The sequence below is a fragment of the Plectropomus leopardus genome, chromosome 16 (assembly GCF_026936395.1).
Source record: "Plectropomus leopardus strain MGB_pleo_1.0 chromosome 16, ASM2693639v1, whole genome shotgun sequence".
NCBI classification, from domain to species: Eukaryota; Metazoa; Chordata; class Actinopteri; order Perciformes; family Serranidae; genus Plectropomus; species Plectropomus leopardus.
Window position 1 is genome coordinate 28,046,191 of NC_142191.1, and position 132,133 is coordinate 28,178,323.

General features: G+C 39.1%; 4 protein-coding genes across 9 annotated transcripts; 2 read left to right on the forward strand and 2 right to left on the reverse strand.

Moving 5' to 3' along the window:
* Positions 1 to 459: 459 nt before the first annotated feature.
* Positions 460 to 8,324, reverse strand: ginm1 (glycoprotein integral membrane 1). 2 transcript variants are annotated; one of them, XM_042503079.2, is made up of 8 exons: positions 8,151 to 8,324; positions 7,937 to 8,008; positions 7,182 to 7,281; positions 6,563 to 6,714; positions 6,234 to 6,393; positions 5,902 to 6,131; positions 4,389 to 4,552; positions 460 to 4,261 (listed from the first exon to the last, which is right to left on the reverse strand). In XM_042503079.2, the coding sequence occupies exons 1-8, from the start codon at positions 8,238 to 8,240 to the stop codon at positions 4,147 to 4,149; spliced, it is 1,083 nt and encodes a 360-aa protein (XP_042359013.1). In that variant the 5' UTR covers positions 8,241 to 8,324; the 3' UTR covers positions 460 to 4,146. The 2 variants fall into 2 exon arrangements, with proteins under 2 accessions (XP_042359013.1, XP_042359012.1); XM_042503078.2 differs by having other exon boundaries at positions 6,563 to 6,717.
* On the forward strand, positions 8,276 to 21,895 carry ppil4 (peptidylprolyl isomerase (cyclophilin)-like 4). Its single transcript, XM_042503077.2, has 13 exons — positions 8,276 to 8,432; positions 8,750 to 8,817; positions 11,499 to 11,563; positions 11,656 to 11,773; positions 12,249 to 12,391; positions 13,342 to 13,438; positions 13,550 to 13,666; positions 13,753 to 13,877; positions 14,074 to 14,140; positions 15,849 to 15,960; positions 16,144 to 16,240; positions 16,408 to 16,540; positions 21,353 to 21,895. The coding sequence occupies exons 1-13, from the start codon at positions 8,363 to 8,365 to the stop codon at positions 21,557 to 21,559; spliced, it is 1,419 nt and encodes a 472-aa protein (XP_042359011.1). The 5' UTR covers positions 8,276 to 8,362; the 3' UTR covers positions 21,560 to 21,895.
* A 9,107-nt stretch (positions 21,896 to 31,002) lies between these two features.
* On the forward strand, positions 31,003 to 44,155 carry LOC121955573 (endoribonuclease ZC3H12A-like). Of its 2 annotated transcripts, none has more exons than XM_042503591.2 (6): positions 31,003 to 31,179; positions 32,150 to 32,570; positions 36,457 to 36,596; positions 40,422 to 40,656; positions 40,819 to 40,925; positions 42,799 to 44,155. In XM_042503591.2, the coding sequence occupies exons 2-6, from the start codon at positions 32,278 to 32,280 to the stop codon at positions 43,692 to 43,694; spliced, it is 1,671 nt and encodes a 556-aa protein (XP_042359525.2). In that variant the 5' UTR covers positions 31,003 to 31,179; positions 32,150 to 32,277; the 3' UTR covers positions 43,695 to 44,155. The 2 variants fall into 2 exon arrangements, with proteins under 2 accessions (XP_042359525.2, XP_042359526.2); XM_042503592.2 differs by lacking the exon at positions 31,003 to 31,179 and adding an exon at positions 31,654 to 31,862.
* Positions 44,156 to 59,535: 15,380 nt separating this feature from the next.
* Positions 59,536 to 114,102, reverse strand: tab2 (TGF-beta activated kinase 1 (MAP3K7) binding protein 2). Of its 4 annotated transcripts, none has more exons than XM_042503193.2 (8): positions 113,686 to 114,102; positions 76,011 to 76,198; positions 73,086 to 74,778; positions 68,685 to 68,845; positions 66,511 to 66,604; positions 64,864 to 64,959; positions 63,913 to 63,993; positions 59,536 to 63,043 (listed from the first exon to the last, which is right to left on the reverse strand). In XM_042503193.2, the coding sequence occupies exons 2-8, from the start codon at positions 76,110 to 76,112 to the stop codon at positions 62,904 to 62,906; spliced, it is 2,367 nt and encodes a 788-aa protein (XP_042359127.1). In that variant the 5' UTR covers positions 76,113 to 76,198; positions 113,686 to 114,102; the 3' UTR covers positions 59,536 to 62,903. The 4 variants fall into 4 exon arrangements, with proteins under 4 accessions (XP_042359127.1, XP_042359126.1, XP_042359129.1 ...); XM_042503192.2 differs by having other exon boundaries at positions 76,011 to 76,201; positions 113,686 to 114,099; XM_042503195.2 differs by lacking the exon at positions 63,913 to 63,993 and having other exon boundaries at positions 64,879 to 64,959; positions 76,011 to 76,201; positions 113,686 to 114,073.
* Positions 114,103 to 132,133: the final 18,031 nt, after the last annotated feature.

Consider the following 132,133-nt stretch of genomic DNA (forward strand, 5'->3'; position numbering starts at 1 on the left):
TTTACCAGTCTCACATATCATGTCTTTGCACTCAAGTCACAAGTTATTTTCAGTCAAGACTGACAGGTCCCACGTCCTAAACTTTGAGTTTCAAGTCCCAAATAAGCTAAACTTTGCTGTTTGCCAAATGTAATGGCTATTTTTTTAAAAATTAATGCATTTGCATTTATTAGTTCAACCAAGGTTTTTAGTTAACAATAGCTGAGCACTTGCTCTATCAATATGAGCCTCGACTAACTTTTTTCTTTTTCAAATATTAAACTGAGTTGGTACTTGTTGCTTCTCCATCTGTAATTCCACACACAAAAAAAACCCATCAAGTCAATAACAAGGGCCACCACTTAAAGGCCCCCAGGTATTTTCACATGATCTCATCTGGCACCTATTCAAAAAAGTTTCAACACTCAAGAGTTGTTTTTGGCTTTCTGCACAACCGCAATTATCACACGAGACAAACGCTTGGTGGTCATAAAAGCATTTAATCAGCAGACCCAAATACACAGTCCAGCTGTAATTCATACAGTTTATGCACACAAATGTCTCAAAATCATAACACATGGGTCTACCACCATTTAAACAAAGAGCAAATCAAAATATATTTCTGTTGTTTTATTCTTCAGAAACACATCTGAATTCATGCCTGGCATATTGCGTGCCTTAAAGGATAATGTAGTGTCATCTACAGCACTTTGTTTGCATCGACTTAATTTGGAATTTTGAGGCTGAATCCAATACAGGTTGAGCTGTTTTGAGTCATCATGCTGCTCCCTAGTTTTAATGTTTAACTTGCTGAAAGAACAGCAAACTGCATTCACTAGCTAGACTACACATGCACCTTTTGCTAAGGCAGTACATCATGCATCCTGTAGAGTAACTGAACCTCGGGGAGACAAAATCACCACCTCAGCTGTTCTGAGGTGCACACGCTGTTTTAAATAAACACAAATAACAGAAAAACCATGTTGAAATACTTTTTTGATTTGTTGAAGTTTGGATTCACATAACCGTTCTTTATACCTTTTTTTTTTCGCCTTGTGCCCACCTGCTTGGTCCCTCACACACAGCCGAGTGAAACATTGGGAGCGATATCCAAAAGATTTATCACGTAAGTCAGTCTTGCCCATCAACTGTAAGATTTACAAACCAAACAAAAAGAAAAGTAAAAAACATCCATGCAGTCCAGTTTTCACTCCAAAATTCAAAACTTAAGTGCAGATTATTTCCATTAACAATCATTTACATGTTGTCTTTTGTGGTCAAGTCTTTGTGCACACAGTCTCTTACATCAGTCCTGTCACAGCAGTGGTTTGTCTTCTTAATGCATAGACAATTCAAACACTTACATTCTCCATTATTAGTTACAGGAAACCACAAACAAAAATCAAAGAAATCAAAAATAATCCCCTCTTAACTGACTTAGTCCCAAAGGTAGTCACAGAGGCACTGTGAAGAAAGACAATCAATATCTGAGCCTCAATAACGGGCAGCGGGCCCAAAAAAGGTGGTTTTTTTCAGTAGTGACATTCAGAGTTTAAAAAGGTTTGAATGTGCAAACACAAGATCTGCGTCTTTTTCCTTTTGGATTAAATAAGACCTCATTTATATCTGAATCTATGACAATGGATTCAAATAAAATGGCTTTAAGGGTTCTTTATCGTCTTCACTTAGAGGATGACAGAAAGGTGCCATTGCTTGTCTCATATTATAAATATACTGAATAGACTTATAGTGCATTGGTTGCCTTCACATTTGTTTTTCAGGAGCGGGGTATAACTTTGGAGCAAAAACAGTGTGCAAGAAAAAAGTGTGACCTGTACAGAACTGCTACATATAGAAAGTCTTCTCAGTGAACATAAAGACTCGAAATCATCGAATGCAGCCCCTAAAGTGTTCAGTTTGTTTGTATTCATTAGCTGAACCTACAATACTTCTATCTGCTTGTTGTCTAATTTAAGCCTGCAATAGTTTCTGAGCACTGTCAAGACGTCTCGTCTACACTATGTTTTGTTCAGAGTTGGATGAAAGAATCCATGGATAGTCTTGCACATAATTATTACATATTAAACAAACAAGATATAATATGTAGTCTAGTTATTTGACAGAGTATGGCTAAATAACCCCATAAGAATGTCTCCCCAATTCTTGAACTATTTACTATATAACAATGAACTAAAAAAAAAAACAACCCAAAAATGACTTTTTATAGATCTTGTAGATAAGGATGGGACCATATACGATTTTATCGCAAATCAAGATTTAAAAAAAGCACTCGCAATAGGTTTATTGTTGATAATTTCCATTACCAAGATAATTGGGATTATTGTCTCCAGCGGCACCCAAAGAGACTGCGGGCAGACAACAAGAAAAGAGACTGGAAAAAAAAGGCTGAATTCGCACCAAGGATTGACTGATTATCAGCCTGGTTGGTTATCAGGTTCAATATTTAATATTTTTATGATCAGAGTCTGTATTTTTTTTTTCATCTGATAACCATTTAAAAATGCTCTTCTTTGGCTCTGAGGCAGCTGCCTGTCTCTGTCTGCAGTCGCCACTCTGTAACTGCACTCAATGTCCCGCCTACAGCTCGATCTGATTGACTAGTGACAGGACTAATAGCAGGGTTTCCCACACATTCATTTATTTGAGGCGGCCCACCACGACTACGTCTGGCACCACAAACAGATTTTCTATTTATGGAAAAGGACTGTTTATGAGGAGCGCTGTTAAATATACTATAAATATACTATTGTGTTATGCATTGCACCTCCTGGAGCGCAGAGTGTACTCTAGACACAGACGGAGCAGCAGAACTTCAGGCGCATTGTAAGTGAAACTGAACCGTTAATTCTGCTGGGTCTAAAAGTTTGCATCCACTTGCAGCAGCTGCTTCTTTCATTCATCGATCTGATCTGATCAGCTCTGAACATTTTGACAAATCAATAATCCAACCCACGAGTCTCAAACCACTGCTGAAGAAAAATACAACTCATGTGGATTGCCATCTGTGCAGCGTTCGTGAAAATACAAAAACCTCTGAATTTAGAGAGGGGACACAGAATGATACAAAGGGATACATATATTTTTGACAACAAAAAAAGTCATTTTTTCTATTAACACTAAGACTTTCATTTTAACTGCAAATATATATCAGTTCCAAATAACCAGTTATCAGTCCCCTTGGTTAGTAATGATCTGTACTGGAATTGGCCCCTAAAAAAACATACAGGTCAATGGGTAATATGCACCAAACTCAAAAAAACACAAACAATCGAAAAAATTTGGTATATTTCATATCAAAAGATAAAATCCTATTTTAACTAGTTGAAAACTCTGGCTTTTAAAGATTGTTTTTTTTTTTTTTAAACTTAAAACAGATGTGTCTGCGATGCAGTAAGAACATAAGTGATTCCAGTATGTTTTGCTGCCATTTTTCGAGCTTTAAGCATATTTAGTGCGATGATTATAAGGATAGTATCATGAAATAACATTTTTTATTTCATCCCATGCCTACTTATGGATCTGTAGGACACTTGCTTCCTGCTTTACACTGTAAGATGACTATGACCAGAAATTTGGATTATGGGCTACATTACTAAGACGTTTTGGAAGTGCGTAAAGCATAATAACACAAGTCGTTTCAAGGAAAACGTGACTTGTTACATAGTTACTTTAAAAGGAAAGTAACAAATTATAGTCATTTTTGACTTGATGAATATGTCTTTCCCAAACTCTGTTTGACCAACCTCAGGAGCAAAGAGTTTAACTTTCTGTGCAACAAGGAGCTGATTGCAGGGACGCAGGTCATTAGATCTGGAAGCTCTCACTGCCTTCACAGCTGAGACTCGGCACTGTGGATCCCTCACTTTTTTCCCCCCATTTTGATCATGTGACTAAATTTGAGCAGGACTAGCATAAAACCACAAACGGATTTTCATCAATATGGGATCTGTAAACCACCTTCTGCTCCATGACTGTTGTGCTTTAAGGGCGAAACTGAAGTGAAAACAAAAACAACTTGTTCACGTATTGAAATATAAACTAGCGACAAAACCAGGCCATGCTGAAAATTTGTAACACCGTAAAAGAAGGTTAAAGAACGAATAAGAACAAACTGAAAATTAAGGAGCTGGCCGAATCAATCCTCACTCAAGGCTTCTTTTCTTCTTCATCTTCTTCTTCTGCCTCTATTTCTACGTTCTCCAGCAGAGTGTGCTTCTCATCCTCCGGCATGAGAGTGACGGGATTTAGGTGAAAAATGTGCCTGTGAATGAAAAATAATGAAACGATTCATTTTTGAATTTATTTAGGTATGAGAGGTCAGCTGGTCACGAATGACACGGCTAAGTATGTCTTCTAGATAGACTATTTGTTCGCTGAAAGAAACTCACTTGTGTTCACAAGTTGGGAAGAACATGTCTAAGATCTTCACGATGACCGCCGAGCCAACGACGCCGATCACCACCACCCACATGACCAGGAAGAAAAGAGGCAGTGACTCGGAGCTGAAGCGCCTCAGACGATCCCTCACTTTCTCCACCCACTGACACATGGCCTGACGAGAGGATGGACACAGAGACATGAGCATTTCCTGCTGGTATAAGGCTCTGTTACTACTACATGTTATAGGAGGGTGATCTATACCGAGCATATAGGCGGAGATTTCCGTCATAAACGGCATTCTCACTGGAATACTATGTGCTGTGTTTGCTGCACCATAAAATCTGACAAGCTAACTTCACTTAAAATAAAACTGAGAAACTGACTGCCTTGAAAAAAAAGTAAGTAAATCTAACTATTAATCTTAATTTAAACGCACTTTATATCTAATTGTTAAGTTTACTTAATTTCTTTAAAACATTTTTAGGACTTTTACAGTTTACATTCGGCACTGCTCACCTCATCTATTTATTTATTTAGTTACTTATTTAATAACCCAGTGTTTTATTTATTATGATGTCATTATTTAACCCTTTGAAACCTGAGCAAACTGGTTTGAGTTCTTTCAAAAACATGGGAAGAAGGCAACTAGCAACCTAATGACTTTACAACACGACAAGAAATTGGTAAAAGGTTACACGGAAATTACTTGAAAATAAGCTACAACAAAAAAAGGAAAGTAAAAAACAAACAAGAGAATTACCCAAAACGCTGTTTTCTGGACATTTTTCCATAGTTTTTTGGGATAGTTTTCTATGATTTGTTTTTATTAATTGTCTCCCCCTTTTTAGAAACTAATTTTCAGGTCATTTGCTTTGCCACCTTTTTTCCATTTTTTGTGCAAATTGTGGGACATTTCTTGCCAAGTTGGTCATTGTCTTCCCCCCATGTTTAAAGAAACTGAGTAACATTTACTCAATTTTGTAGAGTTGTTGCAACTTAAAAATGACAAGTTTAATTAAAACAGTATTTCTATGTTTTAGCACCTTCAGTTAACCTGTAATCTGCTGGTTGCATATTAGTCAATCATATTTATATATTCCTAAACATGTTCAAAAAACAGAGCTCGCGGATCTGCTAACCTCAGCATTGGAAACATTTTCTTTTTGATGATCAAGTTCAGTCAGACTAACCTGGTTTACTTAAGTCGCTAACACTTAGAAAGAACAAGGTAATTTCACTTTTAATTTTTAAATTGCAACAACTTCACAAAAATTAAGTAAACACAGCTAAATTTCAAGAAAACTTAGCACTTAGATCAACAGTAAACATACATTAAGATTTATAGTTATATTTACCTTACTTTTTCAGGGCAATCGGTCTCTGTTATTATTTGAAGTCAGATCAACTTGTCAGATTTGACAGTGTAGCTAGGGATGACAGATGTCTATAAATGTGGCATAATGATAAAAAAGGCCGTACAGACTGTGTCATCAGCTCAGTCCAGCATCAGACTTGACTCACTGAGTAAGATGATATATATTCTTTGGGCGGCGTTTCCATCTGAATCTGATCCGGCTGGCTCGGCTCTCTGTCATCAAATTCATCATCGTATCTGACATCATAGAGCAGGTCGGGGTCCATGCGGAGCGGAGTCTCTGGGAGCTTTCCCGGAGCTGCAGTCTCCTCCTGGGTGGTCTCTGTGTGCTTCAGGGGGTACTGGCTGGTGGTCTGGGAGATCAGCTGTTCCTCATCTGATTTTTAAAAATGTGAGGAAGTTGACACACCAAACTGGACTGCTATAGATTACCTGCATAATGATAATGAGGATAATTAAAAACACAATGTTTTCATACCTTTTCTAGGATTTGGTGGATCTGTGACAACCACGTCGTTCTCCCGGGGAACCCTGAAGATCTCACTGTGTCCGATGGGGTAGATGTTGGTGAACTGAGCCAGCTTCTGGAAATCTGGGCTCATCAGTATTTTCACCTCACACATGTCAGGCTGCTGGACCTGAATGATACAAACAAAAAGGGTGTGAAATCAGTATTCCAAATCATGTTTTACACAATACAGTATTACTGTATTTGATCAGTTCTGAAAAGCTATCGTATGTTCTGAGGTAAGAAAACAAAGGTGTTCTCTGGATGTATCCTCTCCAATTGTCGTAAGAGATATTTACCTCTTTGCCTTCCATCTCTATGACTTCACTGAACACCTGCAGGGCCACCACCTCCTCTGAGTCGCTGTACAGCCGGTTCTGGCTCACCATCACCCGGGTGACAGTGGACACCAAGTCCCCAGATTCAAACTCACTGCTCCCATTGATGCTGTCTACTGGAAAAATATGATTCATTTACATGACATTTCTTCTACACTTTAAGGACGTGCTGTCAGTTCACGCTCCCCTTATAGATATAAACGTCTCATTGTAAGGTAACGAACACCAAATGATTCTTATATTAAGGCGATTATACACTAAAGACAACAAACTTATTGTATTATATTCAATTTCTGCCAACTCATCCCCGTAAATTCTACACACTGGACCTTTAAATATCAAGTCACTTCTCAAGTAAAATCCCAAACCATAATTACTTTTTAATGACCTAACATTGTAAATTAAATGCGTTCGACAATTTGAAGACATCCCATATTTATTGTAAAAATAATTCATTTCTAACAGGCAAAAAAATTTACTTTCTCATGGGTTACATTACTACTTTCTTCCGTAATGATTTAGTACATAAATGAATTGCTCCTAACTGGTGAACACCGAAGTAATGTGAGGGAAAACTCACAGAGAAGTGCCTGACAGTTGAACCTGGTGACCCCCGACAGCTCTACTGGGATGTCATTGACCAGCACCTGCTCTTCGCCCACCGATATGTTTAAATTGATCTGAAAGGAAAAAAATAACAACATTATGGTTTGGCTGATTTGTTGAGCTACCTCAGTACCTTGATAAGCCAATTTGCTTATACAGTTGATTCTCAACCAGGAGTCTGGGAAACTCGAGGGGTCCTTGAGGAAGTCCCAGTGGGCTCCCATAAAAATGGGGAATATTTAACATATTTTACAGGGTTAGAAGTTAGCATCAGCCAAATGCTCATAAATATGCAAGCAGCTGCTAAATTTGCTTCACTGACCAGCCTAAAAAAACAAACAAACAAAAAACCAAACAAACAAGCATAAATGATGGTAGTCTATTGAGTGGCTGCTAGATTTTAGAATCCACCAGACATTTTTTGACCAAATACCCCTTTATCACTATTGCAACAATATTTTAGGGCTGACTGCTGGTGTTTCTACTAAATGTTTACACAATCAGATTTTTGATAAATGATCACAAGTAACGTGCATATAATGCCTAAGTGGACAAAACAGTCTGATTCAGAAAATTACATCATTTAAACAAAGAAAAGACAATAGCTACAAATTACAATATCCAAAATCTAAGACGACAACTTATCTTATATCACGATATCGGTGTAATATCGAGATATAGCCCAGCCTTAAAAACCACTGATTTAGTAAATTGGCTTTTAGTTTTTACCTGCAAGTTGTTGGACCCCTGCAACTGTGTGTCCGCCAGTGTCCCTGCTGTGACGTTAATCAAGATGTTTTCCTATGGAGATCAATGTTTAAAAAATTAAAGAAAACACAGAATAACAACATGACTGCCAGTCATACCTAGCCTACGCTCGGTAAGCTAACGCTATGCTATCATTATCAGGTTAGCTTAATATTTACTGTGGCTGACATCTCACCGTGTTCAGCTGCCTCTGCGCCGACTCTGTGCGCGTTACTGAAGCAAAAAGGAGACATATAACACAAAGTGCTGCACCTGCCGTTCCCATTTTGTGAGGACTTTACTTTCCAGTAGCAGGAGAGCTAACACAAAAACATTGAGAAAGACATGTAAACTGCGCACGCGCATGGAATTTCCAAATCCTCTTCTCGCGAGATCAGTATAGTCAGCATGGCGGTGCTCCTTGAAACGACGCTTGGCGATATTGTTATTGACTTGTTCACAGAAGAAAGACCGAAAAGTAAGAAAACTGATGCATTTGCACATAACGACAGCACATTTGACGAACTATTTGTCGAGTTGAGAAAGCCACAAACAAGCTGGAGCACAGAATAACAGGTTGCTAGCTAAGGCTGTTAGCTTGTTTGCGTCTTAGTCATTTGATTATTTTACGTAGAGATTTAACGTTGAATGGGCAACAACTGGAATAAAGCGACACGCGCTTAATTTGGCCTTAATTTATGTACGCTAAACAGACGCGAAGTGTTATTGAGGGTTTGCTAATGTTTTGCTGTCGTGAGTGCTGTCTGTTTAACCACCGTGCTCTTGTGTTTGCAGCTTGCCTGAACTTTCTGAAACTATGCAAGATAAAATACTACAACTACTGCCTCATCCACAATGTCCAGGTAAAACTCAGTGCTTGCTTGTAAACTTCTCTAACTACACTTTTATTCAGTCTCAGCTGACCTAAATGAGTCTTTACTCAATACACCTGAAGAGGGCGATATAGTTGGAGGCCAGTTTTTAAAAGTTTACTTTTTAGGTCAGTGGAATAAATTAAGCTAACTTTCTGAGGTCATGGTCACCTGCAAAATGAGTTTACACGTACTGACCAGAAAGACACTCAAAATGATAACAAAAGCCCCTTTTGCACCATCATGGAATGGGCTCTGCTCTGCTTTCTGCACCTACTTTTAAACCCCAAAATAAATTGGTCTGGAACCTAAAAAGTTGGCTCCTCGCTGGGACCAAAAACAGCAGCTCTTTCTTTGACATGTAATGTGAATCATCAGCGAATGTGTCATGTTTGTGCAATAAAGGTTAGAAAGACAGAATTAAGAAGGCAACATTAAAGACATAAAGTAAGAAATTATTGGGGAAAAAGTGTGTAGTTGTGGCATTAATAGATGGTCACCACATGTTGTTTTTTTTTAAAATAAAAGTATATTTGTAATAACATAATAAAATTTCACAGGTAAACATTTCAGTCCACCATATTGATAGTGCTGTTTACTTCTGTGATGCATTTGGCAATGCCCTGTGTTGATTATGATCAAAACTGGCAGAAAAGTGTGCCAGTTTGCTTGATAATACCAACGTTTCAAGAGTCCTGAACTGAACCAGCTCAAGAACCAGAGCTTATTTGGTGGGAAAAGAGACACAAAAAGACAAGGGTTGGCAGATTATCGGTCTGGCTGAATACCAGGGCCAGTATTTGGCATTTTGCAGATTATCTGTATCTGCATTTTATTTTAATCATTGCTAGTCAAACTAATTAATGAAAAAGTGTGTATTACCTTCAGTCAGCACCAGGGAAGGCAGGCTGCAATACATGCAGAGAAAGTTTTTTACATGTTCAAAAAAAATAAAAAATCAAATAAAAAAAAGTCTCAACATGGGAGGAACTTTTACTTTGTAAAACCTCAGGGATATATTTGTCTTCATGTTTTAATTTAAATTTTAGTAAACTCTATAAAAAAGTTGCTGGGAACTAACTGTATGTGATGTTGAAAGGTTCCAGTTTGATCAAACTTTTGCTGAAGTCATTTAAACAAAGTTTTGTGTTGAAGTTTGTCATATTCTGAATTCAAAATTTCCAAAAATATTTTCATTTTTATTGTAAATGCATGTTGGTTCCAAGTATCAGTTATCAGTCTCATTGAGAACTGACAATCAGTATCGTTATCAGCCCTGAAGAACCAATGTCAGTCAACCCAAACATAAAGACCAACAAGACATGCAAAGCAGCTGCAAAGCGATAATAACTACAGAAAAAGGGGCAAAACAATCACAAAGAGACACAAAACAAACAGGAAAAAAGACAAAAAAATACTTCAAGGAGGCAAAACACTGCAAGGAGACACAGAACTACCACAAGGACAAACACAATTACAACAGAGACAAAACACAAAAAGATGCACAATGACTGCAAAAACACACAAAGCAACAAAACAAGAGACACAGAGAAAAAAAATCAATTAATTTTCATCTTAATTTGCTAAGTAGTTATCCAATAAAAGTAGTGGAAGAAAAAGTACAAATTCCCCTCTGAAGTGTAGTGAGGTAGAATTGGAAAGTGGCCTGAGATTAAGATATTTAAGTAACCTCATATTTGTAGTAAAGTACAGCACTTGAGTAAATGTATTGAGTATAGGAGTTTTTGTTTACCCCTGAAATTTAATAATCCAGGCATTAAAATTTTCTCTAAAACATAATCTAAATTTGATTACATGGTATTAGTGCATTTTTAAAATGTTCCTCAAATATAAAACCTTTCCTTCTGTTGGACAACACTTTGTGGACTGTGAAAGTGTGATGTTTTTCTCTTAAATTGGTACGAGTGCTCTGGACCACTCGAAAAATTTACTTTTACCTAAGAGAAAAGTAAAAATAAGAAAATATTGGTGAATCACAAAAATCTGTGGGTAATCAAAAAATAAGAACAAATCCTGGATATAAGCAAACATTCAATGCCTGCAACACTCCATATTTCAATATTGTAAAAACACACATGGGAGTCAAGTAAGCTAAATTGTTAATTGCAGAACAACCACAGTAATAATCAGCAGTCATGCAGTTTTACACATCATTTCAAATTAAACAGAGATTCGTGTCTGCAAACACAGTTACTTTTGGCCTGTGTAGAAGCTGCATCGGCCTTATAATAAGTGTCTTTTATACACAAGTTATTTACTTTTTTTTGTGAGAAGTGATGGCAAGTCTTTCCCGCCACATAGTGCCTACGACTTGGATTGATTTTGAATGACAGCAGGGTAGATTTCTAAATATTGTTTTGTCTATCATCTCCCCTCATAATCTTATTATTAAAATTTTTTTAATTAAAATTCTGTTCCAGTGTAAGATCTTTAAACATATGAACATTTGTTTTTGGGTTGTTTTTTTTGTAATTTAACTGTGATAAATACATAAAGTAAACACAGCAGCAGACAGTATTGTCTCAAAAAGTGACATGAACAGTGTCTTCTGGTAAAAATCAGGCTCTTGTGAACATGCTGTGGTCTCCCAATTTATCTGTCCTGCTGGACATCATGTTCGTCAGCAGTAACACTGTTGGTCTTCTCCTCAGAGAGACTTCATTGTGCAGACTGGAGATCCCACTGGGACGGGGCGTGGTGGGGAATCTGTCTATAGGTTGGTCATCTTTATCACCACTGTTGACTTTTTTTGACACCGCAAGTTGAACACTGACTAATTTTCTCTCGTGTGTGTGTGTTTGTGATTAGCAAACTGTACGGAGACCAGGCCCGCTTTTTTGACGCAGAGAAAACGCCACGCATCAAACACCGGAAGAAGGGGATGGTGTCCATGGTGAACAATGGAAACGAGCAGCATGGTTCACAGGTGACCTGATCCACGTTTGTACCAGTAGCAGTCCATTCTGATAGACATTTCTACCTGACAGATTAAAGTACTCCACATTTATACAGGTAGTAGTCCATTCTGATAGTATTGTTGAGGGTTTTTCTTGTTTTGTACCACTGGGCCTGGAAAAAATGGAAGGGGAAACACTGTATTGGTCCTTGAAAAGTCACGAAATTTTCTTCCATGAAATTTTGTGGGAGCCCTGAAGAGACAAAATGCTTTATACTAGTTTAATAGTTTTACTTGATCAGCCAAGTTAAAACTATTTTGTATGTATGTATTGTATTGTCGTTGAAGAAACCCTTTTGATATAAAATAGAAATAGTAATATTTTACATTTGCAAAGTTTCTATTATGTTATATTTGCCCATGGACTCTTCAGCATAAATCATCTCAAATCTATAGAATCTTCCTTCAGGATCTGGTGTGCATAATTTGTTTTTCTTGTCCTCAGTTTCTGATTACCACAGGTGAGAACTTGGACTACCTGAATGGAGTCCATACTGTGTTTGGGGAGGTGACAGAAGGCATGGACATCTTGGCCAAGATCAACGAGACCTTTGTGGACGAGGACTTTGTCCCATTTCAAGATATCAGGTGAACTGAGAGAAACTGCTTGTATTGTAGTATCCTATGTGTCGTATTTATTATTTCTTAGAACCAAACAACGGCAACACCGATCCAGTGTGTGATTTTAGACAGTATATCGGCATTGAGGAAACAAAAGAGGCTTGACAGGCATGACGTTTAACACAACAGCATCAGCCTCTAGTGTGGCATACAACATACACATCGGCAGCACTTTCTAAACAATAATCATGGCAATAACAATCATTTACCGTCCTTGCTGTATGGCAGCTGATGCCGTCCTCAGCTTTGGAGGGTAAGGAGCTCCTGAGCCTCATTGTTTTCCCAATTTACAGACATTTTCGGTCGCTGTTCTTCCTCGCTGAGTTAGCTGCAAATTGCTGTCAGCTTTCTTTTGAAATCTCCTTGCATTTGGTCGCATGCATAACGTCATCAAAACATCACACCCATGCTGCTCATGATTCCTTCCTGCCGGCTGTCTTGTTTATGCTTGCTTGTGTTGTACGTCGCTTTGGATAAAAGCTAAATGAAATTGTAGAATTGTTTAAACAAACGTCATTTTGACTCTGTTAGTACCTCTGGTGCTGGCTGGCTGTGACTTTTTTTATTCAGAGATGAATAAAAAATACAACCTTTTCAAGTTGAATGTCCCCACTTAAGCCAAAATTACAAATCACATGTTCCTTGTCGGTGCTTACTTTTGTTTTAATGCCGTGCAGAATGCTGTGTCCAGTTAAACTCTGACTGAGGTGTTTACATGACAGAGTAGCTCAACTTCCAATGGCATTATCTGGGTGTGTTAGTCGGATTTCGAGATATTTGATTTAGTCCGATTTCAGTCAGACTTACATGCTTACATGTACTTTAAAAGTCCAGTTGTAGTTGGACCAACACAATAATCAGACTTTTGCTAACATCAAGTCTTTCAGTCATGAGATGACAGTGTCATTTTGCTGCAGGATAAACCACACAGTGATCCTGGAAGACCCTTTTGATGACCCTCCTGATTTGCCAGTGCCCGATCGATCCCCAGAGCCCACCAAGGAGCAGCTAGATGTGAGTGCAGGAAGATAATTCTTACATTTTTTTCCCCTCACCTAATATGAAAAATTGTATACATCATATTCTACATAAATAACTACAGCTGTTTCATCCGTGGGTGAACAGAGTGGCCGAATCGGAGCGGATGAAGTGATCGACGATACGGATGGAAAAGGAGCCGAGGAGTTGGAGGAGAGGTTGAGGGAGAAAGAAGCCAAAACTCAGGCCATCCTGCTGGAGATGGTGAGAGGAAGAAATGTGCTCTCAGCCTTCAACTGCAGATACCTAAGATGCTGTGTGAGACATTAATGCACTCTCTTGTCATACAGGTGGGTGACCTCCCTGATGCAGATGTAAAACCTCCAGAGAACGTCCTGTTTGTGTGTAAACTGAACCCGGTGACCACAGACGAGGACCTGGAAATCATCTTTTCTCGCTTCGGGACCATAAAAAGGTGAGGCTAACCTCCGACTTTTACATAATACTGGTTCGTTGTCAGGATGTTTAAAAATGATTTGTACATGTGGAAACTGCCTCCAGACCCCCCTTGCATTTTTTTTGCCCCTGATGAGTTTGCACCCCTGATTAACTATCACTTTTACTTTATTTCACTTTATTTAAACAAACATTTCTCACCTTCTTGTTTGTAGCTGTGAGATCATCCGAGACTGGAAAAGTGGAGATTCCCTCTGTTACGCTTTTATTGAGTTTGAAAAGGTGAGCATCTTGCGTGTCTCTTTTTTTTTTTCGCAAAATATATTTATTGTGGTTTTCTTGTATTATCTTTTACAGTAAGAATATAACAGTTACACACACAATACAAACAGAAGGATACAAAAGGATACAAATTACACAATATATACAAAATATAAAAATATAAACAAGACAGACACACAAAGACAAAACAAAAACAAACCAAAAATTGTTTACAAAAGTGCCTTTAAAGTGAATCTTACACTTCCATCTATGTGTCCACTAAATGCACAATATGTAGTATAATATGTAAGAATGTGGGGATGTGTTTAAAGTGAGAGTGACATAAGAAAATCAATATAAATTGCATGTGTTAAGTACGGCCCTTGAGTCAGAATTTGGTTAGCCTAGCTTAGCTTTAGGATTACAAACAGAGGGAAAGAGATAGCCTGGCTCTATTAACAAATAACAAGAACTTACACTCACAGTTACTGAGTTTTGTTGTCACAGGTTGCCAGTTTGATGCCATTGTGTAGAGACCTACAAAATGTCCCTGTACTCATTAAATGTATCGTGTCACTGTTGACATTGAACTCCTTATTTTACTCTCTGAAAGAAAGGGAATGACTGTGTTGCCCAAACTGTAGAGCTGCTAAAGTATGTGCAATGAGGGTATGTTGACAAGACACTAATAACCTTTATTGCATAGACTTACAATATGTCACCCTAGCTGTAGTGATGTGTGCTAGAAATGCATAGAACGTAAAATGTAAAACCTAAACGGTTCCCTGGTTCAGGTGAGGTCCCCTTTAAAGTCACTTGGTCGTTTTCACACATCAGGAACTATGACACGGTTATATATTTTAGGTTTTTGCATTACGATGCTTATTGGTCATTAGTGAACGGCGTATTAGGGAAAGTGTCTGGAGGAAAGCCCCCCACAGGATGTGAATAACTGAAGTCGGACATGAACTTTTGTTGTTCTTGTTATGACACATTGCTAACCATCACATGGGCTGCTGGAGTCATTATGATAGAGAAGTGTTCTTATAGAGATGTGAAAGTTCTATAAATAGACTATATTTACCATAACTGCGGTACATTGTTGGCTGGTCCATAGTAGACGTACCATGTTTGAACTTGTGAACTTGGTCAGGCAGGTTTTGCTGCTGGTGTTTAGTCCTTTAACCTTTAACTGTAAATCAAAGCAGATAACCCCTGAGATTACACTCGGCCACAGTATCGTGAATGATAATGCTGGAAATGGTTGAGTGCAATCAACATTTAAACCATTAGAGGGCGCTGAGTGTATTGTTGTAGATACAATGTGTTTTTACTCAGACTTCTACTAGTGACATTCAATAATAAAATTAAGCAACTTTATGAAATTGAATGAATTGTCCTTGTAAATGACCAAAAAAACAGTGTTATGAATATTATAAATAAGTGGCAGCCAAGGGTTTTTTCCACAAGAGGAGCAATAGTGTATGTCAGAATATAAAACAATATTTAGACATATATTTAAAGCAGGTGATGTGTTGCTCTTAGCTAGTGTGTCAGGTTGGACAAGAGGCTGAAAAAAGAAAAGAAGTAGAGGCTGCCCTGGTGACGCGGTGGTTTGGCACTTGTATACACAGACAATGAAGGCTCTCTTGTTCTTAGATATCTGATAGCAAACACGGAGTGATACGGAATTATGAAGTGATAACAAATTTCTGGAAATGGTTTCCAGCAAGAAGACTGTGAAAAGGCCTACTTCAAAATGGACAACGTGCTCATTGATGATCGCCGGATTCACGTGGACTTCAGCCAGTCAGTCGCTAAGATCAAATGGAAAGGCAAAGGTATGCGCAGTGACGCCTCTGTGGTCTGCATGTTTTGAATATTTCTCTTTTTATTCTAAAGGAAGAACAGATTTTGACAGTCTTAACCCAGTTTCAGTAGACATTGCCCTTGTCCTCATCACCTTGAGTTAAGTCTGAAATGGTGTTTCATAAGCTGTGATCACAGCCTTGTCTGTCTCCTAGGTGGAAAGTACACTAAAGATGACTTCAAAGCGTACGAGAAGGACATGGAGAACCGATCCAAATTGGCTCTCAAAGATCAAGTGAAGCCGAAACAAGAGTATCCTTTTGTGTTAATAACCTGCCATTTCATCGCCCAGTATTTCCACTAAATGTCATAACATATTGGTTTGTGCAGTCTCTGTTGTGGTGGCAGATTGATTTCACAAAAAACGTTCAGCACCAACTTTGTCAACTTTGTGGAGATTTCTTTAATTTTTTCCAAAGTTCCAAATACGACCTGCTAATCGAGGAGGAAGAGGAGGCGACCAGCCATTGGCACTCTGAGAAGAAACACAAGGAGAAGAGGCACCATCATCATTCAGATGACGAGGACAGCAGGAAGTCCAAAAAGCACAAGGTATCTACATGCAAACGCAACAGTATTTTAAAATTGTGCTAGACTCTCCCTGTGGTGATATTATAAGGGTAGAGTAAATTACAGTGCAGGTTCTTCTTTAGCTGCATGGAAGTGGTATAGTCTAGATGCTACAGGGAATCTAATCTAGAAGTATTTTTTTCTGAATCTGTGAGTAGGATTACATGACATTTACTTTGCAAAATCATCATAAATAACACATGCCTCAAAAAGAAACGTTTTTTTGTACGTTTCTCAGGACACCAGCTTGATCGGGGCTTTCTGGTTGTATGCATTCTGTATATGAATTGTTAATGTAGGCTTCATTAAGCTTCTCTTCACTTCAGCCGTCAGCAGTCTGTTATATATTCACACTCACATTCACACACTGCTTGCCAAGGCTACCATACATTGTGCCATCTGCTACTCAGTAACTACTCACATGCACTCACACAACAGTGGCGCTGCATCAGCAGGAATTTGGGGTTTAGTTCGTTGCCCAAGGATACTTTGACTTGTTGACCGGAGGAGCCGGGGATCAAACTGCCCATCTTCCGATTGGTTGACAACCTGCTCTACCTCTGAGCCACAGCCTCCTCATTCAGAAATCTGAGGGTTAAGAAGTCTTTTATCTGGTTAAAGATAAAGTTAAAAATGACCAAGATTCAGAAGTGCATGTAAAAATGAGGCTTAAAACTGGATAAAAAAAATGCCTGGCGCATGCACAAAGGGAATATGACGCCACTGGCTGGAATGTTTGGGATAATGTGAGTGGGCAACCGAAAACTATATATGGACACTGGTGTAGTTGTTTTTAGACCTTTTAATGTGGGGAAGTTACATATTATGTCTTAAAGAGTGAAGTGATGGTGGCACAGGTGTATGGTGACATCTCATTCATGATTTTGTGTTAAGGCTTAAAAGTGTGCTGGATATTAAGCGTGTGGTATTTATCACGTAATAGGTTCCTTGGGAATTTTTCGTTGATAATTCCTGTTCAGTATGACACTAAGGTCTGCCATCTCGTCGCTGTAACGTACTGACTAATAAACCTGTCTCACATGTCCAACACCTAGGGAGGAGCAGAATTCTATATTTAGGGCTTTCCCAGTTTGTAATTAAACCACAACAAAAGAGCATTTCAATGAGGAAATAAAGATGTTAAAATTCAGATCAAGACAACAGGAAGCTATCCTTAACACCTTCTCACCGTACCGCCATTAGTTGAAATTAGCAAATGTCACGGTTAATCGTAACCAGGATGTCCACACGCAGGCAGACAAACAAAGCCTTCTTCCCAGAAGCAGGTTTACTCATTTGTCTGGATCATTGTTGAGTAATTCGCTGACACCTGGAGCAGTGACTGATGCAAAGAGAGCTGTTCCTGATAACTCAGTAAACCTGAGCCTTTGAATCAACAGGCCCCTGCATGCTCTCTCACACACACACACACACACACACACACACACACACACACACACACACACACACACACACACACACACACACACACACACACACACACACACACAGAGTCCACCATGCCGTCTCTCAAGTTCATTTACCCAGAGAAGTAGTGCAAAATTAACTAAATATTTAAAATTCTGATTTTTATTTTGGTTTTGCATTGCATCTTGCACTCTCTGAAATATTTTGCAGTAGAGATGCAGACAGGAAACTGAGGCAGAGGGAGTTCTCTGTTTGAAAAGTAACTTTGAATTATTCAAACGTTGTTTTTGCGATACTGTCCTGATGAGACGATATCATTAACACAGTGGTTCCGCCTGACCAGAGAAAATACAGAGTTAAATGGATGTGACTCATGTTGAGAAAACAAACAAGAGTTTGTTGAAGCTATCATGCTGACTTTTACGTCACCACAATTCTGCATGGATCCTTTTTTTATGAGTTGCTTTCCCAATTATTGTTAATAGTTGATAAAAAAAGATGTGGCATGGAATTGCATGAACTTTTTTCAGCTTCTGAAAGGGGGCCATGACAAAAAAAGTGCAATAATACAAATACAAATTGCATGATGGAAAATGTAAAAACATGATGGCAATATATATATATATATATATATATTCACTTTTATTCTGCTCATGGAAACAGTTATTTGCTACATTATATTCTTTATTCAGCAATACTACCAGAAAAAAAGAGAGAAAGAAAATCTATCCAAAACACTACTGTTACATGTAAGGAAGCCTAAAAATGAAATGGTCTGTTTTGGGGACCAAAGTGCTGTCCACACCCCGTATGTTCGAGAGGACTCTGGTCCTCTGCTGTTCCTGCTGACAAGTGTTACTGTACTTGAGCCTGTTTTACAGGGACTGTGTTAACATGCAAGAAGTTACCTAACTGGCAGCCTGGTGTGGCTTAAGTTTGATCCTTCTATCCCTTCACATTGACCTCTGATATTTTGAGTTTCCTTGTTGTCCTTAAAAACATATCTGTCAGCCTGTAGCACCCCGCCCACTGACAGCATTCTGTTACATAAGCGTTAAAGAAGGCGTGCAAGCAAAGGTGCAGCCGGCTTCTTCCTATAGAAATAGATCAGTGGCACATGGGGAACATGACTATCTGTAAGGAAGAATTGACCATTAAAACAACTGGGTTAAAACGAGGAAAATAACCTGTAGTCTTAATTTAAACAGCAAAATTGTGTTGAATCTCATGATATAAAATGGAAAAAAAGAAAATTCCAAGATGTGACAAACTGACTTCATAAAAATGAAACAGTAGGATGTGGTGTTTACCAAAAAAACTCATATATAAATACAAATCCATTCTGAATAACTAAAACTCATTTTCCTCAGTAATGACACACCCGTACCAGCTGCTTGCTCACTGTTACTTTACCCCCTTAAAAATCTAATATAACATGTTGAATGAATGAATAACTTTATTTCAAACTAAAATTAAAATACATAGAAACAAAACAAAAACACAAGTGCCTGAAAAGGACTAGGTAGAAGTAAAACTAATAAATCTCTACCCCTTTCTTACTTTTTTCTTTTAACACACACATATATATATTATTATTAACAAATTCCCAAATTTATTTACAGCCAGTGTACACAAAACCATTCCTAGTTTTCCTATGACCAAATTAAATATATATATGTGTGTGTCTGTGTGTGTGTATAAATATGTTATATGTATGTGTTTGTGTGTGTGTGTATGTAGTGTGCACATATATATATATATATATATATATATATATATATACACACACACTACACACACACACACACCATATCAATGTTTATATAAGTCATGACATTTTATTACGTTACTGCTTGAGTTATTGCATTATTAGATTTTATTAAATCTTTTATCAGGTTAAGTGCAAATTTTATCATATTTTCAGGTGCTGTTACATTTTCAGGAAGATATTATATTGGGTGCTACAACCCTTACATATCTCATGAGGTTAAGTTGACATATTTCCACATATGGTAATACAAACCAACCAGACTGCTTCATCACATAGAATGTAGCGCAGCCACCACCGGTTTGTCAGTGCCATATTATGTTCATTTGTCCTCATTTATATTGCCTTACCAGTATTTATTATGTTTTTGATTGCAGTCTGTACAACCATAATTTATCTCTGCTGCCATTTGTCATGTGAAACACTGGTATAATCCCCAGTTTTGAAAGATACATATAAATGGTTTGTAATTATGAGATGCTATGTCATAATTATGTAATCAGGCTCTTGTGCTCAGTAATAGGCAGGGAAGGAGCATATAAAGCAGTAGCAGCCAGTAAATGACACACACACACACACAGTAAACACTGCTGTTTTTTTCACACATTAATGATGGTACTAAGACTCTCTTTTCAATAAGAGCAGGTAGTACACTGTGAGGTTTCCACTGAAGATGAATTGTTTCCAGGAAGTAACACTTTTTCCAGGAAGTACACATCCCCGAATCATGTCCTTTCGGTGCTTGAATTTCTAAACTTGTGCTGTGGTAAGTGTGGGCAGCAGTGGCTTACTAACAACTGCATAGTCACAGTGCACTGATAGTTTGCACATGCTCACTTTACTCAAAATATGATTACTATGATATGATAATTCTGACTTCTTTTCATAAATATTATAGTGTCACTACATCTTGTTTTGAATTATGAGCAAATTGGCTTGATTGCCTTAAAAAAAACATGGGAGGAAGGCAATGAGCAACTTAAGAAGAAATGATCCAAAAAGTCGATGGAAATTTGGTTGAAATTTGTTTTTTTTCTTTGCGTGGAAAAGGGTTGAAAAATAACAATGACTTGCACAGAATTTTAAATACAGGACTGTTAATTATAAATTAAGTTTTTGAAATTATTCCCTAGCCTTTAAGAAAAAAAAATCTAATTAATTTTTTTCTCATTGCATTTTTCACCCATGTTTTTGAAAGAAATCAAACCAATTTGCTTTAGGTTTAAAAGTTTAAATGCTTGTGAAAGGTGTTAAATGCACCAAAAAAGTAATGTCGATTCAGGTTTCAAAGAGTTAACTATTATAAATTAGAGAGGTTCCTCTATATTACACCAGTTTTAATCTATGATAAAATGTAGAAACCAGTAAGTAATAATTGAGGGGAAACATACTTAATGGGGGGACAAGTTTTATAAATGTGGCATTCATGATTTTAAAGATTATTCCATGTAATTTACAAAACTGTCCAAAGCGCTTGCTTTGTTTTTAATAAGGCAGTGTTAAACCTAAATAGAGGGCTGCAGTGCAACTATACTTGCCTGTTTTTACAGATTTGTCCTTACTGTCTCACACTCTCACATCCTCTCTGACATTTTCAGGACAGCGAGGACAGTCGGCGAGACAGAAAGACAGGGCGCCAGCGCTCCCGCTCCCGTTCCCGCTCCAGAGACAGGGACCACAAACACAGCAAGTCCCAGCTGAAACACGGGAAAGAGAGCCGCGACAAAGGCTACAGCCACAAGGAACGGAGCCACAGCAGCTCGTCCAAGAAGTCCAGTGACAAAGACAGGAGTAGGTACAGGTGAGGGAGCGGAGCCACAGAGAGGTCATCTGTATTCAACATGAATAATATGGCATCTCAATATTAAAGCCGTCGTAACTACCGGCTTTCTTTATTATCTCGTGACCTTGAGTTTTAGGAAAAAAGTTGTATGATTATCAGGTCTTTGTTATTTTGTCTTGAAGAACAAATGTTTGAGCAATGCTTTTTTTTATACGGATATTAAAAAAAAATCTTCCAAATGTGACATTTGTCTTTTGAATTTTATCAATTATAACTTAATACCTCTGCTTAGCCACATTTCAAAGGGAAATATTGTACTTTTTGATGCACTCTGTTTAATAAATGTAGTCACTAATAACTCTACAGAGTCAGAAAAATTCATTCATTCATCATTTTTGCTTTTAGTTCTCATGCCTTTTTTGGTCCTTCCCATATGGCATTACAAGACAACGCTATTCTGCAACCATCCTCCGGTCCCCATGTACAAAACAAAACATGGAAAAGGAAAAACTCAAAAGGAACATGAGTTAAAATCAAAACATAAACAATATTCCAAATAAACTGCTTACATGAGAAACTACCAAACATTTACAAATTATCTCGGTTATCGAGACTTTCCCCAGATATCTGGCTAATTTGTATTTTTCAAATGTGACCAGATATCTCAGTCTTTGGGAGTCTCCCATATTTACAAAATCAATATCTATTTTTAACTTGCTAAACAAAGCCCAGTCACAAGATTGCCATCATGCTGCAGCATTTCCGTGGGTATTTTCCAAACCCGCCTTGGTCTCAGTTCAGCAATCTCAGACCAAAATTTGATGTTTGAAATATCTTTGACTTTAATACCTACCCTCCTTGATAACATATTTTATAAAATCTTTATTGAAATCTACATTTATTTTTTCAAACCTGCACTGACTTTTATTAGAGGCTTCTAAAAATGTCTAAATAAAATAAAAAATAAAATATTTTTGGGCTTTATGGATAGTTATTTTAACTCCAGTAAAAACAAGAAAATATTATCAATAAATAAAATGAGTATTTTTTATAGACTAAGCCACACAGCAGTATGTAAAAAAGTTAAAATCAACTCTGTCTTTACCAGCTGCAATATTAAAGTAATTAATTTATCCATTATTGTAGTCCAGTAAGTAGTTCTGCATTAATGCAGCTCCTTTTGGATTCTTTTAGGCTTTTTAAGGGATTGTTGCGCTCTAAATTGCCTGATTTCATGGCAGCTTTTTCCAAAATATTGCATGTCATGTTGCATTATATAGCAATATATACATGTTGCAAAGTATGTCTTTGCAATTAAATTGCGGGAGACGGTAAAAATGGCAAAAAATAGTTGCAATTTTTACCAATAATGCAACAATATCACACTGGCAGGTACTGTTTTCAACTCGTAACTCTGTTTGTGTGTTTGTGTGTCATCATGGAAAAATGTGGTCTGTGTGACACCAGGTGAAACCACCACAGAAGCGATTTTAAGTCCTTTGCCCGGTATTTATATCTCTGTCTGTCTGTTGACAGATTTTGTCACAGAGACAACCGTGCAAGAAGCAGTCACATAACTTTACAGAAGTGTAGTTGAGATAAAATGTCTGTGTTTGAAGATTCATGTGGTCTGAGCATGACTGCTGAAGGTAGTGGGGCAGGAAGTAGGGAAGGGTTTTTTGCCCACGTTATACGTTGGTGATTGCTGTATCGCAGCTGGAGAGATCCCATTGCAAGGTGGTCACTAGATTCTTTTGTAATCCATTAAAAATCAAAGGAATCTTGTTCCAGTGAGAATGACTGTGTTATATATACTTCACTAACATTACCACTAACCAAGCATATTTAATGTAATTCATCTTGATTCTGTCAGCAGGTGCAATAGATCTAGATGCAACAGTTACTGTCGTAGTGGTTTGTCTTATCTCTATGTGTTTCAGTCATTCTGTGAGTGTGTTTGTGGGTAAAACAGTGTTTGTGTATCACCACAGAATTGTACTAGGTGCAAAACAGTTAGCCCTACTCTTTGTACAGAACATCAGGGAACCTAACATGGTCTTTAGCGGTAATTTTTGTGGGTAAATGTGAGCTGTTTGTGTAGCACACGGCATCTTCACAACCACAAGGAAGTGAGTTTTGTGTGGTGCAGGTTACGGCTATGATTGATGAAAATCATAAGAAACTATGATGATTGGTCAGATTTGGCAGTGAAGTTGTTGCGATTGGACACTGGAATTGGTTGGATTTGCGTTCATTTTCAAAGTGCAACATTGCATAATCCTTGAGAGGCTGATAATGAGTGCTTTGACTTTTGGTACCTTGAGTTTATTTTGATGCGAAATCTTTTATACTTCTTTAAATTTTGAATACTTTGAATTGTACTTGAGTATTTCTACACTGTGGTATTTCTTCTACTGTTCCTCAAACAGTCTGTTGTGTTCCACAACAGACTTCCCTCTCTTATGTTTACTTCCTCTTCCCTTTAACACACAGCTTGATTTAGAACAAAGGTGGTAGATGATTAATTCCTCACCTTTGACTTTAGCATCTTACAGATGGGGGTTTTATTACATTCATAAAATGTGGGCAATGGAAAATGGTCGGGTGGAGTGTGTCTCCACTGCACTAAGGGGATTCACTGGTGTCTCCCTCCACCCACCTCACAGAGCCGGGGTTACACAATATCTTAATCTCACTGCACAAACCAAAAGCAAGCATGTCTCTAGCTGCTAGTTCAAGGGAAATGATTAGAGGATTTTTTTTTGGCGTGAGATGAACTGATAAAATACAACAGAAAGTAATCTTGTCACTGCTATCTAAACATTTTATGGATGAAAAGTCCGGTGAAATGCTTTCTGAATATAAAAAATATCTTTGTCAGTTGTTTAACCCTCATGTTTTTAGTCGCAGTCCAGTTCCAAAGACATAAACAGTCTGAAACATGTCAGGAAGTGTGTGTGACGAAACAGTATATGATAACTAGTCTAAGTAAATCTCGATCAGGCAGCATGGGAGTAAAGATGTAAGTTTTAATGGGATAGTTGAGTTTTTGTTTACGTAGTGTTATATGATGTTCTTATCCATACTCATTGAATTACATTTAGTAGATGTAAGTCGGCACACACCCAGTTTGGAGAAGCAGGCTGGAGAAATCAGTGTCTGACATTAAAGTAATGCAGTGAAAATACTCTCGTTATAGCATATACTTAAACTGATACTGATTTTCTTTTAGGGGAAGACTTTTTTTAGGTGGCTAAAATGCTTCCATGTCAGACCTCAGACTTCTATTATTTTTTATAAACTGTCTATAAATAAGTACCCCATACAACCCCACGTCAAAAAACTCTGGACTATCCCTTTAACGTGGATCGTCTGTGATCATCAACAAAACTTACCATAATTACACCTTCTTAGTACCTTATTTGAATGCGTCACTCATAACAAAGAGTCACCACGCAATCTTTTTAATTTCCCGAAAATACTTAGTTGTTTCATGGGTATGTGTGGTGAGCAGAAATGGAAAATAAGTGTTTCGGTTTTAAGCTGAATAAACTCTGAAAGGTGACAGCACCAAGCAGCGTGGAAAAAAAGGGTTTGCACAGCTACGCTCCCCCGGGTGGAACCACTGAGAGACTTCCCCAGCCGCCCACGCTGCATGCACACCTCGCTATCGCCTTTAACCTTCTGCAAAATCACAGAGCATGTGATGTGTGGTGTTTGTCATTTCTTTCCTGTGAGAGTAGACCTGCAAAGTCAATAACATACACAAAAGAAGCCTGTAATATTTTCTCGTTGGATTTTCTCACGTCGGTGTCAGCATTGTTCTCTGTGACTTTTGTCACATACTCATATACTGTCAGTCTGTTAACCTCAGGAATGCAAGAATGTCAAATGAGCTGTTGTTATAGTTGAGTGGGAGGTTGTCCTGTAAGAGCTGTCATACGCTCCTGTCAGTCCAAATTCCTGACTAAGACAGGGTCACACAAACATACCATGTTGTACACATTCAGTCATGCAAACACACTCAAGTGTGTAGCAGTCATAGATCAGTTGTTTTTCTGCAACTTGGTCTACAGGAAGGTCAGTGATAATGTTCTTTTGCATGATTGTGATTTTATGTCTGATTTGTTTCATGTCTTATAAATTAGGCATTACATTTTTTAGTAGAATTGCGTTTTACATTTTACACTAACCATTGTTCGCTAAAATAAAATAGAAAATCAGAAAAAGCTAAATTTTGTTTAAGGTCACTGGTCAGGTGTAAAGGTTCATAAAATGTCCATTATGTGCTTGTGAAATTCGTAAGAGTTGCAGCGTAAGTCAAAGCACTCAAAGGAGTTGAGGCGTCAGTTGAAGTTGCAGCACTGAAAGGGTTTGAAGTGGCCATTGAAATGCAAACAATGAAGGCACTTAACTTGGCAGTCAAATTGTATGTACTGATAGGGGCTGAAGGTTTCAACTGAAATAAAAGTGCTTAAACCATTTGAAATCAGTTCAAGTTTGACTGGTGAAAACATTTGAAATGTTAGTTTCCAGTGTTAATACTGTAAACAGATGAAAAGCCTTTAAATGTAATTAAACTGTGAGGTTAACTACAAATGAGAAAATCCTTTACTATCCAGATTCCAAAAAAGTTCTGACGCTGTGTAAAACATAAAAAATCAATTATTTTTATTCTATTGAATGCAGTACAAAGACATAATGTCTGATCTTCACACTGATAAACTTTATTGTTTTTGGTAAATATACACTCATTCTGAGTTTGATGCTGCAACATTTTTTAAAAAAGTTGGGACAGGGACATGTTTACCACTGTGTTTCATTACATTTTCTTTTAACAACAGTCAGTAAGTCTTTGGGGACTGAGGACACTAACTGTTAAAGTTTTGAATTTAAAATTATTTCCCATCTTTGCTTGATATGCAACTCCAGTTGCTCCACAGCCCGGGTTCTCCATTGCCATATTTTGTGCTTCATAATACCTGAAACATTTTCAGTGGGAGACAGATCTGGACTGCAGGCAGGTCAGTCTAGTCCCTGCACTCTTGCATTATAAAGTCACATTGTCGTAAAACATGCAAAATGTGGCTTTGTTTGTCCTTGCTGGAATAAGCAGGGAGGTCCCTGAAAAAGATACTGCCTGGAGGGCAGCATCTGTTGCTCCAAAATCTGTACGTACTTTTCAGCCTTCATGATGCTTTCACAGATTTACAAGTTACCCATGATGCCATGGGCACTAAAATACCCCTATACCCCAGACTTTGTGCTGGTAACAATCAGGGTGGTCATTTTTCTCTTTAGCCCATGTCGTCCACGTCCATGATTTCTAACAACAATCTGAAAGGTGGACTCGTCAAACCACAGCACACTTTTCCACCTTGTGTCAGTCTATCTCTGATGAGTTTGGGCCTAGAGAAGGTGTCGATGTTTCTGGGTTTTAATATATGGCTTTCACTTTGCACAGTAGACCTTGTATTTGTAGATGCAGTGATGAACTGTGTTAACCAACAATGCAGCGCTGTCTGAGGGGTCAAAGGCCCCTTCCTTACGTGCTGAGATTTTTCCGAATTCTCTGAATCTTTTGATGATATTATGAACTGTAGATGGTGAAATCCCTAAATTACTTGCAATTATGCATTGAGAAATTTTATCGTGAAACTTCTGGATCGTTTGCCCATGAAGTTTTCTACAAAGTGGTGAACCTCGTTCTATCCTTGATGTTTTACCAACTGAGCCTTTAGAGGATGCTTCTTTCATTTCCAGTCATGATTCTATAGCTGTGTCCCAATTCAGGGTCTGCATCCTTCGGAGGCTGCATTCAAAGGCTGATTACATCACGTCACAGCGCTGTGTGAAGGCTGTCCCAATTGGTCCCAATTCAAAGGCTCCTTCTTATGCAGCCCACAAATACGCCCTTTCCCTCTTTTTGGAGGACACATCGCTACTATCCTTCGCAGCCTTCCATTTCCCAAGATTCCTTGCGTGCTCGCTGTCTTCAACAATAATTGTCATAATGGCGGCACAGAGTGGAGGTTGGAGCATTGATTTAACTTAATGTGGGTTTTCACTCATTTGAAAACCAAACTCTCTCTCTGGCAAGCCTTGACAGCAGAAATCAATTGTGACGTGGGGGTTAGAGCGGGAACATCTGGTGATGCAACAAGGAAATCCTCTGAAGGCTAGACTCTCTGGTTTAACAACTGTTGATGAGGCCTTCAGAGGTGCCTCCAAAGGAGGTTGCCTCCGTAGACCGCGTAGGCTGCATCCTCTGAAGGATGCAGACCTTGAATTGGGACACAGCTTATATCACCTGTTCCCAATCCTCTCCTTGGAATTTGGGTAGCACAATCTCTCTGTGCAGTTATATATTCCATATTACAATGTAAATGTGATTATACAGTATAGGCTTGTGTTAACATATTGTGTACAGTTTGTTTGATTACTGCATGTATGGGCACAATTTTGCAAACATACTGTAAAAATCATAGTGATATATTAATAATCAACAACGAAGATCACATCTTGTGATGCTCTCCTTTTTGTCTGACAGACTAGTTGTACCCGAGACTAAACAAGTCATGCTATTGCTATCACCCGTAAAGGTAGTCTTGTGAATGTTGTATATGATGCAGTCTTACTTAACTTCCATTTCTTTTACCTGAATAGATATGACCATAAAAGCAACAGCATTCTCATTAGCAATGGTTCTCAACCTTCTTTGTGTTGAGGACACCTACATTGATACACATTAGGTCACAAACTCCAACTTGATAAGATTTTGCTCTACCTGAAAAACAATTTGTTTGCTCAGTATTATTAAGACCAAAACTGTATAGTTGTCACTATAGTTGAGGAGATAACCATGGAGGAAGTGAAACCTAATCACTCTTATGACTCTTACTCACGCTGGGCTCACGCATTTAGTAAAATAAAGACTGACACACTACAGGTCCCACCTGAACAAGACGAGATTGATTATGAACTAAAGTCATGCTCATTGTACCTCCTACACAATAGCTACAGAAACAAATCCTTTGTCACCATGTTCTGTTTTACATCTCCCTCATATGATGCAGTGTACATACACAGAAAGAAATGGATATGGCAAACAAAAGATTCATATGTCTGAAGGAAAACTTTTTGCTGAAAACTGCAGATTTTCCTGGGAAAAAAAACACTTCCTCACTGTACGAGTTTTGTGTCTAAATTGTATTGAGAAATTAGACCATGTTGCCTATAAATGACAATACTACCGTAGAAAGATACTCCACTACCAGTAAAACCACCACCGTTTCCAAATTAAAATGCAGCGTAGTCCTTTCCAGAATTAAAGATTCTTTACTGTATTTCACCACTGGATTATTGTTACTTATACGCTCACAATTGATTAGGAGTGTACTCAAAATTGTACTTAAAGTCCAGGTGAAACAGCATAGAGTGGAGCAGGAATGAATCCAAGAAAACGGGAAATTAGTTAGCATTTTAGCATTACTGGTTCCCTCCTCTTGAAGTCAATATTTTTTTTTATCAGATTTATAGTTTGATGCCTGAAGGAATGTCTGTGGTTAACACAAGCTTAAGAGATTTTCAAGTTTTGTTCTAGAATAGAAAATATGTTAGTAAATCCCCCATTTGTGAACTTGGTGGCTTTTACGTGTCTTAAAAAAGGCGGTTGCTAACAAGTGGTTAGATGAGACTACAGAATGTAATCATGCCAAGCCTCTCCAAACATACCTTTGACGTATCATTGGGGCGACATTTAAGTCACGCAACTGTGATATAGTTTGTTCATCGTCTAACAGTAGCTTTTTAGTTATGGTGATTGCATTGATGCTTCAAAAACCCTGAAACCATTTGTATAGATCATCTTGGTGAACAAAATGAGTATCATAAACGTTTGTGTACCGCAGAGTTTTTTTCTGCAATTATCCAAACTCCAATGGAAAAATCCCATAGGCTTTTTAATAAGGGAACCAAGGCAAAGCTAACTTGTTGGCTGGTTGACCTACAAAAAAACGTCATCCCCGCAGCTCTCAAAATGGCATGGCCATTTAACAGGGGTCCCTTGAGCTCTGACCTCAAAATATCTGAATGAAAATGGGTTCACTGGGTGAGTCTCCCTTTTTACGGACACAAACACTTTGTGCTAGTCCCATGCAGTTTTTTTTTTTTTTTCAAAACGGTTCTGTAATGCAAGATTACATATATATATATATATATATATATATGAATATGTATATGTATTTATGTATGTATGTGTGTGTGTGTGTGTGTTTGTATATATAGATATATATAGATATGTATAGCTCATGCAGTGTTCTTTCTTTCATATCAAACTTTCCCTGGTCCTTCCTGTAACACATGGTATTGTACCTATCTTTAATTGTCAATTCATGATGAACTTAAGTGTAAATGAAAAATTCCAATCAGCAATTTCATCAGCGCTCCTTGTTCTGCCCCTCCCATCAGATAAACGAACACACACACACACACACACACACACACACACACACATTAGAAGTCTATTGGTTAGTGTTTCTTCATGTCCAACATCCTGGTTAGATAAAGATAATGCTGTTTCACTGTGAATTTTTACTTTTCCGGTTCCTAGTCCTGCTCATGTTTTCATCAACCTGTTTCTGTCTTTGTAGACGTATATGGGTCAGTTTAAACCAGCAACATCAAAGAAAAGCTGCTGGACGAACTAGTAAATGGGTGTGTATGGAGATCCACAGTGTGTTTGGGTGTGTGTGTATAAGCAGTCTGTGCAGTTCTCAGAATAAGAGGCAGTTCAGGTGAACTGTGTTCCATTATCTTGGTTTATGGTTTCAGATTATCCTTAATAACAAAGACAACAACATGACGTTAATCAAAAATAATCATACTACAATGAAAATTCCAACTTCTCGAAACAAACACTGTCCTTAGCTATTTTTAGCCGTGTTATATGTGTGCATGAGTGTGAGTGTGAAACAGCCCAGTTCACTCAGCTATTTGGCTTCTCATAGTTGTCTTTGTTCGGTTGACTGACAGCAGATAGTATTTAGATTTCTTTGTGAGTGCTGTTTGATTGTCTCACACCTTGATGTTGTTCCGTGAAGATTAAAACACATCACCTTGTAGTTTTGTGAGTGTCAACATTAATGCTGATATCCCATGTTATCTTTTATGTCATGCTATTTGAAGCTGGAGAGTATTTTACAACAAATAAACATGAGCAAAAAGCATTAACTAAAATAAAGAGTAAGAAATAAAGAGTCAGAATAAATAGTACATCCTCAAAAATCTGAAGCCTCGATCTAACCCTGGCTTGTTGCTCTGTCACAGACATTTAGTCAGCACTTATTCCAACAACACAGGAAGAGCTGAAAAAAAAGGTGAAATTAAACCCTCCAGCCCCCACATCAGCCCTGACTCCTGATGAGGAAGTAGCGATCGCATATATACTGAGCGTTCTCTTCCTTGCCGCTCATAGAGGCTTGTCTTTTTTCAACAGCGAGCAGCTATTTCCTCCTCTGAGTAATAAGAGTAGCTTCACACGGAGCGACTGAATGACTAACCAGCTGAGAGCACACACTCAGCTAACTCACACAGACACAGTGGGACACACAGACATGCTCCAGTCCGGCACTTGTTAAATGTGTAAGTACAGAATCAACTTGAGTCATGTGACAATGTAGCTCTGCTGTTGGTGTTTGATTGTGAATTTTGAGGCAGAGCCGGCTGTCTGGTCTTGTTTAGACTTGTTGGATTGTGAGAAAGAAGTGAACCAGATTGTGTGCCGAGTTGCACTGAAAAGAGCAAAGGTTGCTGGAGTTTGTGAAGCAGCTGAGAAGAGATTACCTTTTATTAATTTTAGGTGGAAAAAAGGTCTTGTTCGTAAACTGAATGTCAACTCAACACCAAAGGATGTGGTTTGGGTGCAAGTTGTAGCAAGCCTTTGCAAAGCCAAGCCCCGTGCAGAGGAGATGAAAAACATCTTTTCCTCATACTTAACATGTCAAGTTGACACATTAAGTGCAGCAAAAGCTAATCGATCCATCTTGCATAGCGAGGGATCAAAAAGGCGTCAAAGTGTGATGGATATGTTTCGTCTGGCCTTTTTCTTTTACAAACTCGGCACACTTTCTCCGTCACCGTTACAGTGCTTTTTTTATTCTCAGGATTATTAGAAAAGTTTGTTAAAGTTTTGCGCAAGAATAGTTCTGCTCGTGGGAGGAAAAGTGGAAGAAGAGGTGTTGAGTCACCCTCCAATACATCAGTGTGATCTCTCCTTTGGCCATGCAGTTCAGGGGGTTTCCAGAAAAAGCAACATGTGGAATGGGGTGAGGCTCGCAGCATTAACAGTCAAATTTCGGTTCCATTCATGTTTGTTTTGACCTCAATGAAACTGGAGGCATAATTAGAGCAGCGAAAAGTGCAGACCCTCAGCTTCCTCTGTTAGTGTGAGTGTGACAGGGGCTTTCTTCGTGACGTTAGCCGGTGTTTGTGCTTGCGTTGGCAGTCATGAGGTTGTGGTAACCAGAGCTGATTCTATCAGCGGGGCGCCAAACCTCAATCGATTTGTCTAAAATCCCCTGTGTGACCGCAGCTCTGCTTCCTGTGTTTACAGTGACAGACACCTGCTTGAAAACACAACCCGTCGCCGTGGAGACGAGCTCAGAATAAGGAGGCGAGGAGGATTCCCCGAGCCAGACGGGCTTGAGAAGACAAGAGGAGAGGACGCACTCTGAATCCGTGATGGACCAGCAGCAGCAGCACGCCAAAGTGGAGCGATTTCTCAAGTTGGGATACTCTCACAGTGACATCCTGAGGGTGCTGGAGAGCCTCCGACAAGATGCACAGACTAATGACATCCTGGAGGAGCTGATCAAGACTTGTCACACTCGAAGCAACAAAAGTGTCCCAAACAGTCCCAAGCTGGTGTCCAGAGGCTGCAGCCCCAGTCCCAGTCAACCCAGACCCGGAGCCGACCGAGAGCCAGTCGCTGGCTTCAGACCAGTCGTTATTGATGGAAGCAATGTGGCCATGAGGTGAGTCAACGTTTTTTCTATACTTGTATCTTTTTAATGTTTATGCAGCTGCAGTGGTGGAGGAAGTAGGAAGTGCTGAAGTATTACCAGCGAAATGTACTAACAGAATCAAAAGTATTTATGGGGCAGAGTGGTCACTTTCTGAATGTGTTATCATTTTAGAAGGAATAAGTGCTAGGTATTTCATTTTTGTCAGATTAGGGCTAATTTAATCCCTTTATGTGCTGTTTGATAATTAAATCTGTTGATACATCATGCTTTAGAACTCGATCATGTATTGAATTTAAAATCTTCAAGCTGCAAAGTAACTATAGTTGTTGGACAAATATGCATCTGAAATGTCATGGAGTACAAGTATAAGATAATACAAAATGAATAGTAAAAATACAAGTAGTGTGCAGGCATTTCAAAAGATTTATTTGCAAAAAAAAAGCAAATACAACAACAAAAGAAGACATGGTTGTGCAAGTGAGATTACTTATGGGAACTCTACGGGACAATAAGGAATCTCATTTTGATAATGACCATCAACAAATTCAAAAGTCATGTAATTAAATTTGAATAAATGTACTGAAATCAAATAAAGTAAATGTACTTTGTTCAACCAGATGGCATTTCACTCTTCGCTAGGGCCAGATTGAGGACAAAAAATATAAATAAAGTCATCATTTTGAGAAAAAAGTCATAATTTTACTAGAATATATTCTGACTTTAATTACATTGTTCCCCTTTTCTTTTTTTCTCTCAAAATTATGACTTTATTCTAAAAATCTTTTTTTTTCTTCAATGTGCCACAAATGCTCTGTTTTCTCTTGTGCCAAGACAAACATTAACAAATATTTTACATTGCAGTGAGAGAAAAATATTTTCTTTCTTTGCTTCCTGGAAAAAAAACCTTCTTAGGTATGTTGTTTTAAAAGAGCAGAGATGTTTATTCATGTTAATTTTTTTTTTAAAGAAAATGGAGAAAGAACATTATAACTTCATTGTATAAATGTTGCGAATAATTTCTGTTTGCACACCAGCGTCTCTATTTGTGTCGTATCTTGTTTCACTTCACAGATTTGATCACACCATGCTTCCTCTTAAAAGATGTGGGAAGTGAAAACATGAGGCGCGCCTATATTCTTCCCTTTTGGTCAAATCAGTTTGAGATTACATAACACCTTTAGGGCAAAGTGACAGGTTCAGTGTTGTTGTCAGGTACAAGTTGTTTAGATGATACTGTTATCTAGTGCGACTTACATTATTTGTAACACAATGCTGAGGTGAAATTCCTGCATCATATAATCACATGGTTACCACCTTTATGTGCCTGACCTGGTTTAGTAACAAGGAAGTTCTGTGTCTAAATTTTCTCAAACAAATAACAAGGCGAGTTGGAGGAGGGCCTGATATGATTTCAAAAACAAAAGAGCCATGTTTTCACAGCACATATTCCTGTAAGGACATGAAGTGACTTGAAAGAGGAAGAGGGCTTAAGTATTTACAGTCACACCTTTATTCCCAGGTAAGGCAGCGGACCTTTATTTGCCCTCGGGCATGAAATCTAAGAGGCTGGGAGGGAGGCTCTTCTCTTTATTTCCCTGTTTTATGCGTCAGAGCTGTCCTGTTCTGCTGTCAGCTATCACCACGTCCACCGTCATTCACTCTCGCTACTGTCCTTTAAGAGTCAACCCTCTCATTTTGTCGTCCTCAACATTTGTTTGTTTTTTCAGTTGTTAAAGGGGCACTACAGTGATTTATGTTTCATATTTATTAAATTGGAAGGCTTGTAAGAGTTTAGCTCAGTCCAGTCCAGTTTAGTTTATTTGCACAACTAGGTGAAACTAGGTGAAGTAGCTCTCCGGACCTCACCTAAAGAAAATAATAAAACATAGAAATGTTGCTCCAAAAATGTTGGTTCCTACATTTCCCATAATGCAACTCAATTAAAGATCTCGTTAGGGTTCATTTTTCTTTTGATTGCCTGACACCCATTAATCGGTCACTAACTGCTTAACTTTAAGAAAAGGAAACAAAAAGCAAAATGACACAAAATTCAAGAAGCTTTTCCTTTCAGTTTAGTATTCCAATGACTCAGTGGGCTTTGGTGCCTCATTTCGAAGCACTATCCATTTAGAGGTGGTAAAATTTTATTGTTTCATGATGTAAATGTCTATTATTTTATTTTTTGTTAGCTTTGCTGACAGACAGACAGCTAATCGCATTAAAACATGGAAAAGTAGTGTCCACTGCCCACTTTCCAGCCTCTGCTGGTTTGCTAATGTTAGCCTTGGCCACTCTCCACTGCACACCTCTTAATACATCCACGGCACCACCAGGGTTGGTAGAAGCTAGCTGAACCACTTATTAGGCGATTATGTTAGTAATTCCATCTTGTTAGGAGGATGGCGTCACTGCAGAAATATGGTGGCCATCCTCCGGTCTTCCCCCAGGTAGCCTCAGTAAGCAAGCGGCTTCATTTCACACCGCAAAACCACTTTAGGATTTTTAACTCATTATGTTGGCATCACTAGCCATGCTGACACTGCTAATGGTGCCAACAAAGCTAAAAATTATCATGCTAAAGGGGTTTTGCAGCTAAAAAATTGAACTCTTCTCATCTCACAGACAATCTCACTTCAGTCATTGTAAACGTAGCCTAAATACTGACTTACATTCATCAGGTGGCCAAAAACAAACTCCAAATGAATGCTAATGTTTCTCTGTTTCTACTGGATGTTCAAATAGGCAACAGTTTGCTAACCAGCCGTTGTACCCATTATAACATGTTATGTTGAACCAAAGTGGAAACAAAAAGAAAGAAAGAAAGAAAAATCAATTATTGCTGCTGCAATACTAGCCAACAGTGTATGATCCCATAAAACACTGAAATACTTTGCAGAGTGACCAGTCTTCAGAATGACTCGTTCTGCTTTTCAGTGTTCACATTTCATGAGTGCAGTATAGTTCCTCATGATGGCTTGTTTCATTATAGCACTGCTCCTTACATGTGTCTCTGGTGGCTTCATAAATTATGTGGGCAATGTACCCATTTAAACAAAGATATACAACAAGTTTGCAAATAAAGCAGCTGCTGAATGTGTAATTCTCTGTCAGTATTGATTACATTGCAGAAAGAGCTACAGACTGCAGCTATAAAGTACCAAGGAAATATCATTCATAGTTAGCTTTTTGACGTGCAGAAAGTATCTCATGCCAGGCCTGTTCTGTACCTGTTGTATGCAAAGTGCCTCGCCACTTCCTGCTGACGAAGAGAAGGGGAACCCCTATTCACGTGCATGCACACACACATATACCCACCCATGCGCGCGTTTGCACATACAAACGCGCACACACACACGCACACAGACACACACTTTTGCTTCATCCTACAGGCAAAACCATCCAGTTTACTTCTTCAGTGGCTCTTACATGCATCCTGGTAATCCAGTAGGTTTAGATTTCAGAGAACAGATGTACTAACAGATCTGATAGCTCGCCAGATTACACTGCAGCACTGACACAAGTTATGATAATGATTTCCAGGTTTCTCACACTCATTTCATTGAATTCAAGGATTTTTCAATAGTGTTTTCAAGGTCTACCTCAGGGATATGGCACGGCGTGCTTCAGGAGTAAAATGAACAGAGTCCTCGTTTTTTCACTCACTCTTTTAGGATTAAAACAAGAGTTTTGCTTTGCGTATGAACATTTTACGTTTTGTGTGAAGTCACCCATCTTCTTGCTTTTGCAATTGCGATATAGAGAACTCACGCACATGCCTTGCAACACTATCTACTTCCTGAAAAAGGGAGAAAAGATGTGTGTGCATAACGTGCACGGAAACACAAAAGAAGAAGTCTTTTTTTTAATGTTGGCTCTTGCTTCTGTGTCTTTGTAGCCATGGAGACAAGAAGGTGTTTTCGTGCCAGGGCCTCCAGCTGGCAGTGAACTGGTTCTGGGACAAAGGACTACGAGACATCACTGTGTTTGTTCCCCTGTGGAGGAAGGAGCAGCCGCGGCCGGAGGCACCCATGACGGGTAAGGACACCTGGTACTGTACTGTGAGGTCAGTTAAAGAAGAGTGCCACCCTTTTAATCAGGGTTTCTGTGCACATTTTTCCCTTAAAGGCTTAGGCATGACATCAGCCAATTGTGATGTCATATTGTATTATAACACTCCTGCAGGTAGTCTAGACAGTCAGTTGAATGAGGCAGCGATTGTTGTCCCACAGGACACTGGTTGAGGGAGTTGTGCCACACAATACATACAATTACCCTCATATGTAAGGACTGCTAATCAGGACCAACCAGAATTTAAACCTCTTTAATGGATTCACCAACTGACTCTACAATTTTATGCATCAACAAAGTCACCGTTGTAGCAGAACCAGATTTGACACAACCCAGTCGCGAGAATAAATATTGGCATTTACATCTCTGCAAACCAAGGATAAGTTTATTCATTTTATATAATGTGGATATGTTGAAACTTTACTTTTCTTTGCATTTAAATTTGTGTTTTTGTTTTGCAACAGCGCGGTGCGTAAAGTGTGGTTAGGTATAGGCACAAAAACCTACAAGCACAGCTTGGGATAATGTCCCAAACAGTTATAAAAAAAAAAACACCCATTTTGGTTACTACACACAGCTGGACTTGTCCCAAACTGTCGTTAAAAACACCTGGTTTGGTCCAAATTTTTGTTAAAAAAAAGACCTGTTTAAGTCACCAACAATACGGCTCGACATGTCCCAAACTCTTGTTAAATAATGTCCTGTTTGGCAGCTAGAAACACAGCTGGACTTGTCTTGAACTGTTGTTAAAAAATAACTGGTTTGGCCAGTACAAACTCAGCAGGACATGTCCCAAACTGTCGTTAGAAAATACCCAGTTTGGTCATGCATGTCCAAAACTGTCGCAATAAAATACCCGGTTTGGTCACTACAGACACGGTTGGGCATGTCCAGAACTGTTGTTCAAAAAGACATGGTTTGGTTGCATATGTCCCAAACTATCGTTAAAAAATACACGCATTTGTCGTTACAAACACAGCTTGACATGTTCCCGACCTTTCAAACAGTGGCCTGCTGCTCTCTGTTGCCTGGCAACCATCCTGCCTAAGTGTCACATCATTAACCATTCCTTCCTCCTCCTGATGAGAAACTCTGCTGTAAAATACGTCATAAGTATGAAATGTACAAATGTAAAATATCTGTGGTTTGCAGAAACAAACAGTGCCAACATTTTATTCTTGTGACTTGGCTGTTGGACGTGCCAGTTTCCTTAATACGTCTCGTCACGCAGCTTCAATAGCCTCAGCACAGAGTGTTACAGGCTTTAACTGCTAAATGCTCCACTGTAAGTTCGCCAGCTAGTGTGTAACTCTGGCTGTCTGCTGTTTGTGGATGAACAGGAAGTGTACAGTGAGTTTATCAGAGCTTTTTTCCTCTGAAAACAGATGCAGCTGTAAATAAGGTTGATGGAAGCAGAGTCAAACCAAAACAAATCAGCTAAAAGAGGCTAAAAACGCTCAATTGACCTGAAAGAGACAATACTTTGTCAATACAAACAACCCCTTTCACATTACACATAGTGAATCACAACATAAGATCCTATATTTCAGTAACTGTAGTTAAGTCATCTATCAGTTGTTTACTCGCCTGGGGTTTCAGGCGAGTCAACAACTCCCCTGAAACTGTAAGAAATTGTTTGTTTTGCTGCTCTTTATCATATACTGTAATTTAATATTTTTGATTAATTCTCATTCACATTTTAACCTCCCTCCTCTTTACCCTGGTAAATTTAAAGTTGACCTCACAATAAATGATGAATTTTAAACTTACAGCTGCAAAACAAGTGGGTTCATTTGAGTAAATGAAAGAAAAAGTTGAAGCCACAGCACTAAACAAAGATTCCTTATCAGCAAAATCAAGGAAATAAGAAAACATATTTGTGACTGTTCTGGCACGTTATCTTCATCCTGTTTGGCCGGCCTCATCCTCCACAGATTATTTGAGTCCATCCAATGGATTTCACATAGTTTTGCTGTGAAAACAAGTATCAAATTGCCTGAGACAACTTCATCAATAAGGAAGTGCAACCACAAAAAACACTGAAATTCAGTAACTTGTTCATGTTGGATCAAGTCAGTTAAAAATAGCTTCTTTCCTGAAAGTGATCTTCAGCGGTTTACAAGGAAGCGTGCTCGGTGCCAAGCACAGTTTCACACCTTTTATGATCACAGTGTAAAACTCGCTATCAAAACAAGGATACAGAGATAAAGATAAAAGCTCAGATGAACTACCACGTGCTGGACACTGGTCTCAGTAAACAGCTGTTTATCAGCGAGGACATGTTCCCTGCTCATTTGAAATGTGGTGCTCACCTTGATAATAATCGGTTAAGACCAGATCACATGCACCTCAGTTGATTTTCAGTGAAAGCCCTTCAACCAGCACTAACTTGTTTTTCTTACATTAATGTTTCTTCTTACATTAATCTTCTGGTGGTGGAGCATGATCCTGTGCTTCATGCTGGGACACATTCATATAATGGCTCCACATAAAAAAATGCAAAAAATTTTTTTTATGTTTGTTTTTTTAACATTCAAAGTACTAACATGATAGAATTTTTAGATCGACTTTTTGATTATGAGCCCCGCCCCCTACCCAACTGTTCACATGTCCTATATATCAGTAATATGACACCCAGTAAAATGAAGTAAAAGATTTTTTTTAATGACACTTCTCTTTTTATGGACAAGAGCAATGTCCAAAACTAATACAACATCTTACATAACTGAAAATGGAAAAAAAAAATTAGACCTGAAGATGCATATATATAAAAGGAATCAAGCACACTGGCGGTGTAATATATTATATAACATGCTGTACAACCTTTGTTGTGATAGATCAGACTTGCTTATCAGTATGTTAACAGTTTTTCAGGAACCGTTTGCTGACTTGTGAAACAAATAAAACTAAGTATTTCCTGTACACTTCAAAATAAATACCCCCCGTGATTACCTGTGAAGTGTTCAGAGTGTACAAGGGTTGTGCTTAAATCTGACTTTGGTGAAACATTACTAGAAATGAGCGAGTACACCATTATCTGCTTAACCAACTATATTATCTGTATCCATATCTAAACTCTGCAGTGGGTGTGGCTTAAACTGGAAATGGGTGGGAACAAACCAGAAATTATTATTTTAAACCCAAATTCGACTTTTCCTCCATAATTCCTCCATTTGGGGATTATTAGATTCTATCAAAAAAATAAGGAAAAAACTATAAAATATTTTTTCGAATTATATATTTAAAACTATGTTACAGAAAATAATGATTTTATATTTAGTGCCAACTTAAGGTAATTTTCTCATTTACCTTTCTTTTTTTTGTTTCAGGTAATTTTCGTGTAACATTTTGCTAGTTTCTTGCAAATTTTTGTCAATTTCTTGTTTGTCATTGCCTTTTTTTTGGAAAACATCAAGCCAATTTGTTCTAGAGATCTCGCCAATTTGCTTAGGTTTCAAGGGGTTAAACTGAAAAACATAAGGAACAACCTGAAAAACAACCTCCAAGAGCAATTTTACAGTTTATTTCAGGAAGCAACCTAAAAAAGTCTAGGTCTGAAAATCACAGTGCACTCTGGGAGTTTTTGGGGGCTTAAAATACTTCAGCCAAGGTAGCAATGGCTCAGTCAGCTCAGTTTTTCCACAAGTTATCACAGCTCAAATTGTGCTTCACCAAACCACTGAGATGATCGTTAAATGTAGACATACTTGTTGGACCAGGTGATTGCTATTCATTCAGCTTGTAATAATAAGCTTTGTAATAATAATAAAAATATTCTCATGTGTTTTAAAGATCAACATATTCTCCATGAGCTGGAAAGGAGGAAGATCCTGGTGTACACGCCGTCCCGCTGCGTAAACGGCAAGAGGGTGGTGTGCTACGACGACCGCTACATCGTCAAGCTGGCCGTCGACTCTGACGGCATCATCGTGTCCAACGACAACTACCGTGACCTGCAGACGGAGAATCCCAAATGGAAGAAGTTTATAGAGGAGAGGCTGCTGATGTACACCTTCGCTAACGACAAGTAAGACTTATGGCGGCTGTGGATCAATGTATGCATTCAGGGGGCATGTACGGAGTGTGTCAGGGCACATGGAAATGAAAAAGGGACACCTCTTCTGTACATAGAGATCTAAAATGACACCTCACGTCACTTTATCCCAACTGTGTCCATTTGCTGGTGCAGGTTCATGCCTCCAGATGACCCTCTGGGTAGAAATGGTCCCACCATTGATGATTTTCTGCGAACAAAGCCATGGACTCCAGACAACAAGCTGCAGCACTGTCCCTACGGTTGGTTTCCTCTTGGTTTCACCCAACAACAGGCACAACTGCTCACATTACACTTCCTTGTACTCTCCTGGGGGATAAAATCAGCACAATAACAACCAGTTTAGTGAAACTACTTGCAATGCATTTTACATTCCAGTGAATGTACCTGTGGTTAGCCCAGAATCAGCAGGTGTGCTGGCAGCTCAGCGAGGCTCGACACAGCTGTGGTCCAAGCTAACTGCTAATACCTCTATGCTAACATGCTCACAATGAACACTTTGATGTGTAGCCAGTATAATGTTGATCATCTTAGTCTAGCATGTTAGCACTCTAACATTTATGAAAAAAAATCCCCTCTGGCACAAAAAACCTTTTCCCCATAGACAACCATTACAAAAGAGACATCTGTGGAACTGTTGAATTGGCACCATCTTGGGGTCCAGTACCCAGATCAAATAATACATCCACAACTAGTACTGACACAAAGACCAGCCGAAGATGAGGATGTCATGATTTTAGCAGGAATGTTATTTATAAAATGAACCAAAAATATTAGATGGTATTATGAAAAGACGAGATCATGAAAGTCAAGCAAATAGAATTCGTCCTCTCTTTACCAAATATCACAGCAACCATTCAGATACTTCACTTTGGACCAAAGTGGTGAATAAAAACTTCTATAACTACATAATAGCATGAGCCGTGGTGTCCATGTGGTATCCTCAAACCCAAAGCCCCACCCCCTTAAAAAAGAGATCGCCCGAGATGGCAAACAACGTTAGAATTTGATGTTTGGTTGAATTTAGGTTGTGATGTCAAATGACAGAAAATTCAATGTCAGGAGAACATCTAATAAAGTTAGACTAATTCCCCAACACACTGTCTAACTTGTAAAAATCGTTATTTTAATGCAATGTCTCTCTAAGTTGCTCTGCTCACGCATAGAATACATAGAATACTTATGACCGATGACATGGCATCTTGTTGGGTTGATAAGAAACCAAACTCTGTCTTTGTCCAAGTTTCCCATACCATGTCATGTGGTGTGGAGACCAAAAGCCCAATGTATGCTGAACATCATAATGTTAACATTAACACAACGTGACATTCTAACGTCGTTAGCCATTTAAAATTTCGTCAACCCAAAGAGACCAACATCTTTCTGACATCTGATGCCAGCTGGGTGCAGTATTGCTGACACTGATTATGGGGTTGTCCGTCACATTGACAATGGTGTATTTTTTTTTAATTGTACAACTGGTATAGAAAAGATTTCATAAGACTAAAATGTTTTCTCCAGCTATAGAGGAAGTGCAGAGTCCAGAAACATTTCCCATATTGCAATTTTGAGATTCTGAGTAACCCGAAAAGTAGAAGCTGTGCTTATTTTGAAACAATGTTTCGAACACATTTTTTTAAAGATCAGAGACGTTTTTATAAATGAGCATTCAGTTAAGGTGATGCAAAGGTAGGTTTGATGAAATTTTCTTGCTGGTTTGAAGACAAATGAGGACACTCTCAGAGAGATGTACAGGCCAGTAGGGGGTGCTGTTTTTTTTCTTTTCCTTTCACACTCCTAGCTGGAGAATGTGAAATTTCACAAGGAAACTCACCTGTCATGAAGAGCTTAGCTGACAAGTGATTGATTTGCATGCCTGTCAGTCAGTGATTGGGCCAGAAAGACACTCACGGGATCAAGACAAAGAGTCCTACAGTTGCAGTCTGTCTGCACAAAGAAAGCTAGTGTTTACGTGTGTGAAGTATGTTTACAGTAGACAGGAGGAGAACGCTCGCAGTGAAATCAGACACACACATCCTGTGTGGAAAATTTCTTCAGGAGATACAGGTTTACAGCTGCAGAGCCCAGAAACAGCCTCTTCTTTCTGTCTTTTAGGAAAGAAGTGCACTTATGGAGTCAAGTGCAAGTTCTACCACCCAGAGCGGGCTAACCAATCACAGCTGTCTGTGGCGGACGAGCTGAGGGCACTGAGAGACAGAGCAAAGAACTTCTCGCCCACAGCAAGCGTGCAGGACACACACTGCCCTGCTGCATATCAGCGAGAGCACGGATACACTTCATCCACCCCTCCTCCGCCTCTGAGCATAGAGGATCTATCCCTCAGGGTTTCACCCAGCGAGCAGTTCATGTATCACAGAGACACCAGCAGCCCGAGAAGCCAACCAAACTCAGGCCTCCACCTGTGCCCCAGCCTGGATGTGGATGAGGCCTTCAGCTCCATGGAGAGCTCCATTTCCAGGCTCTACATCCACGATGTGCCCCACAGCTACAGCAGCGGAGTGGCCAGCTACAGCCTGAGCCACGATGACTACTCCCTCACAGGGTCCCTTGGAAGCAACAGCCAGAGGCCCTGCCTGAGCGGAGGAGGTTACTACCCTCATCAGAACGGTTCAGTGTCCTGCGAGCACGCTGTGTGCAGCCAGTGCAGGTGTGGTCACCAGGAGACAAGGATGTCCCATCACCACCAAGCATGGAGCTCATGCCCAGCTCTGCCTCCACATAATGGGGAGCATCCTGGCTTTTATTCAGAGAAGCAGTACTTGAGAGAGCCCTCCAACAGACAGAGCCACAGCTTACCAAGGGACCCATGGGCGCAGAGCAGAGCCAAGAGCCAGCTTAGCGAGCAGAGGAAGGGCCTCAGGAGCCAGCTGAGCACGCTCTTCCCTCAGAGCGCAGTGGAGCAAGTCATGAACACTTATCCACACATCTCAGACATGTCCGAACTGATTTCTCTTATCCAGAGCTACAGGACCAGCCACATCTCCTTCTAGATTAGAAAGACTATTATTTTGACTCAAACTGAGTCCACATCCAAAGTTCTCATCTTAGACGCAAAGTGAAATCTGAGAAAAGCCTTACTCTCTTAATGACTGCAAATCATACTATGGCAAAACTATCGCTTGCTTGAGCACACTCCAAACCCAGCCTTTGTTTTAAGCATTAAAAATGACTCGATCTGATGAAGTCTTGAAAATGTAGCAGACAAAATGCTCGTTCTTAAGTTTAAAGTGCAATGCACTACGCTAAATACATGCTACTAATTGTAGCAGTGAAAATGATTTTTTTTTTTTTTAAAGCAGCATGTGTTGTTTTTCTCATGTTGCCTCAAAGTGAGGAACTCTATTATACTATTCTGTACTTGTGTGAAGTATGTCATTTACCTGTTTTTATATGAATTCTAGAGGCTTTTGTTTTTGCTGCTCCTGTAAAATAAAAGAACTCAAACTTTGGATATCACTCTGGATATCTGTCAGTGATTAACTTGTCCTAATTAGTAGGAATGATAAGTACAGAACGCCACTGTGATGAAGAAAAAAAAACCTGATCTGGTAAACTCATAAAGAGAAACCTTTTCAAAATAATGACTTGAAATGATTTATTATTTTGAGATGCAGTCATTGTTTTGACAAAGTTTCACATTATGACGACTTAATTACCACTTGTAAGGACAAGCTATGCCAGTAACTTTAAAGACGACACGCTAAACTATGACTTTGTTATGCTGTTCTTTACAGCATACTATGCTATGTCTTATTATGCATTCTTGGATGATATAGTAGCCCATGACTTTCTTTTTTGCTGTTTTGGACGACATACTTTACTATGACTTTTTTATGCTTAGTTGGCCGACGTGCTTTTTTTTTTGTTGGACCATCGTCAAAAATAGCATAAAACAAACATAGTCTGGCATGTCATTAAATAATAGCATAAAAAAAGTCATCGAAGCATGTTGTGCAAATTAGAATAGAGCTTTGGAGTGACACTGTGAGACGGAGGGAGCCTGAGCTGCAGTACAGGAGACGCACCAGAGCAAAGCCTGGCTCACTGTGCACTGAGACAAGCCAGGGTCCTGGAGAGAGGGCCGGGGATCTGCGGGGTCCGTGCCCACCATGACTGTACATTAGACCAAAACATGCATAGTCCAACTCAATCACCAAATAATAATAAGAATAATCAGTCCTGACTGTCTTCAAGATAAAAACTAAATTGTCAGTATACGGAGGATTGCGAGGTCCAGCTCCTCTAAAAAGTCTCCTCTGCTAATTTTCTACAAAGAAAGGAGCAAAAAGAAAAGTAGTTACCTGTTATATGTTAAAATACAACAGTGGCCATTCGGGTTCTACACAGTGTCACGTGACTTAAGAGGGGTGTGGCTGGGTTTATTTTTTATTTTACTTTCATTTTTAAATCATCTTGACCCTCCCTGCAGTTATGAATGTTTTTCCTGATCATTCACACTCCCGCCACCACGAATAAGATTTTTTGATTAAAGATGAGAAAAAAAGTCAGATCCTCTGATGAGGAAAGTACAGTCCCTTGGGTCATGTTTAGATAAGGGTAACACATTGATGGGGAAATAGAAACACAGCAGGCTCCACACTTGGGTGTGTGGACACAGGAGGGAAGTCATGGCGGGCAAGAACCCAGCACACCCCCGGATCTCCCGGGGCCCTTGCTTGACACAAAAACATCATACTATAGTATGTCATCAAGAATGGCCCAAAATCTCATAGTGTGGTATGTGGACATGTCATGTTTTGACATTTTTCGACATACTATACTATGACGTTTTTGGTCGTTTTTTACAACATTCTATAATATGATATGTCTCTACATACTATAGTCTTGCATTTTCTGTCATTTTTTCAACATGCCATATTATGGTGTTTTTGTTTGTTTTTACAACTTTCTATACTATGATGCGTCTCGGCATGCTATTTTATGTGGTTTTCAACTGTCGTTTGGTCATGTCATATTTTGACATTTTTCGTCAAACCACAGCATGGCATTTTCTGTCATTTTTTCGACATGCCATATTAAGGTGTTTTTAGCCTTTTTTTTACAACTCTCTATGCTATGGCGTGTCTCGGAAGGCTTTTCTAGGTCATTTCCAGCTGTTTTCGGAACTTGTCAAATGTTGACATTTTTTGCTGTAGTATTGCACTTTCGGTCATTTTTTCAACATGCCACATGATGGTATTTATGGCCCGCTTTGCAACTTTCTATACTATAGCGTGCCTCAACAGGCAATTCTAGGCAGATTCCAGTTGTTTTTGGGACACAATTTTCCTACATGATATATTATGGTGTTGTTGGCTGTTTTTGCTATATTCTATGCTATGGTATGTTTCCACAGGCTATTCTAGGCGGTTTCAAGCTGTTTTTGGGACATTTTGATACTTTTTGCAATGCTATAGTCTTGCATTTTCGTCCATTTTTTAGACACTCCAAATTATGGTGTTTTTGGCCCTTTTTGTAAATTTCTATTCAATGGCTTGTCTCGGCAGGCTATTCTAAGTACAGCTTCAATGTGATTTTAGGCATTTAAGGAGGATTTTTCAACATGTTATTATTTTGGTGTTCTTAGCTGTTTTTGCAACATACTATGCTATAGCATGTCTCGGTACTCTATTTTCTGTTGTTTAATGTGGTTTTTAGCAGTTTTTTGGACATCAACATGGTATTTTATGGTGTTTTTGGCCGTTTTTGCAATTTCCTTTGCTATGGCGTGTCTCAGCATGCAATTTTATGCGGTTTAATGTGGTTTTCAGCAGTTTTTTGGACATGTCATATTTTGACATTTTTGCCTTACTATAGCCTTGCATTTTTGGTGGATTTTTCAACATGCTATTTTATGGTGTTTTTGGCCGTTTTTGCAATTTCCTTTGCTACAGCGTGTCTCAGCATGCTATTTTACACGGTTTAATGTGGTTTATAGCAGTTTTTTGCACATGTCATATTTTGACATTTTTGCCTTACTATAGCCTTGCATTTTTGGTGGATTTTTCACAATGCTATTTTATGGTGTTTTTGGCCGTTTTTGCAATTTCCTTTGCTATGGCGTGTCTCGGCATGCTATTTTACAGTTTAATGTGGTTTTCATCAGTTTTTTGGATATGTCATATTTTGACATTTTTGCCTTACTATAGCCTTGCATTTTTGGTGGATTTTTCAACATGGTGTTTTATGGTGTTTTTGGCCATTTTTGCAATTTCCGTTGCTATGGTGTGTCTTGGCATGCTATTTTAAGCGGTTTAATGTGGTTTTCATCAGTTTGTTGGACATGTCATATTTTGACATTTTTGCCTTACTATAGCCTTGCATTTTTGGTGGATTTTTCAACATGCTATTTTATGGTGTTTTTGGCCATTTTTGCAATTTCCGTTGCTATGGCGTGTCTTGGCATGCTATTTTATGCAGTTTAATGTGGTTTTCAGCAGTTTTTTGGACATGTCATATTTTGACATTTTTGCCTTACTATAGCCTTGCATTTTTGGTGGATTTTTCAACATGCTATTTTATGGTGTTTTTGGCCGTTTTTGCAATTTCCTTTGCTATGGCGTGTCTCAGCATGCTATTTTACGCGGTTTAATGTGGTGTTTAGCAGTTTTTTGGACATGTCATATTTTGACATTTTTGCCTTACTATAGCCTTGAATTTTTGGTGGATTTTTCAGCATGCTATTTTATGGTGTTTTTGGCCGTTTTTGCAATTTCCTTTGCTATGGCGTGTCTCGGAACGCGATTAAATACAGTTTAATGTGGTTTTCATCAGTTTTTTGGAAATGTCATATTTTGACATTTTTGCCTTACTATAGCCTTGCATTTTTGGTGGATTTTTCACAATGCTATTTTATGGTGTTTTTGGCCGTTTTTGCAGTTTCCTTTGCTATAGCGTGTCTCAGCATGCAATTTTATGCACTTTAATGTGGTTTTCATCAGTTTTTTGGACATGTCATATTTTGACATTTTTGCCTTACTATAGCCTTGCATTTTTGGTGGATTTTTCAACATGCTATTTTATGGTGTTTTTGGCAGTTTTGGCAATTTCCTTTGCTATAGCGTGTCTCGGCATGCAATTTTATGCGCTTTAATGTGATTTTTAGCAGTGTTTTGGACATGTCATATTTTGACATTTTTGCCTTACTATAGCCTTGCATTTTTGGTGGATTTTTCAACATGGTGTTTTATGGTGTTTTTGGTAATTTTTACAATTTCCTTTGCTATGGCGTGTCTCTGGACGCTATTAAATACAGTTTAATGTGGTTTTTAGCAATTTTTTGGACATGTCATATTTTGACATTTTTGCCTTACTATAGCCTTGCATTTTTGGTGGACTTTTCACAATGCTATTTTATGGTGATTTTGGCAATTTTCGCAATTTCCTTTGCTATGGCGTGTCTCGGCATGCTATTTTACGCGGTTTAATGTGGTTTTTAGCAGTTTTTTGCACATGTCATATTTTGACATTTTTGCCTTACTATAGCCTTGCATTTTTGGTGGATTTTTCACAATGCTATTTTATGGTGTTTTTGGCCGTTTTTGCAATTTCCTTTGCTATGGCGTGTCTCGGAACGTTATTTAATACAGTTTAATGTGGTTTTTAGCAGTTTTTTGGACATGTCATATTTTGACATTTATGCCTTACTATAGCCTTGCATTTTTGGTGGATCTTTCAACATGGTATTTTAGGGTGTTTATGGCCGTTTTTGCAATTTCATTTTCTATGGCGTGTCTCGGCATGCTATTTTACGTGGTTTGATGTGGTTTTTAGCAGTTTTTTGGACATGTCATATTTTGACAGTTTTGCCTTACTATAGCCTTGCATTTTTGGTGGATTTTTCAACATGGTGTTTTATGGCGTTTTTGGCCATTTTTGCAATTTCCGTTGCTATGGCGTGTCTTGGCATGCTATTTTACGCAGTTTAATGTGGTTTTCAGCAGTTATTTGGACATGTCATATTTTGACATTTTTGCCTTACTATAGCCTTGCACATTGGTGGATTTTTCACAATGCTATTTTATGGTGTTTTTGGTAGTTTTGGCAATTTCCTTTGCTATAGCGTGTCTCGGCATGCAATTTTATGAGCTTTAATGTGGTTTTTAGCAGTGTTTTGGACATGTCATATTTTGACATTTTTGCCTTACTATAGCCTTGCATTTTTGGTGGATTTTTCACAATGGTGTTTTATGGTGTTTTTGGTCATTTTTACAATTTCATTTGCTATGCCGTGTCTCGGAACGCTATACATTAAATACAGTATAATGTGGTTTTTAGCAGTTTTTTGGACATGTCATATTTTGACATTTTTGCCTTACTATAGCCTTGCATTTTTGGTGGATTTTTCACAATGTTATTTTATGGTGTTTTGGGCCATTTTTGCAATTTCCGTTGCTATGGCGTGTCTCGGAACACTATTAAATACAGTTCAATATGGTGTTTAGCAGTTTTTTGGACATGTCATATTTTGACATTTTTGCCTTACTATAGCCTTGCATTTTTGGTGGATTTTTCAACATGCTATTTTATGGTGATTTTGGCAATTTTCGCAATTTCCTTTGCTATGGCGTGTCTCGGCATGCTATTTTACGCGGTTTAATGTGGCTTTTAGCAGTTTTTTGCACATGTCATATTTTGACATTTTTGCCTTACTATAGCCTTGCATTTTTGGTGGATTTTTCAACATGCTATTTTATGGTGTTTTTGGTCGTTTTTGCAATTTCCTTTGCTATGGCGTGTCTCGGAACGTTATTAAATACAGTTTAATGTGGTTTTTAGCAGTTTTTTGGACATGTCATATTTTGACATTTTTGCCTTACTATAGCCTTGCATTTTTGGTGGATTTTTCAACATGCTATTTTATGGTGTTTTTGGCCGTTTTTGCAATTTCCTTTGCTATGGCGTGTCTCGGAACGCTATTAAATACAGTTTAATGTGGTTTTCATCAGTTTTTTGGACATGTCATATTTTCACATTTTTGCTTTACTATAGCCTTGCATTTTTGGTGGATTTTTCAACATGGTGTTTTATGGTGTTTTTGGCCATTTTTGCAATTTCCGTTGCTATGGCGTGTCTTGGCATGCTATTTTACGCAGTTTAATGTGGTTTTCAGCAGTTTTTTGGACATGTCATATTTTCACATTTTTGCTTTACTATAGCCTTGCACTTTTGGTGGATTTTTCACAATGTTATTTTATGGTGTTTTTGGTAGTTTTGGCAATTTCCTTTGCTATAGCGTGTCTCGGCATGCAATTTTATGAGCTTTAATGTGGTTTTTAGCAGTGTTTTGGACATGTCATATTTTGACATTTTTGCCTTACTATAGCCTTGCATTTTTAGTGGATTTTTCAACATGGTATTTTATGGTGTTTTTGGCCATTTTTGCAATTTCCTATGCTATGGCGTGTCTCGGAACGCTATTAAATACAGTTTAATGTGGTTTTTAGCAGTTTTTTGGACATGTCATATTTTGACATTTTTGCCTTACTATAGCCTTGCATTTTTGGTGGATTTTTCAACATGCTATTTTATGGTGTTTTTGGCCGTTTTTGCAATTTCCTTTCCTATGGCATGTCTCGGCATGCTATTTTGCGTGATTTAATGTGGTGTTTAGCAGCTTTTTTGACATGTCATATTTTGACATTTTTGCCTTACTATAGCCTTGCATTTTTGGTGGATTTTTCAACATGGTATTTTATGGTGTTTATGGCCGTTTTTGCAGTTTCCTTTGCTATAGCGTGTCTCAGCATGCTATTTTACGCGGTTTAAGGTGGTTTTCATCACTTTTTTGGACATGTCATATTTTGACATTTTTGCCTTACTATAGCCTTGCATTTTTGGTGGATTTTTCAACATGCTATTTTATGGTGTTTTTGGCCTTTTTTGCAATTTCCTTTGCTATGGCGTGTCTCGGAACACTATTAAATACATTTTAATAGATAGATAGATAGATAGATAGATAGATAGATAGATAGATATACTTTATAGATCTCAAAACTGAGAAATTGGGATGTAGCAGCGCCATGCAGTAAGAACAGAGAATAAAGAGCACACATTATTAATAGAATATAAAGTAATGCGCTTAAAAAAAAACATAAAAAAACTAAGAGACTGTACATATATACATATATACATGTGTAGAGTGCGGAACAGTATCTGAATAAATAAAAATAAAAATAATGTCAGCAGTGTAGAGTGACATGGAGCTAAGACCGCAGTTTAAAGCGTAGACAGAGGTGAGTTATTGTACAGGTGGATGGCTTGTGGCAGGAAAGATTTCCTGTATCTGTCCTTTCGACAGCGAAGCTGAATCAGTCTGTTGGAGAAGGTGCTCCGCTGTCGGTCCAGTGCGCAGTGGAGGGGGTGCTCAGCATTGTTCATGATGGCGAACAGTTTTTTAAGTGTCCTCCTCTCCACCACAGTCTCCATGGTCTCCAGCTTAAAACCCATCACAGAGCCAGCTTTCTTAATGATTTTATTAAGTCTGTTGGTGTCACTGGCTCTGATGCTGCTACCCCAACAAACAGCAGCGAAGAAGACGGCTCTGGAGACAACAGACTGGTAGAAGATCTCTCTTGCTGCACATGTTGAAGGATCGTAGCTTCCTCAGGAAGTAGAGTCTGCTCATCCCTTTCTTATACACAGCGTCAGTGTTAGATTTCCAGTCCAGTCTGTTATTGATCACTATGTGGTTTTCATCAGTTTTTTGGACATGTTATATTTTGACATTTTTGCCTTACTATAGCCTTGCATTTTTGGTGGATTTTTCACAATGCTATTTTATGGGTTTTTTGGCCATTTTTGCAATTTCCTTTACTATGGCGTGTCTCGGCATGCTATTAGATACAGTTTAATGTGGTTTTCATCAGTTTTTTGGACATGTCATATTTTGACATTTTTGCCTTACTATAGCCTTGCATTTTTTTGTGGATTTTTCAACATGCTATTTTATGGTGTTTTTGGCCGTTTTTGCAATTTCCTTTGCTATGGCGAGTCTCAGCATGCTATTTTACACGCTTTAATGTGGTTTTTAGCAGTTTTTTGCACATGTCATATTTTGACATTTTTGCCTTACTATAGCCTTGCATTTTTGGTGGATTTTTCAACATGGTGTTTTATGGTGTTTTTGCCGTTTTTGCAATTTCCTTTGCCACGGCGAGTCTCAGCATGCTATTTTACACGGTTTAATGTGGTTTTTAGCAGTTTTTTGGACATGTCATATTTTGACATTTTTGCCTTACTATAGCCTTGCATTTTTGGTGGATTTTTCAACATGCTATTTTATGGTGTTTTTGGCCGTTTTTGCAATTTCCTTTGCTATGGCGTGTCTCGGCATGCTATTTTACACGGTTTAATGTGGCGTTTCGCAATTTTTTTGACATGTCATATTTTGACATTTTTGCCTTACTATAGCCTTGCATTTTTGGTGGATTTTTCACAACGCTATTTTATGGTGTTTTTGGCAATTTTCGCAATTTCCTTTGCTATGACGTGTCTCGGCATGCTATTTTACGCGGTTTAATGTGGCTTTTAGCAGTTTTTTGCACATGTCATATTTTGACATTTTTGCCTTACTATAGCCTTGCATTTTTTTGGTGGATTTTTCACAATGCTATTTTATGGTGTTTTTGGCCGTTTTTGCAATTTCCTTAGCTACGGAGTATCTCAGCATGCTATTTTTTTCCGCGGTTTAATGTGGTTTTCAGCAGTTTACTGGACATGTCATATTTTGACATTTTTGCCTTACTATAGCCTTGCATTTTTGGTGGATTTTTCAACATGCTATTTTATGGTGTTTTTGGCCGTTTTTGCAATTTCCTTTGCTATGGTGCATCTCGGAACGCTATTAAATACAGTTTAATGTGGTTTTCATCAGTTTTTTGGACATATCATATTTTGACATTTTTGCCTTACTATAGCCTTGCATTTTTTTGTGGATTTTTCAACATGCTATTTTATGGTGTTTTTGGCCATTTTTGCAATTTCCGTTGCTATGGCGTGTCTTGGCATGCTATTTTATGCAGTTTAATGTGGTTTTCAGCAGTTTTTTGGACATGTCATATTTTGACATTTTTGCCTTACTATAGCCTTGCATTTTTGGTGGATCTTTCAACATGGTATGTTAGGGTGTTTATGGCCGTTTTTGCAATTTCCTTTGCTATAGTGCGTCTCGGAACGCTATGAAATACAGTTTAATGTGGTTTTCATCAGTTTTTTGGACATATCATATTTTGACATTTTTGCCTTACTATAGCCTTGCATTTTTTGTGGATTTGTCAACATGCAATGTTTTGGTGTTTTTGTCCATTTTTGCAATTTCCTTTACTTTGGCGTGTCTCGGCATGCTATTTTAAGCGGTTTAATGTGGTTTTCAGCAGTTTTTTGGACATGTCATATTTTGACATTTTTGCCTTACTATAGCCTTGCATTTTTGGTGGATCTTTCAACATGGTATTTTATGGTGTTTTTGGCCGTTTTTGCAATTTCCTTTGCTATAGTGCGTCTCGGAACGCAATGAAATACAGTTTAATGTGGTTTTCATCAGTTTTTTGGACATATCATATTTTGACATTTTTGCCTTACTATAGCCTTGCATTTTTGGTGGATTTTTCAACATGCTATTTTATGGTGTTTTTGGCCATTTTTGCAATTTCCTTCACTTTGGCGTGTCTCGGCATGCTATTTTAAGCGGTTTAATGTGGTTTTTAGCAGTTTTTTGGACATGTCATATTTTGACATTTTTGCCTTACTATAGCCTTGCATTTTTGGTGGATTTTTCAACATGCTATTTTATGGTTTTTTTGGCCATTTTTGCAATTTCCTTTACTATGGCGTGTCTCAGAACGCTATTAGATACAGTTTAATGTGGTTTTCAGCAGTTTTTTGGACATGTCATATTTTGACATTTTTGCCTTACTATAGCCTTGCATTTTTGGTGGATTTTTCAACATGCTATTTTATGGTGTTTTTGGCGTTTTTGCAATTTCCTTTGCTATGGCGTGTCTATGGACGCTATTAAATACAGTTTAATGTGGTTTTTAGCAATTTTTTGGACATGTCATATTTTGACATTTTTGCCTTACTATAGCCTTGCATTTTTGGTGGATTTTTCACAATGCTATTTTATGGTGTTTTTGGCCGTTTTTGTAATTTTTCCTTTGCTATGGCGTGTCTTGGAACGCTATTAAATACAGTTTAATGTGGTTTTTAGCAGTTTTTTGGACATGTCATATTTTGACATTTTTGCCTTACTATAGCCTTGCATTTTTGGTTGATTTTTCAACATGGTATTTTAGGGTGTTTATGGCCGTTTTTGCAATTTCCTTTGCTATGGTGTGTCTCGGAACGCTATTAAATACAGTTTAATGTGGTTTTCAGCAGTTTCTTTGACATGTCATATTTTGACATTTTTGCCTTGCATTTTTTGTGGATTTTTCAACATGCCATTTTATGGTGTTTTTGGCAATTTTCGCAATTTCCTTTGCTACGACGTGTCTCGGCATGCTATTTTACGCGGTTTAATGTGGCTTTTAGCAGTTTTTTGCACATGTCATATTTTGACATTTTTGCCTTACTATAGCCTTGCATTTTTTTGGTGGATTTTTCAACATGCTATTTTATGGTGTTTTTGGCCGTTTTTGCAATTTCCTTTGCTATGGCGTGTCTCAGCATGCTATTTTTCGCGGTTTAAGGTGGTTTTCATCAGTTTTTTGGACATGTCATATTTTGACATTTTTGCCTTACTATAGCCTTGCATTTTTGGTGGATTTTTCACAATGCTATTTTATGGTGTTTTTGGCCGTTTTTGCAATTTCCTTTACTATGGTGTGTCTCGGAACGCTACTAAATACAGTTTAATGTGGTTTTTAGCAATTTTTTGGACATGTCATATTTTGACATTTTTGCCTTACTATAGCCATGGTGTTTTATGGTGTTTTTGGCCATTTTTGCAATTTCCGTTGCTATGGCGTGTCTTGGCATGCTATTTTATGCAGTTTAATGTGGTTTTCAGCAGTTTTTTGGACATGTCATATTTTGACATTTTTGCCTTACATTTTTGGTGGATCTTTCACAACGCTATTTTATGGTGTTTTTGGCAATTTTCGCAATTTCCTTTGCTATGACGTGTCTCGGCATGCTATTTTACGCGGTTTAATGTGGCTTTTAGCAGTTTTTTGCACATGTCATATTTTGACATTTTTGCCTTACTATAGCCTTGCATTTTTTTGGTGGATTTTTCACAATGCTATTTTATGGTGTTTTTGGCCGTTTTTGCAATTTCCTTTGCTACGGAGTGTCTCAGCATGCTATTTTTTTCCGCGGTTTAATGTGGTTTTCAGCAGTTTACTGGACATGTCATATTTTGACATTTTTGCCTTACTATAGCCTTGCATTTTTGGTGGATTTTTCAACATGCTATTTTATGGTGTTTTTGGCTGTTTTTGCAATTTCCTTTGCTATGGCGTGTCTCGGAACGCTATTAAATACAGTTTAATGTGGTTTTCAGCAGTTTTTTGGACATGTCATATTTTGACATTTTTGCCTTACTATAGCCTTGCATTTTTGGTGGATTTTTCAACATGCTATTTTATGGTGTTTTTGGCCGTTTTTGCAATTCCCTTTGCTATGGCGTGTCTCGGCATGCTATTTTACACGGTTTAATGTGGCGTTTTGCAGTTTTTTGGACATGTCATATTTTGACATTTTTGCCTTACTATTGCCTTGCATTTTTGGTGGATTTTTCAACATGGTGTTTTAGGGTGTTTATGGCCGTTTTTGCAATTTCCTTTGCTATGGTGCATCTCGGAACGCTATTAAATACAGTTTAATGTGGTTTTCATCAGTTTTTTGGACATATCATATTTTGACATTTTTGCCTTACTATAGCCTTGCATTTTTGGTGGATTTTTCAACATGCTATTTTATGGTGTTTTTGGCAATTTTCGCAATTTCCTTTGCTACGACGTGTCTCGGCATGCTATTTTACGCGGTTTAATGTGGCTTTTAGCAGTTTTTTGCACATGTCATATTTTGACATTTTTGCCTTACTATAGCCTTGCATTTTTTTGGTGGATTTTTCAACATGCTATTTTATGGTGTTTTTGGCCGTTTTTGCAATTTCCTTTGCTATGGCGTGTCTATGGACGCTATTAAATACAGTTTAATGTGGTTTTTAGCAATTTTTTGGACATGTCATATTTTGACATTTTTGCCTTACTATAGCCTTGCATTTTTGGTGGATTTTTCAGCATGCTATTTTATGGTGTTTTTGGCCGTTTTTGAAATTTCCTTTGCCATGGCGTGTCTCTGGACGCTATTAAATACAGTTTAATGTGGTTTTTAGCAATTTTTTGGACATGTCATATTTTGACATTTTTGCCTTACTATAGCCTTGCATTTTTGGTTGATTTTTCAACATGGTATTTTAGGGTGTTTATGGCCGTTTTTGCAATTTCCTTTGCTATGGTGTGTCTCGGAACGCTGTTAAATACAGTTTAATGTGGTTTTCAGCAGTTTCTTTGACATGTCATATTTTGACATTTTTGCCTTACTATAGCCTTGCATTTTTGGTGGATCTTTCACAACGCTATTTTATGGTGTTTTTGGCAATTTTCGCAATTTCCTTTGCTACGACGTGTCTCGGCATGCTATTTTACGCGGTTTAATGTGGCTTTTAGCAGTTTTTTGCACATGTCATATTTTGACATTTTTGCCTTACTATAGCCTTGCATTTTTTTGGTGGATTTTTCAACATGCTATTTTATGGTGTTTTTGGCATTTTTGCAATTTCCTTTGCTATGGCGTGTCTATGGACGCTATTAAATACAGTTTAATGTGGTTTTTAGCAATTTTTTGGACATGTCATATTTTGACATTTTTGCCTTACTATAGCCTTGCATTTTTGGTGGATTTTTCAGCATGCTATTTTATGGTGTTTTTGGCCGTTTTTGAAATTTCCTTTGCCATGGCGTGTCTCTGGACGCTATTAAATACAGTTTAATGTGGTTTTTAGCAATTTTTTGGACATGTCATATTTTGACATTTTTGCCTTACTATAGCCTTGCATTTTTGGTTGATTTTTCAACATGGTATTTTAGGGTGTTTATGGCCGTTTTTGCAATTTCCTTTGCTATGGTGTGTCTCGGAACGCTATTAAATACAGTTTAATGTGGTTTTCAGCAGTTTCTTTGACATGTCATATTTTGACATTTTTGCCTTACTATAGCCTTGCATTTTTTGTGGATTTTTCAACATGCCATTTTATGGTGTTTTTGGCAATTTTCGCAATTTCCTTTGCTACGACGTGTCTCGGCATGCTATTTTACGCGGTTTAATGTGGCTTTTAGCAGTTTTTTGCACATGTCATATTTTGACATTTTTGCCTTACTATAGCCTTGCATTTTTTTGGTGGATTTTTCAACATGCTATTTTATGGTGTTTTTGGCCGTTTTTGCAATTCCCTTTGCTATGGCGTGTCTCAGCATGCTATTTTACACGGTTAAATGTGGCGTTTTGCAGTTTTTTGGACATGTCATATTTTGACATTTTTGCCTTACTATAGCCTTGCATTTTTGGTGGATTTTTCAGCATGCTATTTTATGGTGTTTTTGGCAGTTTTTGCAATTTCCTTTGCTATAGCGTGTCTCGGAACGCTATTAAATACAGTTAAATGTGGTTTTTAGCAATTTTTTGGACATGTCATATTTTGACATTTTTGCCTTACTATAGCCTTGCATTTTTGGTGGATTTTTCACAATGCTATTTTATGGTGTTTTTGGCCGTTTTTGCAATTTCCTTTGCTATGACGTGTCTCGGAACGTTATTTAATACAGTTTAATGTGGTTTTTAGCAGTTTTTTGGACAAGTCATATTTTGACATTTATGCCTTACTATAGCCTTGCATTTTTGGTGGATTTTTCAACATGCTATTTTATGGTGTTTTTGGCCATTTTTGCAATTTCCTTTGCTATGGCGTGTCTCGGCATGCTATTTTATGCGGTTTAATGTGGTTTTTAGCAGTTTTTTGGACATGTCATATTTTGACATTTTTGCCTTACTATAGCCTTGCATTTTTGGTGGATTTTTCACAATGCTATTTTATGGTGTTTTTGGCCGTTTTTTCAATTTCCTTTGCTATGGCGTGTCTCGGCATGCTATTTTACGCGGTTTAATGTGGTTTTTAGCAGTTTTTTGGACATGTCATATTTTGACATTTTTGCCTTACTATAGCCTTGCATTTTTGGTGGATTTTTCACAATGCTATTTTATGGTGTTTTTGGCCGTTTTTACAATTTCCTTTGCTATGGCGTGTCTCGGAACACTATTAAATACAGTTTAATGTGGTTTTTAGCAGTTTTTTGGACATGTCATATTTTGACATTTTTGCCTTACTATAGCCTTGCATTTTTGGTGGATTTTTCACAATGCTATTTTATGGTGTTTTTGGCCGTTTTTGTAATTTTTCCTTTGCTATGACGTGTCTCGGAACGTTATTTAATACAGTTTAATGTGGTTTTTAGCAGTTTTTTGGACAAGTCATATTTTGACATTTATGCCTTACTATAGCCTTGCATTTTTGGTGGATCTTTCAACATGGTATTTTATGGTGTTTTTGGCCGTTTTTGCAATTTCCTTTGCTATGGCGTGTCTCGGAACGCTATTAAATACAGTTTAATGTGGTTTTCATCAGTTTGTTGGACATGTCATATTTTGACATTTTTGCCTTACTATAGCCTTGCATTTTTGTTGGATTTTTCACAATGCTATTTTATGGTGTTTTTGGCCGTTTTTGCAGTTTCCTTTGCTATAGCGTGTCTCAGCATGCTATTTTTCGCGGTTTAAGGTGGTTTTCATCACTTTTTTGGACATGTCATATTTTGACATTTTTGCCTTACTATAGCCTTGAATTTTTGTTGGATTTTTCACAATGCTATTTTATGGTGTTTTTGGCCGTTTTTACAATTTCCTTTGCTATGGCGTGTCTCGGAACGTCATAACATATGGTTTAATTTGGCTTTTAGTAGTTTTTTAGACATTTTTACATTTTACATGTTTCCAGTGGTTTTTGGGATACAATAGTATGTTAATTTTGGCCTTTTCGATATTTTAAATCATGACATTTTTGGCCGTTTTTTTTTGCATTCTATACTATGACGAGTTTCTGCATGCTATACTTTGTGGTTTTTAGTTGTTTTTAAGATCTTTTGATATACTATACTATGATGTTTTCAGTCGCTTTCATGACACGAGATATTATCAAGTTTATGGTTGTTTTTTTTAACATGCTATACCATATTTCTCGACATACTGTATGTGATCATATTGAGATACAAGGTCATTATTTTTGAGATACTAAGTTCTTATTATTGAGATACTACATCATTACGTTTCTAATTTTAGTGACTTACAGGACTGTTATTTCTTTTTTCACCGCCATCTCTCTATTGCTAGTTTCAAGCCTTCTTCAATACCAAATGATATTTACTTAGTAAATTAAGGCCCCTGTAAGAGTAAAAAAGATGATAAAGCAGGGTATGCGTTAGGGTATGGATACACTGCGATTGACAAGTCGCTATTCCAGCAATGTCCCCGGGCTTTCAGTCAGCTTCACCCACTCATCCAAATATGGCCAATCTGGCTCCGACAAACCAAGATGGCAATGTCCAAAATACTTAACTAAAGGGCTTTAAACTGGGAGTCCAGCAACCAACAAAGGAATTAACAGTCATGCATTCATTCATTCACCATCCTGGACCAGCTAACATTGGTGTCTATGTATACAATTATATGTCAATAATGGAAAAGAACAAAAATATTTACTTTTTTTAAAAAAAATTTATCACTTTTTTAGGTTCAGTTTCTCTTTATTTTTGTTACTTATTTCAGGTAAATCTCTTATTATTTTTCTTTAATTTTTTTAAAACCAATTTCTCACCAATTACTGGGCCATGTCTTGCTTAATCTTTCATTGCCTTTGCACTGTTATCTCATAGAAATCAAGCCAATTTCTCCAGGATTCAAAGGTACACAGCTGAAAATGTTGACAAAAACGAAAAAATAGGGAATATGGTCAATGTTAAAACACAAGACGTAGAGACGAGTCATATCCACTGTATGAAAATATCTTCAGTATGCTAACATTAACCGCCCCGAGCTTCTGGTCATACCAGAAATAAATTGACTTGAATTTAATATTATTGTTTTTAAAATCACCATCACATTACTGTCACAAGAGTAAGACTGTGACTTCTAGTTCCAAAGTCTAGCTTTAAATCAGTAGGAAAAAAAAAACATTTATTTAGTGTAGGGTTGCAAATTATAAGCACTTTTCTTAATCAATTTTTGGTAAAAAGGAATAGTGCACCGAAAAACAATGTGAACTGTAAATAGTACTCACTGCCCGAAGCTCTCTACGGTTTCAGGAAACTTTTCTTTCTAGTGGGGTTAAGGGGAACAGAGAGCCTGAAAAACGAAACCGTATCAGTGCAAAAAGACTTCAACAGGATCTGAATGAAAGACAGAAACAGAGATTTAAATATTCCTCAAAAAAGCAAGTTTCTTGTTTCCATTTGTGGGCTCATAGAAATACTAACACGTATATTATCACTAAACAAATCAAGATAATCTGAAAAATGCTTTCTTTAGCAAAAGTTTAAAGACAGAAAGACACTTGGATGCACAGGAATTTGCAGTTTTTTACATTTTTTAACCTTCATGACCATCCTTCGTTCAGCCTCCATTTAAGTCAGTTTGCTTTTTTTTTTTTTTTAGGTGTTTTACTTTAATTAACACCATTCAATTAAAACACTTTTTCTGAGACCACAAAGAGCCTCAGAGGATGAATATGATGTACAATACGTTTTTTTGTGGTTGGACTCAGGCTTGTATCAGTGGAAGGGCTCTAAGGTTATGCACACTGGCTCAGAGGGACACTTTATTGAATTGTGCCATTATTGTGTCACTACGCCTGTGCTTTTCCTTTAATGATCAGATAACAAGCTGTTGCTAGGAGATTTTTACAGTTTTGGTTACAGTAAAAAGCACAGGTTTTAGATTTTTGGTAGACTATTCCTTTAAGTATTTGGTACTCCCATGTGAGCTGCCTCTGATGAAACCTGTTGGTCTCTTCTGCCATCTAGTGGCTAAAAACATCCTGATTGTTGCATCAGTATCACAAACACAAATCCCCAAAAAATCAGAATAGATTTTTTTTAATTATTTTTACAAATAACTTATCTGTTACAAAGACAGTTTTCCCAGCTAAAATCAAAAAAACACTTTAGATATCCAAATTACTTTTTTTTTCTCCATTTAATAAAACATGAATAAACTGCCTCTTCACACCAAGGTGCAGATAAAGCTGAAAACTGGTTTCTTTGGATTGGAAAAAAAAAAGGAAAAAAGTATGGCGTAAGTGCTTAAGAGACAATAATTCATCTTCTACTTTTAAATGGGATTAAACAATACTAAAAAAAAAAAAGTTTTTTAAAAATGGCACTCGGATGTGAGAGAATAGATTATCAATACAAATTGGATAGTTCTAAAGGCACTGATGCAAGGCAACGTTTCACAAGTGTGGAAAAAAACAAAACAAAAAAAAAAAACAAAGTAACTACTCCACAGTTAAGGTAAGTTAATGACGATAAGTAAACTTTAGAAACACCCTCATGGATAAAAGCTTAGGAGGATGAAATGAGCCAAATAAAAATAAGAGTATACAAAGTGGACAGTCATGTTGTCTGCTTCAAAGATGTCAACGATTGTTGTAAATAAGGCAACAGGTATATCAGGCACGGTACCTCACAAAAACCCAATTCAGGTGCACAGCAACATGGAGACTTTGACCCCAATCAGCTGTTCCAGGACACTTTAACATCGTCTGCAGTAACGTCCTGATTGTACTTGAAAATGAGAGTCTCTCTGCACTGAGGTGTAGCTGTCCCCAAACATTAAACCTACATTCCAGTTGTCAGATAAGATGGCAGTTTGTACTTTTTTTTTTTTTTTTTTTTGTTGCTTTTTGACCCCTTTCCCTCCCCCGACAATCCCGACATATTTGGCGTCCTGAACAAAAAAAAAAAAAAGAAAAAGAAAAAAAAAACAGACTCCTCCATCGCCTTCCTCTTTGCTGCATCTGCAGATCGTACACAGGAAACTCAGCAATTACACAAGCGATGAACGGACCGGGGCAGACGTAGCTTCATGATGACTGCGAGGGGTTGTTACCGCTCTGCTCCTCTCCTTCTGCAAGGCTTCAACTCTCGCAGAAATCAAGTAAAAAAAGCTTAAAAAGGGAGCATGGTGCTTATTCGTTTGAAAGAGGGAAACAAAACAAGACACAAAAAAAGTTAATAAAGTCTATAAAGCTATACTTACAGGAAATACAAGTGATTCATAGTGTGAGGAAGAAGGCTTTCAAGGCACATTCTAAAATTATGTACAGTAAAAAGCTCAAGGGGAGTTTCTGCCTCCGTGTACTGTACACAAAGCATGCAACTTTCTTTTTTTTTCATTAACTCATGACTGAAGAGACAGAAAAAGGGATACTTGAAGGGGGAGGACGAGAGGCACGTTTTGAGCGGCGGCGACACTGCTGCCGGTTCCCCCTTTTGACATCCTCTAGAAACAGCAAACAAACTTTAAAGTCCACGATTAGTCTGTTAGTTTTCCCTTCAGGTGGAGAGCAGTGGCTGAACACAGTTCCCAAATCCCACGGTCAAGCCACCGCAGAGGAAGAAAAAAAAAATGTAATCAGCAAAAAAGGCACATCGGCACCTGTGTTGTGTGTGTAGGTGTGTGTATGTGTGCCGTCACACTGCAGGGCCTCACTCATAATACTGTAAGTGGGAGCAGCGAGGTATCCCCCCCGAGGTGTCACCCGTCGAGCAAAAAAAAAAGGGGGAGGTGACCCCCATCCGAGTCTCGAAGGTGAGGTATCATCCGACTCTGCCAGCCTTTACGAAAAAACACAAGCTGTAAACACTATCCAGTCAAGCCTTCAGTGGACAGCATTCAACTAACCTTAGAGAGGAGAAGAGGAAAAAAAATCAAGGAAAACAGGATGCACGATGCACGATGACTACGCCCCGTCCCAGTTTTCATAAAAACTAGGGAAAAAAAGAAACAAGAAAGGCCCTTTTCTATTCTGCTCTGGAGACAGGCGGGCAGAGGAGGGGGCGGCGCGGCGCAGCCTCGTTGGCTCAGAAGTGCCGCGGGAACTCGCACTGTTCACAGCGGTTGAGGGCGGGATGGTTGAGGAAGGTGCAGGCGGTGCAGCCCCACTGCGTCCCCTCGTCCTCCTCCTGGTCTGCGATGGGCTTCACAATCTTACTGCCCGGGTCTGTGAGGAGGAGGAGAAGAAGGGGGTCAGGACACAGAAGAAGAAGTTTAACTCAACAAGTGTATCCATCAAGTCTTGAAACATGCAAATTATTTGTATTTGTGGCTGTGGTGAAGTAAACAGCTGATGCTGAACCAGGTGTCAAAGGGCTGATAAACAATTTTCTTGTGCTGTGTTCAGTTGCACAAGTATTTAAACCTTTGAAAATTTGTATTAAAGCATTGTCCCTGCTGTGTTTGTCACTCATTTGATTTATTTTTGCGTTTTTTTACCAACCTAGAACTACCAAGTCTATCGCCCCACAGAAGGAAGTGAGCATCACTCCCTTCTGTGGGCCGATGTCACAGCTCAGCAGAGTGGGACATCACTAACATTAATGAGTCGATGCATGCCTCCATCTGTGCAGTGATTAGGTTGGCCAGTGTGGTTTGGTAGGAGGAAAACAGTTCCTCAGTGAGACTGTTTACAACAAGATCTGTGGGTTATCTCGAGTAACCGGGTCATGATTTCTGGAAAGACGCATTGCTGTTGAGTTTTTTAAATGTTTTTCTTTTGGCGCTCTGAGCACCACAAGCCGAGTGCCATGTGGATCCATTATGTTGGAGAGAAGGCGGCTGATATCTCCAACACTCGGCAACTCACACAAAAACAATCACAACTGTTTAACAGCACTACAGGTAAGAGGCAAAATACGTATTTTGCGTTTGAGAAGAACTGTCCCTTAAAAATATTTAAAAGACCTGCTACATTACGTAAAGAGGGGGTTTGAATTTCAAATCTTGAAATCGAGAAGGCTAAAGAAGCTTCATACATGAATGATGACAAAAGGAGGAAGAATGAAAGAAGAAGGGAGGAGCAGAGATACCAACCAAGTGGGAGAGGAGGGGAGGGACCAGAGGTGGGCTCCATCATGAGCTCAGAGGTCACATTATATCTACACCCTCTCCTGTCTGGCCCAGGAGTGATGGAGCCCAGCAGAGAGCAAGGGAGGGATGGATGGATGGATGGATACAGGCGGATGGATGGATGATAAAGGATTGAGGAGCAGGTAGGAGTGAAAGAAGAAAAGTGCAGACATGAAGAAATCAGTCAGTTAGAGAAAGGGTTAAACCAATATCTTGGGTTGACTGACTCCATCTAAATGAGGAAAACGTGATCAATGCCATTTATTAGTATTATTATTTGTAAATGTATCCCTCAGTTTGCAGTGATGCATTCAGAGGTGTGTGCGTGTGTGTGTGTGCGTGCGTGCGTGCATGCGTGCGTGCGTGCGTGCGTGCGTGCGTGTGTGTGTGTGTATCTCACAGCTGTGAGCTTGAATCATTCACAGTTCACTGGAAAGCTTTATTGACTCAGTTAACTCTCAAATCATCATAAAACACTGTTAATGGCATAATTAAAGATTTTTGGTGTTGGCCTTCACCGACCCATATTGGTGTAACCCCTAACAAATCATGAATGAACAGTGAAGTTAGAACCATTAATCTTTGAGGTGTTTTAGGGGCTATACGAGTGTTTTTACATATATGATCTGTTACAGTGTGTTTTAGTAAACACAAGTTGTAAACACGCAACACCGTTGATACAGTCATTTGAGTCAGCAAGTACAGTCTGAAAAGCTGCAACATGCAATAAATGAATGAAAAGTGGATATTACAGACATATCCCTGACTTGATCTTAAAACATAAGGAAATAAATGGAAGAAATTCATAATATCTACACACAGGGTCATAAAGGGGGGCAATACTAATGTAGTAAATGTGTCCTTTGGAATGAAAACTGTTCAGATATGTGACCATGCAATCTTTTCTAAACTTACCAATAGATAAAGTACCTTTGGGTTTGGGTGGGACGGGACCGAGGAATCCAATGTTGTCATAAAAATTATGGATTGCACTTGGATTAAAGTGTGGTCCTGTAAACAAAGGGAAACTACAATTACCACTTTGCCGTTGTAAGCTTCCACAAACCAGTCAAGTTTCACTTACAGTTAACATCCATGTCTGTTAAAAGAAAAAAAGAGAAAAGGATGCTTCACACTCGTCTTCCCCCCCGGCAGCACAGAAGATCTATACAATCAGCAGTTTCAAGGTGGCCTGTGACCTTTGACCACCAATTTCTAAACATTTCATTCATGAGTCCAAGTAGACTGATGTCACAAATTTGAGGTGTTCTTGAAACGCCGTGTTCGTGAGAATGAAACAAACGAGGTCACAGCGACCTCTGACCACTAACTCATAATCAGTTCATCCTTGTCTCAAAGTGGATGTTTGGGCCAAATTTGCAGATAAAATTCCCTCACGGTGTTCCTGAGATATCGCATTCACAAGAATAAGACAGATGCAAGGTCAGGTGACCTTGACCTTTGACATATGGCCATTAAAATTAGTCCACTTTATCCTTGAGTCCAAGTGGACGTTTGTGCCAGAACTGAAAGAATCCCCTGAAGGCGTTCTTGAGATATCCCGTTCAGGAGAATGGGACTGCTGGCCAACCTGAAAACATAATGCCTCCTGCCGAGGATATTGATGGCACGGAGGCATAACGAGTGGAAATACATTTTGTTTCTATGAAGCCTGGAGGAAGCACATTTACAACTTTACACAAAACCATCAATAGATACATTACAAGCATCACAGTGATGCAAACGCATGTCAGCAGCGACCGTGTTCAGAAAGGTTCAATCATGTTTTGAATAGACTGTGGGAGAGGGGAGGACGACCAACAAGGTGCCCGTTACCAGGTATTAATGAATGACCATGAGGCCATTCTTCTTGCTTATGCCATGGTTAGTTGCCAAGAAAAAAAAGAAAGCCATTCATTTATATATTTATGCGTTTTTCAATAAAAACCAGAAGTTTTCCACTGATATCGGTATTGGTTAACGGCCAAATGACTTGTTATGTATCAGCATATTGGATGTCGGCAAAAAATCCAATATCGTGCATCCCTTACTCGTATTAGATAAAGGCTGATACCTTTATTAAATATAGTAATTATAGAGCTGTGGCCTCTTGAGCCATGTCAAATAACACTGTGACACCACATCTTAGCTGGTCATATGTCTGACATTATATCCCAGGTAGCACCAGGTCTATGGCTTTAGTAACATGCGCTCTTATTCATATGTGAACCTTGCTTCACCTGTGTGGAGCGGCTGGTCGGCGGCTCAGTTTCTGTCAGCAGTGGATTGCTGCCAGGGGGCCAATAAATCCCTTGTTACCAACCAGCAACAGGATGCAATTCAGGAAGAACTGGTAGTTAACAGCACAATGGCAGCACCTTGAATGCGTGTGCAGAGAGGATGTGGAGCAGCTGCAAAGCCTGGATCAAATCTGACCTCCCTGCCTCAATGACTTACTGTTAACTTTATTATTGTTACACCAGGCAGACATGTACATGTGCTGAATGTCTGTTTGAGACACTCAGATGCTGAAAAGAGAGAGAGAGAAGCACTGAATCATACCTCTTGTTTGAAGGAGATCAATTTCTTTGGTGAGGCAGTCAATGTCGATCTGCAGTAACCTGTTTTTGCATCGCAACTGCTTCATTTCCTCAATCTAAAAAAAAAAGAGAGAGAGAGACAGGAAGGGATCAGCTGGTTAGCCATCACACACGCAAGCAGCTCTAGGACATCCTGCTTTTAAGTCAGCCGAGCAGATCTGTGACCGTGTCAGGAGGAGAGCTGCTCCACTCTCCAGAACTGGCTCGCCTCAGTAAACAACACTGAACCAAGGAGCTACTGAGCTCAGCAACACCGGCCAATTAACCTTCCCCAGCCGCTTTCCCCGTCCGCTCACTCAAACTGGAGCAGCAGACGAAAACAGCTGACTCAACAAGAACTCAGAGCGGCACTTCGTCTGAACCCGAGAGGTTTCAACAAACCCACCGCCGCAAATCTAACATAAACACGAAGCTGTGCGGAAGATAAATATAATGGACACGTTCGCTGTGTTTTCTTTTGAACTCTCACCATCGCTGCTTTAGCTGCACAGCTCCAGGATGAACAGTGAAGTGAATCTGTGCGCTCTGTCAGTCTGAAAATATGGAACTGTATCAGCCAAATCATAAACAGACCCTGCAATCAGCATAGTTTCAGGGTGTAGGAGCATCGGCAGGAACCAAGAACGGCAATGTGACCCAGATCATTTTGTTTTTGTCTGTTCAGCTTTTTATCTGTCAGTAATAACCAGTAAAACATTTGTTTGCACTTATGAAGAACATCTCTGGAGACTGCTGGTAAAATCATATGGAACTTGTTTTTTTAAATTGATTATCTGCTGATGGAAGACGTTGGTTAGAGCTCTTTAATATTTTCCCTTTCAAACGTCCCAGATTCTGGCTGCCGTTAACGAAAGCTGATGATTACTGTTCTCAACAATAAATATCAGTTTGTAAGATTCATATTGGACAGCATGTATTAATACAAACCCTCATACCCCTCCTCACATTTCCTGTCTCTCTGAATTGTCATTGTCAAATTTAAGCAGAAAATTATCCAAAAGTTCACAGTGGACACATTTATGTATTTATTATATTATTTTTTTAGAGTCATACAATGTTTTATACCTTTTATCCCTTTCTGTGTTTTCTTTCATATACATATATAATGTTGCAATGTTGGATGTTCAAATTAATCGTTTGCATCTAGCAAATTGGTCTTCTTTCAAAAACTGAACAGGAGATGACCCAGAAAACAGCAGGAAATTAGCAAAATGTACAAGAAAATTACCTGAAATTTTGCAGAGAAAAAATAAAGAGAAAAAAAAAAGAAACGATGGAATGACCTGAAATAACTTCTTAAAAGTTACAATAATTCTCTAAAAAATAATCTTTAATAAAAAATTATAATACCTTTCAATATAGTTCCCTAGGAATTTTTTCTCTAGGCTTTTAAAATTTTCTAATTATTTTAATTTTGTGCAGTTTTTTTTTGTTTTTTTGCAGCGTTTCCCACCGAGTTGCTTGTTGCCTTTTTCCTCGTTGTTTCAAAAGAAATCAAATCAATGTGCTCAGGGTTCAAAGGGTTAACCATGGCCTAAGTTTCAAATATTAAAGATAAAAGCGTGTAAAAACAAAAACCTGAGGTTTCAGATCATTCCAAGTACTCTGCTTCCAATGTTTTTATATTTTTGAGACAAGATGACGTCCGGTCCTGATGGATTTCTTTATATGGTCATTTGCTCCAGGGACGCTACAGCAAGCAGCCCGCATTGCTATATGTAACTGACCCGATTTCACATCGGATTCCTGCCGGAACATGTCCGGTTGTATTGTAGCTTTAATTGGTGATTTTTCATGGTAGAAAGTGCAGCTATATGTCGTTATAGTCTTGCCCGCAGTTGCAACAACAGTGCAGAGACGCTGAGATTCAGAATATCTAAAAACTTCTGAATCTCAAAAGTTAAGAGCAGACTGGCCTTTTTCGGGAGGGCTCTTAAATGGACAGACACTTAAACTGAGAGTTTCAAACGAAGGGTGAGTACAGGTATGCCAGCACAGACAGTATGAGGAAACTAAAGTAGGCTTTTTTTTTTACATTAAAGCAAGTAAACATGTTCTAGTAGAAACCCAAAATAAACATGTGAACCTGAAAAGAAGCAGAATTTGTCCCCTTTAAAGTCACTGAATTGAGCTTACAGAAGGAATTTGAGAGGCCGAGTTGGATCTCTCCAGCCGTCTCCTTGTCAGGTCGTTCTCCATCTCGTTGACCTCCTCTTTTAGCTTCTCTAGCTTCTTCTTCTTCTGCTCCAGCTCGTGCCACAGCCTCTCCATGCGGGCCTTCTGATGGACCAACAATGCTGGAAAACACACACACAAAGTACTGTTATCCACTGTCTCCTGTGTGTTACTATCCACAAGCAAACTGAAAAATATGCACATCATTTAGCATGATACGAAATCAAGAGAGGGAAAGAAATTCAAAGAATATAATACTGAGAAGCTCCCTGTGACTAAAAAGATCAACACAAGGTAGAAAACTGCTGTCAACAATCAGATTTTCAGATCCACCACACTATCAGCTGTCAAACCAGTATTTAGCATAAAAACTACTTTATGTAAGGAGAGACGGGGGAACTACATCAGATTCCTTTGGCTTTCTATCGAGCTGCGTTTCATCACCTATTGTGGTTACAGCGAGAGATCAGACCTATCCCGGTTAGCAGAATGCTGCAGGCAAATTCTGCTGTTTAATACAGCACCTTAACCGTGCACATGTCCCGCTCAAGTCTCTACAGCGTGTTTCCCATAATTCAATATAGTTCCTGCATCTGTTGGCAGGTTGTAACACCTCCTGCACAGACACTCAGTGATAAACAACTCTCTTTCTCTCTCTCTGCTGCAGCACACAAACACTTCAAGACACTTCACCACTTATGGGAAGATGGTGATCATACACACGTTCTCCCGTCACAGTGTCTTAAAGCCAAAGTGCTGCCAGCTTGCTTAACCCTTTTACAGCCACACTAAGAAATGCCCTTGCAAAAAATATACATTATACTCAACTATAGAATATATTTCCTAAAAAATGCATTAAAAAAACATTACCCAGTATACTGCACTGTAAAAAGTGCAGAAGTCAATTTAACATAACAGAAATCTGAAAATAAAAGTAACTGTGTACAATACAAAAAATTATGATAATAAATAAATTTTTAAAAAAACAAAAAAAAAAATAGATGTAATTTCAGAAGAAAAGTCAATTTAATATTTTAAAAAACTGAATACAATTACAGTATATTCAAAATACTAAAATGAATTGTATGAAAACATTTGTATGAAATGAAATTGGGTTTTGCCTAGTTTTTAAAAAGTTTTTTGATTGCAAAAAATGTCAACCATGCAAAAAAAACAGCTGTTAAAGGGTTAATGTGACTAATAGAGTGTGAGAGAGTATACACTGTATGGTATAAATGTAAAAGCCCAACACGCCTTTTTCTGCTCAGGTCTGCTCTGCAAATTTAAGCTGACAAATAGGTCCTGCAGTTACAGAAAAACACTACATTTTATATCCATAACACCTAATTTAATTATTGTTTTTTGAGATTTATATATTCAAATTGTATCATTTTTGTTCTGAAAGGGATGTTTCACCCTCCAACAACATCAAAACAATATTTTAATGTCATTTTACAAACACAACTTCAAGTGTACAAGTGTCAGTAATCCAGTATTATGCTCAGTTCTTCCCAAACACATGCACTTTTTCTTAAACATCTATATTTAAAACTGAACGCCAGACTCCACTGACAAAAACAGTAATTTTACCTCTTTATAGACGGGAGCTGCTGGTCTACCGCTGTGTCGATCAGTGTGTTTGATGTTTGAAAGGGTTAGTTTGGATTCACCAAAGCCACATAATAACAAAAACAAACTAAGGTATCGATGCAGTGGTAGACCAGCAGCTCCGTGCTCAGCCATGTAAAACTGTTCTTGTTAGTGGAGTCTGGCTTTGAAGAGTTCAGCTTAAAATAGTAAGGTTTTTAAAAACATGCATGTGTTTGAGAAGTACTGAGCATACGACTGCATAAATGAGACTTGGATTATACTGTATGAGTTGTGTGATTGTTTGTAAACGTATGTTTTGTCAAATGTGGCCCTCATTTACTTCAATTCATCAAGAATTCTCTCCTTTTTTTTGGTATTTTCATTCACCATGGAGGCATGTGAGAAAAACATGTTCTTCATTAATGCACGTAACACAGGCTGAGTAACTGATATACAAATAACATTTTGTGGTTAGCGTGCGCCTTAAATCTCATCCTTTAAACAAGCTCACAAGATACTATTTGGCTGTGTGAGGTAATCAGTCCACTATACCCTCAAGAACAAACGCATAAAAATAAAAATAACATACATACGCGCTACAAAAAAATGGTTAATGCCTCACTTCACCAGGTTTTATTTGTCTCATTTGAAACAGGCTGTCGCTTGTCAACCAGAACCATGTCTTCAACGAAATTATGTAATAACAATAATGTTAGTCTACTGCCAAACAGCAACAGCTACAGATCTGGTGTGAATGGCGTCTGGTGATGGTTAACACATTACTGTTTTGTTAACAGCTATGTGGTGACAGGTGTGTCTTTATCAGGTACAGTCTTGGTGTTTTTCCAAACCAAAACAGATCAAGTAGAAGGAAATGGGCTGATGAGGGTCAACAGTAGAGGCAGCATGCCCGCTGTGAAGCCCCTCTTGGTGGTAGTCACCGCAGTGCAGGAGCCACAGCCGGTGACTCACACGTAATACAGTCAAAAGCCCAAAAAAGGAAACAGCAGTGTGCTCTGACACGTTTGACTCACACTACAGAATCCACCAGTCTCAGGGGTCGTCAGAGCAAACGCAGCATTTAGTGAGGACGACTCACACTGCCGTCATCACACCAGCCCTCACTGAGCGAGTCACCTTTGCTTTTATCTGCCTCATAGAGAGGGACACGCTAAACGGTGTTTCTGCACTCACTGAACATTAGTGGCGGCAAGTATACACAGTTTGGCTCAAGAAATACATTACGGACAATGTTATGGAAAGAGACTTTTAAAATCACACAGTATACTTTATAGTAAAATGACTTTCTTGGCAGGAAGCAATGGAAAAAGCATTTAGACCCACTGCTGGTAGCAAAAAAAAAAAAAAAAAAAACCTTCACTCAGTTAAAATGGGTCTGAAATGGCTCTTTTTGCCTCATCTCTGCGCTCTCTAGAGCCACTTGACATTTGCTAAACAACCAATCAACAGAGCAAACGGAGACATCAGAGGCCTACTCAATGAAGGTGTGAACCATTTCTGGACATTTTTCTGCCTGTTTGGTCCGAGCTGTGGGCGTGAACTCATTATCTGTAGTTTGTATCTGCAAACTTCTGTGCTGTGAAAATAGCTCTAGGAAACTGGCACCTTTGCAATGCTGGCTATAAAGTCAAGTATCGTTAAAAAAAAAAAAAAAAATCCAGAGAGGAAATGAACTCTGAATAAAAGGTACACATATGTACCTTTTACATATGTACTGACTGACACTGACTTGTGAATACTTCAAATTTTCTAGATGTTTTCATTTATGTTAAGTCTTCCTATTTTGCCTTTTTGTTTACTTTTACCCTCATAATTGTAATATATTTTAATTTTATTACGTTTTATTTTTATGTTTGTTTTTATCCACTTGCGTCTTTTTAAATTTCTTTATCTACAAAGAAATTCATCGCACTTTTGTTTCTCCTACCAAGGGCTGCGCAAGATGACTCAAAAATAATATTGCTATAATTTTAAGCTTTATCGCAATACACAATATACATCTTGACCACTGGTGCTTTTATTTTGAAGCCCTCTGCTTGTCTCAGGCCAGAAGTTTTAATGTTTTTGTTGTGAAGTTAAAGCTTCCAGTCAATAGTTAGCTGTTAGCAGAAAATTAAACTGCTACCACGGCACTGTTAAACATGAGGATTTATTCCCTGAGAGCTGGAATCAAACTAGCAGCTCTCCACTTCATATATTACAAATGTTTAACAAGCCTCATGGTGTTTTTATGGTTGCAAAATGAGACTAAATAGTTAGTCTGGAGCCCTGAAGATACAAAAACACACGCCTCGTCTTTTCACACTACAGTTGAACTCAGTAATTTAGACTGTTAACGCAGCGCTGCTAAAAGTGATGATTTATTCACACACTACTCGCCTGCTCACACACTATCGTTCATGAGTGAATAGTAAGGATGGGCTTAGGAGTGTGTGTGACGGATCATGTTAGTAAGAACCATAGGAGAGAGGGACAGAACAAAACTGCCGAAGCCAGTTACAAAGATGATGTGACAATTTATACTCGATGCTCATGCTATTGTCATTTTATACATCGCACATGGAACAAGTTGATTCGATGCACCCACCCCTGCTCATACTTGTCAGACTTACAAAAATTCATTATATAAAGCACCTTGAGCTGCCCCTCTGTATAAAATGCTCTATATGAATAAACTTCCTTTGCATTTATTTCTATGAGGGCAGAGAGACCAGGGTTATGATCAAAGTGAAGACACTCAGCGTTGCTCACCTTGTGTGTACGCTGCATCATCAGAGCCCATGCTGAGTCTGCGAGGCTCACTCGGCCTCTCCCTGTGAGGCGACAGCGGGTCTGAGAGATGCAGGGGGTCTGGCTCCACAAAGTGGTGGTCTGAGGGTAGGCTGAGGAGGTTGTTGGGCTCAAAAGTCGGGGACACGACTCCCGGGGACACAGCTGGGGGCTTATTGGGGGACACTGTGATTTTAAAAGTGTATTTGGTGTTGGGCTGAGTCACCACCACACGTGGGGAAGAAGCTGTGCCTCCCCCTCCTAAAGAGGCACGGGACTTAGGTGGATGGTGGTGGATGTAGGCGGGGCCCATGCTCACTTGGCCCCCCATGTTCCTGGCCCCCGACGGACCCTGCAAGGGAGGGTTGGCTGAGATGTAGACTGTGGGAGGGTTCCGACCCCCACTATCGTCGCTGGAGGCGTTGGCAGAAATGTAAAACTTGGGTTGGGAGCGGGAGCCGGCTGAGGCCACGGCGGCCTCGTCAGAGGGAGTGGTAGCAGCAGTAGGCGGGCTGGCGGAGATGTAAACAGTGGGCTGGCTGCGGCTCAGACCTGGGCCTCCGATGGAGAGAGGGGTGGTGGGGACAGTAGCCACCCCGGTTGAAGAGGAGGAAGAGGAAGGGCAGGAGGAGGAGGTGGAGGAGGAGCGGGGCCCGCTGCTCGTCCGCAGCACGGCGGTCGTGGTTGTGGAGTTGCTCCTCTGAGGAGATTCAAGTTTGATCTCTATCTGATTCTTGCGCGGGCCGGTGGAGATGTTCTGGATGTTGTACTGGCTGATGGCAGACAGGGAGGTGGGCATGACAGAGGAGGAGGAGGAGGAAGAAGAGCAGGAGGAGACACCAGAGGAAGAGGCCTGGCTTCCAGTGGGGAGGATGGAGGGCGCCTGGGGGTTTGTGGGGGAGCTGATTGGCATGTAGACGTGAGAGGTCTGGTGGCCCTGGGTCTGGTGCTGTGAGGTATGTGAGGAGGAGGCGTGCTGAGGGCCGGACCAGGAGCTGGACAGGGAGGGGTGTGAGATCTGATAGATCTGCTGCTGGGGCTGGGACGTGGGGCTGTACTGGGCCCTGCCTCCCTGCTGCTGGTTCTGCCGGGTCGTACCGGTCTGGCTGACGTAGGGCCGGATGTAGATAGAGTTACCCTGTGGACTGCTGAGCCCCGACTGAGGGCCGCCGTGTATGTGCAAAGAGGTGGGGGTGTTGCGGCCCGTCTGGATATTGGGGGCCAGCGTCACGGTGATGGGATTGAAGCGCGGCGTCTGCTGGACGCCCATCGTCGTTCCTTTGACACCCAGAGGGTAGAGTCCGAGGTGCTGTGGAGGCTGCGGTTTGCGTGACGGCTCCATCACACCAAACACATTGATGCTGGAGGGCACCTGCACGGGGGCTGACTGGGGCTCCTGCTGAAAGAAGTCACTGTTGGGGGCCTGGCCTGTCGGGAGGGGCCCGTCGCTCAGGCTGTGGGCCAGAGTCCGGCTGCCGTTCATTCTCAGGCCGTCCCGAACCGGGGCCGCGTGCACATTCTGAGACTGCAGGCCCAGGTTCAGCTGGGTCATGTGATTACGAAGCCTGATGAAGCTGGGGTCGTCGGAGAAGCTGAGGTTTCCTTCTTCGCTGTACAAGTAGCCCGGACTGACCTGGGACAAGTATTCACAGCAGGCGTCTAAATTGTTGTTGTTCTGAAATAAAGAGAGAAGAATTGGACTTAATGTCACTGTTTCATATGAGAACGACAACACTCACACCTGTTTTGAACATACCATACCATCACACCGAAATATTTTACCGAATTCAACATGTTTGCGTAACAATGTGGGTAGTACGTGTAAATGAACTGTGGTAAACTTCCGTGCATAACCAGCACCTAGATATTCCTGCTCATCTCTCAGCTTACATTTTCCCAGCCCTGAGGCTGTTGCTCAAACTACAGAGTGTACTTCTGCATTTTCACATGCCTGCAATCACAGACACACAGAGTACAGCGGATCAAGAGAGAGCCAGCCCTCGCTCTCTCATTCATTCAAATGCAGACCAAATTCCAATCTAGCAGTAATCTAATCTAGCAATCCAGAGACATGCAGGACAGGTTAATTGGTGATTTAAGTGCCCGTAGGTGCGAATGAGAGTGTGTATGGTTGTCTGTCTGTATGTGTCGGCCCTGCGATAGTCGGGCGACCTGTCCAAGGTGTACCCTGCCTCCCGCCCAATGACAGCTGGGATAGGCTCCAGCCCCACCTGCGGACCCTTACAAGGAAAAACGGACAATGAATGAATTACTTTAATTAAGGTTTAGTTAACACAATATATACCAGCTAAATTTATGGCCTGCAATATTTGTTGTTCTAGCCAGAAAGACAGACACGGAGGTACAGACAGTGAAATAAAACAGGCTGACATAAAATAAACCACTTCTTCACAGATGTCGAGTTTCCTCTAATTTACCATTTTCCCTCGGATCTTTCTAGGCACTTCGCTCTCATGGTTGTTTATCTATTGTCAGTCTGTGTAATAATTTCTTTCAGGTAGTAATACTTTTGGACTCATTTATTGCTCTGTTAAAAAAATGATGCTTTTCAGTAGAGGTCAGGCTGATACCGCTGTCCATATTTAACAACTAAGAAATCTGATGACAATATATCTGCCATGATTATTCTTTATTTTTCAACAGAAACACATAACATTTAACAGACCCCTTTTAAAGAAGTTGTTAATGTGGATATTTTATGAACTGTGACCTAGATAAGTACAAAGCAGGAAATTTTACATTAGAAAAATAAGCTATTATTTATGTAAAGGCTTTTAAACACTTGCTGCTTGTTATTAGTCATATGTGCTAGGTCTGATTCTTTATGCAAAAAGCTTTATCAGTCAGGCTTTATTTTGCAGAAATCAGGCGTTTGAGCTTGCTCACCTGCAGAACACACCGGGAGACAACACCCTCTGGGACTTCAGGGAACTTCTGGCGCAGGTCATGCAAAACCTGAATGTCAATCTGGTGGCTTCCCTGGGCCATTCGTATGTTGCCAGGTCAGGACTGCTTGTTCTGTTCAGCGCACTGGGGCGTCAGTCGTGGCAGCAAACCGCCCTCATCTTGAACATCTTCTGAGGTCAAAGAGAAAAAAGAAAAAAAAGGAAACGTCAGATGAAAAAGTTCTCTCCATATGACAACACAAAATCCAGCCTTTCTCTGGTCCATACTCAGAATAGTGATATGAGCTGGAGACGTCTGTGTTTTGTTAACACTCAATGAAAAAGGAAGCATGCCCAAGTAGCGGGGAAGGAGCCAATGTGGTCAACTGCGAACCCACTCTGCGAGACATCCATCAGACATTTGAGGTTGTCGATTTCATTATGCCTGGCAGCTTGCAAAACAAAACTTCACAGATCCTCAACGAGAATAGATGGCATTCATTTCAGGAGCCCTCCTCCACACTGAGCTCCTTAATAAAAGAGTAGCAGGAGGAGGAAACCACCTCTGACTGACGACTGAGAAAACCACCTTTTCCAACTGATCTTAACATCAACATTCACTTATTAAGGAGATGAGGGGGGCCAACAGTAGTCTGGTTTGGAGAAAAAATTCGCCACATAAAGATCTGTTAAGCTCCAGCGTAATGCAGCTCTGCAGAACAGTTGATTCCAGAGAATCACTGCGTTATTTCTGACGGTGCAGCCGAAAGACAGAGCTGCAGGGCTATAAACTGTCTGTCTGATGCATAAGTCTGAGGGGAATTCATATTTATTAATACCATAACCCTAAAATAACCAGAGAGAAGGCTTCTCCAAAAAGAACAACAGTAATGGTCTTGTTATTAATCCCTGTTTTATGGCTGTTGGGAGAAGTTTGTCTTCAGGGCTTTCTGACAGATAGCTCTGATGATTTAGGAAAAAGATCATAATTTGGGTTTACATGAAAACATTTCTTTCAGAAAGGGCTTTCTGACTGAAAGCCCAAAAGATGAACTTATCCGATGTGCTATTCAATGTGTGTCAGTGGTGTCCATTTAAAGTAAACCTTACTGCACACAACCAGTTACAATTATTAACATTACATATGTGATATTTTGATTTTTTTAGAACCTGGGTGAAAACTTTTGCACACCTGTACATCCACAGGTGCGTAGGAGAAGACCAAGGGCTGACGAAAGCAGAACAAAAACTCCCACACACTTTTTACTTCACTTTCTTTCACTTCAAAGTTTCAGTGCAAAGACCTTCATCGGGATAACCTGATGAAGGTCTTTGCATTGAAACGTTATTAAAGTTCACTCCAACAGTGTGCGTGAGTTTTTGTACTGCTTTCTTCTATTTTTCTTTGGCCAAAAGCAAAAACGAAAGTGGTAACAGCTTCTTCTGCAATGGGTTGTGTTAAATGGGCAGATGACATTGTTTCATATGGACGGCAGGCCAATGAATCAAATCAAATCAAAATCGTATTGTGGTAGACTTTGTGATATCAGCAAATGTCATGTTGTTGTCCAAAGAATCTATATAATATCTTATCATGATGAAACTGGTGATTTATGCTCCCAATGCTCACATGAATTTTACAAACTTAACAGTGCTGTTTAAAAACTGGGAAACATTTACAGCACACACAAGTACAACAAAACATTTCCTTCACAAATTGCTTAGTTATGTGTTCTGATTCATTGTTCATCTCATTCACAGTTTTTTACCTTAATATCACATAAACACTTCAGAGTGACAAAAGTGCTTTACTCACCCCCTCTCAGACAAGACCAAGGTAGGTATGTTAATAATTCACCGATACCCAACAATAAGAATTTCGATTATATACTATCTATGATACGATACGATATGATAATATGATATGATAAACTATCGGTGAAACAGATAAAAATATATGTTGTGTTATATAAGCTATGGTGGATATGATGAGACAGCAGGGCCTGCTGCTGCCCATGCTGGAGTCTTATAACCTCTTCAGGGACATGGCATAAAACTGGGAGCTGACCACAGCACCCCTCCAAAACTGATGACCCGGAGGCAGCTAACACAGTAGCACTTGCTAACATCCAACATGTAGCCATTAAACTGTCCCAACAGAGTCACACTGGCACCAAAAAGGCTGCACTCTGTTGTTAAACCCATTAGGTAACATTGGCTACAGAAGTAGTGTCATGAGAGACAGATGAACAAAGAGGCACTGAGCGAAGAAATAAACTATGAGCCGCTATAGTTACAGTAGCAACAGTATAGTAAGAAACAAAAGAAAAAGTCATGTTTTACCAGAGGAAACCTAATAAACTTGGAACTGTATGTATGTTTCACATGTTTGCTGGTGAGAAAATGAGAGGCTGGCAGATGTAATTGTGCTCGACTATTTCCTATCCACATTCTATCCATAAGCTATACTCATACGTGGGAGCTGGCCAAGGCAACCACACAATTACTACTAGCCACTGTGTAACTTCACTATAGCAGCCAAGGCTTTCTGCAGACACTTGCCTTGCAGTCTCTCGTTGGACCCAGGTTTTTTGAACGCTAGTCTGGGAATTCGATCTAGCCAACCCTGCAGGTACAAGCTCACTTCTGCAACCATCACCCGACTACATTAAGGGACTAGAAACACACACTAAAGTGATTCGGAGCAGAACAGTCATGAGAACTTGTGAGTGTAAGTGCATGACAGCCGTGTCTTGTGTTATCCCACACTTTTCTTCTAACCGCACTCTTTCGAAACATCTTCCTGTGGGAGGTTCAGATATGCCATTCAAAACATTGTGACACATGCAGCACGCCCTGTTCTGCTCTACGGTGATCAATGCAGTGTGACTAAAAGAACGGGTGAGACAACTATCTCAATACATCAGACGGTGAATTTTGAGGACTGAAATAACCCACAACAAAATTTTCAGACACTTGAACACACTTATTTAATGACGGGGGAAAGTCAAGTGTGTGCTTCCATCCACACTGGCTTCGTCTTTCTGCCAAGTAGAAGCATTTATCTGAGCAGCTGTGCTTCTGTCTTATCTCAGCTATGAGGATGTGTAATGGCATAACTGAAAAGTTGTAAATTGACTTTGCAAAACATCTGCATGTAGCTGATAACAGAAGGAGGAGCCATTTGGCTACTGTCAATAGTAGAGTGCCAGCTGCAGGGAGGAGCCTGAACTCAACTGATTTGAATAGGAATTTCCCCTACGGTGATTCAGGGTAGCTCAACTGCCAAATATTGAGTATAACCACTATGTTTTTGTTGTTTTTGCAAATTACTTTATTTACCCTGATTTAAGTGCTTTATTGTTAGGTCATTATTAATATACTGTTGCTTTTTCAATGACAAAGGTGTCACAGTTTTAAAATAAAAATACCCGTTCATTGTTAAAAAAAGAACAGGGAAAGCTGAAGCACGTAAGGAGAGAGGACGGATCTGCCGGTCCATGATTAACCCTTTAAAAATGAACATCCTGCGAATGGCAGTACATCGTTTGCATGATCCATTTTAAAAAGATATAAACTGAGAAGCATAATGGATAGAAGATTTATTTATTTAGTATCAATAATGATGTCACTGCACTACATTACATGCAAAATCACAATAAAATGTGCTGTGGCACCAGAGGAATGAAGAATGAATCTATCACAAGGCCTTTGCACTTTGCTCATAAAAATAAGCATAGTGCAATAGCTAAATAATGTATGTAGTTCAAATAATGTATGGAGCATTGAGAAATATATGTTATTTTATACTACTACTACTACAAATTACTTTATTTGCAGACTTCAAAGGGTTGATTTCTCCTTCTTTGGTGTTGTTTAGCGAGGTGATGGGTGGTTTTGTGTTATGTCCCACCCCTCCTCTACTGTGATTGGTCTGCTGGGTATAAGTGATGCGTAGCTGCAGCGTTTTAGCAAAAGCTGAATATTTTTCAACTGGCAGGAAAAAAACGTGCAGCTCTCAGCACAGAAAAAATGTTCAGCACCTTGTTATGCTGTTTTCATAGTGGAAATATGCAGCGTTCACATCAAAAGAGAGAAGAAAGCATGTGGACATATTGGTTTTGGGGTTGCCATCACCTGCGGTTGGCATATCAAAAGCGCACTATTGCAATAATAATGTGGTTATGCAGATATTGTGACAATCCTAGAAAGGTAAAGCCATGCTTAACTCAGAGTCTGAGCATTAAAAAGGGAGATGCATTTTACATTCTGAGCTACTATAAGGCCCCCTGTGTAAGAGAGGACTCATCAGCATCTGGATCTGGATCAGTCAGTGCTCTTTTTTCAACTCTGCAATACAAGGAAAATAAAAGTTTTGCAATTATGCCCACCAGACTGTGGAATTCATTTTGCGTGTTTAAAAAAAAAAAAAAAGCACAATACGCAGCATGGAAAGCCTGAAAATGCAAACCAGAGGAGAACAGTTTGTTATATCTCGGATTACATGTTTAGAGCAAATCATCTCCTGCCTCAAGTAAAAAAAAAAAATTCTATCTCCTCCAGCAGAAAATGAGGCTTTTAAAGTTTTCAACTTCACACACCCCTTTTGAATCCAAACACATTATCAGTTTAAAAACTACCTATTTAAATTACAGGCTAAGATGAGCTACAGAGCTAAAGAACAACAGTCCACCATTCAGGCTTCGCTCAGGACACCAGGCAGCTCAACCATTGTGGGAAAGGAAATTCACTACTTGGCGGCTGACCCAGTTACAGGTCAACAGTGTGGTTAGATTGTTTCCTGGCTTCAAAAACAAAAAGGTCCACACCTCTTCACTGTGCGTAATTATAGGCCCGCAGCCGGCCCAATGTGTGGGGGTTGGCTCCAAGGGGGGCAGATTAGTCCTGGCTGTCCCTGGAGGAGCTGGTGGAACAGGGCCTGAGGCAGCGCCGCGCTGCCAGCAGAGATAGAGACAAAGCTTCTATTGCTGAGGCTGTTATTCACTGTGCCAAAGCATTGACCCACAGTCCCACTCTCATTTCTAGAAGTAGCAGGCCTGCCATGCTCCATCAATGGGCTCATTCACTCTGCCAGAGTGAATGCACCTAAAAACGTCCAATTTAATTAAAGCCCAAATAAAATGTATAAATAATCAACAGGAGTCTTTGGCAGAAATATCAGCTCAGCACCTGGAGCTGTGGCCACTGAGATAGCCCACACAAAACTAACTGGTGTAAACAAAGGGGCCACACATTACTGCAAACAAAAACCACACGACAAAATGTCATGCCATTCTCTCCTCAGCATGCAAAGACGATGTGCTCTGATCGTGATTGTTCGAGACAGTGCTGATGTCGTCAAACCAAATCTTCCAAAGAGTTTGCGGAAATGGTAGTTCAAATATGATAAACGTTGAATACAGTGGAAACGCTGAGGATCCCATCTGAACTTCAATCAGAAACATCCTCTGCGGCTTTAAGCAGCAGCCCGGCGGCACTGCGTGGAATGTCTAACTGCTGTGTCTTGGTCCAGCAAAATTTAAACAAATAAAGGGACTAATTGGCAGTGGACGCTGTTGAGGGCTGCTGGCAGTGACCCCAGTCTTCCAAAGAAGCAAGGGACACGTGCACAGAGCAGCATAAGAACCCCAGTAACTGCTGAAAGTAATCATTGACCAATATCCAATCACGGTATGAGTCATGATCTCATTTTCACAACAAAACTAACATCTCCACTTAGGAGAGTGTAATGTTGCACCTGACAGCTGTTGGAAGGTCAGTTTGAAATATCAAATGGTTATTTATGCCTGAGAAGGAAAAGAATGCAGAGAGAGAAAGAGAAAAAATCCATACTGCTTACATATTATCAGAGATGTTTTGACTTATCGGCCACACGACGGTAACAGCTAATATGTCAACATTGTTGACAGCTATCGCTTAATCTGCAAATAAGATGGGATTCAATGTTTGCACTGGCCAGTGATTTTCTGTTGCGTCACATCATGCTTGCACTGGCTAAAAGCAGGGCTTGAGGCCATGGCGTCCTGTCATCAATAGAAGCCTGTTTGAGACAAACAGAGATCTTCCCAGAGACACTTTCAGGATGAAAGGACACAGTAAGCTCACTATCAACACGACAGGGGACGCACCCTGTTGTTTCCCTGATAATGCTACAATGTGATCAACAACTGGCAGGAGGAGAGCAAGTTAACATGAACACAACGCAAGCAGAGCTCTCTACCTATTCTTTTTTTCCTCAGCAGCACTTTGTGACTCTCTGGATAACTGATCTGTCAGTTCATTCAGAGTTGATCAGATCAGATCACTGGATGAGAGGAGCAGCTGCTGCGAGTGAAAGCAAACTTTTAGACCCAGCAGAATGAAGATGAGATTTAACTTTTCATTTCCATGCTGCTCTTCTGCCCTGTCTTTTTGTGCCCATAGTTATAATGAATAATCAAGCGCCAAAAATAGAAAATCTATTTGTGGCAGGAGACGTGTTAATCATGGTGGGCCATCCAAAATAAATTGATGTGTTGGAGACCTTGAAATAGACAAAAAAAAACAAAACACTGATATGGGTATCAGCCAAATTGTTACTTTAAACAAGTATCAGGTATCAGAAGATCACAATTGGTGCACCAATTAGATTTGTATGACAACATAATGTTGAAATATTAACAGTTTTGCTCAGCTGAAATGTAGACTGGTTTCAGCTGTGCAGCCGTGGATGTATTAAGAAAACTTGGATACAGCATCGAGGCAGGGCCCTGTTCATTCCTATGAGAGCTGCTCAGTTGTGCAGGAAGCAAAAAAACGCTGTGTTTTTGCAGTCTGAAAGTACCCAAATCTTTCAAAGCATGCCCACTGGAGACTTGGAGCAGCAGAGCAGCTTAGGGTTAAGTGCTCTGCTAGCTTGAATGACAATTAAATGATTTGATCTTGCAGACTCCAAATGTTACCAAACTGAATGGATTAAATCTTGATAGGGAAATGAGTTGTTTCGCGGAGGTTTTGACACGGACAAAAATACATCCGCTGATTTTAAGATGTTTCTTTCCCAGTTTATGTCAATGGGAAAATGTCTTTCTGGGCCCCAATGGCATCACGAGATAGTGTAATTCCACTTAGGGCCACTATTTAAAATTTGCTCTAAAACCTGGCGCACTTGCTGAGAGCTTGTGCACAGCTTGCAAGAGAGTGCACCTCAGATTCAGAATCAGAATCAGAATCAGAAAAAGATTTATTGCCAGGTATAGTTAACACAATACGAGGAATTTGTTCTGGTGGGTTGGTGCAACATAAATATAGAAAAAAAAAACAGATAAAATAGAAGATACAAATATAAAATATAAAATATAAAATATAAAAAGTACAAGTCTAGCAGTGCAGATTGCAGCCCTGATTGAAATAACCATCAGCAGCAGTCCTACATGTCTGCTACACTTTCTCTCATGCCATTCCTTCTTCATTTTTCTGCAAACAACTCACATACCCTCGTCGTGCTTAAAGAATGCGACTTGATTCATACATTTTTTTTTAGATTTCATTCTGATTCAATGACTAAAGAACCACAGGCCATACCTTGCCTCCCACAGAGCGTAGGAACGCAAACGCCTGCATGGAAACTTTACCAAGGAGACTAGTCTTAACAGAAGAGCTTTTCAAGTCATCACAAAAGCTGTGACCCACTGAATCAAAGTGATTTCCCACCATATTAATGTCAGACTAAAGTAAACTTTAAGATAAACTGCTGTTGTGTCATCCATGGAAACTTGAAACAGTTGTGCATCTTCAACAAGATTGTCTTAAAACATGCTGAAACTTCATGTTAAAAAGGTCAAGCCAGGCTGAGAGCGTAAATCTCACAACTGATTACCAGTTTATGTGCTTAGAATGAAAAATTCTCCACATTAGAGCGATAAATACATTTTAGACAATAACATTTTCTTTAAACAATTTACATTCATCATAATAATGACAACGCTAGTACACAACAGATTTACTGTAAGTATGTTCGGCTTGCACATGAGCCCCACACAAGAAGCAGCTCTTTTGTTCCAGGCGATGTCTCCAGAACAGAAACAAACCACACTTTATGTGCAGAACCCAAATTGCACTCAACTGTGCCATGAAGCCTGGGCCTCACAGCGCACACAGAGCTGGGATCGGCTCTGCAAGACAGCCTGCTCGGCTTTTAGTTGCCCACTTTTGAAAACAGGGGTTTGAGAGTGTTTTGTGTGCGAGCGTGTGTGTGTGTGTGTATGTGCATGGAATTGGGGGAGTGAGTGTGTGTGCAGGAAATCAAAAATTCTTCAGCGCCGCAGCCTGCAGCTGGTGGTTTATTGGAAGCAGGCAAGGGCACCAGCTCCCCAGGTCGACCAACCCCTCCCGAGGCACTGTGGGAAACTGGGAGGTCTTAGAAAACACGGAGGAGCGCCTCTTTCCTGGCTCTCTGTGCCAAGCCAACTTTTTGTTTTCCCCTGTAAACACTGTAAATATCGTTTAAAAAAGCTGCCAGGCCGGTTGTGTCTGTCTTGGCCGTATAAGGAAGGAAGAGAAGGAAAGGGGGTATTTAGAAGCAGTAAGTAGGTGAAGCTGTTGGGCGCTTGCTGCAGCTTGCTTTTCTGAGTGTGTGTGTGTGTGTGTGTGAGTGTGTGTGCTCGGGCTCAGACACTGGTTGACTCCAACCTCCCTCCTGCTTTTCTCGACCTCCCCTCCTCCTCCTCCTTCTCCTCCTCCTCCTCCCACCTCTCAAACACAAGATTTCTGTGGGCAACAAAATGCTGAGCTCATCCAGCAGCTTCTAAAAGTGCAAATGTGTGTGTTTCATCAGCGAGCCTGACAGCTGCTCTCACCTGCAGTCACCTCGACCACAAGCAAAATGTTCTCAGGCCTTTCAACTGAGACGATGCTGTTGGCCGAAAATAGTAGTTCCCTACCTAGAGGTCGAGAATAGGGAAGGGTATTACTATTTATGATTGACATTGATACCATTATCCTGACTTCTTGGCGATTCTGAGTCTTTATCAACACCACTGTCGATACTTTTCTATTATAGAACAAAAAAACTCTAGCCTTCAATAAACATGGCTGATGTAACAGACCCCCTTCATGATACCATAAAACTAACAAAAGTACACATATACCAGCACAATTAAATGAAAAACTTTTTTTTCACGCCAAAAACTAAATTTGAACACATCATGATGACATTTTATTTACCTTTGCTTATAGTTTTTTTACTGAGCCGAACTTGAACACATCACAATGAAACCTTATGCAACCTCATTTATTTAGCTAACTAGCTCTTATCCTGCCAATTTCAACTTGGATTTCAACAGTGGATTACTATCCTTAATTGGACTTGCTACAAAGTTTGGGTGTGCTTTGATTTAAATTACGTTTCGTTATAGGACCCAAAGAACTTCATAGCATTATTGATAAGCTCAACATTTTTGATTTACTGCACAATAGAGATGGAAGATAACAGAGAAACAGAAAAAATAACATATTCCTGATTTATCCAAACTTTATGTCTTTACTGTGCCTCTTCGGGCTTCTAATATTTCAGTGAAACAGTCTGAGAAGTGAGCATCACTCTGATTGAATTGCTCACGTGTAGACATTGTTCCACTGTGACGGTTTCCAAGCTCTTTTTAATGCTGCTGCAGCAAAGATGCAAATTTGCTTTGCGACAGAAAGCAAATGTTTTATTTCCCACTCGCATTTAATGGAAGTGAACAGAAGGTGAATATTCGCCAATGCTAGTTTTGCACGTATGACATGATGGTGCCCTTAGAAAGGTGTTCATATAATATTTGCTATTTTCAAATTAAATGAAATGTACATTATTCAGCTTTTTCTTTATTTTTATTGGCACATCACTACTATCATCTTTACTATCATTACTGCATTGTAATCATATCATGTTAATCAATAAGTAAGCAATAAGTTCCTACATATTCAGTCAGTCAGTCAGTCATTTTCTGTAAGGGTCGGGGGGGGGCTGGAGCCAATCCCAGCTGTCATCGGGCAGAAGGTGGGGTACACCCTGGACAGTTTGCCAGTCACACACCTAAGGGCAATTTAGAGTCACCAAACAACCTGAGCTGCATGTCTTTGGACTGTGGGAGGAAGCCGGAGACCCTGGAGAGAACCCACGCAGACACGGGGAGAACATGCAAACTCCGCACAGAGAGGCCCCCGCCCGGACCAACCCTGTCCCAACCGGGATTCGAACCAGGGACCCTCTTGCTGTGAGGCAACAGTGCTAACTACAAAGCCACCATGCTGCCCTCCTCCATATTCACCCTGATTCAAACTGCAAACATAGATTGTGTTGTTTTACTAGCATCACAAACACTCGCCACATATCTATTTCACCTTTAAATAACTACAGAGGTTTGAAAATTATGGACAACTGAAACGTTTGACAGCAGAAATCAGCTTCAGAGCATTTTTCCAACAGCCTTCAGAGATTTATACTTGCTGACTTAGCAACTCTGCAGAGAGCATAAGAAAATGTTTTCATACAAATAAAAAAAGATAAAATCTAAGTTAATCTAGCCACCCTCAGAGAGGATTTTTCTCTTCCTTCTTATTATGGATTCATGACATACTACTGTAAACTATCTTCCAACTCCATGTCCACATGTGGAAACAAATGACCAGAGGGTCAACTATCCATAACCACATAAACCAGCTTATCTTCACAGAGCTGTGTCTTCTTTGTGGTATGAAAGAGATGCAGAGTGAAAGCATACACAGTTTGAGTAAACACACTGCTATAAAAATGCTAATGCATAGTCAACAGCGCGTCTGGTCTGCATTAGTGGAGACACTGACTGAAAATTTAAATTAACATAGTACACCATGAAAGTGATTCCCAAGCATCTCCGCCAGGCTGATCATAAATAATAATTTGCTCTGCATCAGCGGCTGGTTTGTACTGGTTAAAGAAAGGCAGCAGGGCTGCATGTCAGATGGATATGATGAAAATCATATACGGCACTTTTATAAAGTGTTTAATGTTTTATTGTTAAACAACATGAAATCACACAGGATGTAACTGGTAACAATCTTTGAATGCTTTTAGAATTGGGACTCAAGTTGAATAAGGAGCGCTAACAAGTAATATCTTAATTTAAACATGGCTGAATTCATCTAAAGTAATTTAGTTAACAGAGTGCTCAGCGGTCCTTCAGAAATAAAAAGATTAAAGGGGACCTATTATGCTAATTTTCCGGGTCACACTTGTATTTCACAGGAAAATTAACAACAACAGCAACAAGACAGCATTGTGTCCCTGATGTTAGCATGCAGCTACATGTAGCATTGTACTTACAGCCAAGGAAAATACAGAAAATAGCAGTACTTTCTACATTGAAAAATTGCCAATAGAAGTTTCTTAACACAACTGGATATGTTCCAGGAGGAATATGATCTGAAATCTGGGAAAATGAACAGTATCAGCAACCAAGATTACATGTCTCCCTGACATCAGCATGTAGCTACATGTAGCAGTGTACTTACAGCTGGGGGTATGATTGTAACGGAGAATGGCAGCACTTCCTACAGTGAAAAATTACAGATAAAAGCTTCTTAACAAAAATCTTCAAAACTGGACATGTTTCAGGGTGAATATGACTGGAAATTGGGGAAAAAGTAACAACAACCAAGACTCTATGTTTAACTCACTTTAGCATGTAGCTACATGTAGCAATGTACTTACAGCTGGGGAAATTATTGTAACAGAAAAAAGCAGCAATTTCTACTGCGAAAAAAATACAGATGAAAGCTTCTACACAGACCAGCCACCAGTCAAATGCTGGTAAAATATGCAAGTTGCTGGTAAATTTGCATCACTCACCAGCCAAAAAACCAATGCCAATCTATTGAGTGGCTGGTAGATTTTGGGATCCACCAGCAACAGTGACAGGTGGACAAAAAAACGTTTATTTCCGACAAATATGGTGAATATGATTGCAAATTGGGGAAAAAGTAACAACAACTAAGATTATATGTTTAACTCACATTAGCATGTAGTTACATGTAGCACTGTACATGTAGCAAGCTGACACCAGCTTGTCTTGAAAGTAGAAAAAAAAACGCAAACAGAGTATTTGGGGCAGTGCGAAGTCTGATGTTTTTGCTCACAGGGATTACTTTTATATAAAAGTTTACCTCTTTATTTGAAACTTTGGCCACATTAAATGACAACATCCGACATTGCAACATTATATATATGACAGAAAATGAGTAAATGCATAATAGGGCTCCTTTAAGGTCAAACCATAAACCACACTGGCAGACACTAAGGACAACAGGAAGACTGCTCCATAGCTGATCACAGGGGGCTCGTTTTCTACCAGAGTGGTGCCAGTGAAACCACAAAGCGGAGTGACACAGCAAACAGTCAACAGATGCCCTATTGAGAAAGATCAGGAAGTAAATCTATAGCAGCAAACTATTTATGCCAGGCTTGATCTGCGTAATTATATATGGCATTTTAATGTTGGATTTTCTTTCCTCAACAAGGCTTTATGAAGCAGATATATTCATACATCTGTCCATTCATTTTAGAGAAAATGATAAGTTATAATTTCACTGAGAGGATTTCTTTAAGGGCTTCCTGAAATCTGCTGCAGATTAGGCTCAAAGGATTTTCCCTGTTTGCAAATACAAACCATCGCTAAAAATCATTTTTGTAAAGACGGACTGGCTCATTCTTTGGAAAATAAAATGGTTGCAGAAGATGAGACAGAGGGTTGATGAAGAGAATAAGTGACTGATTAGAGTACAGGACACATGGGAAAAACTGTAAAAGGACACCAAAGCATCCTTACAAATCTCTGCCATACAAAACATCACACAACCACAATGTCCTTTAAAGCCTGACCCAGCTCCAAACATGCCCAGCGCACCCTGACTGTGTGTCAGAATGAGAGGCAGTCATCTACATGCCCAGCCGTGAGTTTACTCCAGTGTAAGCACCGACCACAAATCACATCCTAATGGTGATGGTAACGGACAGCGAGGACACAAATTATTTGGTGAAATCCTGGGTCTCACAAAACTGGTGTTTTCAAACTCAAAGTGTTAAAAACAACGCTGTGCACTTAGGGGTGGGTGATATATGGATAATTCGCAATGTATCAGGGCTTCTTTCATGCAGGATGTATAAAATGTAGCGGGATTTAGGGTTAACCTTAATTTCATTTCTTCTTAAACCATGTTTAAGAAAAATGACAAAAAAATCTACCTTGCACCTTGTAACAGTAGTTTATTTTGCAGGTTATTTTACTGTAGTTTGGAGGAAATGTTAAAATATCGAGATACATATAGTCTATCATGAAAAAGCCACAAAATATCCAGCCCAGCCCTACTGTGCACCATTCAGTTTTTATAAAGCCATAATCAGGATTCACATTCTTCAACACAAAATTTTAAAAAGTACGAATTTAACCAAAGGTGCAGCTGTTTAGAGAGAGGCTGTGCAACAATCCTCCACCTCTGCAGAACAGTTGTTTCTGAGGGCCCTCCTCCCTGCTTTACTTTCCTTAGGCATTATATGTCACGACCACAGCCTGAGCTTAAAATAGAAACCTCAGCAACATGAAAAGCCTTATCCTAAACCACTAATCTATTTTGTATGGCTTCTTCCAAGAAATTTGAATTAAAAACGAGGGTGTGACCTATCCACAAAACAAAAATAATAAGAGCAAAGAAAGACATTCACAATGACTGTCTCAGCAGGACACTACAGTGTTTTTCCTTACATTGTGGAAACATTAATTGCCAGCTGACAAGCCCCGACACAGCCTCTCATTGAGCAGGTATAGCATAATCCATAAGCTGAACTTTCCAAATCAACTCTCAGGAAAGATAGGTTACATGATAAAGGTTCTTTTTCCAGCCATAAAACATTCAGCAAAGCAGCGGTATCCAAACCATGTGACCGTGTACATTACTTTCACACCTTATTGGGATAGCGTGCTTGGAAGGAGGCAACCACTTTACAAACTGTTGGCATTCACTGCAAGTAGTGCAGTATTCTTCCAAATACTGCCACAGGCCAAGAGGAGGGTGGAGATTTTACCCAGCCAATCCAAGCCGAGACAATGGGAGGAAAAAAAGCAGCAATGCAAACCTTTAAAATGGGTATATAAAGCAGTTGGATGCATGTCTGAGAACTTTATATCGCAGGATAGCACAGAGTCAGCACAGTGCAGCAGCAGGGCTCTGGCCTGACCAAACACTGAACATTTACAGGCTTTCTGCTCCATATATTGTTATTTATTGTTCCCATCTCCACACGTCTTGGTGGATCCTGTTGTATTTGGACAGCCTCTAAGACAGTGTTTCGTTTTGTCCAGAGAAAACTTCTTAGATCTTCTTTCAAAACAACGCACTCCAAAAACAACGTGTGGAGCATTAAATACTGGAAGACACTGAATGCAGGATGCAGATGAGACAGATTTTGTTTGTGAGCACTAGGAAGGAGTGACCAGACAAATAAAGACATTTTCCTGTGTCTCCTGAGAATGTTGACAGACTTAGTGATGCAGCTCCGAGTCACCAAAAGCCCCTGTTTTTCCTATTCCTTTAAAGCAAACACAAGTCAGCCTCCCCTTTTACTGATTCTAATGACTGTCATCTTTTCCAATCAGAATGTGAACCAGCATGATCACCCAAATAAAATGTATTTCTAAACATGAATGAGTCATGGTTTGTGCATTTGTGTATTAACAAAAAGGCTATTGTTTCCTAAACAACAGACACAATGACGGTAAAAACAAGAAAAAACACAGTTACTACATGAGAGGAAAATGTATTAGTAAAATGGTGAAAATATCAATTATGGTTTCCTAGGGCCCAAGGTAATTTCTCCAAGATCCCTTTTTTGTCCCACCAACAATAATAGAGTAAAACACCAAGTTGGACCTCCGAGCTGATGTGTGCTGACAACACTAATGCCACACTAAATGTGCAACAACAGTTTTAGCTGACACTAGATAACAAACCAGTGCCAGAAACTGTATCGTATTAAGTTCCTGTGAGCTGTAAATTCACCACTTATACGCAGAAGAGAGAGAATAATGTTATCTCTAGACACACAAGTCAGAAGTAAGGCTAAATCCCCTATTTCTTCTCAATTTGGCTGTTGACATTGAGACAATATGTAAAAATTTGCAAATATTTAATTATCTAAACCTTGTAGGGCGGTCCCAAATAGCAAAGAGAAAAGTTGCTGTAAAGTTGCGGTGTCAAAGTTGCAGTGATTTGACAAAATTGCAAGGCCACGCAGAATGTAAGGGGATTGCCTAATTTCGTGTGAATTGTTGTGATCGCTCATTAAAGACATGTCAAACTCCAGAGGTATTGGTTTCAATGATCTTCTATGCACTTTTTATGACATTGCACAGCTTGTGACAATTTTTATTATAATGGACAATTTATTATAGACCTACAAACTACTAACACTGGTACTGGTAAAGCCCTGTGAAACAGAGGCCGCTCATACTAATTTCAACAAATCTAAAAACATATTTATTTATTTATTCTCACAAACATGACAATCATCTTCTGCAAAAGATTTCCTACACTGAAAACTAAAAATCTACCCTATTAACAAATATTAGAATACTTGAATATTTAGGTCCAGCCCTAAATCCACGATACATTACCAAACCGATAGCTTATAAACTGAAGAAGTTAAAGGATTCCAGAGATACATTTCAAATAAGGCATGTAGCCATCACCACATCAATTCAAATTAAGAACGTCTGTGAAAACAAATGGGCCTGACTCAAGTGAGAAAAACTAACCAGACATAACCCAACTGTTGGTAAACTTCGGTTATGGCAGAGCTCTCTGTTGATTTTGCCAGAGGTTTTGGCCGGGAGCCGTCAATCACTGGAAGGACTAACGCTGCCTTCATGTGTTTGTCCAAAGCTCCCATTTACCAGCTGTCAAGTAGTTATTATAAAGCCACTGTGTTCAGCTTCTGAGTCACAAACACACAGGATTTCAGCAGAATACAGGAGCTCTTGAACAGAAACAGAGCCTTTCACTCTGAAACTTTCAGTAAGGTACAAAACAACGTGCTTTCAACATAAGATTAAAAGTCGGTAAAACACGATTTAGAAACTTCTGCACCAAGATGACTCGAAGTAGGCCACTTTACTTGACAGAACATTCATGTTTAACTGTAATAATGTTGCCTTGAATTTCCAGTATTTCCAGTGGGGTGTGGAATAAGGTTCAGGGTTCCCACACATTTTCATGGACAAAATTTTAAAACTTTGCAAGACTTTTCAAGAAACCTTTTTTTTTTAAAATCTTGACCAACTTGTCTCCCCTTTTTCTTTAAACATATTAGATTTAAACTCTGTTCAAGCGTAATTTCAGCTAGCTGGCATACATGACCTAAGAGACGGTATTCGGGGAGAAAATAAACCCTACATAATGGTAAACAAAATGTTGCCATGCATATTAGAGCTACGTAACGTCAACAGCTACAGAAAATAATAAATAACAAATGTACTGCTATACAGGTTATTTCAGGAAATCACAGTAATTAATTCATCACACACACACACACACACACACACACACACACACAACAAAATTCCATGACTTTTCCAGAACTTTCTATGATTTTTACTAATTCCATGACTTTCTAGGCCTAGAAAAAGTGATTTTGATATTCCATGTTTTTTTTTTCAGGTTTCCCATGACTGTGGAAACCCTGAGGGTTGCAATGGAGATTTTCACAGAATGCTAACCGTCTACTCAGCGGTTTCACAGTATTACAGAATTATTATTGTAATCAGTCAGAATGACCCTTAAAGGAAATGAAAACAGAGGAGTTAGTTTTGGTTGAACAAATGTTTTGGCACTATAATTAAGACTATAAAATATATATTTTTTTAATGGAAATAGGTATAAAAAGTCTCCCTTTTGAAAATGGCAAACATAAAGGTGAGATTCCCCTTCAAGTCAATCTTTTTTTCAATAAAGTACACAGTATGATAATCATCATCTTTCATATATCACTGTATACCTTGAAACCGGAATATCACTGCAACCCAAGTGTGGAATGTAAAGAGATTACTGTATACTGAGATGCAGCTGAAGCAGTGGTAAAAGGTCTTCACTGTGCTCATTGATCGCACAGCTGAGCTCTGCTTTCACTGATCACAGCAACACTGTGCTGTGCAGAGGAGCTCCTGAGTCTATCCACAACGAGTCATACGGTGACTCATGGACATGTGGCAGAGTGAACCTGCTGGCTGCTACTAAAAACAACTGAATACCAGCTGAGTTGTTAAGTGGAAGAGAGCATTGTACATGCAGCCTGTGAACTACATTTACCAGGTACAAAACATCCAGAGTTTGTTAGGAGACTGCCCACTGCCCTGCTCAGAACAACACAACTGCTCCTTTTTGTACTATCACAGACGAACGCCAATGAATTTAAGGAAACCCAAGTTATGTGAAAACTGATCTGATACCAGTGAGGGTTGGGAGGACGCGGACTGCAACGGGGTGGTGGGCTAAAAAAAGGTTCAGAAACAGTTGGTTCTGATAGATTTTCCGCCAGGAGTTTCTAAGGCCGCTTGGCTTTACTGGCCAGCTGCGTGGCAGCAGATTCCTCCACTCCATGATTCACAATTACAGATTATTTGTCAGTTTCAGAGCCACAGTTGCAACCTCTCATACCATTTCTGCTGCCGGCTGCCTCAATGAGGGCTGTTAAGCTTGGGAATTCACTGAGTTATCTTTAGCTTAGCATCAGACGCATACAAGTGAGGATGTGACAGAAGTTATCAGTTGAAGCTTTAGCTCTGTAGTAAGTATTTAGACATGCACATCAGTAATTACATACCCATAAAAGCTGGAGAAATCCTGCAGTTAAGTCAGCTCTGTTGTGGTTATAATTGTTTTGTCATATCAATTATTAAATGCAAGTTTATCTGTCAGATAAAGGGGAAAATTGTGCAGCGTATTGACCTTCGAGACACCCAAGACTGTTTGTGAACTCGAAATCATGAGTAACATCTTCATAATAGTCTGGAGGTTGACTAATACCTGGTTTGTCGTCTGGAACCTTAACAGCCCTCCAAGCCTTGTCCTTGAGATAACAAAGCTGCATACAAAAAGCCATAAATACCAGACATAACTTCCATGTCAATCTCATTCCACAGCCCCACCTTCAAGAGGAAGTCTCTCTCACACACACACACACACACACACACACACACACACACACACAAACACACACACACACACACACACACACACACACACACACACACACACACACCTCTTTCTCAGTGGCGCAACAATGCAGACACGCAAACAGAGCATGCCATCTTGCTCAAAGATCACACCCAATGTTTCCTGCGAAGGAAAACAGATTTTTTTAGATGTTGAAATTGCACAGCATACAAATTTGATTTTATTTTTAAACTGTATACATCTGCAAAACACAAAGTGTTCCACCTTTTTTTTGGAGCTAGGCCCTGCTTCACACTTACATACTTAAACTTGACGTGCAGCTATTGATTATTTTGCAGTTCAATAATTAGTCGGTTATTTCTTTCATTGATTGAAAAATAATTTAGTCAAGAAGTATTGAGAATGACTTTAATCTGCAACTACTAAAATAATCATATATTTAAAAACGTGACAGTTCCAGGTAAGGCTGCACCATGAAAGTTAGAGACTCGAATAATCAGCCGGACACCCCTAAGTTGACTGAGACTGCTTCTAGTTGAGCAGTCAGGGTGTTTTTTTGCGAGTCAGTTTGCTGTGCTGTGTTCCTGGAGACATTTTGTTACCCAAATTTTGCTGCAGAGACAATGCTCCACTCGCTACTCTTTGGAGCTGTGGACATACAGGCAGCGGCACAGATGGGGACAGAGGAGAAACCTTTAGAGCTCACTCATATAATACAGTCTCTGGCTTTTGTTGATAGTGTTGGCGAAAAATGTTTTTGCACATTTGTGATCTGTGGTTAGCACCTTCAGCCTGTTTACTATATGACGTGACAACGATCAAATTTTAAAAGCATGTACAGAAAACAAAATAAATCTCGACATAATTGTGAGTCAGGCACAGCCCTAGTTCCAGGTTCTTTCTTAGATAGTTGCTGAATAAATAGTTTGGTTTTTTTTAACTGTTGGTTGAACGAACTCAGACATTTGATAAAATCATCTTGGGCTCTAGGATATTGTGATGAGCTTTCTCCAGTGTTTCCCCTTTAACTGTACAGGCCTAACAGGCCACCAGGCCAACGGGAACCCCCAGCAGGCCAAAAATATATTTCTTTAATGCCAAAAATAATACCAATTGTCCACCGGAGTGTTTCCCCTTCATCCTGCAGTAGGGCACAGCCGTGAGTCCATGAAAGAGGCAAGTGTGTGTCTGTGGTTAGTTTACATGTCAGTAATTACAGCAGGAGAGTGTGAGTGTGTGTTAACAAACTGCTGAAGTCGGGAGAACAGGTAAAGTGAAGATAATGTTGGGGCCAGTTATCAACAGGCTTGGTAGTTAACAACACACTTACGTGCTGACGGATTCTGTGATTTTGCAGTTTTAGCTAAACTAGACCAAAACATATTCGGTTGAAAACAGATCTGTGATGGTTAACAGGAAAACTAGCTTCAAAGTGGCATATTTTCTTTCAAATAAGTGTTGTGCTGTGGATCTAAAGTTATGACAATGTGAAGATTTGATCATGCAGATCTGAAAAGTAACTGAGAAATATTTTGAAAAGAAGTTGAACCAAAGTATATTTTAATACATTTTTAAGTGTTAAAGTTGAGAAGAGAGTTTGGAGTGGCAGCTCTGTTAGTAACCCCACCACCCCAAGGCCCATATCTGCCTGGCCAATGCATTTAACCCTTAGGAAAACACTATACAGTTTAGACGGTTTATCAATTAACTGAGAAAATCTAATCAGATCATTCAATAACAAAAATAATTGTTGGCAACCCTAATATTCATCTTTTTTTTATATTGTCATACAATATCTAATTTATTAATCAACTAATTCAATGCTAAATCACTTTAAGTGGGGCAAATCCTTCATTTCAATTAAATGCCCTGTAACTGTTACAATGTACTTGACGTACTTTCCCAGCACATGTTTTTTTTAATTTACTGTTCAAGCTCCAAGTGCCTTGCTATGTTGGCTAAATGTTATCCTCTGGCTTAAATTTATTAGTTATTAGTAATTTATATCTTTATATCTTATGTAACTGAAGTTATGTAACCATTTTTTTTCATATGAACTTGCATATATGTACCACTTACTATTATTATTATTTTTATTTATTTATTTATTTTTTCTGTTGTATGTTTTGTTTTGTATTTTTAGCTTTTTGCATTTTTTTCCCTTTTTATTCTTTGATGATCAGTAACTCCAGTGTTGCTATGTCACAGAATTTCTTAAAATGCAAAAAAATAAATAAATGAATTTAAAAAAAACCTGCTTTGCTTAAAGGCACATCCACTACAGCTACTAAGGAAGGCGAAAGCATTTCTCATCAACCTCAGATACTAAGCTGGCCTGGGATTCAAACTGGTGACCGTCCGGCCGACTGTAGCTGGAGCATGGGTGGCAGCGCCGTCTCTCAACACTCACAGCGAGGCAATTGAACACAATGAGACTGCTTGCACTCAGGCGCTTAGCGATGACATGCCAAGTATGCACCAGCCAAATCTTCACCCTTTATTGCCTTACGAAATGCACTTACTGTATGTCATCGTGCTCTTTGAAGCACACAGACAGCAGGACATTAACAGCACTTCTGTCTTTGGTCAGCTCATTCCATCAGTTCACTCCAAAGCTCGTGGTGTTATCGAGTCCTTACACACAGAGAAAAAAGGCCTCTGTGAAGCCTTTTAACCACACCTCCGGCAGGTTTAACCACACCTGATTATAGATGCTGTCACATTTTGGTTCAGGCTAAAAACGGAGCAATGAATATCTGAATCTGAGTGGCCCACACATGATAAGATTCAATCGGAGAAAGGCCTCGAAACAAGCACAGTTCCACACTTTCAAAATGTTAAGCATTGGTGGTGGAGAAGAAGTTATCGATGCATCCCTGCTTCAGTGTATTGCTAGACGTCCGTGTGCTTGGCTGAGGAGAAAACCCTCCGCCGGAAATGCTTCCTGCAGCTGTTAGGAGTATCATTCTCCACCTTGAGGCCAACCAAAAGACACATAGCAGCCAGGTCACGTGACTCCTCTGCTGCTGAGATGCCATTCAGTCTTAATCCAGCCCTCTCAAAACATTCAAGTCATACTTGTCTCCCTAAGCGAGTTGGCCCTTTTCACCCACACCAGGGTAATTGACTTGTAAAATAACCGTTTAATATCATCACAAAAACTAAGCTGCCTAAGCCCTCTGATATTAGTGATCAGTATATATGGTCTGTATTAAATTAATCTGTATTTATTTCTCTCTACAGCCACTGTGCGATGTTTTAATTTTGTAATTGATAAAATAATCTGAGTTGGAGAATGTTGTATAGCTATTATTTCACAATAATTAAAAATAATAGTCTTGGATTGCAGGGGTCAACCGATACTGTTTTTTCAGGGCCGATACGAATATCAATTATTAGCACTTATTGAGAAGAATGTAACAAAATCCAACACAAAACGCTAAATGCCTTTGGAAAATGTTTATTCCAAACCGAATCTTTCAGCATCAGATGTTCCCAGAAACTGTTTTTTTTATAGTCAAGTGAAAATTTTAATAAAATGGATCAATGAAAATAGCTCCCTTAGGTTCTAAAAAGTAAAATTTCCTCCCACGCTGACACTTTGTTTGCATGTGTTGCAGACTGCCTTCCCTGGTGTTGGTGGAGTGTAATATACACACTTTTTCAATAATTAAAAAGGGTCAATAATTTGTCGATCCCTAGTTGGAAGGAAGGGAAAACTGCTTGCCTGGCTCAATCAAAAGTGAAGAAAAATTCCAACATCTTCAAAGCTTTTTTCATGACTAGTGTTACCTGCCAAGCTTTCCCCTTTAAGACAGGTTACACACGTAGCCTGTGATAAACAGCGGAGTGCATGATTTTCCAAAGTGACAGCAGGTGTGTAATCATCAGATGAGTCATTTTCAGTTTTTATTATTTCTATTTTCTACGCAGATGTACTCCCCTACAAAACGACACCAATAATGCGAGAATTATATTATTTAGAACAATTCAAGTCATATGTCAAATTTGCATAATTGCATTTTTTTTTTTCAAAAAAAGAATATATATATTGCAGAGAAAAAATCGCAATGTCAGCTTTTTCTAATATTGCACATTCAGAGTTTAAAGTGAGTGAAACTGATTTTTTTTCCACCTTTTTTTATTTAAGCTAGGCTAAACACGTTCTGCACGGGTCCCTGTAATGAAGACAGTGAGATGGCAAACACGAATGTTCTCAAAGACTTTAACTAAAAAACTCAAAGCGAGATAATCTGAGTTGGGAGCCCTGAAACAGTTACTGCAACATGTCAACATCTAATAGTCTACCACAAAAAAAGTACTTTAAAAGAGGCATAGAGGCAGTAGAGATAATCTCATCAGCATTGAAAGCTGATTTTAAAGGGCATCAATGGTTCCCCATGACCTTTATCGTCCTCTATCAGTGATTCATGAAGTTTTTTTTCTTTGTGAAATGTCTCATAAATGTGACTCCATTTTTGGGCATTCTGATACTAACAATACACCTTTGTCTTCCTTTATCTTGAGCAAGGATTTAATATTTGTATTTAAAACATGTTGTGAAGCAAAAATTGCAAATGATAGGAGAGATTACAAGGGCTGTTGATTTTTGCTCCCAAAACAGAGCATGGCCTGCAAAAAGAGATCTGGAAGCCAGATATCTCAGCACCTGCTCATAAACTTGCTGACACCGACACAACAACTCCGAACATTTTCCACACTTTCGGTTTAGTAAGGTGATTGCAGTATAAATTATAATTATTGCCAATTTCAAGACACTTTGAGAAGCTCAATAAATCATCCGTGCACTAAGCTGCAGGATGGGCAGGTTTTATGTCTGCATGGCTGTCTTTTCCCACACACACACACACACACACACACACACACACACACACACACACACACACACACACACACACACACAGAGTTGGCTCATTTGTGGAGGTGCAGTGTGTGCAGGCAGCGATCGGCTCTGCTGGTGCCTGCAGATGACAGGAAGAGCAACACAGTCCTGGTTCTACGTAGACTGGCACCAACAGGTGTGCCTCAGAGGGTGCCAGCGCCAGACTGGCCTGATATGCTGCAAAGGCAGCAGCCAAACTACACACACACACACACACACACACACACACACACACACACACACACACACACACACACACACACACACACACACACACACACACACACACACACACACACACACACACACACACACACACACCAGAACCCAGGGCAGCACATTCCTCTAAGGAATACCACAGCAGACCGGCTCTGTTATGACATCTCTAACCAGGAGCGGAGGCAGGCCAGTGGGTTTGGGAGGCCAAAGGGCACCATGAAAGAGAGAGAGAGAGGAAAAGGGTAAGGGGGGTTAGAGAGGAGGGTGAGGGGAGCGGGGTGGACTTAGCTAACCCAGGGATATCCCCGTCCTGAACACTCCATTTCCCTCTTTAAACTGAAGAGAAGTTTCCATGGATCAGTAACTGAGAACAGGGAAACTATCAGAAACATTTCAAACAAAGGAAGGCTTTGGGCAACTGGGAGAAAGTGCAAAGCTCCCGTCCTCTCTTTGTACTGGATCAGTTCTAGAAAAACTAGAAATACCGCCACATGGTTGTATGCCTTTGCACACCAGACAACTTGCACTTTACATTTACATCCATGTCCGTGAAAACATGTCTGTTTCACATACATCTTCCCCCCCAGCAGCACAGAAGATCTTCCCAATCAGCAGTTTCAAGGTAGGCACCCAAGGTTCTTGAGTAATGGCCAATTACAGATATTGCATTCAAGAAAGTGAGACAGGTGCAAGGTCACAGTGTCCTTTGAACACCAAATTTGAATCAGCTCATTGTAAAGTCCAAATAAATGTTTGTGTCAAATGTGAAGAAATTCCCTCAAAATGTTCTTGAGATATCGTTTTCACAAGAATGAGATGATTGCAAGGTCACTGTGACCTTGACCTCTGAACACCAAAATGTAATCAGGTCATCCTCGAGTCTCCTAGTATGTTGTGTCAGTGTTTGTGCCAAATGTGAAGTAATTCCCTCAAGGTGTTCTTGAGATATCGCGTATCCAAGAATGAGACAGACGAGGTCACAGTGACCATTACTTTTGACATATGACCACCAAAATCGAATCAGTTCATCCTTGAGTCCAAATTAAAGGTTGTGCCAAATTTGAAAAAAATCTCTTACGGTTTTCTGGAGATATTGCGTTCACAAGAATGAGACAGACAACGTCACAGGGACCTTCATTTTGACCTAAAAGGTACAAGGTAGATTTATTAGTCATAATTTAAAACATCGTTTTAAAAAATTAAATTAAATAAAATGACCACCAAAATCTAATCAACTCATTGTTGAGTCCAAGAGAATGTTTGTGTCAAATGTGAAGAAATTCCCTGAAGGTGTTCTTGAGATATCACACTCACAAGAATGCAGGATGGATGGATGTATGGAACGATGGATGGTCGTACGGACAGACAACAAGAAAACATAATGCCTATCATCGGTGGAGGCTTAAAAAAACCCTGATGTCTTTGCACTCTGCGGATGCGAGAGTTAAGAGTCCATAAGGTTAACTCGTGTGTATGTTTGCAGAGCTGTTGTGCAATCTCCAGTTGAGGGAAAAAAAAAGATTCCTTTCAAAGCGTTATGGGGAGGTTTGTTTTCTTCCCCCAGACCTCAGGTGGTTTTATCTGAGATGCGGCAAGGTTGCAAAACATCACCAAATGTAGGGTCTAATTTAATAGACCACTACTGCTACAAGAATTTCATAGAGACCCACACAGGCAGTTGCCATTGGCAAAGCTACACTGAACCACAACAAACAAAGGCTTTTCAGCTGGGTGGACTCCGCTGTCCACCACGCCCTGACAATATGTTTTCAGAGTGAGACAGCAAGGGAGCAGGGGAGTACAAGAGCCTGGGGCCCACGCTGTTACTGATAGGACGCCAGATCAAAGCCCTTTCCCATCGTCTGAGGACAAAAAACCTGAGAGAGATGAAAGACCGTCAGCAGACTGTGGGAGAAATGATGAAGGACAGAGTAGTCCCTGTATGGCATTTACAAACAGCACAGAAGAAGAGAAGCTTTCTGTGCTGCGTCTGCGAGGAAACGTCGGAGGGAGTCTGAGGGGACCGGGGGCCAGAACCTGCCCACAGGATAAGCAAGGGAGTGATAAGACAGCAGCCTGCACTATCCATCTGACAGAAAACAAGCAGCCGGAACGGGAGGTCAACTAACAATCTGCTTACTCACACTACATCAAGTCCATGATGCACTGCAAAACTATTCTAGTCAATCCTCATTCACAGTGATCTTTCTGCTGAAGACAGCAAAACAAAAATAGATTTATTTAGGTCACCGTGGCTGCTGCATCCTTTGAAAGCCGTAAATGCTTCACCCTTTAAGTCAATGTATCGGCACTATAGGACGCTTTCATTTTAGCAGGCTGGAGTGTTTCAAAGACAAGCTGCACAAAGACCGGGACATTAACCTCCCCTCAACTTCCCCCGAAACCAACATGCAGGTTCAAGGATGTCATGTAAGGTCTGGAAACACTCTGGTGCAGTGTGTAGTCAAGTATTTATTTCACAGCGGAGAAAAGACAGAAAGAGACTGTAAAAAAGATTAAAGGGAGACAGAGTAAAGAGGCAACAGAAGACCACACCAAACCAGGCCAAGACCACTGCAGTGACAGGTAGATCAATAAAGCCCCTCGGAGGGCAAACTGATGACTGGCTATTAATTATCCAACTTCTAATCTAATGCGCATATGGTAAACACCTAAAAAGCACCAGAAGATTGCCTTTGACTTAGCTCTGATTTATAAAGAGTTTCTCTCCCTGCCCTGTTACTGGGTTGCAGTTAGGTGTGGCTACATAAAATGGTAAATGGACTGTACTTGTATAGTGCTTTTCTAGTCTTATTGACCACTCAAAGCGCTTTAACACTACATGTCACATTCACCCATTCACACACACATTCACACACTGGTGGCCGAGGCTACCGTACAAGATGCCACCTGCTACAGTAATCATTCACACACACTCACACTCTGATGACACAGCATCAGGAGCAATTTGGGGTTCAGTATCTTGCCCAAGGATACTTTGACATGTTGTCCAGAGGAGCTGGGGATTGAACCGCTGACCTTCTGATTAGAAGATGACCCACTCTACCTCTGAGCCACAGCCGCCCCATGTAAGATCATTAATCACATAACAAATGTCTGCCCAGTCACATTTAGCAGAAATATGGCTGAGTCTATTTTGCCAAGCTGACTCTGCAACACTTCATACTTTGTCCCCCTTTTTTTTAAATTGTGCATTGCACTTAGCTTAGATTGGGAATTAAAATTAGCCTGACATGATTTGAGAGCTACCATGTTAAGACGACCAGAGGATTGGGGCACACGACCCAAATCTCCTAGTGGTCCTAGTCACCGTGTCGGCCTGATGTGCTTATCCCAGCCACCTCCCTCCTCTGATAAATAAAGTGGTCCCACAACACCGGCATGGAAGCTAAGCAATGTACTGCTGTGGACATGGAGGCAGCTAAACATACTTTAGCCACCTAAAAAGAAAATCTATAGGCCTTTCAGTTTAACTGTACTCTATATTTATGTATTTGCTCCTCTTTAACCTGTACCTCCGCCATTTGGTGGAGTAAAATTATTGTTTTTCTTAACGGAGTCTGGTGTGTTCAATGTAACGGCTTCAAATCTTTGTCGATGAGGCCTGTCTAACAGCAAGGTAAAGAAGTGAAAATATTCTTAACATAGCACAAAATTAAACAGATATTGATTGGTTTTTAGGTGGCTCAAATGAATCAATTAAGGCAGAGTTTGTTGGATGCTGTTTGGTCATGTACTTGATGCAGTGGTTTTCTATCCTAAAGTTATTGTAAATAAACAGTTATGATTGTGACTAAGTCTATAGTATAGACTGTATAAATAATATAGGTCTGTATCAAGTATCGTATAACTTCCTTCAGTCATTAATTTCAAGTTACCAGCGGCTTTAAATATTCTTATCCAGTTGTCAATTCTGGGAATACACATTTTTAAACACCCTCTTTGTTCATATATCGTGCAGAAATTTTGGGCTGATCAGTGTGCGTCTGCTTTTCTCCACGTCTCACCACCAAAGGATCCTGTTTCCTATGAACTGTGATGAACGGTGTTCTCTTGTAGCAGCAAACACAGAGGTCTAATCATTCAAAAATTACTACTGCTCAAAGTTAAGATTATATCTTTCAAATAAACTTGCAAACCACAGCGTGAGCTGCATTTACATCCTGCACACTTTTTTTTAATGTTACTATACAACTGGCCTTTTCACCCCCCCCCAAAAGCATCAAGCAGAGAGGGAAATGTGGAAATGTAAACTGAGGTGTTTCTCAGAGCATTGCACTATAAGAGGAAGTGCTTGTGTCACACACACATATCCTGCTGCGGAGGCAACGGTCTGCATGGCTCTGAGGAGCACAGAGGCCAAAGATAACCGCTGAACCATCTTCCTGTGTGCTGTCAGTCACTCCGGTGTTACAATCAGAAAGCATCCTGTGTCGTAGGTGTGCTGCCACATAACACTAGAAAGGCCGGTAGATTTGCAGATGTAAAAAGAAAGCGGACATGCAATTGAATGGAATACTTAATTATGATAATTATTTAATTATAGTGAATATTTGATTGCTTGTTTGTGAATGCTGAACAGCACTGGTTTGAGAATGGGTCTCGGAAAAGTTGCAGACTGCCAATTTGAAATCTAACAGCCATTAACTGCTGTGGATGAATATGATGCTGCTGGCAGCTTGGCCTTTACTGATAAACCATGATGGAGTTAACATCATTTTTTTAGAGACTGAAAAAAGAAAGAAAGAAAAAATGTATATTTTACACACAGATTGCCAACACAGACACACACAGAAATTAAAAGTAAAAAATTCTAATTTTAAACCAAAAAAATTTCATTAGATTCTTGTTAAAAGTTGCAAGTATATGAATATTTGGATATAATTTTCTTTTGTTTTGTCAAACCTGTTGGTTCAGGTACCTGGTTAAATGTGAAAGTAAATCACACCGAAAAAACCATCAGCAGGAAGTAAACAACTTTTCTGTGGGCTCAAAAGATTGTGTGTTAATGTGATGCTGCTGTGACAACACATTTTCTTGTCACTCAGAATAAAAGGGCGATCTAATCCATCTGGTCTTCTGCTTCTATTGACCAATAAATCATAAAAACGAAAGAAGGGTGGAAATGAACGCTTCAAGCACAACACTGATCCCACTAACAATGCCAAAGTGTCTCAAGAGCTCCACTGCAGTCTTTCCAAACATGCCTGTTTAACACACCAGCAGTTCTGGTTCCAATTAGCTTAAATGCTACATCCAAAGGGAGCCGGCGGAGGAGCTCTTCTATATTCCTTTAATTGATGGCTGCGCTACTATCCTATTTCACAGGCCAGTTTCTGCAAAGAAAACTTGAAAAACACTTCATTAGCATGAAAAGCTGCTCTTTAATTATTTCAGCGCGTCCCAGGCTGATTTACAAGTGCCATTACACGACATGTCTATTTTGAGTTAATTTATTTAGCTGAACAATTCACCAGTGGGTAAACCTTGGTGATATTTGGGTTAATACCCTTGTCTCCAAACTGAAAAATAATGGCATTAGCAATTTCAGTCAGTAACTCTTTATTGCTGCACAACACTGACATGGGAAACTCTCTGCATTTGCATTTTTCTTGTATTCAAAGAATTTTTGCTTCTATCAAGTTTAAATGATTTACAGTAACTTCAGACACATCCTACGACAATTAACAAATGTATTTAAATGGCTGTCAAAATAACCATCAAAATGGCTATTACACTTGTATCACTCTACTGCAGATGCATTGCACCATAATCATGTGGAATGCCACACAAGTGATGACTGTACATGAAAAAACCTTAAGTTAAGATGAAATAAAGAAAAATGTCCTTTTGACTCTTATATCACATCCACAGACATCTCATGTACCTATTTCACAATATAAAAAAAGAGACAAAAAATGTATGTCATCATATTCTTATATCAAAATCCTCCATGTTATCTTCCTGTACAACAATACAAGGCATGTGCTTACATAAGTTAGAATCGACCAATTTCAACCAATGAAGTCACATCATCCACCCATCATTCAATCTGCAATTTCTAGCCGCACAGAGATGGTTAGGTAGCTAACAACAGCACGCAGCGTTTCCCACGCATTCACGTATTTGTGGTAGCCTGCCATGATCAAAACATCTGCTGTCACATACTGACTTTATATTCTGGTGCTAGACAGTTCTTTAGGAGCACTGTTGAAATATATTGTTTGGTTATTAACTATCAACCACACTCTTGGAGCGCAGAGCGTACTCTTGGTACAGATGGAGCAGCAGAACTTCAGGCGCAGTAAAAGTGAAACTTTACTGTTTATTGCGCTGGGTCTAAAGGTTTGCATTTAGTGGCTCCTCTCATCCATCGATCTGATCAGCTCTGACTAGACTGACGGATCAATCTAGTCAAAGAATTCATGACGAGTTTTGCCCGTACTGCATTCACGTACCTGCAAAAACGTCCAAATTTAGAAAGGGAAAACAAAATAATAAAAAAGGGATGCACACAAAATATCATAATAAAAAAAACACGTTTGCTGACAAAGCTCAGCTAAATCCAGCCTCTCTTTTAGCAGCCCATTCAAGTGGGAAGGATGTGATTTAAATCCCTCTTGTAACTGTACACTGATCAAATATTCCATTTCACTTGGAAATAACGTCAAAATACAGAAGCTTGTGATGCTTTAACTTCTGTTTCACTGGCACTGGTAAAAAATCTAAATGTCCACCTGAATTCTGCCTCTGACAGTTTTGTGTCATTTTTGTAACAAAAACATAGAAAGAAAATATATAATAGCATCAGTAGCATCATGTTCAAAGAACACGACCAGAGGGCTGCCAGGTAAATTCTCCAATCCCAGTTGAGCAAGACATTTAACCCTCTACTGTACCAATCATATTGCTCCCTGCTGCATTCAGGAGAGATTGTGGTTTTGAACAGCCACTCCCAAATATGCATGCAAATGTGCAAAAGTGAATCAAGAGCACTGATAATGAACTTGTTAAGCTGTTTTTTTTAAATGTAGCTCAAGTGGGTTAAAATAACCTTCTAGACAGTTTTGAGGAATTGGACCCATGGAGCTAGAGGAGTGGGCAGCTTATGACAGAGCATGTGTCACTTTCGGGAAGCTGGGCTTTTGATTGCAGAGGAATAGAAAAGCCTTCAGAGAAGAAACCTTGAGTCCAGGTCAAGGGCAAGAGGGGTGGAAAAGGATGTGCAGGATGTGTTTTACTCTTCTGTTTAGAGATGCATGTAACGCAAAAGACAATAAGCAGGTTAGCTGTAATAACACCTTTGACTGCAGAGTGTGAGCAGTGACAACCGAAGGCCAACAAACTGGAACTGAATCCTGTGTGCAGAGTTAACCAACTGCTGACAGAAACGAGGTGTAAAGTCACCTGAAGCAGCTTTCACCTGAACTGCGCAGTGTGGCAAAGTTCACTCGAAACTTTTATGAGAAGTTTAAAGTCTAAACCAAGACGCGAGTTCTGTTACACGCTAAAGCTAGAGTTACTGCCAGGGATCTACAAATTGTAGGCTACACAGGCCCTGACAAATCAGGAAAAAGCAGGACGATTACTCATAAATCATCGCCCAAACAACATGAGCATGTTGAGCTTGGTCCTCCGTGGTCCTTCAAAGTTACATATGCAGACTGGAATTAAAATGACCACCTCATCAAATCATCCACTACCCATGTCTACAGAACATATCTTTTTGTTTACCATCCTACCCTTACGTTATTTCATTGCTTTTATTTATTTAATAAACCCCCCTTTTTCTATTTCCCACCTATTATCCCACTATTATATTTTATTTATTCAATTATCTTTTTAGTTTATCTTGTTATTAATTGATTTTAAAAGATGTCCTCTTTCTATGTTTGCAAGGTCTTCATGTTCATTTGGTTGTGTATTTTGTTTTTATTCATTCACATAAACCAATAAAAACAGAGTTACAAATATATATATATATATGAACACCTCAGTGTCATTAAACTAGATCTTCCAAGTCGTATAATCACAAGAGCCACCACATCTGGCGAAACATCACTGTGCCCTGCAACTGAAATGGAAACTGTCAGTGGCACTTCTCTTTATTTTCCAGATCAAGCAAATGGGAGACCGTACACATGTGTTGAGACAGGTCATTTTTACAATGACAGAAATGACCCGGGGCTCTCTTCTATGATATATCACCTTTATGATCTAAAACTTTACTTTTTATCAGACATTACCTAATCTACATACAGTAGATGTTTGTTTCCTTGTCTGTATTACCTAATCTGTACGTTACCACAACACCCACGTATGCAGGCAGTCAGTCTAGCATTGAAATCCTGGCTCGTTATCACATCTGCTAAATAAATGTCAACCTTATGGTTGGGTATAGAATTTCAGTACATTAGAGCACAAACAATATCAGAAAGTATCAGAAACGTACAGTTATACAAATGTGCAGTTTTTTGGTTATATTTTTACTCATGACTTATCTTTCGTACACTATCAATGAATCATCTGTATTTTCTAAGTAGCATAAAAGTTATATTTTTAGCTTCACCAATCAAAAAAGGTTTTCTTAAAGTGTCAGATATGATCATTATAAAGCAGCCCTTTGACTTTATGGAGCTTTTTAGCCTTATTTAGCTGTTTCGGTTTCACAGGCCAAAAATGTACTGCATAATTCAGTCTCACCACTCAGCTTAACCCTGTTTTTAGTCACAGGCTGATATCTGAAGCAACCAAGCTATACTAAACCAGATAGGCTACCTGCCCATTACACATTGATATATACACATAGATGCTGCATTGGCCGCTTCTGTTCACTGCAGTGATGCGTCAACGTGGTGGCTGTACTGATAGAGTGAAGCTGCACCTATTAATGCATGTATGTCTACCGCTAAAGTTTAGACTGATTCTCCAGCAATTTGATTTGTTACAAATGCAAGACATGTACTTACGATACTGGAAACCACATTGGTTAAATTTCAAAAAGTGGGTTTTCATACCAAAATACTTACCAAATACTAGATAGTAACAATAATACTTTTAAAATATGATATTTGAGTGCACTATTTGAGTTACAATATTAAATTAATTTCTGGGAGGCTTCACATTTTTTTAAATTCTATTTTTAATTTTAATCTTTACATTTCAAATATTAGAAAAACAAAGTCCATACACTAGACTATGCTCCGATAAATATTTTACTCAATTACCAAAAAGGTGATGTTTTGAGCTACATGCTCTTCATAGTTAAATTGTTACATTTTGCTTATTTAACATTACATATGATGTCACACATTATGCTTTGAAATGCCAGCTAAAGACAACTGAGCAGTCATTTAGCTCAAGGTCCCTCCTGCACAGTGGTACTGTCCTTTCACTTTACACTTTAAAATTATATACAATATAAGTCGATATAAGCAAAACTATACACCTCTGGAGGCTTTCTGAACTAAAAATGAGGCACATGATGTTATGTATGCCAAGTTTGCACCATGAAATATTTTTTAACAAGAACTTTAAGGTAGATTATTTAACAAAATACATGAGCAAAATAGCTGATTAAATAAAAAATATTTTCTGCATTTTACCAATTGATTACTTTAATAAACTAATAAATAATAAATTTAGTACAGTCACTTAACTTTACATTAGCTTTAAAGAAAGATTACTTTTTGTAATATATAAATTTCAACACATTCATAACAAATACAGCACAGCAGTCCACAATTTCAAGTGAGAGGAATGCCGCTGAAAGGTGGTGGAAGCTGTTAAATAGCAATTCTGTCTTATTTGTTTCTCATTAAAATGGCTGTAAACACAGTCCATCCAACTTCTATCTGTCGACGCATTGTTACAATGTTTGTATGTACAAAACACAGTGCAATGCGCTGTTTTAAACTGGTATTGGTGACAACGGCTTACCTGACTAGAAGTGGTATTGCTAACAATATCTTGGTTTTCTGACTACGTGTACTGGAACGAGGTTGTGATTCCCAACTGTCATTCCCAATTTTGACTTTCAAGGTAAATGTAGCTCAGCATTAGTTAAAGACAAGCTGGTCAAAAAAAAAAAAAGAAAATCAAGCTTATTTCCACTAAAGACCCAGATGTTACTCACAGGGGTTTACGGAGACCAGCCCAGAGCTTATATGAGAAGTAACATTGGGCTTGTATATATCAGGTGGCCAGAAACACAACTCCAAATGAATGCTTGTGCAGTGTTTGCAGGATGTGTAAACAACAGGCAATTATAACTCCAGAATTTGTCAGGGCTGTGGGTTTGTCCACTTGTTAAGGAGTTCTTCTGCCTCAAGTGGCCCAAAAAACCCCAATTAATGCAACTTTATCATGTCCAAATAAAGCCTAATCATGCAAAACTACACATTGCAACAGATGATTGAACTTCAAATGATTTTGTGCAATCACAATTTAAAAGGCTGCTGCAAAAGTGGCAAACCCTACTACATGCACTCTGCAGAATTAACAAGCGCTGAGCAGGCGACAGTTAGAGGTGTAGTGGACTGTGCAGTGTCAGCCCCGATGCATGCAATTTAACCCTTGAACTGGAGAGGACCACGAGCAGCATGTGTAATGGAGGACTCCATTTAAAGCGGAGAAGTCAGGAGAGCTCGACAGGGGGAGGGGGCTTCAATAAGAGCCTCTCTTCCTGACAGCCACACACTGGAGTGGGGGAGGGTTAAAAACACCAAGCCCTCTTCCTGAGTCTGCAGCAATGGGCATAATGTGATGGATCCTTCCCTTCCACCTACGACTTGTAGCTCGTACCCTGACACTTTTACTCTGAAGAAAACACACAGTGTATAAACACACATGTGGACAGATCAGTGAGCTGCCTGAAAGAACATGATTCAGTCTGCAGCCTCTTTCGGAGAATCTGTTGTGACACACACAGAAAGAGAAAGGTAAGCCAATATCGTTTCCTGGGTTAAACTGACTCTGCACAAACAACAAGCATTTGTTCTCCATCCAAACACACTCATATATAGTAATTATCGTTTCCCTTGTGAAAGGGGAAAATCTACACACCCCCACCCTTTGCTCTGAATGGTGATAAGTTGTTGTGCAAACTGCAAATGATAAATCAGGAAACAGGTTTTTCTGGAAAGAAGATTTGAGCATTGGCACGGAGCTCGTGACAACATGCCACAACCTCAGCTTGTTGTAAAAGTTTTTCAACACAAGTGCTCGTCCTGCTTGTTTATTGTATAAAAGCAAACACTGCAAGTGAGCCCAATTCTTCGCCTCTGTCAACAAGGATCGAAGCATCTTAAGAAACACACTGCAAGTTTAGATCTATAAACTGTGCCGTGTTGATTTAGCCTGTTAGCTTATGCCAAATTACATCCAAACACAGCAATTAGATGCCTGCTGTTCTCTAAAAGCACATGATCCGCACCAAAATCCTGATTTAGCACTCATCATACAGGCTCTGTGAGCGTTCGTTGCAGAGTTTCCAAAGAGTGGCAAATGAGCACGGCCTCCTAGCAACATATTTGCCCTGCTACAGGCACACATGGTTTCAGTTAGGGGTCTGCACCTATAAACAGTTGGCCATGGCAGCTTATTGGTCAGGAAGTGCAATGTTGACTGCAAGTCAAGACAGGCACAAGCTGCTAATGAATGATATACACTCTTACGGTCTAGCTATGACAACACAGGTTGGATTGGAGGTGTTTAGAGGCAGAGAGAGAAGTGATTCTGAGGAGTTGTGAACAAACTGGAAGCAGAGAAGCTGGTCAAAAACACAATCACCAGGTGTTATCTGAATGTGAGATTTTTAACTACGCAACAGTGGAAAATCTACCTTTTCATTACAAAAGTCAATTCAGGATTTCAAAGAGTAATTCCATTTTTTATCAGTCAGATTTAGAATAAAAACATAAATTGGACAGAGGTTGATAACCTGCAAAACAGACTTTTAAGAGTTGACTTTTCAGACACAACCAGCGTTTCGCATCACTTGACTTGTGTTAATATGAAGACCAGCCTTAAGTGATACAACATGGAGAAACACAATCTCAACACACCCAGAGGGGTTTTCACCGTGCCAAGTAGACCACCGCAAACAGCCAAACACTACCATGAATTGAAAGAGGTGTCGTAACCACACACTGCAATTACAGAGATATTAAAATACCAGTCATGATAAAGGAGGGGGAATCACCAGAGGCCCCACAATACAATATTATCATGATACTTAAGTGGCACTACTTTATGGTACAACGACGACCCCAGAAAATACGACGGTATGTCGATTTACGATATTAGAATTATTATCAATTACAATGATCCTTGAAGAAAATTACAACAGAAGGATTATGTTACTTTAAAAAACAAAAATGTGTCCGTTTAAATACTTAAATTGAAATTAATAACTATTTTTGATGTTAAAGTATGTGTAAAAAGTCTCCTTTGTGAAAATAACTGAAACAAAGATGAGATTTTTCCACCCAGTTTCTTTGTTTTTTTTGGTCAATAACGTAGTTAAGCAAACGTACACAGGATAACCGCCGGTTTTCATACCACAGTATACCTTGAAATCAGTACATCACTGCAAACATGCTGGAATACGTGGGGTATTGCGATAACATAAACTGCAATACATTTCCATTCATTACCTTTTTTCAGCTGCAAATTATGTCCCCAAAGGAGAACTTTTTTAACAGCTGTGTGATTTATTAACAAAGTTTTCAGCCTGTTCTGTTCTCATGGCAAATCACTCTGTTGACAGGACTGTTTCTAGCGGACTGAAAAAGCTATTGATTTTATTATTCTATAATAGGCTACCAAAAGTTTAATTTGTCTTTATAATATTCATAGTTATATAATGATTAAAAAATGGATACTTGTTGGAACAGTGTATCGATACAATATTGCCTCACAAAAACTATGCTGTATCAATTTTTCCTCCACCCCTGTTAACAAACTGTTACATTTGTGTTACATTTGGCTGCAATCAGCGGGTTAAATACAATTTAGACTGCATGACAATAGCGAGAAGAAACAAAGCCGCGAAAACATCTCAACGATCGTCTGTGAATGAGTGAACCTACAGATTTGTTTAAAATCACTCAACCGTGTTCTGGGTTTCCAGTTACATGACTCTACTCTCAAAAACAAAAATACAACCTTAATAAATAGGTCAAATGCTGAAACCTGTCCCCACCAGTCCATCCGGGAACCTTAAGTTACTTCATAAGAATACATACAACCAGAGAGAAAATGCAAAATCAATATAGGTCAAGTTATCTTTTTAACTATACCAAGTAAACAAACAACATCTGTGCTGTCATTTTGGCTGTCAAAGGCTCAGACCCACCCCTCCTTATAAGTGTCCATCACCACTGACCTGAAACACCTGATCCATGCAGTAAGACAAAGTTATCAAGCAGGTGAAGTGACTCACTCATCACCTGATTTCTCAAAAACAACCAAACACAGTGTTGGGCTTTGTGTGTCTCCTATGGTTCATCATGGCCACAGTTGTGCAACTATTGTGCTCTCTTTACATCACGTTATTATGAAAATGACAGGAAACATATGTTGAATATTACAGGAACACTTACATGTAACGTTGTGTGTTGTAAATTCACTAACGTGGACACACAATTAGCATGTACCAAAGTAGCAAGCTACTTATCAAAACTTTCAATATTACACCAAAAATCGTTTCGGCGTGACAGCAAATGAATAAGCAATTAATTGAGGTGTAACGGCTTTATTTTGAGGCTCGATGGAGACAAAATACTGCGTATATGAAGCGAAGTGAAGCTATAATTTTCTGATTTAACGTTTCCATCCACGACAAGTCTTGCGACGTTTCAAAGGAGAGCTCAATGGAAAAAGTAGCCTAACATGGGCTACAAAACATGTAGCGTCAGCCAGAGTTATGCTAAAATAAAAACACCCATAATATCTATTTTCAGATATTCATATTAAACTGGACTTATGGTTAAAGTTACCGAATGTGCTTTCGGATTAAGACAGTGGTTTGCCAACTCGGCCGAGACGGCAACAGCCTCCAAACACTTTAAGTTAGCCAGCTAAGCTAGCTGCTTGCTGTAGACAAAAACTTTTTCCACATCTGAAAACTTTTTCTCTCCGTTTTCTTTCAAACGGAATGAGGCGCTATATAAAAGCGCTTATCTCACATGACACTAAAGTGCTTTTATATTTCACAATAACGCTTTAAAAACTGCATTTCTTCCGGCTGTTGCTAACTGGCCAAAGTTAACTTAAAGTAACTTACCTTTCCGTCTCCGCTGCCGCCGCCGCTCCCCGGGCCGCCTTCAACACCCGACACCGCCGCCGGACCTCCAGAGGGCCGCGGAGCTGGGAGAGGAGAAGCCGAGAGCAGTCCAGCTACTACCAGGCAGACGAAGAGCCAACTGCACCGAGGCCCCGGGCCTTGTGTGTCCTCGAAATAGCGTCAGGGGGAGGGATACCGAGCCTCGGCTCTCCGCCGTTTGACAGAGACTCGGGAATAACTTTTTGACAGCTCCTCTTCTTCAGCCCCCCCCTCCCCTCGACAGCCCTTCACTTTTCTCTTTTTCCTCACTTCCAGCAGATACGAATCAAAATACTGTCACAGAATATGGCGGCTGCATAAGCAAGCTACTATCGCGAGAGGAAGAGCTGTTTTCTTTTTTTTCCTTTTTTTTTAGTTTCCCCAAAGTTGTGCTGAGGGGGGGAGAGGAGTGATTGCTGCTGCTGCAGAGGATGCAGAAAGAGAGGAACAAAACCAGACTTATATTATTTTTATTATTATTATTATTACGTATTATTATTTACATCAATACATGGATTGTTTGTTTGTTTCATGTTCATTTTGTCTTCACAAAGAGGTTGAAGGCCAGAGGTCAGCGACAGATCAGCAGTCCTGAAGATAGTTTTAAGCAGGGCCGTAGCCAACACTGAGTCAACATAAGGCGGGGGGCCAAATCTGCTGGTGCCCCCCCCCCCCACACACACACACACATACACAGAAAACAATTCTAAATTTGAAAACTAATTTCCTAGTATGTTGTGTCATTTATTGTAATCAAGTACAGCCATACACTACTATACAAGCATGCAATAAACCTACCTACCAGAAAAATTCTAAAAGTCCTGCAGATAAGGTTTTTGTTTGTTTGTTTGTTTTGTAGGCTGGTGCATAAGTTAGTGTCCCCCTTTTTACTTTATCAGAAAAGCAACAGGATTTTTCCTTTGGATTTAGGATTTTTTCAGAAAATAATCTGTGTGACAAATAAATGTTCATGAGCAGCAAGATCAGCAAGATAATCATCACAAATGAACACTACTATAATGATTTCTGAAGCAATCGCCAGAGGTAAAAAGTGTATATAATGCTATAACCAAACTACACCATGATCACATGACTTAACAATGCCACAGAGGCGGTAAAGCTTGTAACTGTAAAATCTTTTCTACTCTTCTGACCACTCAAGTGCTAAAATGCTAACTCATTTCCTGTTTATAGCAGTCATTCCTGCACCATTTCATAAAGACATTATATTATTAGTTGAATATGCCCATGAGCCATGTTCTGCTGGGGTATGGCAACAACAACTGGACAAACCACGAGCAGAGCTTCAGGACGGTGCAATACTGGAACTGGTAGTAATAATAAAAGCAATTTGTTTAGTTTCTTAGTTTTTTTTATGATTATGATTACATTTTCTAATGATTTTAGAGAACTTTTTTCAATTCATTTTTTTTAAATCAATTTATTGGGATATTTGAAGTATATATATCACATTCACAACAATTCGGCTGCTGTTGTCTTTGTGCAATTATCTCTCGGCAGGAATTAACAAGACAATGTCTGAGCAGCTGTGGTGGTCTTATCAAGGAAAATCACAAAGTAGGGCCGGGCAGAGAACAGCTTCCTCTTATCACTTATTGACACTTTAGCTATATTTGACCAGATGAAATTTTGTTATCTGATATGAACACTTCTCCACCCAAAGGAAACAACATGTTTCATACTCGAGTGTGAAATACAAAGCTGTGTTATTTATAGCAGCGCATTATTAGTGCTCTATAGAGAGCTTTGCCATCATTTCTCTGTAACATGCTCACAGAGGAGAGAAGTTGGTCAAACATTAAGCATGCTGCTCGCAGTTTTTAAAGTTCAGTCTGCTGCGATTCAAAATTCATGTTCCACTGCCAAGGAATAGATTCATGGGGTTGAAAAAGGCTCATTCATCTGACGTTTCTGTGTCTGTTAACAGTCTTTGTCAAAAGGCTGTTAGAGAAGACACCACGCACTCTGAGCTCTGACGCCTCCAGAATTGTGGAGAAAGATCTTTGTCAAGCAATATTTAAGACTAACATTAGAAAAATATGCATGATTGTGTGTCTGCGTTGTCAAACTGAGCCAACATTGCAAACAGTCAATCAGATGAGACTTGGACCTGCAGTACTGTCTACTGTGTATCCGAAAAGGGTGAGCGGCAAAATCTGGCGAGAGGAGAACGATCAGGATGCGTCTTCTCATTGGAGAATTGTAAACACACTTTGCTCAACTATTCAGGCAGAGGAAGGCTGTCACTTAGCAATTGAAAGTGCATCAGTGCAAAGTGTGCTTAATCCTTGAAATCTGGATCAACATCATTTTTTTAATCTTTTGCTGGCTCAAGATGCCTTTCACAAGCATTTTTAAAAAAATGGTTTGATTTCTTTTGAAAACATGGGGGGAAAAGGCAATGAGCAACTTTGGCAAAATGTCCCAAAAATTAGTCCCACAAGAAATTGGTAAAATGTGACAAAGTAAATGACGTGGTAAAAGAGAGAGAGAAAATTATTATAAAATTATCCAAAAATAGGGAAACTGTCAAGGGAACTACAAATATATTAATTATAATCATATATTTAACATGATGTTCCATAATATATATTTAGAAATTTTATTAACCCATTTTAATATAATTTCTTTGTTTGTTATTGTTTTTTACTGGTTTTTTTTACTGTTTTTTTTGTTACTGTTCTTAATTTTCTGGGTATTTTACTGTAACTTTAACTAGTTTCTTGGTCATTTTTAGGGTAATTTCTTTTAAAGTTCCTTCTTCATTTGTTCTTGAAAGAACAATCTGCTTAGGCTTCAAAGGGTTAAGCAACTTAATTTTCAGTTATTAGTATTCAGTTTGCATTCTGGAAGAAGAATAATTGCATTATGTTGGAAAAATGTAGAACCACTATCACTTGGAAAGTGGGAAAAGGAGCTAATGATGTGTGTTTGGCTGGAGAGGTTGTTAAAGAAGTTAAACAAAAACAACTTGTTTTTATTTGGGACTCATTTATGTGCTTCTTAGCCAACAAAACATGTATCACTGGCTGAAAAGAAAATGTTAATGGTGATAAAATGAAAGTATAGATCCTGCCTTTTATCTATTTATTTATTTATTCATTTATTAATTATTCTTTTGTTTTATTTCATTTTATTTTATTACTTTTATGTTTGTTATATTACTTTTTTATCTAATTAATTATTTATGTATTCCCATCCATTTATAATCTATTATTATTATTATCATTCATTTTATTGTCTGTGGAAATGTGTGACTGTATGAGGGGTTATATATTTGTACATTGATGTACATGTTTTGATATATGCTTGAAATTTCAATAAAAAATGGTGTTTGAAGAAAAGGAAAAAGGAATGGCAGTGACAGTCAGTCTGTTAATCCAACAGCTATTGGATGAATTGCCTTGAAATTTTAAACAGACATTCATGTTTCCCGGAGGATGAATCATGAGGCGCTGTATCAAACCATGAATTATTGCAGAAAAAACAGCTTTTGGGTGGCTCTTTCATTATTGTGTATGTGGTGTGTTAATGCGATGAGTCAAGCAGAGCAGGGGTGTGCTGATAATTCAAATTAGTTGACCTTTGACCTGAGCTGCCAGCTAATCTCAGCTGACCACAGCTTGAACTGAAAGATGGATGAAATGTAATTGTGATCTGAATTTCCAGAACTGTACAATAACAAATTGTTCTAATGTGGAGAGTGGACACAAAAAAAACAACGATATTCACGTGGTGAAATATCAGCATGCCGAGTTGTTAATTCATTTTTCTTTCTTTTTTAAACTTTTAACTTGTGAAACTTATCAATGCAAACTCAGCAGTGCAAATATGAGACAGTTGCAACAAGCCTGCGATTGTTGTGACTTCATGATTTGTTTTACCACTTTTTTTGCCCCAAAAATTCATATTGAATCTATATCGCGTCTATGCAGTTTTATATGACAGTTTGACCTTGTTCTGAATAAAATTATGTAGCTTTTTTTTTTTGCTGTGTAATATTTGTGTTCTGTGTGAAAGTGACAAAAATTAATAGTTCTGGACATGCAATTTCACCGCAGGGGGAAAAACGATCCCCCAGTGTAAAAAGATCTGTAGTTTTGTTCATTTTTATGTAATCTATTAATTTAATGTTTGACACTTCATGCTACGGAGAAACATGAGAAGTTTTTCATGCTAGTAAGTGGACCTCGAGTAATTAGTTTTTATTGTAAAATATTTTTTCAGGGTTCCCGAGATCAAGCATTAACTTTCAAAATCAATCAAGCATTTGTTTTTAGTTTTCATTATTCTTGCATATTACATTATGAATTTTATTATTGATTATTTTGTTAATTATTGATTAAAAAAAGATTTTCAAATGGGAATAAAATCATTTAGAACTGTGGCATCATGACCATTTCATTACAAGCACTAACACTTTTAAATTGTAGAATATATATTGGAAAAGAAAAAAATGTTGCTAAAAAATGCTATACCATTAAAAAAAAAAAAAATTATACAGTTTGTGCAGTTCAAGTCCTCAGGGAGTTATGCTACTGGTTTTGGTTGAGGGTTTTTGAGGTCACATGATCAAAATGCTGCTTTAAATCCTTTTTTCTGCCCACCAAGAAATCAGGAAGTTTTCCACTTTTTAAATTAAACACTGTTTTTCTCCGCTCTGTGTGGACATCATAAACAGGTGTCCCATTTAATTCATCTTTTACGACATAATTGATGTGGACGCCGTCTCCTGCTCCCCGCTCAGTGCTGGATCAACCCACACACACACGGGGTGAGGGAGAAAACAGACGCTTGTGGGAACTCTCATGAAAAAAGACGGCGCATTTGTTCTTCAGTGTACTGGGTGGAAACATATGGCGTCTCGTGTGTCGGCGTAATGCAGTGACTCACACACACAGTCACTCACACACAAATTGTGGCCCCTGCTATCTCGCACAGACCATGACCCCTTGACTCTGGGTTTGAAGCCCGGGGAGCTGAAATCCCCTTCAGTGCGAGCGGCAAACTGACAGCACAGTGCATCCTCTTATCCTCTGTGAGCAGCGCTTTCACACAGTACACAATGCCTTACACACTTTGTGATGCGCTGGCAGTGCAAGGGGTAGGGGGGGATTGTGTGTCAGGCTAGTGAATCAGCAAAAACAAAAGCAGGAGTATCAAAATCCTTAAGAATTTCAAGTGAGTTAACCTCGAGAATGTGGTTGTATTTTACTGCCTCTGTCCTTCCTTCTTTGGAATTACACCCCCCCGCGTACATGCTGTACATAGACAAAGATAACAAGAATGACAATGAGCTCCAGCCGGAGGACAATAAAACAAAAATACAGGGGGCAATATGTGCAAGTAAGAGCAGCAGCCTGAGACAAATCAGACATAAAAACCTGCTGTTACACTCTGCAACTGGCCACACTCCTCAGATAGGCTTTTTGGAGCAACAAATCCGGCCACCCACATTCTTGGCATGGAAAGAGGCCCGTTTCTCACGGTCTTAGGACAGCTTGTCATGGGTCAGCAGTTTAGATTTAGGTCTGCAGTGGGTCTCCACTCATTATTCTCCTTTTAAGCAAACTTGTTATGAAGCCGCTGCAGCGCTAGCACACTCAACACAGTTTTATCGAGGACAGGAGGAACGCAGGGCAGGAAGTTATTCTGTTTGCAAACTTACAAAAGTGGCACATGAAAACACTTGTTTTATTATCAGGACCCAAAAGAGAAACGGTTGCACACTAATTCGGAAGCACAAATATGTTAAAAAACAGCTCTTTGTTGTCAAAATTTTCAGTAAAATATAAGTTTATGGGCTTTTGTTTGTTTGTTTTCAAGTTTTGGGGAGGTCCATTTGTATAAGCTTCTGGCTTCTTGACCTCTTCTCGCATTTTTTTTTTTTTGTTTTTTAATTCATCTGGATTTTATGCAGTTTTTAATTGTGTGCAGCTAAACTGAAACTAAACTAAATTCTCCATCTGTAGACATTTTTAGTTCATAGTCAATGTGACAGTGTACTTACTTTCATTCATCTGTGCTGTGTTAAAGCTGTCTTAGGTTGGAGGGAGGATAATTGTGTGCATATTTTTAAAATCATATATCATATAGATAATTGGTTTTAAAAAGACACAAAAAACTGTCCAAAAAACTATAGTCATTATCATTACAATTTTACATTTAAAATTATGTTACAGTGGGGAAAATACATACAATGGATTATACTATTTATTTTATGTCATTATTATTATTATTTTATTTTTATTTTTTTCTGCATTGCATTTTTTTCTCAGGTCATTTCCTTGTTTGTTTATTACTTATTTTCTGAGAAAGAAATTTTCAGGTAATTGTCTTGTAACTTTTTTACTAATGTCTTGCTAACTTCGGATTAATTTCATGTTAAGTTGCTAATTGCTTTTTATCAATGTTTCTGACAGAAAGCATGCTAATTTACTGAAGTTTCAAAGAGTTAATGCATTCAGCTGGTAACTTAACAGAAAAAGAATCAATCTGTGTTATCTGGATGACAATGGTAACTTAAGTTCTCTGATTTTTGTCTTTTGTTGAAATACATGTAAAAGCTGAACCGCAATGGAACAAATAACGACCCCTGAGGGACTCCATGTACAATGTCAACTTCCCTCGACAGAAAAAACAATATAATACAAGAAAAAAAGAAAAGAAAAATGTTACGTTATATCAGATGTAAACCAGGCACCAAGCACTTAGCCAGAGACCAACCAACTCCTTGAGCCTTCTGATTAGGATGTTCTCATCAGTTATGTCAAATGACACCACTCGAATCAGGGCCGGCTCTACCCAAACGGTGCCCTAGGCGCCCTTACCCTAATCCGCACCTCCGCACCCAATAACAACACATCACATGCTCACACATAATTTAGGAACATGTCACTGTTTATTTATTTGTTTTGTTAATATATATATATATATATATATATATATATATATATATATAGACAGAAAACACTAAGTGAGGGCAACAGTAAGCATAGAAAATTATTATTTTATTATTATTTTCCCTCGAGGCCAAGGGGGACTGGCGGCGTGGCGGCGCCCCTCCAGCAGATGGCGCCCTAGGCGACCGCCTATATCGCCTATGCCAAGAGCCGGCCCTGACTCGAATCTAATAATACTAAACTAGAAAGAAAGTTTTAAGGGTAAATATATTAAAAATATTTGTTTAACTAGGAAATGTAGATTGGGAAAGATAATCACAAGGCTATTTTTCATAGATTTTAGATAAAAATGCATTTTGGGAACATGAGGTTTTCATTTGCCAGTAGCAGTGAGGAAGCTACAGAAATGACATGCTGCATAGTTAGATGAAAACATCAAAGATTTAAAAAAAAAAAAAAAAAAATCTAATAATATAAAAAGATATGAAAATGACCTATCTGGTGGCATCTTTAAATGAAACAAGCTACTGAAAATAAGAAAATCTGCAGCTTACTTTAGAACTAGACTGAGAGGTAACAGATAATGACACAAACACAGTGTGGGCCTGTTTTGGAGAAGAGTGGAGAGTTTATTACTGAGAGGCAATTCAAATGTCAAGGTCTGTGGAGTGTAAGCATCAAGTTGTGGTTGGAGTCTTCTCTCAGAGCACACTGGGAGTGAGTGGTGTGATGGCGAAGCTCCAGACACCAATCTCCTACCCTTAAGGTCAAACTGACACTCTGTGGATGGGCTCGGCACTTTCCCACTAGAACTGCAGAGGATAGAAAGGACACATAGATCTGCAGCTCAGTGGTAGATCAGCCAAAGTCAAAATGGCTGCTTTTAGGCTGATAAAGCTTGAGAACATTTTAAATTATGGTCAGTTTCAGTGTTCAGTAAAAAGATTTTGCCATCGTTATGGAAACTTACAAACCTTTTCAACAGTATTTTTGACCACGCTGACAATTTTACTCTGTGGATCAGTTAGACGGTCTACCACATTGGTCCAGACTGAAATATCTCAAATGTCAAATTATAGAACTGTCAAACAAACTTTACAATTTTCAAACCATAGAAATTCCTGATCTCCAGAGGATATATTCTACTAATTTTGGTAATTAACACTTTTCCTCAAGCGCAACCCTTGGGTTGACATTTGTCTTTTTTGCTGAAATATCTTAACAACCATGTGATGGATTTCTTCGAAATATGGTGCAGATGTTCATGCTCCCCAGTTGATGACGTTTAATGACTTCAGTGATCGTCTGTCTTTCCATGTAGTGCCATCATCAGGTCAGCGTTTTAATGTTTGCAATACCTTTGGTTTATGAACAAATACCTGCAGAACTAATGACATTTAGCCTGAGCCAGACTTTGTGTTCACTGCTAATTAGCTAATGTTAGCATGCTAACACGCTGAACTAAGATGGTGAACATAATAAACAAAGTTTCGACTTGTGAATGTAGAGTACAAAAGCACCTGGAGCTTTGCCACAGGGGAAATACAGAAGATGGGGGGCAAATATTTAAATTTAAGACATTTAGATCGGAGACTCATGAATTAAGCCACAAAAGCCATATGTAATTGGCTCAATATTTGCTTTTAAAAAAAGGTTAGTACTTAACTACTTTCAAATGTTTTTCTCTTATTTACTTATATGCACATATGGCAGAAATGACAATACAGTTGACTTTTACTTTAACGTAGGGCTAACAAAATCTCCTGGTGAGTGAAGACAATGACTGACTGATTTTCATTTTCTTGTAAGTGCATCATTCTACTTATTCAGATTCTATAGTTTCACACACACTCGCTCCACCACACAACTGTGTCTGAGGAGGAGAAGGAGACATCCATCTAACATCCCACGCCAGCAAGCTGGTCAACAGAGAGAGTCAGAGGTGGAGGCTGGTACTGTATTACTGTAAACCCACAATGTACCCCAAATAACCAGAGACAATCCAAGTTCAAGTCTTTGCAGATGCAAAGATCATTAAGGAGGTGCAGTTTATGTTTGAAAACTATTATCTGTTCATGAAATACCAATGGGTAATATGACTTTATTCTAAAATATGGTATGATGAAGTATAAAGTATAAAATATGAGGAAGTTAGTCTGTGAAATGAATTGCTGTGCTTCCTTCTTTAAGATGACTTCTTGTTAATAGTAAATGGATGTCATTGTTATGGAAATAAGCCATGCGTCAATGAAACTACGCGGATATATGTCCTACCAACATTGTGCATGATAAGCAGAGCATTAAGTTGTCATGGTGGCATCTGTTTGTGTGATATCAACTTCCTGTTTACACTTTACACTACACGTTGTTCCCGTTAACTGTCATTCATATTAATGCCACCCACCTTTCCTTGTAAAGTCAATTTTTGTACGCCTACAATTTCTATCTTTATAGTCTCACACTGTGGGCAGACAGTAACTGTTCTTTTACTTAGTGAACATTCACTTTACAGGATAAAAATGGGCTGCAGTTGTAGCATTTGTCTACCTTAACAACCAATTAACCTCTAAAACACACAGGCGCCTGCCTGCTCAGCGAGCGCAACTTGGCGTTCAGTGTCTTGCCCAAGACCTTTTCAACATGCATACAGGAGGAGCCAGGGACCAAACCTTCAGCTCTGTTATAAGTGGATGATCACTTTACGTCTTAAGCCACAGCCAATATCATTTCATATTTTTTCATGGTAAACTGATGCATTTGGTTCAACAGTCACCAAAATAGGAAAAAGTTAAATCAAAAGGAAAGTAAACGTAGCTTTTAGTCTTAAGCTGTATTTACTACGTAATATGTCATGTTTACTTTATAAAATAAAGTTAACATAACTTACAACTAATAGTTACCTGTAAAGTAAACACAACTTAAGAATAATAGTTATTGATAAAGTAAACCTAACTTAAAACTAATAGTTATTTATAAAGTAAACATAGCTTAAACTAATAGTTTTGTAAGGTAAACATGTAGGCTACAGGCAAAACAGCAGTGGACCAAGTATGGAACCCTGAGGGATACACTTAAGAATAGTTAGTCTCAAGTAAGTAAACATAACTTATGAGTAATAGTTGTTTTAAGTTATAAAGAAAACACACAACTTAAGACCAATAGTTGTGCTCACTTAGTATATTACTTACATATAGAGTTAACAAATAAACATAACTTGATTGATGATTACTTATAAAGTAAATAACTTAAGATGGATATAATTACTAACTAAGACAATTTGGTTTGGTTGGTTTTTAACCTTTTTTTTTACAACCTGTCAGATATTACAGTGTTGTTTTTTTATTTTGATTATTTGAGTGGAACAACCCTTTAGATAAAAGTATGACTTCATTAAATGATGCTGTGATACCATGTGATATTAGGTTGTGTTGTGTCATGTGTACATTGTGTCTTTGTCATGATGTTTTGCTGTCATTCATGTCATATTGTGACATGCTACGTTCATGTACTTGCATGGCACTAAATAATGTTTTGGATAAAGTAACCAAACTAAATTATGCTATTAATTCTTATTAGATCAAAGTATTTCTTTCCAGTATTTATGGAAACCTCAGGATGTTTTTAGAGCCATTTTTCCTCCACAGTGCCTGCATGACACGGAGCAATTACACAGGGCAGCTGTAATTTGTGAAGTGCAGAGAAACCCTGATCTCTGTCTGCTGTTTAATATCCAGTGTTACGTCGCTGCCTGTCAGGGTAAAGGTTAAGGTCTTATTATTATTATTGTTGTTGTTGTTGTTGTTGTTGTTATTTAAACGAATTTTATTATTTTTTCCATCTAAAAACATTGTGGCGTCATGACAGAAAGGTAGGAGGTGGGAAACACAGATCAGTGGGATGGTGGGTTTTCATCTAATTTCACATAAACAAAGTTTTGCCTTTCAAAGTATAAAAACATTACAAAGCCCCGGCAGCCGGCTGAAGCTAACGTTAGCTCTCAGCGGTTTAACATCCAAACATGACCGTCATCGCGTTAGCTGCTGCTGTCAGTGCGGACATGCTACAAAGCTGTTAGCTCGCCTGGACTCTTTACAATTCATCCTCCGGTTTATTTGAACCATCAACACCAAAAAAGCCTCTGACTGACTGAGACTGAGCGGAAACAAAGAGCTGACTCCTACCTGCAGCTGAAGCTGTCAGAGGCTCTCAGTGCGCGTCCATTCCTCCGTTATTTACATCCCTTTAGTCCGTAAAAGTCCCCAAAACAATCCGAAACACTTTAAATCCGAGAAACAGAGTCCTAACACTGCCGTCCTCTCTGGTCAGAGCCGAGAATTATTCCGGCTGAAGGTAAAAAGCTCCGGGAAACAGAGACGTCGTTATTTCGGTATTTCTTCCTTCATGCCAAAACACCTGTTGACGGCGGCGGGCGGCTGACGTTATGCTAATTTGTCGGTCGGTATCTACTAGCCTACCTTTAAGCGTCCTGAATGAGTACTAAAATACGAGGTTACTTGGTTGATACTGAAATTTCTGTTGTTTTTTTAATTATCTAAAGTAAAAATAGCCTAGAACGGCGCCATTTTGTCTTGTCCATTACTTTTTAAAATTGACCCCGCCTCCCGTTTGTGTCGCCTGGCAACGTGATGTCATGGTTAGCGTTCCATTGGCCTTTATTAAGTCATCATTACGTAAGCATACGTCATAAAGCATTCTTTATATTAAAGGCAACTCCACTCTATGAATAGAAGAGCCAGAAGCCAGTTGACAGAAGGCTGTTCAGATAGGTGGAAGCTTTAGACAGAACCGGATTTAGAGCTGTTCAGTTGCGTTGACCCTCAGGTAGAAATCCTTGCGTTACATACGGTGATTAGAAATCTTGAGACAAAATGAGTGGCAATAACACTGTCCCCCTTGAGGAGTACGAGAAACTCCATGAGTACGTTAACATTCTCACTGCAGAAAATGTGACTCTCATGGAGCAAATCAAGACCCTCCAGATAAAAAACAATGAACAAGAGGAAACTATAAAGGCACAAGCAATCGCCACCATGGAACATGAAAACACTTCCATGAACAAATACATGGAAGAAAACAGGGCCATTTTGGAACAAACAAACACCATCATAGAACTTAAAAACACCATCATGTTACAAAATGATGCCATAAAGAAACAAACTATAGCACAAGAAAAAGCCCTCAAGGAACACATCAATGCTCTTAAGGAGCAAAAAAAGATTTTATCAGAGCAGAGCATGGAACAAAGAAAGGCCCTAGAACACACCAATGCCCTCATGGACCAGAAACACACTTTAATGGAACAAAGTAATATCTTCATAGAAAAAAATAAGACCCTTATGGAGCTCTGTGGAAATTACCAATTAGAGAAGGAAAGACTGTCCCAGGATCTGGACAATAGGCTCAGGGCCTGGGAGAGGGAGAGGGCCATGTTATTGCAGGACATGGAGAGTTTAGTTAATGAGCATCTGAGTGATCCTGAGGCTACCCTCATAGATGAACCGGATGCTACTGATGCATCAGTTGGGGACACAGAAGCACCTCGGCGGCGTAAACGGAAGTTCCCTAAAAAGCTGAAGTTTTGGAAAATGAGAAGGACCGCGGAACTTCCTGAGCCAGTTGAGGTCGACAATAGCGTCCTCATTTCGCAAATTTATGAGGAAAAAAAGAATGCCTTACTGGAGGGCTTGGCGAACTTAAGACTAAGATGTATTACCAACTCTGAGTTAAGGGTCCCCGCTCCATCACAAATTCAGGCAGTTGTTGAAGAGACAGATGAAATGCCTTCAACAAGTTATTCATGTGCAGGTAACACAGTGAGGACGGCTCCCGTGACAGAAGTGCAAAATAACACTGGTGAGTCACAGGAGCCGGTTCTCAAATGTGATCGTTCAGAGTCACAGAATAATGTAGACCTGAACGGTGTCAGCGGTGAGTCAGAGGAGGTTCCTGGTGTCAGTGAAGCTTGTGGTGTGACGGAGCATGATGGCACCTCCACCGCGAACACTGTGCCAGAGGACTTGCTGAGGGCAAATCCTGCTCAAGAGGCCCCTCAAACCAGTAGTGATGGGGCAGAAGGAGGGTCACAGAGAAAGAAGCGTTCGGGTGGAGTCGATTTAAGAGATTTTTCACTTGAAAATAAGTAGGTTGGAAGTTTGGGTAGTTAGGTAAGGGTTCAGATCAAGATATTTCCATGTATGAATCCAGGTAAGCAGGTAAATTTACACATTTTAATGTTCATGTGGGTATTCTCCAGGTGACCTGGTTTCCTCTCATAGTGCTAAGATGTGTATTACCTTGTTTTAATCAGTCGATCCTCATTTATTCATCATATGGGTTTATACAACTTGTAAAACTTCAGTCAGCATCTAACTAGCTGCTAGCTAGCAAGGTTGATGTTATCAAATGTTAATAAATGGTTGGGTTTTCTCCGGGTGCTCCGGTTTCCCCCAACAAAATTTTATTGTACACGTGACAATAAAGAATTCGGGAAAAAAATCAGTAAACATCAAGGAAGATCGTGCTAGTCAGTGAATAAAGACTAGTTTGATGCGGATGGGATCATCTATCACTGGAGTTTTACCTTGTATCATTCCATGTGAATGAATGATAAATGACTGATTGATTGATTACATGTAAAATGACTTAAGGTCTGATGTCCATGAGGGCTTTCTGGTTTTCTAAGACTTTATAAATGGGGGAACCAGTGCAGGACATCAAAAAAGTCTCAAGTTTAAGTCCAGTTTAGTTTGAATCCGGGTAAGTTTGGCAGCACGGTGGCTCAGTGGTTAGCACTGCCGCCTCACAGCAAGAAGGTCCAGGCCGTCCCGGTCCTTTCTGTGTGGAGTGTGCATGTTCTCCCCGTGTCTGTGTGGGTTTTCTCCGGGTGCTCCGGTTTCCCCCACAATTACAAAAACACGTGCCTGTTAGGTTGATTTAAGGTTAGGTTAGGTTTATGTGTCTTTTCTCCAGGTGATTTGTCGTGAGTGTCTGTTTGTCATTTGTTGTTTGTGTGTTTGTTGTGACGTGATGTCGCACCTGGTTAAAAAAAAATAATAATAAAATAAATATTAATATGAAATAAAAATAATTTGTTGTTGCAAATATGTCACTGTTACTGTTGTAAACTTAAACCCAAATATTTTTGTAGTTAATGTTAAGAAAAAACACTAGTGGCCTCCTAGTGGCTGGAGCTAAAAGCATCATTTATCAACACATAAGCTCACCGTCTACGATCCAGAATATCATCCAAAGATTCAGAGAATCTGCGGAAATCTCTGCACGTAAACTGTGACCTTTGACCCCTCAGGCTGCACTTATTACTGCATGCAGGACATTAGTCCACAGGCTCAGGGACACATAAAAACAATCTTCAGTAAACACAGTTCATCAGGTTCAGACTCCAACATGCAAAGTGTAAGCCAGATATCAACGACAACCAGAAACACGCCGACCTCTCCGAGCTCATCTCAGACGGACTGAGTGGTCTGACCAGGCCACATTTCATCAGGGACGTTCTGTCCCCTGGGCTAAACAGGAAAGGACCATACAGACAGATTTTTAAGGAAAACATTTTGGTGATTTGTTTTCCTTTAAAAAAAAAAAAAGCCAATTTTTTAAATATTTTGGTGATTTGTTTTTTCCAAAGCATTTGGGAGATTTTTTGTCCTTTTAAAGTTTTTGGTGACTTTTAAATAAAAAAAAGAAAACGTCAGTTTTTCTTTAAAAGTATTTATTTTTCAATTTTGGGATTTTTTAAAAAAGAAAACATACTTTTGGCCCACAGGTTTTGAAGCTGTGTTTTTCTTTAAAAATCACCAAAACACCAAGGCATTATTTATCACAGTCAGAAACTACAAAAACAGAAATTATCATTGAAAATTCACATTCCATGACTTTTTTTTAAATCTTTGAGTGTATATTGTTTTCCTACATTTTTCCAGGCCTGGAGAGTTCTTTCTGAAAATTCCATGACTTTTCCAGGTTTCCAATAATGGCGGCCTGCTCCTTTAAAGTGTGTCTGAAAGACTGCAGAGACCTCAGAGCTGCTCACTCATTGGCTGGCATCTCATACAGGTTTGGGCAGGTTGGACATCTCGTCGAAGGCGTCCTGATAGTCCTCGTGAGGTTCGATGAGGATTGCGCAGGTCGGCCGCTGATTCTCTCTCCGGGAAGTGTGTATTTCCGGAGCAATGTGTCTTCGAATGGGGCCCTTTCTTTGTAGGTTTTAGGATAAAGTTGGATGTCATGGTGTTCATTTCTCCGATTCCCGAGCTGCAGACCTCCCATAACGCTGCTTTCTTACTATCGATATCGACAACATAATCCTTGAATACAAATTTTATCCATTTTCGGCCTAACGTGAGCACGCTGGCGGCTCACGTTAGGCCCCTCCGGCGTGCAGCGGCCCCTCCGGCGTGCAGCGGCTAAGCTCTTTATGTGTGGGGTGCTCGCTCCTCAGTAGCTGACCTGAGCAGCAGCACCTGGAGGCCGAGTAGGAAATGGGATCATCTGCGCTAACACATTCTGCTGAGCTTTCTCCAAGTCGTAAATTTCCTTCAAGTGGTAGCAGTAACACTGCAGGCTGAGCCGTCGATCCAGTGCTTCTGCCAGAACTCACGGGGTCGATGCCAAGTCTCAGCTTGCCTGCACTGGTTTCACTTGTCAAAGCACCAGCCCATAAAGAGCACTGAATGTCTTGATGGTGGATAGAAGTGCTCAGATCATCCAAAGACATTCACTCCTATGTAATGAGTAAGCGTGGTGTGTGACCATATGACGCCAGGGACAAGTTCACGTTCTGCAATACTCAGCACATACAGGTATGTGTCGGTCGTGCTGTATCCGTACATGATGTTTTTGTCAGTTATTGCTTTGTTGACTCTCGTTGCATCAGCGGAATATTAGATCTTCATTTTTAACCATGATTCCCATATAGTATCCATTATTGCTGAGTTTGACAAAAAAAAGGACAGCTAAATGCTCACTGTGATGAATTGCCTTACTCAAGTCTTTGGAATTTGTATTTCATGCGGTTTCTGAAACCAGTAGCTGTCTGGAAGGTACATTTTTTAGGAAAGGGTAAAGAAGCATTTAATCTTTTATGCAATTACACAAGTGTAAGAATTACAGAAAACTTTATGTAAACTTATATGTAGCCATATAGATTGGGTTGAGTTTATTATTTATTCATTTTTAGATTCAGAATGTTTTATTACCCATGTACCTTTATTTCTGACATAACTTTTATTAAAAGAACAACTAAAGGAGGCATTCTGGCCCAAAGTGGGGACACTTTATACCCTCGTACTATATTCTCTTACATCGTACACACTGGACCTTTAACCAGGAAGTTAAAATCTCTATTCAGAGGGAGACCTGGCAAAGACAGAACACCAATTCCAGTTTAAATAGAAATAGAAACTGAGCTTCAAAACAATGTTACAGTTTTCTTAGGGGACTAGATTATTGAAACGGATTATGCTCTGTAGATTATTTTAAATTTGTAGATCAGTCTAAGTTTTTTGGAGGTTTTTTCCAGCTTAGTGCAAACCCTTGGAACCTGGTAAGAAAACCACCTGGTGGACTAAGGCTGAAGGCCGCTACATCAGGAGATCAGGAGACATGTATGAGGGGAGTTTACATGATCTTGTAGTCTTAGTGGCAGCCAGGTTACCAAATCATGAGGCCCACAATGATGAGTCCAGGATCCAGAGTTGGTAATAAATCTAAAGCAATGTGATACGCACAATCTAAAAGGTGGAGTGTACAAGAGACAGCATGCATGCAGACAACATCACCATGTCCAAAACATTGAAAATGTAACCTGCACAAGTTTTTCCTGGATAACATGTTTAAACAAGCCTTATTTTGAAAATCTAAACCTATCCGTAATTGCAGCCTCTTCACTGTTGAAATGCAATCTGAAGGCTCAGAGGGGAACCAATGCCAATGAATCAGCCACATACAGGTGCAATTTAGCAGTATGCAAGTCCTTCCTGATGCTACTTTTAAGCTTAGAAAATAAAAAGGGAGCTAAAATCAAACCTTGTGGGACATCTTTGGAAATCTTTAAAAAGTCTGACTTAGATCATTTAAAAAAAGTACATTGTGTGTACTCTAATTTCTGAATGATTTCATAGTTGTGTCAACTATTTCAATATAATTTAATCTGTTAAACAATGGCTCCTGATCTACAGAGTCAAATTATTGTGAAGGTTTAACAAATAAAGTGATGTTTTCTGTCCAGAGCACTGATAATATAATTTATTAACACAGGAATTATGTCGACTTCATTACAGATTTGTTTTCCTTAATGTTTTTTTTCTTCTGTAGGCATTATATATATATATATATATATATATATATATATATATATATATATATATATATTAGATTAAAAAAAATTAAAAAAAAGATAAAATATAAACCAGTGAAAAAATTGATATATTACATTGCTTTTTTGTTACAAAAGATTTCTCACATCAATTAATGGATTTATAGCCAAAAACGTCACTGCAGATAAAGTATTCTAAAGAACACAAACATTATAAAAATTATGTTAACTATAGCTAAAATATAGCCGATGATGCATGGTGTTCAATTTAGTGGACACATAACTAATTGTAATTTCCTTACAACATAAAATGAATCATTGGAAATCTTAACGGTATTACTCCTTAGATGTTACTAAATTATATTTACCTTACAGGCTCTTTGTATATGGAAGGATTGGCAAGATATTCCTGAACTGCAACATCTCTGACATGCTTTTGGAAAAATGCACTTACATCACCTGGCCAGTGGGTGGCAGTGTGCTGCATGATGCACTCTAGTGGCTTATGTGGAACTGAAGCATCTAAACCCATGCATAAGCAAGGCACTGGGATTTAAATAGCTGTCCACTGTTGTGACCTCTATGTGTGAAAGAGTTAACAACATTATAGTTGTCATGTAATGTTTTGCACCATTTTCCAGTTTCCAGGATGAACAACATGTTTCCCCAAAAATGGTGTCAAATAATGAGCAACGAGCTTCACAGTATGTTTTCTTCCGTTTGGTGGGTTTGTCAGAGGTGTACCCAATCAACAGCAACATTAATATAAATCATATTCAGATAAATCTTTCCTTATTGTACTTCGTTTTTTTTTGTTTGTACTCCACACTTGCTTTGGCAACTCTGATATTCTTTTCCTTTGCCAATAAAGTCCTTCTGGATTAAACTGAATAAACCCTGCAGTGAAAGCAGGCAGTGTGCCTGCATAACACAACAGGGTTTTAAAAGCACCACTGTTTCTGTTGAAATTAATGTTTTTATTGGGCTTGAACGCAGGCTATGTCAACTCAAATGCAGGAGACAGGAACTCAAAAAGATTAGTATTTATTCTGAGGAAACAGCAACCGAGCATCACACGAACAAATCAAGGATCAGCCAAAGACTGAACTGAAAAATCTGGACTTAAACACAA

Coding starts and splice junctions, on each gene's coding strand:
- LOC121955573 (XM_042503591.2), top strand. CDS start 32,278: ATGGACCAGCAGCAGCAGCACGCCAAAGTGGAGCGATTTCTCAAGTTG. Junction 36,597..40,421: donor GCCGGAGGCACCCATGACGG/GTAAGGACACCT, acceptor TGTGTTTTAAAG/ATCAACATATTCTCCATGAG. Junction 40,657..40,818: donor TACACCTTCGCTAACGACAA/GTAAGACTTATG, acceptor TTGCTGGTGCAG/GTTCATGCCTCCAGATGACC.
- tab2 (XM_042503193.2), bottom strand. CDS start 76,112: ATGGCCCAGGGAAGCCACCAGATTGACATTCAGGTTTTGCATGACCTG. Junction 66,605..68,684: donor CGGCCTCTCAAATTCCTTCT/GTAAGCTCAATT, acceptor TTTTTTTTTTAG/ATTGAGGAAATGAAGCAGTT. Junction 64,960..66,510: donor TGATCTCCTTCAAACAAGAG/GTATGATTCAGT, acceptor CTTTGTTTACAG/GACCACACTTTAATCCAAGT.
- ppil4 (XM_042503077.2), top strand. CDS start 8,363: ATGGCGGTGCTCCTTGAAACGACGCTTGGCGATATTGTTATTGACTTG. Junction 11,564..11,655: donor GGTGGGGAATCTGTCTATAG/GTTGGTCATCTT, acceptor GTTTGTGATTAG/CAAACTGTACGGAGACCAGG. Junction 16,241..16,407: donor CAAGTGAAGCCGAAACAAGA/GTATCCTTTTGT, acceptor TTTTTTCCAAAG/TTCCAAATACGACCTGCTAA.
- ginm1 (XM_042503078.2), bottom strand. CDS start 8,240: ATGGGAACGGCAGGTGCAGCACTTTGTGTTATATGTCTCCTTTTTGCT. Junction 6,132..6,233: donor TCCACCAAATCCTAGAAAAG/GTATGAAAACAT, acceptor TTTAAAAATCAG/ATGAGGAACAGCTGATCTCC. Junction 4,262..4,388: donor TTCCCAACTTGTGAACACAA/GTGAGTTTCTTT, acceptor TTTCATTCACAG/GCACATTTTTCACCTAAATC.